Source organism: Microtus oregoni, unplaced genomic scaffold, assembly GCF_018167655.1.
Source record: "Microtus oregoni isolate MIOR12 unplaced genomic scaffold, Mior012 000015F_ref0000493, whole genome shotgun sequence".
Classification (NCBI taxonomy): Eukaryota; Metazoa; Chordata; class Mammalia; order Rodentia; family Cricetidae; genus Microtus; species Microtus oregoni.
In genome coordinates, this window is record NW_024543074.1 from 996,174 (window position 1) to 1,125,871 (window position 129,698).

Genomic DNA, 129,698 nt, shown 5'->3' on the forward strand with positions numbered 1-129,698 from the left:
ACAATATTCTGTCTGTGTGTATGCCTGATGGCCAGAAGAGGGCACCAGACCCCATTACAGAGAGTTGTGAGCCATCATGTGGTTGCTGGGAGTTGAACTCAGGACCTTTGGAAGAGCAGGCAATGCTCTTAACCTCTGAGCCATCTCTCCAGCCCCTCCCTTACTTTTTGCAGCTGCCCACCCCACTGGTTCCTTCTCACTGAGGTTTGGAAGTCCTCCAAGACCTGGGAATCAGGCTGACTGCCCATAGCACATGGTACCAAACTCCAGCTCACCTCAGCACAGGCTGTGAAGCCTTGTCAGTTCACACTCATTTGCAAAATGGAGGTGGTGAGCCCCACTTCATTATATTGAGGATTAGTTGGCTCACAGGAATCACCGAAAACCTTACTGGCAGCCACCACCACAGCTAAGTGAGAAATTAACTACCAGACCCATTTAAATAGGCTCACAATAGCCCGTCCGGCCCTAGAGCGGGCTACTGCACAGCCATACCAGTATTTTTCTGACTAGGACCAGGCTGCTTGACATATGCCCCAAATCTCAGCCTCTGGAGAATGGATGCATAATCACTTAAACCTACTCACTAGAGAAATAGACAAAACCTCAATTCCTGGTGCTGCTTCTGAGCTGCTGTGAGGCAGCTTCTGGGGTTTCATTTTATATTCAGCCTATTTCCCCACGCACTACCTTGGAGAGGGTAGGTATGACTCTGCAAGCCACGTAACCCTGCCTCTTTGACAGACAGCTTCTATTGGGTTCTAAGCTAGAAGCCAGGCCGGCCTTGAACTTCTCTAAACCATCTTCAAGAGCTAGAACCACAAGTATCAGGTCCAATAAAGGGCAGTTTTGAAATACAGTATTTTGAAGGCAAGGGTAGAAGCCACCCCTTGTATCTCTTCTAATTTTACAAAAACCACCCCACAGAAACAAGGTTAAAAAAAAAAAAAAAAACCCTACAATAATCTACAAAACTTGAAATGGCTGACATCCTCCCAGGCTCATGTGGTCAGCTGGGGCCCTCGAATGATTAAAGATGCAGCAGGCAGAACTGCCAAAAAAAGAGGGCACCAGACAAAGGCTTGTTTTATTTTAATGACTGATCCACCTGAGGCCACAGGCAGCCCACTATGTACAGACTCGAGGGAAGCTCTATTTCTTGGTCTCTTCCTCCTTGGACAGAGTCTTGATAATCTCCTCCTTCTTGGCCTGGAGGCGCTCCTCCCGGCGCTTTCTTGCTTCCTTGGTCTTAGACCTGCGAGCCTCAGCCTGGTCACTAGTACAAAGGAAAAAGATTATCAGTCTGGGGACAGGAACAGCTAGGGAGGCAGACACCCCAGACTCTACACCCTCAGAGCTCCATCACCCCAAGGAACAGCAGCTGCTGTCCCGCCAGCCCGTTGCCAATGGGCAGGTGGCATGGGAACATGCAAGCCAACAGCTGTGTTCCTAACAGATGCAACACCAGATCCCTCAGTAGTACTGCCACAACAAAGGCAACTCTAAAAGAAACTTACGCCAGGAGCTTCTTGCGGGCCTTGTCTGCCTTCAGCTTGTGGATGTGCTCCATGAGAATCCGCTTGTTTTTGAAGACATTCCCTTTGACCTTCAGGTAAAGGCTGTGATACCTGTATGGTCAAGAAACAGCTCTGGTTAGCAATGGGACCAGAGATGGCACCTGTGGGCTGCTTCTCTCCCCAAGTCACTCAGCCTGTTCAGACTCTGTTTCCCATTACCACAGGACTACCATTCCCAAACCAAACCTCCTTGGGCAGCCTACATGGAACCTGTCTAGTAAACCAGTTCTTGGGCTATTCTGACAGTACAGGGGAAACCAAGAAAGCAACCCTACTATTATTAGATAACCCAAAGTCACTGAGAGAGATCTACGAAAAGACAAAACCAACAAAGTGGCTTACATATGGCGGTCAATCTTCTTGGATTCACGGTATCTCCTGAGGAGGCGGCGCAGGATCCGCATTCTTCTCATCCAGGTCACCTTCTCAGGCATTCGGGCATTGGCAGTACCCTTCCGCTTTCCTGTTGAAAGTTATGGACTGGACTCTAGGTAATAGCTTTAAGCTCACTGTTAAGTCAGTTACTAGACACAATCAAGTTCACCTCACTTAACCCTCTTTCATTTTAAACAATATTACTCCCAAATGTTTAACTCAATTTCTCCTCTGGGGAGAAGCATCAAAGCTGGCCTTGGAACTGATATCTAACTGCTTGATTTAGTGCAAACACGGAAAGTACTGTCCTCTTATTCTATAAGCATGCTGTCACAATAGGACAAAATGTAACGACAGCTGGGCTGTGGTGGTGTCCGCTTTTAATCCCAGCACTAGGGAGGCAGGCGGATCTCTGTGAGTTCAAGGCCAGCCTGGTCTTCAAGAGTTCCAGGACAGGATCCAAAGCTACAGAGAAAGGCTATCACCAAAACCTAAAACCCCACAAAAACATACAACCAAAAGCCCCCAAATCAGCATGGCTTTGGATGCAGTGTGACCCTAACTCATCTCTTTAAAAACAGCCCTAGAAAGCGGCTTCTCAAAACTATGTGGGGCACGTGCACACCTATGTCCAGGTGTCTGTGAGTCACCTGACATGTGTTGGGAACCAAACCTCCTGTCCTCTGCAAGAGCAGTAAACAGTCCCAATTTCTCCACCACCACCCCCCAGTTTAAAAATACCCAGTATAAACCCCAGCATAGAGACTTAACATTAGCAATTTTTCTCCCAAGAATAAACACAACCCAGTGCTAATTCCAACTTGTATCCATGCAAAAGATACAAAGCGGCAAAATAAAGATCACCAGAATTAGTGCCAACTTCAACAATCTTTCCACAACGACTGGAATTGAACCCAGATGACTGCTCTACCATTGAACTAGATCTCTGTCTGAACCCATTATTTAAGAGGCAGGAGAAAGGGAAGACTGTTCTCACCTATGCCCATATGCCTGCCCTTCCGTCGAGCCAAAGTGTTTTTCCGGCATCGAGCCCGGGAATGCACAGTCACAGGCTTCCGGATGATCAGCCCATCTTTGATCAGCTTCCGTATCTGCTGACCTGGGAAAGCATTAATTCACCTGTGTAGTTAGCAAAGGCCTAGCCACAAACTCAAATAGAAACAGTGCTTATATCCTTGACCCAACATTCTCAAAAGATGAATTCCTGGTGTACTTTTTTTTCTTTTGAAAAAGCCATTTCTAGTTTTTAAATATTTCACAGCATACTTAGTGTACCTGAAATGTGGACGCAACACAGGATGACTTGGAGTCACCTGTCAGGAAAACAATATACTAAAAAGCCTCTGCTTATGTCCTGAAGCCTCATCCAACACCCTTCTAGTCCTCAAATCTCTCTTCACACTTCCATTCGGCAGGCTGGAGAGATGGCTCAGTGGTTAAGAGCACTGACTGCTCTTCCAGAGGGTCTGAGCTCAATTCCCAGCAACCACATGGTGGCTCACAGCCACCTGTAATGAGATCTGGTGTCAAGGCACACAAGCAGACAGAACACTGTATACACACACACATACACACACACACACACACACACACACACACACACACACAAAAAGTCATCTTGCACACAGTTTAAAATCTACACTGGATAGTTGCAGTAACCTCCCTCCTAGTCTCAGGCAAATAAAAGACCTGCATTTTTTACCTCATTTTATGGCTCCCGTAGAATGTGAGCCTTCTAAGGGCCATAAAAAGCCAACACATTTGCGATGTGATGTCCTTTACCTGACGCAGGTAGGAGGTGAGGGTGAAGGATTATACTTACGGGAGTTGGCATTGGCGATTTCATTGGTCTCGTTGGGGTCCAACCAGACCTTCTTTTTACCACAGCGCAGGACGCTGGAGGCAAGCCTCTTCTGTAGCCTGAGCATACTGGGGAACACAGAAAGCAGTATTAGTCCCTGGAAGCCACTTCTGGACAACGGCAAACACAAGCAAAATCTTCCCTCCAAAGTCTCGCATATTGTTTAAAAAATACGCATTATTGTCTACACATCGTTACTACTAGGGCCAAATACACTTTCTAGTCCCATGATTCTTGCCATCCCTTCGTGTTCCATAACCATTTCCAAATCAAGATCGTTGCTAAGGCTGTGGGGGGTGCATGCAGATGTAAGAAAACTTAAGTTCGAACTAAGGATCTAAAAGACTTGAGCCCGTTCAGGTATTTAGATGTAGTTAGGATTTGGTGTTAAGGATCAGACAGACACCAATGGATCAGGGCTGTGACGTAGCCTGTTTACCCAGGAGGGCAGGCGCTTGCTGGGTTCTTTGTCACAGTAACAAACGCCGTCCAGCCGTCCTTCCAGTTTGTTACATCCGTCCGATTGGAAGCTTCCCTGGCGGCTCACCCTCGGCAGACGGAGGCCTGGGCTTGCCCAAGACTTGTCCCACGTCACATGGCGGAGGTTCGCTAAGCGCCAGGCACGCCAGGGAGCCACAAGCGGCCCAGATGCCGCCGCTCTACCCGCGCAGTCGCCCGCGTTGCAAGCCGAGCGGAAAGCAGCGCTCGTGGGAGATTCTCTCCAGGCCCCGGCGTCCCGCACCCCACCCTCCCCAGGCCCAGGCCGCGCGTGCTCGCGTCCTCCCCTCGCTCCCCGCGCTGCCGCACCACGCCCGCCTCCCTCTCCTCTTTGCCATCCGGGGTCGTGGCCCTGATCCCCGCCAAACCCCGCCGGACCCATCGGCCCGAGAACCGAGAGCCGCGCGCGCTCACCTCATGGCTGCGGACGCAGCAGCGAAAGGAAAGAGCTTGCTGGTCGCGGGCTCCTCCCATTATCTGAGAAGGGGAGAGCCCAAGCCCGACCCCATGCTCATCTGTATTTCCACTCCGCTGTCTCATCTTATTCCTTCTCATACACATTTAAATCCTTCCTAAAAAATTGTCATCATAGATGCTTAAGGTCTAGAATCGGTTTTAAGCTTTAAAACACAGACGGTGTACCCCTTTCGTCTGGCATAATGGTTCAGTCCAACCTCTCGGCAGACATGCGCAGTGAGGGTATTTGATCACGTGGGTACTTGGGTGGCCGGAAGTCGCACTAAGTCGCGCAGGCGGAGTGAGGAGGGTTTAGCCCGAATGGCGTAGTCTTCGCAGAGGCCCTGTCATCAGTGAAGGCTGTTATTCTAGCTGGGAGAAAATTAGCGAACGAAGCGTTAGAGGATAATGAAAGCAGAAAGCGAGAAAAGGTAACCTCGCGTTCACTCTCTTAGAGGAAGAACTGGTATGCAGGCTAAATCACCAAAAACTTTACCTCGGTACCACTGCAAAGCCCTAATCCCCGGATACCTCCTCCATTGTAGACTGAACCGAATCCTAATTTCTGTCATCCACTTGTGAAAATCATATGCATCTACTTTTACAAGGAAGGCATTAGCACAAGCAAGCGAAACCAATTTTTGGCTCACTGTAGCAAGCACATAGAAGAACTACGTTGACTGAGTAAATGAATTGTCTAAACAACAACAAAAACCCAACGGCTTTGAATACCCCTGAGACATCCAAGGAGAATGTTCTGGGGGGGGGGGGGATCAAGAGTTAAAACATGGCGGTCTGGAGCAGAGAAGCTGACTCCCTTAATTCTAGCAGTTGGGAGATGAGATCGAGGTAGCGAGATAGCCAAGGTGAAGGATTCCAGGCAGTCTGGGCTGCAGAATGAGACCCTGTCTTTAAAAAAAAAAAAAAAAAAGCGCTGAGATGGTAGAGGATTGAGTACTTGCTGCTCCCCCAGACAACTATAGTTGCTTTTCCAGGACCCGTATCTGGTGGCTCACAGCTGCCTGCTACTCCAGTTCCTTGGGATCTGTTGCTGTCTTCTACCGCCTCATGCACCCATAGATAATCAGCCATGCTGGCATGCATGCATGCAAACTCATACACAAAAGTAACCCCTCCTTTTTTTAAAAAAAAAAAAATGTATACAATGTTCTGTCTATGTATATGCCTGAAGGTCAGTCAGAAGAGGGCACCAAACCTCATTACAGATGGTTGTGAGCCACCATGTGGTTGCTGGGAATTGAATTCATCTTAACCACTGAGCCATCCCTCCAGCCTAGTAACCCTCCTTTTAAAAAAGTCCGAGATCAGGAGCTGGGCAGTGGTGGCGCACACTTTTAATCCCAGCACTAGGGAGGCAGAGAAAGGCAAATCCCTGTGAGTTTGAGGTCAGCCTGGTCTACAAGAGCTAGTTCCAGGACAACTAGGACTGTTACAGAGATACCCTATCGCGAAGGAAAAAAAAAGTCTCTTTTTTTTCTCCTTGGTTTTTGTTTTTGTTTGTTTGTTTTGTTTTGTTTTTTTGAGACAAGAGTTTCTCTTTGTAACAGTCCTAGCTGTGCTAGAGCTAGCTCTGTAGACCAGGCTAGCCTCAGACTCACAGAAATCCACCTGCCTCTACCTCCTAAATTCTGGGATTAAAAATGTGCATCACCATTGCTCAGCTGTTCCTATCATTTTCATCTGAATTTTCTAGGCAGTTAAATGAACTGAGAGTTTAAAAGGAAAGGGAGAGGGTGTGGGGAAACATTTATGTACTGCCTCACAAGAATGCAACTTTTTAAAAATCTTCATTTTGGTGGTGATGAACGCCTTCAATCACAGCATGTGGGAGGTAGATGCAAGGCAGATCTGAGAGTTCAAGGCCAGCTTGGTCTACAGAGGGAGTTCCAGGCCAGACACGGCTTCATAATGAGCCATGTCTCAAAACAATCAATCAAAAAGACAAAGAAACAATTCGCTTCACTTTACAACTTAAGAAACAGATCAAGAACACATGTCTTCCTCTTCCTCCTCTTCTGCTGTTGCTGTTTGAGACAGGGTCTGTAGCCCTTACCTGGCCTGAACTTCCTATGTAGACCAGTCTAGCCTCGAACTCAGATCCGCCTGCCTCTGCCTCTTGAGTACTGGGGTTGAGGGCCTCCGCCATCATGCCTCGCTGAGAAGCGCATGCTTCCCTGCTTCCCTCCATGCCAGGCTCTGTTGTCCTTGGTGTGCTGGCGGGAACGCTGCCAGAGTTGGGGATGTTCATGGAAAGACACAAAGTCTCTCACTACTGCTCAATCCTTATCACAAGATGATGTGACCAGAGCGTGAGAATTCACCTGTCAGAATCCAGAGTGAGGAGGAATCCATGTCACCCTGGTCCCCAGTAATGGGGAACACAGAAAGCTGGCTTTATTTTAGGAGCACTTGACCTCGACAAGGCTTTATTTGGCCTCTCTACTGTCTGCGGAGCACAGAACAGGGTGGGGAAGGGAGGAAATGGTCCTCCTGCCACCAAGGACCCTGCACTGCTCCTCAAAGCACCTCCAGAACCTCAGCATCTTTTTTAACTGCCGGGGCGTTTTTGTTTATTCATTGATATTTTGTAACCAGGTCTTTCTATGTAGCTGAGTAGGTGGTTGAGGCTAGCCTCCAGCCCTGATCATCCTGCCCCATACTGAGTGCTGGAATGACTGCTGCACACATCACACCCAGCTTCCAGGCTTTTCCTAGTTCTCTCACCTTGCCAATAACTCCAGTAGACAAAGGCACCATAACCAGCAACACCTTTGATAGGAAAGGAAACTGAAGCAAAGAGACTGGCTTGTTTGTTTGAGATGGGTCTGTCTGTGTAGTCCCTGCTGTCCTGGAGCTCGCTATGCAGCCCAGGCTGGCCTCAAACTCACAGAAATTCTGCCTTTGTCTCCCCAGTGCTGGGATTAAAGACATGCTACACCCCACAACCAGAGCCTAGTTAGCACTGAGTTGCTAGGATCCTACTCCTCCCCACAGGCCTGGGACATTTGTTCCCCAGTCAAGGATAAAAGAAGGACAATCCTAGGTCAACATTCATGGCTTCTGATCTTGAACAGTCTTTCTCCTTCTCTCAACTTCACACTTGCTCCTGTTTCTTTCTGTTCTAAGCAACAGGGATTTTGCCTAGCCTGACCGCTGGGCTTTTGAAAGGGCCTGGGGGAACCTTAGTAACTGATGAGACAGACGCACTCCTGGGTCCCTGGACAGCATTCCTACAGTCCCTATTGGCGTGTACCTTTGGACAGTTATGCCATCCTCAGCCAACAGCCCTAAAGCCAGGCTGGAGAGGGAGGTCTACGCTATTGGTTTCAAGGCGGCCTGGGCCCCACACTGGAAAGAAAGGAGTTAAAGCCAGGTCCCAAGATTACAGGGACCGGGAAGTTCCGGTGGCCCAAGCAGGAATGGTCAGGGAGACCCGTTGGGACAATAGTTTGGGACAGAAAGGGAGGTAGTGCCAGCCCTGCCAACCTGCGCTTCAGCGCTTGGCACTCACTGGTAAACGCCCCCCACCTCCACCTCAGCCTCAAGGCCTGTTTCCCCTTGGTCCCCTGCAGACTGCCCTCATCCTAGGCTAATCGAAGGACAGCGGTCAAGCCCCTCTGGGATCGGGAGGCCAACTGGACTCCGCCGCTCCGCCATTGTCTGCGCGCAACCCGCGGAGGGGCTCCAGGGGCGGGGCCGCGGCGCTGGGCGGGAGCGAGGGAGGGGCGGGGAGGCGGGGGGGGGGGGGGGGGGGGGATGCTGAGCCTTCAGGGGCGGAGGCGGCGGCGACGGCCGCAGAGACGAGAGCGCGAGCCGGGAGGGCGGCAAAGCGGCGAGCGTGCAGCTCCAGGTCCTGCTGGGCGACTGCACCCGGTGCTGGCTGCGCGACGCCGCGCTGCTTTCGGCTTGGACGGCCTCTCCCATGCGCTGAGAGCGTCCGGCTGGGCCGGGCGGGCGGCCGGACGGGAGGATCCTCTCCATGGTCCAGAAGGGCGGCATGTCCCGGGGCCCTTACCCACCCTCCCAGGAGATCCCCATGGAGGTCTTCGACCCTAGCCCACAGGTGAGGGGAGGTGTCGGGCTCAAGGGAAAGGAACCGCTCCTGCGGAGCTTGGGGTTGGCTCAGGAAGCCCCGGGAAGGAAAGGGTTATATGCCCGGCGTGGGTGAAAGAGGGGTGTCTGCGCGACCCCCTATTCTCAAGGTTTAATGATCGATGGACTATTGGTCCGAGCTGGGCTGCGGTCCTGCGGAGAGGAGAGAGGGTGGGCGGGATGCCTGTCAGCCTTGCCTCCCGGTCTCCCCCGCGTTCAGGTCCCTGCTGCTGGGATTCAGGCTCCAGCGGGCTGACAGCGGGGTTGCTGATGGGGGGCGGGGGAAATCCAGGCCTTGAGAAGAGGAGTTGGAGGGAGGCTGAAGAGCGAATCAGGCGACGGGGGCGACGCAGAGCACGTTTGGGGGTGCTAGCGGGTGTGGGTGGGGTGGGGGTAGGACTGGGAGACGGCAGAGACGATGGTCAGAGGGCGTTGCCAACAGGCCTTCGAAGGCTCAGCCGCTGGCTTTCGAAGGTGGGGAAGGGATCAGCCCTGGGAGGCCCTCCCCTAGTCACCTGGTCTCCATCCCTCTCTTGGATGTTTCCCTCCCCCCCCCCAACACCCACATTGACTTACCCCTCCCCCCACCCTAAGGGGTGGGAGCCTCCAAAGTTTGGAAAGTTGGATGGGTGCCAGCTCACTGTCTTTGGAGGGGAGGAAGCTGTTTTACCTGGGGGAGGGGCTCTGCCTGCTCGCATTCTCACTTTTCCTGTACCCTTGCATTACCCTCAGGTAGGGGCATTCCTGGGTATAGAAACTCCCAAAGAATACCAGCAGGGTATGTGGTGGCCATGCCAGGGGATTTCTCTCGGCCTCGTCCTTCTCCAAGGATAGCATTAACTCTTGTATTGCTGTGGCCAGCCTGGAGCAACTGTGAGCTCCATGATGTGGTTATGGGTGTGTATGGGGTGTGTGTGGGGGGGGGGGTCAGGCCAGGCCTAAAAATACCTCCCTCCTCACCCCAGGCCCCTTGGAGCCTGGGAGGCAGCTGACTGATGCCTTCCTTTCAGCTGTCCCCTGTCCCTCTGGAGGCCACTCCCTTTGCTCAGCTTAGTCCGGGTAGTGATGTGAAGAGTCTGAGGTTCTGGGCAGGGTCCTCTTAGGTTTGTAGGGAGCCTCCAGCTAGTTTAGCTGTATGTCCAATCTGAAAGAAGAAGGAAAGAGGATCATGGAAGATTCTTGTTATTTGTGTATACATTGTGTGTGTGTGTGTGTGTGTGTGTGTGTGTGTGTGTGTATTAGGGTCTTATGTAGTTCAGGCTGGCCTTGAACTCCTGATCCTCCTACCTCTACTTTGGAAGTGTGGTGATTACTATGCCTGGCTATCCAGCCTCCTTGTTCGTAGGTCTCAGGAGCCAGAGCCTGTAGTGTGGTTGAGGCTCCTCTAGGTTCTTTGGTCAAAGGAAGTCTGGGATAGAGGCTGGGGGCAGGGGCTCTTGGGCTTTCTGCCCATTCTGTACTGGGCTAAGGCCAAGTGTGTGTGTGTTTGTGTGTGTGTGTGTGTGTGTGTGTGTGTAAAAGAGGTGGCGGGGAGAACGAGAGAGAGCAAAGAAGCATCTCTCTTGTAGGAAACAGAGAAATTGAAGCCTTGGCCTGTACCTTTGGCATCTGAGAGATGAGGCTGAACCCCCACCCCAGTTAAGAGTCCAGCAAGATCAACTGATTAGCCATTTACCTGGGACTGGCAGGATCATGTCCTAGTTTCTGCTTGGGGTGGGGCCAAAGGGGCCTTTAGATTGATGGAGCAGGGTTAGCACCCTGCAGAGGGGCATGGGTGGGATAGGGTGGATTCTACCTTGGGAGGAATGTAAGCCCTGATTATGAGGACAGCGGCTGAGAGAAGGGCCTGGTAAGCTGCGGGGAGAGTGGGAAGATGCTACTCCCAAGGTGCCAGGCCACAGGTTGGATGTTTACTTTCTAGACACGGTTGTGTGCCTCCTCCCTCTTTTCCTTCCCCAGAAATGAGGCTTTGGGTTCTTGAGAGCTGAGTGAGTGCTTTACCCTTCCTACTCCGGAAACAGAAAGCTCACAAGGTGGGCTCAAGGGAAAAGCCAAGCCCAGGGGTTGCTTTCCCTCCTCTCTCTCTCCGGGGGGGGGGGGGGGGGGGGGCACAGCATACTCTGCTGCCTCAGCTCCAAACGCAGGGGAGAAGATATCCCCCTCTCTTCCTCCGCCCCCCAGCACTGCAGGCAGCCTCTCCCTCCCCCCCTCCCAGGCTGGTGCAGCCTGGCCAGCATCTAATTACCTTTGCTGCCTAACGAACCTGCCTTTCTGCAGGCCCTCTGCTTCCCAGCCTTCGGCTCGATTTGGGGATCCCTGTGTGTGCATCCTGGGTGCTCTTGCAAGATTCCTCATGGTGGCTGTTGTCTGTGCGCTGTCAGTGCGAAGGAAGACCCTCTTTCCTTTCAGGCTGGCCATCTCTAGAAGGAGAAGCTGGGAGAGGGGTGGAACAGAGCAGAGAGTGCTGGGGTTAGCTGTAGCACCAGCCCTGGGAGGAGATGAACTGGAAAAGGTCTTTCTGATTTCCCTCTTGTTTCTTCCCCACCTCTCCAGGGCAAATACAGCAAGAGGAAAGGGCGGTTCAAAAGATCAGATGGGAGTACATCCTCGGATACAACATCCAACAGCTTCGTCCGCCAGGTAACGGGATGGTGGCTTGGGAGGGAGATGCAGCTGGTTGGTACAGGCTGGCCTGTGACTTTCTCCAGGCACCGTTTGTCACCTGCCCGGAACCACCACAACACTCTGACACCCCGTGACCTCTCCTGGATGTGCTGTCAGCTGCACCCACTGCCTCAGCCCCCGCCCCCGCCAGCCCCTCCTCCAGCACCAGCTACCAGCCCCTGCTGCCTGCCTGCCTGCCTGCCTGCGTCATCTCATTCAGGGACAGCCTGGCCTGCCTCCTCCTGGCTTGCTTCGGGCTGTCACCCACTCCCCCTGCCGGCTGTCTGCTTCCACGTCCTCCCCCAGAATCTGTGACAGGGTGGGGCTGAGGCAGGTGCTTGGCAATAAGCTGAGCCGCTGAGCCCCGGTTATGTGTGGGTCAGAAACACGTGCTCCCCACTTCCAAATATGACTCCTTAATATTCAGAGAGAGAGCAAAGTATGGGAGAAGAGGTGTTTCACTCTAGAGAGCTCTCGTCTGCAGCCCTAGCTGAAGTGGGTGCTGACAGTAGCTCCCTGGGCCCTCATACTGAGCTGGGAAAACTGCCACTTTCCTCCCTTCCCTCAACCCCAGGCCATCTTAGACTGGGGAGAGGCAGTGAGGAGGCATGTGGTTGCTATGACTACTGAACATCTCAACAAAGCCTGGTACCCAAAAAAGGCAAGAGGGTCTTGGGATCAGACAAGGAAAGCAGTGTGTTAGGCAGAACATGAGAGGGCAGAGGACACCAGATAGGAGGACCCCCTGAGGTGAGCCCCACTAGGGCCCCTGTGAGAGCTAGAGAAGGTGGTAGTAGGCAGAATCACCTCTGACTGGAGCGAGTACTTTCTTTTGGATTCTTCTATCTCTAGGATTTGCACATGTGAGCCCAGGCCTAGCTCCAGAGACTGAAGGGAGGTGGCCTGAGTGTGTCTGAAGCACACAGACAGACAGAAGTCCTTCTGTAATCCTTCCTTCCGCCCCCTGCTCCCGAACGCGGCCAAGGCCAGGTCTAGACAGAACGATGATGTGTTTTTATTGTTACTCAAGGCAGGAAGAGCCTTCGGTTTCCCATTGCCAGCCAAGGGCGTCAGACCCCCATAGCCTCCCGTTCTTCTGTTCTTCCTCCTCTTAGCTCCCCAAATCCTACCCCCGGTAGGTGGCAGGAGTGGGGGGCAGACCTTGCCACATCTCTGAGCTAAATATACCCTAGCAGTTTGCACATGTAGCAACTCTACTTGTAACCTGAGCTCCTGGGGGAACGGGCTGTGTGGGCCACCCCTAGGCCAGCAGGGCCGGGCACTGAGGGCGCCGGGATGGAGGTGCCCAGCCGGACCCTGGTAGTGGTGAGCTGGGGATGGGGCAGGTGGTGGGCGGGGGAACAAACCCTCAAATTGCTGTGGAGGGCCTTTCTCTAGCCCATCTTCTTGCTTCCTGACTTTCCTATCTCCCATTTCTGGTTGTGTGTATGTGTGTGCGTGTTTGTGTGTGTGTGTGTGTGTGTGTGCGTGCATATGCAAGTTTATTGGGGTCAGTGGGTGCCTCTCTGCTTGTCAACTTCTGCTTGTTCCCCTGTCTATCTGGCCATCTGTATTCTTGTTTTGGGTGACTGTGTAACGGGAGAATGGAGGTTCTTTTGCTTCTCCCTTCCCCAGGCTTTGTGTCTCTTTCCAAATCCGTCACCCAACTCTGTTCCAGTGAATCCCCATTCTCAGATTTTTCCCTAGAAAGGTAATGCCAGTACCAACTGATGGCCAGGGGTGCTTGGGGAGAGGTAGGTCTTGGCCTCTTCTCTCCATGCCAAACCAATGGACAGTCCCGGCTGGGTGACTCTTTCCTGCCCTCAGATCCCTCATGTCCCTGTAATCCCAGTCTTCCCCATATTCCCTCCCAGACTTGCCACCACCCTAGAAGTCACAACAAATCCCGCAACCTGTTCTCTGCCATCCTTTATCTCCCACTGTTGGGGACATAGACCTCAGGGTTTCCCTTGGTGACTCGATTGTCCACACCCGGTACATACTATGGAGTACATCTTTTCAAGCACACTTTTTATATTCCCAAATATACTCACACGTGTCTGCACATTCATGACCAGTGCCATGTCATCTGTACAGGTTCCATGTGTCTCGTACATATAGACGTGTCTCTACTAGAGTCCTTTGCACTCTGGGGTGGTGACTGTGGTCCAAGCTGGCTTCCTGGCACACCCAGTTTTCTCAGCCTGACTTTACCCTGGCATTCTAGGGGCGAAGGCTATTCCATGTTATGCCCTTCACTTGCATCTCCTGTCTGTACTGCCCTGAAAATCATAGGAGAGCCTGGGGTTGTCTCTGAGTGGCTCTATTCAGAAATTCCCAGCTGGAGGAGTAGGGGAAGTATGTGTCTTGCTCCCCTGATCCTTAAGCAATATTTTTGGTGGCCCTGTCATTCCAACAGGCCACCCACAGGCAACAGTGAGGATTCGGGTCTAAGAAGGTGACTACAGTCCCTGGGAAGGGTGGCATTGAGCTTCTGCTGTGCTTTCTCACTCAGCCATTCAGGGGGCAGAGCTAGGAAGGAGGAGCCAGGAGCTAGATTCATCTCCTGGCACTCCTCCCTTGGGCTGTGCCCTATCAGGTTCCCACCCCCTCCCAAGCCCCAAACAGCTGTCATTAGACCTGCCTTAACCCCCTAGCTTGCTCTTGTCACCTTTCCTGGGGTCACACTCATTCCAAAGGCCTGCAAACCTTGATCCCTGGACCCCTCTCCCTAACAATCCCTCTTTCTAGGCCTTGTGGCATTGTGCTGGACAGATGGGGCTTCGGGGCTTTAAGATGGGCAGCAGCTCCACGTCTGCCCTGAGCCAGAGCCGGCCCTGAGCCTGCCCCGAGCCTGCCCTGAGCCTGCCCCGAGCCTGCCCTGAGCCTGCCCTGAGCCTGCCCTGAGCCTGCCCTGAGCCTGCCCCGAGCCTGCCCTGAGCCGGCCCCTTCTGCTTTCAGGGCTCAGCAGAGTCCTACACGAGCCGCCCATCAGACTCTGATGTATCTCTGGAGGAGGACCGGGAAGCCTTAAGGAAGGAGGCAGAGCGCCAAGCTTTAGCCCAGCTTGAGAAAGCCAAGGTGAGATGGATGAAGAGAAGGGAGCTTGTGGGCATTGTCCTCACCCCTCCCCTACCCCCATCCCAAGAGAGCCTGGGCAGACCCAGTGTCAAGTTTTGGACCAGTTACTTGCAGAGGTCTTTCTCAGACCTCACGGTGTCTTTTCCCTGTGAAGAAAGTATGGACTGTGATAGCCCTCTCCCCAGACAGCATTCAGCGTGTCTGCTGCTATTCCACACAGCTTGATGAGTGAGGGAACTCTTTCTGTCAGGGCTAGGAATGTAGCTCAATGGTAGAGTGCTTGCTTAGCTCGTGCAAGGTCCTAGGTTCAATCCTCAACACTAGAAAACAAACCTATTTTCTAGCATCAAACATACTGGGTTGGAATTCCAGCCCTGGCTGTTGTTTGTTCTGGAAGGCGGGTCTCCCTAGATGGTCCATACCTGCCTTGAACTTCTGGTGTTTCTGTTTCAGGCTTCAGAATACACCTAATCCTGATTCCCCTGCCAACACACTCATACCTACACACATCTACACACTTGTACCTACCTCCACACACACCTATACATTTGTACCTACCTACACACATATCCACACACTCATACCTATACACACACACGAGATTGAACCTAAGGCCTTATTCATTCCAGGTGAGTTCTCTACCGCTGAGATATATCCCCAGCCCTTTTTTCAGGAGGGTTTTTGCAGGTTTTTTTTTTTTTTTTTGATTTTTCGAGACAGGGTTTCTCCGTAGCTTTTGGTTCCTGTCCTGGAACTAGCTCTTGTAGACCAGGCTGGCCTCGAACTCACAGAGATCCGCCTGCCTCTGCCTCCCGAGTGCTGGGATTAAAGACGTGCGCCACCACCGCCCGGCAGGTTTTTGCAGTTTTAAAATCACCATTTTTTTTGTGGGGGCATCCAACCATGCCGTACTGAACGTGTGGAAGTCAAAGGACAACTTGGGGGCAGTTATCTGCTTCTACCAATGAACCCAGTTCAGGTGGCTTGGTGGCAGGCTCCTTTGCGTGCTGAGCCATCTCACTGGCTCTCGCTCTTCTTTAATGTTTGAAACAGGGTCTTGTTCCGTAGCCCAGGATGTCCCAGAATTTATAGCAGCCCTTCTTCCTCAGCCTCCCAAGAGGAGGAATTGTAGACTGAGCCACCACACATGGCTGATGGTAGCCCTGTGTGTGGGTGTACATGTGTTTGTAGTGTGTGCATGTGTGTACACTGGTATGTACAGGTGCACTCCCCCATGTGTGCTGGAGCAGAGGCCAGAGGCAATGTCACATAGCTTTCTCAGTTGTTCCTCAATGAACCTGAAGCTTGCCATTTTGACTAGACTAGCCAGTGAACCTTCTTGGGATTCACTTGCTCTGCTCCTGAAACCACAGTGCTGGGGTTCCAGATGTGAACTGACGTTTCTGGCCTTTACATGAGTGCTGGGAAGTTTCAGGGCCGGTCTCTGATATACCCCCCCCCCACACACACAGGGTAACTTACCCACTGAGCCCTCTCACAGCCATGATGATGACTTTTTGCCACCTTTCCATGACACCATAATGTGAACAAAACATTGTATCTGATGCTCTTGGAAGCACCAACAATGTTAAATATCAAATTCTAGGTTCTTTTAAAAGATTGCTTTATTTATTTGTTTTGAACCAGAATCTTATTATATAGCTTTGGCTGACCTGAAACTAACTATATAGATCAGGCTGGCCTCAAACTCATAGAGAACCCTCTGTCTCTGCTGCCCAAGTACACCACCACATCAAGCTTTAAGATTTACTTATTTGTTTTTAGCCGGGCAGTGGTGGCGCACACCTTTAATCCTAGCACTCAGGAGGCAGAGGCAGGTGGATCTCTGAGTTTGAGGCCAATTTGATCTACAAAGCAAGTTCCAGGACAGGCTCCAAAACTATACAGAGAAACCCTATCTTAAACTGCTCCCTCCCCAAAAAAATTATTTATTTTTACTTATGCATATGTCTGTATCCCAAGCAAGTCCAGATGCTCACAAAGGCCAGATGAAGGCAGCAGACCCTTGGAGCTGGAGTTACAGTTGACTGTGAGCCACCTGGTGTAGGTGCTGGGAAACAACCCAGATCATTTTCATTGCCGAGCCATCTCTCCAGCTCCTAAAGGCCTCGTTCTCCTTGGGCTGTCTGCTGTCATCTGTGTCTGTGGTGGTGATGGTGGTTCTTCTATCAGTGTGTTTGAAATCTCTGATCACCACTGAGCTGAGAAATATTATGAACATCACAGGCTGGTTAAAATGGATTTGGTCGGAAGGCCAAAGCTCCAGAAGAATGAATGACAGTCTGGACTGGGGCTGTAGCTTAGTTGGTACAGTGCTCGCCTATTATATGTGAGGTCCAATCCCCAGATCAATAAGAGCAGATATGGTGGCCCGGGCCTGTAATCCCAGCACTTGGGAGGTAGAGGCCCCATGAAGAAGTTCAAGATCATCCCGGGCTAGCCTAGACTACGTGAGACCTTGTCTAGAAAGAGAAAGGAAAGAAAAAAAAAAGAAAAAGAAAGAGAGAAAAAATGGGGTGGGGCACTGCTCAGATTGCTCAGCCAGTAAAATGCTTTGGTGGTCAAGCCTGACCAATTCCTGGGACCCACAGTGAAAGGAGAGAATTGATTCCTGACCACATAGGTGCTATGACATGTGCACACTCATGCTCACAAACATCTTTCCCTGTTTCTCTCCCTCTCTGTCTCTCTCTCTCTCACACACACAAATTTAGAAAAACTAAACTAAATCAAAAGTAAGCCAAGCCTGGTGGTGATGGCACACACCTTTAATCCCAGGCAGAGGCAGGTGGATCTCTGTGAGTTCAAAGTCACCCTAGTCTACAGAGAGAGTTCCAGGACAGGCCCCAAAGCTATACACAGAAACCCTGTTTTGAAAAACAAACAAACAAATAAACAAGTAAAACAAAAACTAGAAATAAACACAGATAGTGGTGAGGGTGTAATAGGCTCAGCAGTCGGGCACTTGCCTTGTGGACAAAGCCTTGGTTTGATCCCAGTCCTGCAAAACAAAATAATAACAGCAAACATCTTTAAAAATAGTTCTAAGTTTTATGGAATACTTGTTTTTGAGGTGTAGTCTTTTCCTGTAATCTAGGCTGTCCTGAAGAGACTGATCTAAATTCAGAGGCATCCTCCTGCTTCAGCCTCCTGAGTGCTTGATTACAGCCGTGAGCCCTGGCATCTCAAAATAAATAAACAAAGTAGAGATACTAACAATTCTCCACAAGAGCATAGGGTTTTGTGAAGAATTGAGGTGACCAGTGAGACTGCTTGCGCTCTGCCTGGCCATGGCGAGTGGCAGCTGTGGGGTCCTGCTGGCCACGGGAGTGGCAGCTGTGGGGTTCTGTTATTTCCTCAAGGCCCCCTCCACCGCAACAGTGTTAGATTCCATTTTTAAAGATGTTAAAATTTACCTTATACCTTATTACCTTATACCCGTGCTGCACGTGGAGATCAGGAGACAACTTGCTGGAGTTGGGTCTCTCCTTCCACCCACCACATTAGTCCTGGGGAATCGAACTCAGGTGTCTGTCAAACTTGGTGGCAGGTACCGCTACCTGCTGAGCATCTCTCCAACCCTGAATCCCACTTTTTCTTTCTTTTCTTTTTACTCAGCTAGTGTGTGTGCTCTTGTTTGTATTTGGACATGATGCTGTATGTGTGTGGATGTGCACGCTGCAGCACACGTGTGGAGGGCAGAACACATTTGTAAAGTCTGTTCTCTCCTCCACCCCTACTTATGTTCTGGGGATCAAACTCAGATTGCTAAGCTGTACAATAAACATCATTACCCGATGAGCCATCTCTGCAGTGTCCCCCCCCCCACCTTTTATTGAAAAAGTTACAGAAAACCACAGCATCCATTCAGCATACATTTTAATGAATAATTTACAAGCAAACAGCCACAGTCACTATCCCAGTCAAGCAAGGCACGGCTTGGCTACAGCCTGCTTTCGTCCACCTCATGTGTCTCTTTCTAGACCAAACCAGTGGCTTTTGCTGTCCGGACAAATGTTGGCTACAATCCGTCTCCGGGGGATGAGGTGCCTGTGCAGGGAGTGGCCATCACCTTTGAGCCCAAGGACTTCCTGCACATCAAGGAGGTGGGCCAAACACTCGGCACCTGGAGGGAGGTGGGGATGGGCTAGGGATGCCAGGGGTGTTTGGAAGTCTAGTGGGGAAAAGCTGCTGAACAGAGCCGAGCTGGGCTGAGTCTGCTGTGCAACTTTAGGCAAATCCCCTTGCCTCGCTGAGCCCCTGAGTTTTCATTGGTTAATGGATGGCAATGCCTAGGTCACAAAGATGTTGAGTGGTTTGTTGGGTCCTGAGCTGGAGTGACAGTGTAGGTGTCTGCTTTCATTGCTGCTGCACTCTCCCGCGGTATGGGGAAGTGTTCTTCCCTCCTCTAGCAGACGGTGGTCCATGCTCGGGGAGGGCCCTGGTCTTGGCATTGTCTTGGAACTTGGGAGACTTTCATCAGAGGCTGAAGTCAAGGGTGAGGGTGGTTTGAGGGAACCATCTACTGGCAGAGCCGGCCACCTGGAGGTCCCTCTGGAAGGTGGCTGAGCTTCCCACCTAGTCTCCCTCTTGGTCTCTTGTTCACAGAAATACAATAATGACTGGTGGATTGGACGGCTGGTGAAGGAAGGCTGTGAGGTTGGCTTCATCCCCAGCCCTGTCAAACTGGACAGCCTTCGCCTACTACAGGAACAGACCCTGCGCCAGAACCGCCTCAGCTCCAGGTGTCTGCCTGGGGGTGGGGCATTACTATCTTGGGAGAGGCCAGCAGAGAGGAGTCCGCAGGGCACGGAGCTGCCTGCCGTAGCCTTATGGGAGAGGAGGGTTGGAGAAGTACCAGGCATGCGCCCCGCGTCAGAACTAAAGTCCTGCAGCCCCACGCCCACCCGTACTCACCAGCTCCTTTGCTTCCCTGCCCACACAGCAAGTCAGGTGACAATTCCAGTTCCAGTCTGGGAGACGTGGTGACTGGCACCCGCCGCCCCACGCCCCCTGCCAGTGGTAAGAGCTGCCGACAACCCAGGGGAGGGAGTTTTTCCTGGGTGGGGTGGTCTCTCCACAGGGGTGGCCCCTCCTCCCAGCAATAGGAGGTACCCCAATTCTGAGTCCCCCATACACATACAATGGTACCTCTCCGTCAAGGATAGGATATCCTACAAGCTGAGCCTGTTGTGTCTCTCCTGTCCCCTCTCTGTGGTAGCTCCATTTCTCTGCCTCCCCCCCGCCCTCCATCCCCCCCATTCATTCTCCTAGCCCCATTCCATTCACCTCTTCTTTCTTTCTCCCCCATCCCATCCTTGTGTCCTGCACTGTATCTTCATGCTCATCTTACTCCTCCCTCCACCTCCTTCCCGACTGGTCCAGGTAACGAAATGACTAACTTAGCCTTTGAGCTAGACCCCCTAGAGTTAGAGGATGAGGAGGCAGAGCTAGGGGAGCAGAGTGGTTCCGCCAAGACTAGCGTGAGCAGTGTCACCACGCCGCCACCCCACGGCAAGCGCATCCCCTTCTTTAAGAAGGTAATTCTGCCTGATTTCTTGTGAGGGGAGTCAGGACCCAACTCTTGGCAAAGAAGGGGGCTGGAATGGCCCAGATGTGGTCCAGTCTTTACTTCGGGCGTCAAGGCTTTCTGCCTAGCTGGGTGTAAAGAGGGTGGGGCAGGGCAGGATGGGACCATCCCTCTCTTTATTAAACCCCACTCCTAGGATTGCAAAGGACGGGATGGTCTTCATTAGCCCCTTTTCTGCTCTATGAGTGGATGTATGAGGTGGTCTATGGATGCAGAGCAAGTCCTCAGAGGAACCTTGAAATATCCGGGAAGATAGCAAACGAAGCAGAGGGTGGGCTCTGAGTTAGGGGCTTCCATCTTTTCTAGCTCTTCCCAGAGCTAGGCTAAAGGGGGCAGGAGGCATGAGCCACTATTCCCCATTCCACGGGATGGTTGTCAGTCCTGCCTCCAGCCTCCAAGGCCATCTTTGGCTCCCCTTGGCCCCGGGGTCCCATCCCCTCTCTGGCTCTGTCTGTCACTAACACGCATGCCTGTTATTTTTCCTCGTCTACCCACTCTCTTGCTCCCTCTTCCTGTCCTGGCTCCGTCCTGGCCTTCTACCCCTGCCTGGTGCCTTCCCCTCTCTCCTTCCCTTCCCCCTCCTGGCAATCTCTGGACCCAGCCAAACAGAAGCAGAAGTCGGTGAGTATAACAGCTTTCTGTGTCTGTCCCACCCCGGGATGAGCTGGGGGACCTTCTAACACCCATCCCCACATCTTTCTCCCTTTACCTTCCCTCCTGGTCCTTCCCAGCCATTCCTCCCCATCCCATGACACCTGCATCTGGGTTTTGGGGTCAAAGGGAGGAAAAGCTGCATGTGGGAGCCTGGAGACTTAGGGAGAGGGGCTGATGCCATCTCTACTCTGGGATTTCCCTTCCCTGCTTCCCTTCTAGACAGAGCATGTGCCCCCCTATGACGTGGTGCCTTCCATGAGGCCCATCATCCTGGTGGGACCGTCGCTCAAGGGCTATGAGGTAGGAGCTCTAAAAGACTGTGCACCAGATGGGCCCAGACCTCCAGAGTGCATAGAAAGATCTCCAGAGATCCCATGTTCCCTTCCTTCAGATGGGCCCAGACCTCCAAAGTGCATAGAAAGATCTCCAGAGATCCCGTGTCCCCAAAGCCCATATCCCGTCAGAGAAAACCCTCAGAGGGGGCTGACCCTAGGGAAGGCCACTCAGGAGGGCCCAGTCTCCCAAGGGAAGCTCTTAAGAGCCTTCTTAGAGATGCCATGTATTAGACCAGTGGGGCTCGGGGTGCATTGGAGGCCCCAGGGGAGTATCCCACCTCTCTTAAAAAGGCCCCTACATCTCAAGAATTTTGAAAGAAGGTAGAAAGGGTGAATGCCCTCTCTGGGGTTTCAGAGCCTGACTTCTCTCTTCCCCTCCAATCCCCACCCCACCCCCACAATGACAGGTAACAGACATGATGCAAAAGGCATTGTTTGACTTCCTGAAGCATCGGTTTGATGGCAGGTGAGACCCTGAGATTCCCACCATCCACGTAGGGATGAACATGGTGCCTGGAGGCACTTAGAGACAAGGGTAGCATCAGGCCCGCAACCTGTGCGTGGACAGTATGTGTGTTCTTGCCCACCCAACCCCTGACCTCCTCCCTGCCTGGTCCTTCAGGATTTCCATCACTCGGGTAACGGCTGACATCTCCCTGGCCAAGCGCTCAGTCCTCAACAACCCCAGCAAACACATTATCATAGAGCGCTCCAATACACGCTCCAGTCTGGGTGAGCTGCCCCTACTCTCCCCCTCCCGGCCTGACAGGGTGGGTGGGATGTCTTCCCCTCCCCCCTGCCTCCTGGGGATGCCTTACAAGTCTCTCCCCTGACTCCACGCGCCAGCTGAGGTACAGAGTGAGATTGAGAGGATCTTCGAGCTGGCCCGGACCTTGCAGCTGGTTGCCCTGGACGCGGACACCATCAACCACCCAGCCCAGCTCTCTAAAACTTCGCTAGCCCCCATCATTGTTTACATCAAGATCACATCTCCCAAGGTGGGTGCAGGAGACTGGTTCTAATGGTAGACACGGTCTACAAGGAATGTTCCGGAGTGGGGCTGCGTGGTTTACTCTGCTGATTCTGATAGGCTGACCATCTCCAACCCCACCCCACCCCCAGCCTTAGTTCCCGTCTCTGTGACATTCATGTGGCTGTTGGGACTACACAATCTAATATGGATGGAAAGTGTTTGTACCTTCTGTATATTTGGTATTATAAATTTTATTAGGGTTACACAGGCCAGTCTCATCTCCACTCTTTTGATCCATCATTGGATCTAAAAATGAAAGAATGTGGTGTAGTTTGTTCCAGTGCCACCCAGTTATGTGGTCATGGGAAGGTTACGTCAGGCCTGTTCTGCTGTAACTGTGGTTATATGAACTTTGATACAGAGGATATTGACAGGGAGGCTGGTTTCATTTTCATCACGTTGTCCTCTGTGAGCTTTCTCCTTCTTTCCTTTCTCCTTTAATTTTTTTTCTTTTTAATCATGTATCTGTATGTGGTTGTGTGCACGTGAGTACAGATGCCCTGGCGGCCCATGGCGTAGGCTTCTCTCTGGAACTGGAGTCTCAGGTGGCTGTGACTTGTCCCACCTGGATGCCAGGAATCAATGAAACCTGCGTCCTCTGCAAGTGCAATGCATCATCCTTTTTAAAAATTTAAAAATTTTTATTTTAGGGCTAGAGAGATGGCTCAGTGGTTAAGAGCACTGGCTGCTCTTCCAGAGGTCCTGAGTTCAATTCCCAGCAACTACATGGTGGCTCACAACCATCTGTAATGAGATCTGGTGCCCTCTTTTGGCCTGCAGGCATACATGGAGGCAGAATGTTGTATACATAATAAATAAATAAATCTTTTAAAAAATTATTTTATTTCTATTTTTCAAGACAGTTACTCTGAGTAGCCCTGGCTGTTCTATAACTAGCTCTGTAGAGCAGGCTGGCCTTGAACTCACAGAGATCTGCCTGCCTCCGTGGTACTGGGCTCAAAGGCATGTGTGCCACCACCTGGTGCAGTACTGCTCTTAACCACTGAGCCATCTCTCCAGTCTTTTTGTTTTTCAAGACAGGGTCTCCCTGTGTAGCTTGAACTTGCCTCCTCTGCTCTTGATTACCAGGTATTGGGATTCATATATGTGACATCACAATGGCTCCATGAACTTCCTCTTCTAGATGTTAGTGGGGACATGAGAAACATGGAAGAGGAATTTAGGTGAAGGTTTTGTTTTGTTTTTGTTTTTGTTTTGTTTTGTTTTGTTTGAGGCAGGGTCTCTCTGTGCAGCTCTGGCTGTCCTGGAACTTGCTCTGTAGACCAGGCTGAACTCAAACTTAGAACCGCCTGTCTCTTTCTGGGATTAAAGGCGTGCACCACCACCATCCACCTTGTTCTTAATTTTTAACTTAATTAATTAATTTTGAGGCAGGGTCACACGTAGCCTAGGCTGGCCTTGACTTTACAATCCTCCTGCCTCAGCCTCTCCAGGGCTGGGTTAGGTGTAGGTCACCACACCTGGCTCTCTGAAGCTCAGGGATTTTGAGGCCTATTGCACAATTCAGTTACTGATGGCAGCTGCAGTAGTGACTGTCACCTTTGCAGTGTCCTGGGAGCTAGAAACCCTGTGCCATTGTGTTGACCTTTCTGAGTCCCCTGTCCCTGATGAAATAACTGGCATGGTGGGATTTACATACTTGAGGGCAGAGAGTTTGGAAAGATCAAATGAGGTGATGGATGCAAAACATTCCGTGGCCTAGAATGTAAAAGAGATTCCATTTCCTCTACTGGGGTTGTGGGCGTGGACTCCAAGTGCCTGGGCTTCCTACTTGGCATCACTGTGTTCTCCTGACAAGTCTTCCATCATCTCTGTGCCCTAGTTCCCCCACCTTCTACCCAGTCACGCTTCAGTGATTATTGTAAAAACTTAGTAAATGGATTGATTCTGCAGAAAGAAAGGTAGCCTGCTGCCTACCAAGGTACCATATTCTTTCTGTTAGTCTTGTTTTCAGTTTTGAAACAGGATCTCATGTAGTCTGTTCTGGCCTCCAGTTCACTGATCTGCTTGACTCTGTTTCTCTGTTTCCCAAGAGCTTAGGATTTCAAGCATATGCTGGCATGCGTCACCATACTCTGGCTTTTTGCTTCGTTGTATTGTGTTTTTGGCTTTTTGAAATAGGATTTCTCTGTAGCTTTGGAGACTATCCTGGAACTAACTTTGTAGAACAGGCTGGCCTCGAACTCACAGAGATCCACCTGTCTCTGCCTCCCGAGTGCTGGGATTAAAGGCATGTGCCACCACCCAGCTGTTGTGTTTGTTTGTTTTGAGATGGTGTCTCCTGTTTCCCAGGCTAGCCTTGAACTCACTGTGTACCAAGGATGACACTGAACTTCTTGTGTAAGTGCAGCTGTGTGTGTGCGTGTGTGCATGTGTGTATTGGTGCGTGTGTGCATCTGTGTATTGGTGCGTGTGTGCATGTGTGTATTGGTGCGTGTGTGCATGTGTGTATTGGTGCGTGTGTGCATGTGTGTATTGGTGCGTGTGTGCATGTGTGTATTGGTGCGTGTGTGCATGTGTGTATTGGTGCGTGTGTGCATGTGTGTGTGTGCGCGCGCACGTGTGTGTGTGTGTGTGTGTGTGCATGCATGTGTGTGTAGGCCAGAGGATAACCTCCAGTGTCATTTTTTTTGTTTGTTTGTTTGTTTTTCGAGACAGGGTTTCTCTGTGGCTTTGGAGCCTGTCCTGGAACTAGCTCTGTAGACCAGGCTGGTCTCGAACTCACAGAGATCCGCCTGAGATCCGCCTGCCTCTGCCTCCCAAGTACTGGGATTAAAGGCGTGCGCCACCATCGCCCGGCTTCCAGTGTCATTTTTTGAGATGGTCTGGTAGACTAGGTTGACTGGCCCTGGGGATCCATTTGTCTCCAGCCCCCAGCTCTAGAATTATAAGCCCACACCTCTATGCCCAACCTTTTATGCTGGTTGGTTGGAAATCAGGTCTTGAGACTTGGGAGGCAAGCACTCCAGCTGAGCTACCAGCCTGCTCCTGGACTTGATTCTACCTCCTGCCTTCATTTCATTGTTTCACTGCTCGGAATCAAACCCAGAGTCTTGTGAGTGCAAAGCAAGCTGTGCCAGCAGGCTATACCTCTAGTCTAATTCTATTTTATTTCAATCAATTAATCTTTATTCTCATTTTCATTATGTAGCCATGTCTGGCCGCAATCCCCAGACCCTCTTGCATTTGATCCCAGAGTACTGGGATGATAGGCTGTGCCATTCTGCCCAGCTCCAATTTTATTTTGTTTTATTTTTGTTTTGTTTGAGATGGGGTTTCACACTATGCAGCCCTGATTGGCCTGGAACTCACTATGTAGATCAGGTTGGCTCTGAACTACAGAGATCCCCCTGCCTCTGCCTCTTGAGTGCTGGGACTAAAGGCATTCGCCACTACCCTGGCCTTTCAATTTTATTTTTAATAGATTGTAAGTTTGGTATGTATGAACCCTGGATTCAGGTCTCAGCACACACTTAACAAAAAAATCTTATACCTTTATTCTATTTGCTTCAGCATCATGCCTTTCTTAATTGCCCCATACTCCGTCCTATGATACCATTTTCTGTAACCAGGAGGCCAACCAGGGTCACATTTTTTTTTCCTAAACAGGGTTTTTCTGTGTAGCCCTGGCTGTCCTGGAACTTGCTCTGTAGACCAGGCTGAACTCAGACTCAGAGATCCGCCTGCCTCTGCCTCCCACGTGGTGGGATTAAAGGCGAGCGCCACCTCTGCCTGGTGTAGGTCGTGTTTTTAATGTGGAGTAGTTCTTCTGCTTTCTTTAGATTTTTATGACAATGACATTTGCAGTAGTATAGGCCAACCATGTTGTGCACCATTTCCCAGTTTGAATCTGATGTTTTTCCGTGGCTGGATTTAGTATTGGGAGGACTAAATTGATCACGTAAAGAAGCACAGGAACAACCAGGTAGAGTGTAGCATGTGCCAGCTACTCAGGAGACTAGGCAAGGGGCAGCCAATCCCTGGTACCCAGGACCTGTTGGATGTCAGCCTGGGTGACACTGCAAGCCCTCACCTCAAAAAGAAACTCCGAACAGTGCTAATATCCAACAAGGAGTTCCTCCCTGACGGATGACAAGGGGGGCATACTAGAGGGTGAGAATGAAACCTGTAGACAGGTGTGTGTGTGTATGAGAGTATGTGTGCATGTGAATGTGTGTGTGTATAACCTGTAGACAGGTGTGTGTGTGTGTGTGTATAACCTGTAGACAGGTGTGTGTGTGTGTATATAACCTGTAGACAAGGGGTGTGTGTGTGTGTATAACCTGTAGACAAGGTGTGTGTGTGTGTATGAGAGTATGTGTGTATGTGAGTGTGTATATGAGTGTGCATGTGTGTGAGTGTGTGTGTGTGTATAACCTGTAGACAGGTGTGTGTGTGTGTATCACCTGTGGGCAAGGTGTGTGTATGAGAGTATGTGTGCATGTGAGTGTGTGTGTATGAAAGTGAGTGTGTATATGAGTGTGCATGTATGTGTATGTGTGAGCGAGTGAGTGTGTGTGTGTGTGTATGAGAGAGTGAGTGTGTGTGTGTTTCTGTGTCTTGCCTGTAGCCTTGAGCCTGAGCCTTGTGTGGTGGACATAGAGCTTGTGAGATCATTCTGGCAGAGGTGCTCAGGGCAGAGAATCATGGAACATTCCACTGATCTGACTCCAATTTCCCACTGGCTCCAACCAGAATCTGCCTTTTAGATTTGGTTCATTGCCTGTGTCCTTCTAGCTCCCTCTCTTTTCCCCAACCAGGTACTGCAAAGGCTCATCAAATCCCGAGGGAAGTCTCAATCCAAACACCTCAATGTCCAAATAGCAGCCTCGGAGAAGCTGGCCCAGTGTCCCCCCGTGAGTGCTCAGACTGGGGGGTGGGATGGGGTGTGCATTTGGGTTCTCCTCTTTCCTTCAGCCTGCATGGAAGACAGCTCCTGGGATAGGTCTTTGGGTTTAGACTGGTCCTTGGATAAAGAGGGTTGGCTGGTGGGCAAATGGCTCAAACACTCCTTAGTACGGAGCCAAGCCGTGTTTTCCTCATTCCTAGAATTCGAGGGAGTTTGGGCTGAGATCTGCTGTTCCATCCTTTGTAGGACTGAGTGTCCTTTCCTTGCGCCACTCCAGAGGCCTTTTAACCTTGTCCTTCAACCCCTTGACTCCACCCACTGCACCCAGGCCACACCTTCAACCCTTGGACACGCCCCCGCTCATCCCAGCCCCGCCCCTAACCCCACCTCCACAGGAAATGTTTGACATAATACTGGACGAGAACCAATTGGAAGATGCCTGCGAGCACCTGGCCGAGTACTTGGAAGCCTACTGGAAGGCCACACACCCGCCCAGCAGCACGCCACCCAATCCGCTGCTGAATCGCACCATGGCTACCGCAGCTCTGGCTGCCAGCCCTGCCCCCGTCTCCAACCTCCAGGTACAGGTGCTCACCTCGCTCAGGAGAAATCTCAGCTTCTGGGGCGGGCTGGAGGCCTCACCGCAGGGAGGCGACGTGGTGGCCCAGCCGCAGGAGCACGCCATGTAGCCGGTGTCTCTCCGGTCTTCCCTCCCACCCTGGAGTGCAGGGAACATGGGGAAGGAAGGGAAGAGTTTTATTTTGTAAAGAACATGGTGAGCGGCAGCCTCTGGTGTCTGTGGTTTTTGGTGGGACTGGAGACTGGCTGGTGCTGCCTCCCTGGAACTGGTCCCTTAGGACTGCATCTGCTGCCTGTTGGATCTGAGACCTTATAAGTCCAGGAACTAGGAAGAAAATCTGAGGAAGACCAATAGGCTTGTTTACTGGACTCGACATTCTTGTCTTTTTTGTTGGTGGTGGTTTTTGAAAACAGTTTCATTCTGGTAGTAGCTGGCCTGAATTTCCCAGTGTTCCAGACTTGAGGCAATCCTCCTGCTTCAGCCTCCTGGGTGCTGGAATTACAAGCTAGCACTACAGCTCCCAGCGCTTTAGATCTAACAGAGTCCAGAGAACTTGCCCCTCCCCAGCACCCTCAGTCCTGCAGCATCTATGTGCAAAGCTGGGCCTCCCGCCGTCTCCCAGGGAACAGAGTCCAGGAAAGGCTCTCCTCCCACGGAGCCACAGCCCATCTCTTGCCCACACCATTAAATGTATGGTCTGGATTAGAGCCAGAACACCATGAAGTCATTCCAAACTGCTGCATCTCAAGTGCATTTTCAGCAACAGAGCCCACTTGTTCAGTGAAGCTGAGCCATCCTGGATCTACTCCTGGCGAGCTGGGGGCCTGGCGGGCCTGGTGGGCCTGGCCTCCCTTCCCTGCCTCAGGGACCTCAGAAGCACTTTGCTCTCCCCACTCTGCCATAGAGCAGCTCCAGGAAGCAGTTTGGAAACGTGGTGCTGCAGTCTGTTTCCCATCACGCTCTACCCAGGAAGCGGTAGCTGCAGAGAGGGGATCATTTGCTTAGCCACACAGCTTGAGATGGCAGGAGCTGTCACCACTGGTGACAGGGCATTGGGCTGTGGATGGGGAGATGGGGGTGGAGACGTGGAATCATTAGCTGTTTTTAATAGGCTGCTCTGAGTCCGCTGTAGGGGGCAGGAGAGGAATCCCATCAACCTTGGAGACTCGTTTATGTGAGGAATGGCAGAAGTGTGGGGTTCTGGAAGCCTGTGACTGAGGTCTAGTGTGGGCAGAGGAAGCTGGGGTCAGTGCGTCGGAGCTGACATCTCAGTGTATTTAAAAAATTGGAGGATTGACTAACCCAAGTAACTGCTAATGAGTGGCAATACTAATGAGCTGTTAACGATGATTAACCCAGGAAAGCATTAATAACATGCTCTGAGGAACCGGTGACTAATTATTCAGGGCTCCTTAACCATGGTTACCAGGAGAGTTCATGATCAGATGAAGTTGGGTGCCCTTGGGCTGCTAGAGGAGCAGATGGTCTGAGCAAATGTTCTGTGGCCTGCCCCCAGGCTGAGCTCTAGAGCCAACTGCCCTGGTCCTGGGTGCCCCTCCCCTAGAGCCAGCGCCTCCAGGAGCCAGGCTGGTGTCTTGGCACCATCACTAACCTGCCTTGCTTTGTTGTGTTTTTCTCATCCCTGCCTGTTCTGCATGGTGCGTGCCGTCTGTCTGCTAACCAGGGACCCTACCTTGCTTCCGGGGACCAACCGCTGGACCGGGCCACTGGGGAGCACGCCAGCGTGCACGAGTACCCCGGGGAGCTGGGCCAGCCCCCGGGCCATTACCCCAGCAACCACCCACCTGGCCGGGCAGGCACCCTGCGGGCACTGTCCCGCCAAGACACGTTTGATGCTGACACCCCCGGCAGCCGAAACTCTGCCTACACGGAGCCGGGAGACTCGTGTGTGGACATGGAGACGGACCCCTCAGAGGGCCCAGGCCCCGGAGACCCTGCAGGGGGAGGCACACCACCAGCCCGGCAGGGTTCCTGGGAAGAGGAGGAAGACTATGAGGAGGAGATGACCGACAACCGGAACCGGGGCCGGAATAAGGCCCGCTACTGTGCGGAGGGTGGTGGGCCGGTTCTGGGGCGCAATAAGAATGAGCTGGAGGGTTGGGGACAAGGCGTCTACATCCGCTGAGAGGCAGGGGCAGCGTTGGGAGAGGAAAGGCTCTGAGCCCGGGGAAGGGAGAGAAGAGGGGCGCACCACCCGAGATGTATCTTGCCTCTAGGGGGCGCTGTGTCCCTCATTTTCAGATGCCTTTGGTGGTTATCATCCCAACTCCTGGGAGGCCCTAAACCTCCAGCTGTAGGTCCTTCCCTAACTGCTGTGGGTGGATGGGGGAATACCTACTTTCCGAAGTGCCCCCTTTCCCCATCTTAGGGGGCTCTCTCCCTCCCAGAGAAAAGGTGCACTTCCTTAACTCTTTCTACTCGGGGCTGTAAGTGAAGGTCCTACAAGGGGTGGGGGTGGGGCTTCTTTTACCAACATAGGGGTATTTGGGAAAGGTTGGGTGCTTTTCCTGAAGAGAGAGGCCGCTAAATCTCCCCCAAACTCCAGACCCAGGGTCCCCCACCATGTCCATCCCATAACCTGCTTTCCTAGCAGCATCCTCTGGTGGGTGAGAGACACAGTTTGGAAACCCATGTGGAGCTTGCCTTGGGGAGCAGGGACCTGTGGAAGCTGATAGTCGTGCACTCTGCCCTCCATGGTCATGGCAGGAGCCCAGGGCCTAGAACCTTGAGGACTGAGCAAATCAAGATGCTGCCCCCCACCCCCATATCCCAGCCCTTGCCTCCCCCAGGAATGAGCTTTGTCTACAGCATCCCCTGCCTGCTGCCATCGGAAGAGAGGGGCCCTCTGCATCTGAGCCCCACATCTCCGTGCCACCTGGGTGTGGCGACCATGAATATTTTGGTCCACCTCATTCTAAACCAAAAAAACTGCTCCTTCACCCTGAGGCCCCAGGGGAGAGGCTCTGTGGGTTGGTGCCCAAGAGGTGACCATCTTCCAGGAGCTGCCTGAGAACCTTGGGTCTCCCTAGGGGCCTTGGTTGCTGCTGCTTCTCTGTATTTGCCTCTTGTGGTCCTGTCCTTTCCCAGTGTCCACTTTCCCTAAGAGGTCCTGGTAGCCCCTCTCCCTTGGGGTACCACTTAGCCTCAGCATCCCTATAGTCCAGCAGCCCCACCCCGCCCCAGCATCACAGCTGGTCCAGAGAGAGCCGATTGTGCCAACGAGGACTGGGCCCTGCCCAGCTGCCCACCTCAGGGATGGGCACCTCACGCCTGTCTCGCCACCTGTGCCAATGTCGTCCCACCCCTCCACCTGGGGGCGGGGTGCAGCTTCCACTTACAGGTTAGAAGATACCACTGCCCAACCTTTCGCTCCCTGTCTTGTCCTGTGCCGTCTGTCTGTCTATTTGTCTGTACTCCTCTAGGAGAGATATTTTGCCACATATAAAACCGCAGTCCTGTCCTTTGTGGCCACCTCCTGAGCCTGTTTCTTTGTTGCCACCATAGTAATCAGCCTTGCAGCCTCACTGGCTCTCAGTAGTGGGAGCTGAGGACCTGAGGGGACGCGAAGGAGGAGCAAGAAAGCTGTGCCCGGGATTGGGCCAGAAGAGAGCTAGTATTCCTTTTGCTGGTTCTGAATTGTCTGCAAGGGTCCTTGTTCAGCCACAAGCTTACGTCTTACCCGTAGAGGTGGGGGGGGGGGTGATGCTAATTGGTGTGTGGCTCAGTGGGTGGGCTCCAGACCCCCTGGTTCACATCTTAAAGACACGTGCGCTTTTTCTTTTCTTTTTTTCCTTTCTTCTTTGACTTCCAGTGCCCTAGTAATCCACCTCACGCAGGAAGGGGTGACCTTCAGCTCCTCTAGGATTTTTTTTTTTCCCTACTGGAACTAACAGGTTTGTCTGCCTTGCTTTTGAGTGCCAAGTTTAAAGGCATGTGTCATCATGCCCTCAGCAATCAGTTTTTGGGTTTTGTATCCCCGCACCCTCCACCCCTCAGACAGGGTCTCTCACTGTAGACAAGGTTCACTTGGACAAGTTGGCCTGGAATTACTTCAGCTTCCCCAGATGCTGGAATCACAGGTGTGTGTAAGCCACCATGCCAGAATATTTTATTTATTTTGTGACAGAGCTTGCTATGGAACCCATACTGACCAGGAATTCAAGTAGTTGAGGGGGGACTCATAGTAACTCTCCTGTCTCAGCCTCCTGAATGCTGGGATCACAGGGTTACACAAGTGCCACCATGTGGGTCCTGAGAACCAGTTTCAGAGCTGAGGCTATCTGCTTCTATGAAGAGGTGGTAGTGACCAGCCCCCTGAGACATGTGAGGAGAACACAGCAGGTGGCGGGCCCCTCCACCATTGCCAGCTGGCAGGATGTGGGCTGTCACCCATATCCTGCCTCACACAGCACCTGCGAGCTTCCCCACCCTGCCAGGTCCAGTCTCTGAGGTGATGGCTCTAGAGGACTTGAATGTCTGGGTCCTCCACCTAAGTGCTTCTGCCCAGAGTGCTCAAGTGTGCAGAATGACAGCAGACCCCTGATGTTCCAGCAGATCACAGGGACAGGAACGGGGCAGGCCACTGCCAGAGTCCCTTGGGAATTTGTAGTAGAGTTGCTGAGAACCTTGCGCTCCCCTCTCCCCCACCTTCTCATTACCTTTCTAATTGTTCACTGCTGTGTTTAGCTATGGACCCAGCAGTTATTAAAGACCTCCTACATGGCGGGTACAGATCAAAATGGCAACCACAGACAGCACCCTGAGTTTCTTGCTGTGGGGAACATTTAGTTCTAGGAGTACCATTTACTTAGCTGGGGAGGTCAGAGAAGGTTTGAAATCTGGGAACAGGTTAGCTTAGCTTAGACAGAGAAGTGGGAGGAAATTCTTAATGCAGAGGAAGAGGGGACATGCATGACATGCTAGTGGCACCTGATTAACAAAGTGTGGTGGCAGCTGGTGGCCAGAGGGGGCCTGGCAGGAGCAAGTCGCAGTAGGCCTTCTGTTCTGCTAAGGTATCTGAGTTTTGTTCTGAAGCTAATGCAAAAATTGAAGGAGTGAGGGGCTGGAGAGATGGCTCAGTGGTTAAGAGCATTGCCTGCTCTTCCAAAGGTCCTGAGTTCAATTCCCGGCAACCACATGGTGGCTCACAACCATCTGTAATGAGGCCTGGTGCCCTCTTCTGGCCTGCAGACATACACACAGACAGAATATTGTATACATAATAAATAAATAAATAAATATTAAAAAAAATTGAAGGAGTGTAAGTGGCTATGGCAAGACGGGTGCGGTGTGCATCCCATAGCCTTCCCTGCAGACAGTACGGAGCCCATAGCCTTCCCTGCAGACAGTACTGACACTCCAGGTTGAAAGGAAGGTTTAACCCAGGCCACAGTGGGAGGTACTGATGGCTAGAGGGAACTTACAGGTGAGAAAATTGGGAGTCACCAAGTGTGACTTCACCAGCCCCCACAGATATTGAATTTTGTGGTGCTTGTGACCCCTAAGTTCAACTAATTCTTCTGTTCCAAGAAGCCCAGGCTTTAGAGAGAGTTGGGGCTGGGGGGTTGAGGAGGAGGAAGCAGGTGTCAACATGCTCTGATGTCCTCTGGGTACTTTTTGCCTACAGTTACATTTGCTCAGAACTTAGAGGTGGCCATTTCTAGCGACATAGATAATAGAAATGGAGAGAAAGCGTTGTTTCTAGGTAACCACAGCCCTGTATGGCTGCTCAGTCAGCAAGCTGGTGGTTGTCACCACGTGAGGATTGTAACAGCCATGATGTCAGTCAGCGTTGCTACCACCATCACTCCCAGGACTCAGAAGCAGAGGCAGGGGGGCCCTTCCTAACCGGACCTTTCCTTCGCTGCTTCTCTGACTAGCTGCTTCCATCTCTGGTGGATGCTGCCCCAGTGAGCTACAGTGGGAAAGCCATGGATCCCATTTTGCCCTAACGTTCACTATTCTGAAACTGGGCTGAGCTGAGGCCGCTTTGACCTAGGATGGGACTATGGTTCCAGTCTAATATCCTAAGTCTTGTTTTAGCTCCTATAGCGGATTTCTTGGTGAAGTCTACCTAGGCTCCCTTCTAAATAAAGCCTCAGAGAGGCGGGTCTGTAAATACTGTGGAGGCCAGAAGAGGATGCTGGATCCTTTGGCCTACATGGATGCTAGGAACCAAACTCTGTTCCTCTAGAAGAGCAGCAAGCCATGCTCGACCCCAAACGGAGTCATCTCTGTAGCCCCCAAGGAAGCTCTTCCTACCTGTTTACTTAATGTGCTTGCAGAAGGTCACTTTCAATTCTGCAATTGGGTGACAAAGCAGGAAGCCTTTCTCCCCCAGGACCACAACATCGCTGATTCTCCAGATACCCTCTGTGCCCCAGTCAAGTCTCACAGACTCAACACCAGCTCCCTCCCTAGGGCTGAAATGGAACCAACCCAGATGGACTGTGCTCTGTGGTGGTCAGTTGGGTATCATTTTAACTCTGGCCACCAAGTAGAAAGGGATGAAGTTTGTTATATGTGCCTGGGTGAGCCTCTGGAGGTTCCTGCCCAGCTTCCAGAGCTTGCATCTGTTTTGCTTTGCTCACTACAAATGCCCCAGCTTTCCTTAGGTCTCTTACACTGGTGCCCATGTTACTTTTTTTTTTTTCAAGACAGGGCTTTTTTTATGTAACAGCCCCGGGGCTGTCCTGGAGCTTGCTCTGTAGGCGAGGCTGATCTCAAACTCCCAGAGATTTGCCTACTTCTACCTCCTGAGTGCTGGGATTAAAGGTGTGAGCCCTCACCGTCAGCCCATGTTACTTTTTGATACTCTAGCTGGCATTCCCCAGGCTATAGTTTATCTCATTCTAATGCAACCCACTGACTTCTCTTCCTTAATCATATGCCAGGCATTGGACGAGGCTAGGAGGGGGTCATACGCCAGTGAACAGGATTCAAGCTCCACAGAACTCACAGACAAGGAAAGGAAACAGGCTTCCAATCTACAGACCCCAAAGAGGGAGAGGTCTATGTAGCAGCAAAACCAAGCCAGAGGCAGAAAGCGGTGGTGATGGAGCAATGCAGCTGAAGGCTTTCAGATGGAGCATTCGAGGTAGAAGAGACAGCAAAGCACGGGCACGTTTAGGAAGATCTGGAAAAGATCTGGGCCTATCTGAGTGAGGACCAGCAGTTGCAGAACTTGGTGGAGCAGGCTGCAAAGGCAGGCAGGGGCTGCTTGTGGAAGCCCTTGAGAGCCACAGTGGGCAGCAGAGAGTCATTGAAAGCTTATGGAATGGCAGTCAGTGACCATGTGTGTCCTTAAGACAGGTTGGCAGGGCATGAGGAGGAGGAGGTCCCGAGCACAGCAGAGGAAGTAGAGACAGAAAGACCAGCTGAAAGGTGGCTGCCTTAGTAGAGAGCTGGAGGAGAGGCTGGAGGAGGCCCCTTCCAGGGTGTGTTGGTGGGAGAGATGACTGGAGCCACTCTCCTGGAGTCTGCCTTGATTTACAGTCTGGGAGAAGACTATCAAAAATCTCCAGTTTTCTCAGGGCCAGAGAAAAACCGTGGAGTCCGGGAATCTGAGTTTCTCAGCATGAGGTCAACTTGCCTTTTCCACTTCTCTTTGGGTTTTCTGGGTTTTCCCCAAGTTGTGAAGTTCACAAACAACACATCCCTTCCCCTCCTCCTGGACCTGCTGTTTCCCTTGTGACCCATGTCACCCTCTGTTGGGTCTGCCCATTGCCCACTGCTGGAGCCTGAGGGTCAGCCACTTAAAAGGTCGAGGCAGGAGGATTGCTGGAATCCAGGAGTCTGAAGTCAGCCTAGGTGACGGATCATATATTGAGGGTCTTCGAAAAAAACAAACCGAAAAAGATCAACAAATAAAAAGACCGTTTCTCCTCGGCTGAGAGAGGTTGGTTGGTGTTTTTTGAGACACTCTCACTAGGAGCCCATGCTGGGCTTTGACTCCAGATCCTCCCTGCTCAGCCTCCCTAGTGCTGGAATTACAATTTATGCTATGACCCCTGACTCCTCCCCTCCGTAGGGCCACCGGCGGGATGATCTTGTCTTCAGACTTCCAATCTTGGTCAACTGCCAGAGAAGTTTGTTTGTCAATGGATCACAGAAACAACTGATTTCTCCAGAAACTGACCAGGGGTACCCACAAGAAGAAGAGACCCCTGTTCTTTCCTAAGGGAGCCCACTTTGTCTGGGCCCAGGAAACTCCCTACTAATGAACCAGCTGGAGCCCTGACAAAAGCTAGGATGTGACCCGTGAAGCTGCTGGACATTATTATGAATTTATGTTATTTTTTTGTTTTGTTTTCTGTGCAACCCTGGCTGTCCTAGAACTTGCTCTGTAGACCAGACTGGCCTCTAAACTCACAGAGATCCACCTGCCTCTACCTCCTGAGCGCTGGGATTAAAGGCGTGCGCCCCCACACCTAGCCACCTAGTCACTAAAATTTTTACTTATATTTTTAATTATATGTGTGTGTGTTTGCGCGCGTGCGCGCATGTGGGTATGTGCAGGTGTCAATAGAGGCCAGAAGCGCCAAACCCCCTGGACCTGGAGTCAACAGAGAGTTGTGATCTGTCTGACGTGAATGCTAGGAACAGAATTTGGGTCCTCTGGAAAAAGCAGCAATGCCCTAACTACCAAGTCATTTCTTCAGCCATTATTGTGATTTTAGGCATGTCCAACCTGTGATCTGTAGGCTGCATGCAATTCATGTAGCCAAGAATAGCTATGAATGTCACCTAACCCAAAATGGGGAAACTTAATAACATGCAATTAGGAGCTGGAGAGATGCTTCAGCAATTAAAAGCACTCGCTGCTCTTCCAGAGAACCTGAGTTGGGTTCCGAGTATCCAAGTTGGGATCTGAGTACCTCTTCTGGCTTCCGAAGGTACATATACACAGGTAGTCACACATGTGGCACACACACACACACACATATGTAAATGAAAAAATAAATCTTAAGGAGCCCGGCTTGGTGGCACCTGTCTTTAAACCGAGCACTCTGGAAGCAAAGGCAAGTGGATCTCTGAGTTCGAGACTGGACTCAGCCTGGTCTGCAAAGCACAAAGCAAGTTCCAGGATAGCCAGGGCTACACAGAGGAACCCTGTCTCGAAAAAACAAGACAAAAAAATCTTTTTAAAATTACGAGGGTTTTTTGTTGTTTGTTTTGTAACTCAGTTGCAGGGCTCTCTAGTGTGGAACTTTGTAGATGACAATGCTGTGTCGCAATGTCAGAAAGTTGCACCGCTCTCGGAGGGTTTCGTCCCGGCGGTGGCTGTTGGGGGAAAGAGCAAGCGTGTGCATTGCACGTTGCTAGTTAGCAATTCTTCTAACTCGCCGCTCTGGAGCAGATGCTACAAACTCCTCAGTTTTCTCAGAGTGAAGAGGACCCTGGGTTTTTCCTTGCACTTTCAAGGTCCTGGTCAGGTTCCTGGTCTTCACGATGACGTCCTTAGCACCGGTGAGTTGCTGGCGTCCCGAGGGATTCCCAGATCTGGGGGGGGGGGGGGGGGATGACGCTTGGGGTTTCCCCCAGCTGATAGGAGCAGCAAGTCCGGCCCTCCCCCAGGCCGGGCTTTGAACGCTTGAGGCTACATCCAGCCGGGGAGGCCACTGAGTCCCCCACATCCCTAGACCACCAGTTCCAGGAGTGCCATGGGACAGCTGATAGCCAAACTGATGCGAATCTTTGGGAGCCAGGCGCATCGGACAGCCCAGTGACCTTTTTGAGTCCGCTGTCTTCTGGGGCTCTTGGGATTTGGGGGTCGTCGGGGAAGACGGACTAGAACTTTGGGTTCTAGAGTTCATTCTGTGAATTCCCATATGCTCCATGGCCTCCTCTCCGCTCTCCCCCCTCGCACCCTTCCTGTCCCTGCCCTTCAGTGTGCTCAGTGCATGGGGGTGGGAGAGCTTCCTGCCCCACCCCACCACCCGGCTGTGCTGAGCGCAACCTGGGTAAGCCAATTTCCTCCGATGGTGACTTCGAGGCCCCCGTGCTTCGGACCCTCAGACAATCGCTTTCTAGAAATGTGGAGAGGGAGATGGAATGGAGTCAGCTCACTTTTCCACATTCCTGGAGAGGTTCTGGGGTCCGGTCCAAGGGCAAGTGAAGTGGTACAGTCCTAGTCCGCGGGGGATGCGTTTCCCAGCGCACCCTAGAGATGGTGGGCGGGGAACGGAACGACGGATCGACACGACCCAGAAAACTGAGATACTGTCAAAGTGGTTAGGTTCGGAGATTTCCAGGAGAGGGGTGGAGCCGGGAGAGGAGGCACCCAGGCAGGGAGGAGGGTGAGGACAAGAAGCCTCCTGGGGGCCGGGCGGTGGTGGTGCACGCTTTTAATCCCAGCACTCGGGAGGCAGAGGCAGGCGGATCTCTGTGAGTTCGAGACCAGCCTGGTCTACAAGAGCTAGTTCCAGGACAGGCTCCAAAACCACAGAGAAACCCTGTCTCGAAAAACAAAAAAAAAAAAAAAAAGAAGAAGAAGAAGAAGCCTCCTGGGGACACCCAAGCCCATTGTTGTCGGGGTTAGCTCTGACCTTGCCCTTCTCCTGGATGCCTCCAGAGCACAAAGTCATCATCGTGGGACTGGACAATGCAGGAAAGACCACCATTCTCTACCAGTTGTAAGTAACGGCAGGGCGAACAGAGCGGGCTGGGCCTCACACCAGACTGATAGTCATTTGGACCAATCATCAGAGCCCTTCCCTGGGTTCCTGGGCAGCGGCAGACGAGAATGATGGGAGGACGCTGGTGTGACCTTTCGGACTTAGTGGCTGTAGGCCTGGATTTGAATTCTGCAAACTGTGGGTGACCCCCAGTTCCACCACCTCCCGCAATCAGTCTTGATCTCACGCACCTCAGTCCTGGCAGGTTTGGAACGCCAAGAGGTCTATCTCCTCGCTGCTCTTGGCGCTCCCTGGCGGCAGGGCCCTTCTCACCCTTGCACCTCGCACTTAATCACTCAATTGTTAACTGCATCCCGATCTTCAAATCCCTGGGCGGACCATGAGCTCCCCCGAAGCTCTGCAGCTCCGGGTCTATCGGACAAACTGCGCAACCAGCCACCCGCGCTTTCTCTCCTGATTTTTGCTTCTCTGACAAAGATATATATTATATATATTAAATATTTATTATAAAATTATATATACTATATTATATTATAAATTATTATATAAATATATATTATATATAAATTAAATATTTATTATATATAATATATATTTATATTATATAAAGATATATAATTTATATATATAAATTGATTAATATTTAGAAAAAGAAAGGTCTGGCGGTGTTGGTCAAAGGCGCTTAGGGGATTGCTTGCCTAGAATTCTGGAGACTGTAGATTCCTGACATCATTAGATTAGAAAAGAAAAATTCAAACAATACGAAGTCCTCACTCCCAATCTTCCTCCTTATATCTTCTTGGTAAGCTTTCAGAAAACACGTGTAAACCGGACATAGTGCTCCTTGCCTACAATCATGGCCCTCTGGAGGTTAAGACAGGAGCATCTCATATTTGAGGTCATAGAGATACGACCGTTAAAAAAGAAAAGGAAAGGAAAGAAAAAAATAGAAAGAAAAACAACCCCCAGGGGGAAAAACAAAATGAAAACAAACAAAATTTTGTTTTTTTTTATTTTATTTTTTTGCCTTTAAACCAGTAAAGGGTCTGATGGTCCTCACTCGGATTTACGTGGTTCTTCACAATCCCACAATTCCAGTGTGGTCCACAGACCAGAAGCCTCTAAGATTGTTGTCTGGGGTCGCAGGCCAGGCCACACTTGGACCAACTCACACCTTTCTTTTCCGACACCAGTCACAGGATGTCCACCAGCGACAGTTTGGTCGCCCGGGGCTGAGTTGTTCTGAACTGAACTCAGCCACTCTGGGAGTAGAGGTAAGATGCCAAGAGCTGGGCTGAGACCTCAGAACCTTCTTTTGCCTCTCTAGCCTGAGCAATGAGGTAGTTCACACATGTTCCACCATTGGTAGCAACGTGGAAGAAATTGTTCTTCAGAAGACCCGCTTCCTCATGTGGGACTTAGGGGGCCAGGAGGCTCTGCGCTCCTCCTGGGACACTTACTACTCCAGTACGGAGGTGAGGAGGAAACCAGGTCTGGGAGGTCCAAGAGGTGACTGCATTAATCCCCTTGCTAGTCACTATACTCTCTGAGCTCAGCTTCTATCACCTGGGATGTGACTGACTAACCGCTACTCAAGCTGGGCTGAAAGGGAACAATAAACAATGTGTGAGATACTTAACTGCATAGCATTCGTGAAGATTTCTGAATCCTAAAGAGCAAACCATTAAAAAAATAAAAATTTAAATATATAAATAAAAATATAAAGGAGAGAAGGGCATTGGCAGCATGTACCTTTGATCCCAGCACTCAGGAGGCAGGGGCAGGCAAATCTCTGTGAGGTCAAGGCCAGCCCGGTCTACAGAGCGAGTTCCAGGATAGGCTCCAAAGCTACACAGAGAAATTGTGTCTTGAAAAGTCAATATATATAAGAAAGATTTTCAAATCCTAAAATGAGTGTGGTGGTCCATGCCTAGAATCCCAACACTTAGGGGACAGGGACAGGTTCCAGACTGCCTTGGGTTGCATACCAAGATCTTGTTTCCAAAGAATAAAATATAAGTTGATTAAAATGGGTCCAGCCTGGTGCAAGTGGCAGGCTGCAGAGTTCCTTTTCCGTGGGACTGGGACTTGGGTAGGGCAGAGGCCTAACCGTCGATAGGAAGCATCTTCACCAAAGAGAAAGCTTGTAGCTCACGTCTCGCTCCTGCTGGACAGTTTGTCATCCTTGTGATCTACAGTACAGACCGGAATCGGCTGCCGACCGCCCGGGAGGAGCTGTATAAGATGCTGGCCCATGAGGTAATCCCCCTGAACCGGGAAGCTACTGGTGAGACTAGCTATGTGCTCCCAGGCTGGTCGGTGCCCTCAGAACAACGGAGCCCAGAAGCCAGAGTTGCTGGCTCAAAGCTCGCCACCACTCCCTGTGAGACTCTGAGCAGGCTGCTTGGTTTCTAATAAATTGTCTCACTTCTACCAATAAGGAGGACCGTTACATGGGGATGGCGGCTCTTACAAGTTACATGGGGATGGCGGCTCTTACAAGTTAGATGGGGATGGCGGCTCTTACAAGTTAGATGGGGATGGCGGCTCTTACAAGTTAGATGGGGATGGCGGCTCTTACAAGTTAGATGGGGATGGCGGCTCTTACATGCAATCTGGACAGCTGAGGCTGATGGCTATGAGGTTGAAGCCAGCCTGGGCTCTACATAGAGTTCCAGGCCAGCCTGGGCTACAGAGTAAGAGTCTGTTTGTTTTGTAAGCCACAAACAAGCAACAATAATAACAAAACAATGTCTGAGGTTCTTGTAACCACCCTGAAAGCAGTCGTAAAACATCCCAGGAACTGATGGGGTTGCTAATGTCGGGGTGGGCCATGGGCCTCTCTTGCTAAGACAGTTGGGCAGGGATCCCAGAGGACTCTTGAGACTGTGGGAGGGAGGCCTGGCTGGCTGACCTGGGTGGGGCTCTTCTGCCCACAGGCGCTTCAAGATGCCTTAGTTCTGATCTTTGCCAACAAGCAGGATGTGAAAGACTCCATGAGCCCAGCAGAGATCTCCCAGTTCCTCATGCTCAGTGCCATCAAGGAGCACCCGTGGCATATCCAGGGCTGCTGCGCCCTCACCGGAGAAGGGTCAGTTCCCCGCCTTTCCCTGGCCTGGCCCAGCCAACGGGCAGTAGGTTACAGGAACCCCTCTCCTGTCTCCTTCCAGTCAGGATGTGGCCCACAGTTGACTCCAGGCTCAGTAAGCTGGACACAGGCCCATAACTAAGGCCCTGGGAGCCTGCAGAGTCCCTGTGCTCCAAGAGCTTGCTCTAATGGTAAGCACTAAGACTCCCCCCAAACAACAGGGATGGTAGGGACTGAGAAACTCTTCGGAGAAGTGGATACTGTGGCAGAAGGGCCAGGGTAATCGATTTTGTCTAGGTGGTGGGGACAGCTGAAATCCTAGTGAAGAGGGAGAAGCTGTGGAAAGAATTTGGGGGACCGGCCTTCAAGGCGGAAGTCACCGACTCTCTGACTGTTTCTTTTCTTTCTTTCTTTCTTTCTTTTTTTTTTTTTTTTTTTTTTGGTTTTTTCGAGACAGGGTTTCTCTGTGGCTTTGGAGCCTGTCCTGGAACTAGCTCTTGTAGAACAGGCTGGTCTCAAACTCACAGAGATCCGCCTGCCTCTGCCTCCCGAATGCTGGGATTAAAGGCGTGTGTTACCATCGCCTGGCTTCTCTGACTGTTTCTTACTAGTCAAAGGAGGGGGTCACACTTCCCTCTCCCCTAGTTCTGCAGGGAGTGACTGGCATGATTTCTTCATTAAGCTTTTCTGAATGCCTTTGTGCCAAGTACTGTTCCAGGAATTAGAAAAAATTAAAACAAAATAGTGATGAATGAACCAGACAAAACTTCCTGCCTTGGGGCTGGGACGTGGCTGCACTCGCCTGAAGCCCTCAACTGTTTATTGCAGACTTGTAATACTTGGACGGTAGAGGCCAGAGGATCAGAAGTTCAAGGTCATCCTCGACTATCCAGTGAGGGCAAGGCTAGACTGGGCTAAGTACCAAGTCCCTACCACAAAAATCAAAACAGAGAAAGCAAGTGAGACACAGGAAGGTGGAGAGCAGAAAGAAAGGTGGGCACACGCCCTTGATCAAATACCTCAGAGTGTGAAGGGCTGGACTTCTCCAAAAGGGCCGTCCACGAGGCCTGGATATTTCCTTTTTTTTTTTTTTTTTTTTTTTTTGGTTTTTCGAGAAAGGGCTTCTCTGTGGTTTTGGAGCCTGTCCTGGAACTAGCTCTTGTAGACCAGGCTGGTCTCGAACTCACAGAGATCCGCCTGCCTCTGCCTCCCGAGTGCTGGGATTAAAGGCGTGCGCCACCACCGCCCGGCTTGGATATTTCCTTTTATCTCCCTGTCTAGATACTTTTTTGAAAAAAAGAAAACTTTAAATAAGTGAACCCAAGGAACCACAGATTTCTGGCAATATGTTTCTCACCCCATTAGGGACTCTCATCTTCTCCCATCTACATTCTAATTCACAGTACTCCCTGGGCCCCCGCGTGCCCTTCCCTGAGCCCCCACGTGCCCTTCCCTGAGCCCCACGTGCCCTTCCCTGAGCCCCCACGTGCCCTTCCCTGAGCCCCCACGTGCCCTTCCCTGAGCCCCCACGTGCCCTTCCCTGAGCCCCACGTGCCCTTCCCTGAGCCCCACGTGCAGTTCCCTGAGCCCCCACGTGCTGTTCCCTGGGCCCCCCACGTGCCGTTCCCTGAAACCCCGCGTGCCGTTCCCTGGTACCCCACGTGCCGTTCCTTGGGCCCCACGTGCCGTTCCTTGGGCCCCACATGCCGTTCCCTGGGCCCCCGCGTGCCGTTCCCTGAGCCCCCACGTGCCGTCCCCTGGAACCCCACGTGCCATTTCCTGGAACCCCACGTGCCGTTCCCTGGGCCCCACGTGCCGTTCCCTGGGCCAGGCTAAGCTGGGTGATGACAGACATGGCCAAGTTTCCACTTCTGCTCTGGGGCGTTTTTCACCTCATGAGGAGCTTGGCTCTTCCCAAGCCTTTGAGGTCACACTGCTACTGCCTCTAGTGACAAAACAGGACACAGAAGTCTGGCCCAGAGACACTGCTCAGGGGCTCAGGAAGGTGAGTCTCCGAGCTGCCTCAGAGGAACTTCTGGAGTTACCTAGACCTCTGACTCCTTACTTTTGGGAATTCATTTAATGTCCATCCCGTCTGCTAGACTGTGAACCTCGTAGGACTTCTCCCCAGGAGCCCCAGCCCCCAGCACAGCGGTTCTGCTGTGCTCTGGAATTCAGCTCACTTCCCTTCTACCATTAAGTGATTGGATATTACCTTGGCTACCCTCTCAGTCCGTCCCAGGCCGAGGCTTGGAGCTTTCCAGCCCTCATCTTCTGGGAAATGCTGACGGTCCTTCGTGCCATCCCTTCCTCCCTGCAGGCTGCCAGCTGGGCTTCAGTGGATGCAGTCTCAGAACACGACCAACTGAAGTTGCCGCCTGAGGCCTACCAGAAGCCACATGGTTAGCACCGGTGACACACCCCGTCATTTGCTGGTGGAAGCGGGGTGTCTGGCTATGGACAGAGAGACTGCCACTGGCCCCTCATTTGTCACTGAGGAGCTGGATCAAGGACTTCAAGATGGTGCTGGCAGAGCCATAGATGAAACTGTCCCCGACTCTATCACTGAAGGTGTGAGGAGACAAGGGGAACCTGCTGGGTGTGTTGGGGGACCCCCCCCCCCCCAGCCTTCACCTTCTGTCTGCCTGGAAAGCAAGAGATTTTTGACACTGGGCCATATTCTTTGGACAAAGGAGATCCCGATAAAGGAGCCAATGGGACCGGGCCAAAACTTGCCTGGTGTGGTGAGATGGATCTGTGGAGGAACCTTCCAGACAGAGGCAATCCTTCACACTGCAGGAATCGATGCCCCCATCCCCCTCCCCTTTCTGCTCCCTCTTGGGTGCTAACTCTGACTCCAGCTTTTGGGGTCTAAGTCACCACGTGGAGTCTCTCAGTGTTCTTCCAGTGTGAGTTCTTACTCCTCTCAAATGTCAAGGTTTTCTCCAGGACCTACTTATTTGTCTATGGGTCATGATTTTTTTTTAAACATTGCATTAAAATTTTAAAAGTGAAGGTATTTAGTAAGTGTCGTTGAAAACGTCTCTCCTCTTATTTCCGTCCGTTCCTAAAACTGGATTTTGTTTTTTGCCTAAAGGTTTGATGAGATTCACCTTGGAAACGGGGTTGGGGAGCCGGCTGCTTCAACGCTCCTTTTGGTTAGAGAACTTGGCTATGGTTGGCCGGGTTGAAGGGCATTGGTACCGGCTAACCAGGACTGGGGTGGGGGATGGGGGTTCTTGGCCCTAGAGTTAGTGGTGATGAGAGGCTTGATAATGATCCACTAAGAAGGGGACCCCAGAGGGAGGAAAAGGCCCCACTGTCCTTTAGAGGTGATGCTAAAGATGGATTGGAGGCCCTTGCTGCCGTTCAGGGATCTAAACAGGATAGCATGTCCCTTTTGCAATCAGTCAGTGGACCTCTAGGTATCTTCAATTTTGTAGTTTCCCTGAGATGTTGTTATGAAAGAAAAACTTGTGAATTCTAGACATTTCGGTCATACTTTATGTTTTCATTAGGTTATTTTTGACATAACAAATGTTCTAAAAACACAGCAGGGACCTAAAAATCTTTTCCATAGAAATTCATTCGGATAAAGCTTGCCTAGCACGTTGGGGGTATAGCTCAGTGGTAGAGCATTTGACTGCAGATCAAGAGGTCCCCGGTTCAAATCCGGGTGCCCCCTCGCAGCGCATAGTTGTGCAGCTTCTTTTGCTAAGCTGACCTAACTTGAAACTTTAGAGAGGGGTACTCCCCGAGTCCCCCGCATTTTGCTGACGCGGTGGGCCGACTGCTACCCCGAGGCAGCCGCTCGTGAACCGCGTGGAGTGGGTGGGTGTACTCAGGTGCCGGTGACCTCGACGGCTGTCCCTCGTCAGGGAGAGCTGAGTGTCTAGGGTCGGGCTGAGGTTGGAGGCAGAAGGTCGGGAGAAGTCGCGTGAATGTGTAGGATGGAGAGGAGAGGGCACGCGGAGAAATAGTGGCGAAGCTGCAGAGTGGGACCCCGCCCAGAGGCGCTCCCCGGCCGCCAGGGATCGTCTGTATCTTTCTGGCTACGTTTTCTCGGACTGGCGGAGGACTCTCAGAGCGCCAGGAAACACTTTTTGTTTTCAAGCAAGCAGTCGGCACGTTAGTTCCTTATAATTCCTGAGAGCTTCAAACACAATTCTGCCCTTTTAGAGATGCTTTATTGCGCCTGCGCGAGAATCACATTTAGTTGTTACTGGCGCGCACTTACCGGCAGAGGGGGTATAGCTCAGTGGTAGAGCATTTGACTGCAGATCAAGAGGTCCCCGGTTCAAATCCGGGTGCCCCCTGCTGTATGCTTTTCAACTTTTACACATCCAACATTTATTTAGCTGGCTTCCTTGCGTTCCAGGTGTTTTTATGGTAACGTTTCGTTCTCCAACTTCCAGATAGTCGGGAAGCAATGACGGCGGTAGCGTCTCTCAGAATTTGATCACTAGCAACACTTTATGTCCGTGCTAGAAATGAAGATTCCTGTGAAGTAGCCTGGGTTGGGGCTAGAAATGTGTGTTCTGAGGAGAGCTCCAGGCACACGCCCAAGTTCTAGAGGCTTGCGTTTAGAAACTTGTAAACAACACTTCTTCTAATACTTCCAAGTTGCTGCTATTGCCTGACCCCTAATAAAAGAGCTTATAAAACTGCAGCGCGGGCACCAAGCCTGGCGGTGCACGAAGACACCAGACCCAGGTTGGAGGTCCGTCAGGGGACGCTCTAGAGGCTCTCCATGGCGCCTGCGCCGGCGGAAAGAGACCGGAGAGCTGCAAAACGCTAACCCGCTGGCTCCTCACAAGTCCACTGGGTGGCGGTAGGAGGCCGCAGCTGGAAAAGACAGCCTATTCGGTTCTCTCCGTCCCCCGCCCCGGGCTGTCAAGGGAGAATTCAGGTTAGGATTTGAGGATTCTTCAGGTTAGGATTTAGGAATGCTGTGGTCCGCTTGGTGGGGCTCACACCAGTAATCCTCTCAGTAACCAGAAACAGGAAGCTTGGTCCTGAGTTCGAGGCCAATCTGGTCTAAAATGCGATTCCCTGTCTGGAAAAAAACAGCAGTAACAACCAAAAACTTCTGCTGCAGCGCTTGCCTTGGCCCCTAGTATTCCACAAAGGGTTGAGGTCGGAGAGAGGCAGCCTCTGGACTCTTGGAACAGCAAGAGAGTGGAACTGTATCCTGAAAGAGGAGAGAGAATTTGGTTTTCATTTCCTTCCTCGGGTTCTTCCTTCGGTCTCCGAGTCAGGCTACCCACCTACTCAAGACCACAGGCTACTTTTCCTGTCCCCCCTCCCCAGCACCCTCCTTCTCGGGATGTGCCCCATGAAGCAGCCTCTGTACCCTTTCCTTCCGAGCTCTTCAGATCTCCAGCAGGGAGGAAGCCAGGGCCCCTCAGTCTTCTCCACTCTCTAGGCCCCAGTTCTTCGTCTTCACACAAAGTAGGTCACAGGCATCTTTGCGCCTTGACCTGGTTCTGTGCCGTCTATCAAATCTCCTAAATTGCGGGTATTTTTATTCTCTCCTGGAAGGAAAAAAAAAAAGGTGCCCTATTCCCAGAGTACGGTTGGTGGCAGTGGGCACCACTTCCAGGCGCTGGGGTCTAACTTTGACTGGGTCTGATCTCCTTGGGGAGGGGGGCATCCGTGCTGCTCCAGAGTGGGAATGTGCCAGATTCCTGCACCTGCATGTCCTACCGGGCTGGGGGTCGGAGGAGAGCCGGTGTTGGAGATGAGGTGTGAAGCAATGAAATGGGGGATGCAAGTCGCGCCTCTGCTGGGGCAGAAGCTGGGGGGCTCGGCTGCGGGCGAGTCCTGGTGCGTGGGTCGGTGTCTACGCTTAGGCAGAACACCAGGAAGCCACAGAAGTCTAAGAACCAGCTCAGAAAGTCACATGCCCTAGGGATGAGCGGCAGGAGCCAACGGCCCAAGTAGGGGCGCTTCCTGGGGGTCCTCCACTTTGGCCTTTCCCCGGTCTTCTGGGCCAGTCGCGTTCTGGTGACCAGAGGTGTCTCGGCGCGGTCCCGGGTCCGGCGGGGCGCGGCGCGGAGCTCCGGGAGGCGGGGACCCCGGCGTCGCGCCCCGCCCTCCGGGCCCTCCCGCCCGCGCTCCCCGAGGCCGCAACGCCGCGCTTTGCTCGCGGTGCCAGCTCCGCTCCTGCTTCCCACTCGCCCAGCCTGGGGTCGCTTCCTCTTCAGCCGCCACCGCGGGGACCCTGAGGCCGTCCGCGCCCACCATGCGGGCTCAGCTCTGGCTGCTGCAGCTGCTGCTGCTCCGCGGGGTCGCGCGCGCTCTTAGTCCCGCAACACCCGCAGGTAGGGCGCGCGGGCAGGGCAGGTGCAGACTCACCAGCAGGGCGCGGGGTATCGTCCGCAGGAGGCCGGGGGAACAGGGAGACAGGGACCCTACTTTCCCTGTGTGCGCACAGAGGGTGTGCTTCTGTCGGAAGGACGTGGAGGAACCCAGCTGGGGGGGTCCCCTAAAGAGTCATAGGGACCGCGATCATTCCAGAGAGGCGGTTGCCTTTCCATGCTCTTTCCTGTTGCCACCCTCAGCTGCTCTAGACTGGGTTCCAGTTGGGCTTGAAGACAGCGTGGGAGCCGCCGGAGGATGGGGACACCCTAGCCCGTCTTTCTCTCTGGGCACCAGCGTGGTCGTCTAACTTGCTTCCCCTACCTATTGCGCACGGGTGGAGAGGCAGGGGCCCTAGGAAAAAGCAGCTTGCTGTTCCCGAACCTCCCAGCGTCAAGGGTCTCCTCCTGTATGGTTCTGCTTGGCTCTCAGTTGCCCTGTCTGCGTCGGGGGTGGAGATGGGGGCTGGAAGGGGGGAAATGGGGGAGGAGCTTCCATTCCGCACACTCCTCTTTCCCCTAGACCAGTTTCTCAAGCCATTTCTTCCACTTGGAGATGCTTTCGGAGATCTATCTTGAATCCCTCATGTTATCAAGAAAGGCCATTTTTCAATACATAATTTAGGTTCTGCACACAGACTTCCTCTGGGACTGGGAATAGAGAATTGGGTGGCCCTCATTTGGGGTCAGGGAAGGGGTAGTTCGTTGGGTGTAGCTATTGGCTGTTGTGTCAGCATTGGCCCTAACTGTGTGACTTTAATGATCACAATATGTTATTCAAATGAATCTCTGTTGGGATGAGAATGGTATGGCGCGGGGGGGGGGGGGGGGTTGCTGGTGATGACAGTGGGGGCAGAGGGCAGAGAATCACGTGTTCAGAGACTGGTGTGGAGCCTACAGAAGGTGGCCAGACACTTGGCTTCTAGTTCTGCTGTCTCACTTACTATGTGACCTTGGGCAAGTTACTTGCCTTCTCTGGGCCCGTTTCTTGATTTATAAAATGAGGTTACTGGCAAAATCTTCGGCTTTTGGAAGTGACAATGAAAGATCTTTCTGCTTTTCATGATTTTCTTCCCTCTCAAACATGGACAGGCAACCGATAATTTGCTTTAAAATGGAAAATAGGAAGGCACTGGGAGGGTGGATTCCTGAGTTCTTGTCAGCCTTAGCCTGGTGTGTTTTCCAGGCTCAGATATGGCTGGGTTGGTGAGGGGTTTGGGCCATGGCGACCTGGTGTGTTTTCTGAGCTCAGACGTGGCTGGGTTGGTGAGAGGTTTGGGTCATGGCGAGGGTTGATGAAGGGGAGTAGGCTGCATCAGGGGTCCAGGGCATGTGTCACCTGTGTAAGTACAGACTACTCTGCTTTTTCTGCATTGAGATTCATCTGGGAGATGAGATATGGACTATATATGCAGCAAGCAAGACTGAGGTTAGACCCGAGGAAGCTGTAAAAAGCCATCCGGGCGACTGGTGACTCTTCCGGCTTCAGCTGGGCCTCGGGGTGGTGGTGGGGTTCGTAGAGGCCATCAGAGGAGGTGTGCCAGTGGGGAAGACTGGGACCGAAGTCAGTCCCGTCAGCGAGTGTAGCATAGAGGGGCTCCAAGGAGGCCCAGCCCCAGCAAAGGCAATGGTGTCCCCATCAGGGCTGGCAGGCCTGGCAGCAGCAAGGTCCCCTTATCCCTAGAGCCTTGTCCCCACATCCATCCTTAGAGTGGGAACAGGAGACACCAATGACCCGAAGTAGGAGTCTAATGACAGGGAGACCAGAAGTCAGTAGACAAACATGAAGACAGACAAACAGATGACAGACAGGAAGATGGCCTCAGAGCCATCTGAGGAGTGGACCCTGAAGGTCTGGTCCCAGGGGAACCAGAGACAGCCAGGGCATACACAGAAGGCAACCATTTCCAAACCTGCCAGGGCCACCAAAAGTGTCCTATTCTCTGAGTCAAGGCTGCCTGTCTCGAGACCGAACGGAAGTCTCATGACCTCTCTAGCCATAATCTGACTCCAGCTTCCTCCTTGCCCACCAGGGACCTCCTAATAACCTAGTATACTGTGACACAATGGCGGCTTTTCATCAGCTCCAGGACTCCCTCTTCAGAGAGACCTCCCTCTCTAACCTGATTCGCTGTGCTGCTGATCTATGGGAAGAGGTCTGGAAGGTTTTGGGCTCAGGACCAGGCCTGCCTGTCACTGGGAACTCCTCCACCTCCTCACCACAGCTTGTGTGGAAACCTACTTAATCAATGTGTGTGGGAAAGCTGGGCATGGTGGGCCACACTGAGAGCAAGGCCACTTGGAGGAAGAATGATCGGAAGTTCAAGGTCATCCTGAGCTGCCTAGTGAGTCTGAGGCCAGCCTGCTACTTGAAACTGTTTAAAACAAAACCATTGAACAGGGAGTGTGTAGGTGCTTCTGACTGATCCCTTGCTGAGTAACCAGAAAGCAGAGGGTTCGTCCCCCCACTGGGTGTTGTCATCATTGTCATTCTCGTGTGTGTGTCTGTGTGTGTGTGTGTGTGTGTGTGTGTGTGTGCGCGCGCGCGCGCATGTGTATGCACATGTCCATCACACAGCCACCTGGTGTCCCTCTTCCTTGTATATGTTTCTACCTTTCTAATCTGTGAGGTGAGGGGCAAGGTCTCTGCAGGAGGGACTTTATAAGTAGGAAGTGGGATTTGTTAAGCCTGGGGGGACCTCGTGTGAAGCAAAGAACAGGACTTTGAGACCTGGTGTCATGTAGCCCAGGTTGGCTCTGAATTCACCTTGTCACCGAGGATAACTTTCCGCTTTTGATCTTGTTGCCTCCGCCCCACAATCCTGGGACTCCAGGCACAGTGCCGTCTGGTCATATTCATGTGGCCCTGGAGAATCAAACCCAGAACTCCCTGCATGCTAGGGAAGCGTTCTAACTGAGCTGCATCCCCAGACCCAGGGAAGGTCAGCTTTGCTGGCTGCTTTGTGTACACAGTTTTGTTAAAGTTTCCACCTAGAAAGTGGTCGAGCTGTTCTCACCCCATCTTATCCGTCAGAGATGGAAGCTTCCAGAGGTTGTAAACTGTGGTGTTGTGGTTCAAGGCTGGACCTCCAGCTTGGTGGTAAACCTGTCTCTTCCACTGTTGTGATAGAATAGTGGGGGGTCTCCAGCGGGGCTGTGCCAGAGGGAGGCTCTCCTCGGTCCTCTGAGGCTGGGTGCTGGCTTCCCCTTCCCCCTGCCAGTGTCCCCCCTTCACTTACTGGTGCCCCCTGAACACTGGTCCTTGCAGTACCCAGAATTCTAGATGCACAGGGAGTAAAGAGCATGATTGATGGCCCTGGAGGCCGGCTTGGGTGGTGCCCCGGGCATCTGGGGGAGAGGGAGAGAAGTGTCAGGGAGACTGTGGGAAGCAATGACATCTTGTCACTCTTCATCAGATGGAGAGGGCTGTTTAGCAGCAGAGTGGTCCTGACTGAAGCCACTGTGAGTGGCTGGTGGCTGGATAGCAGGACTGGGTCCTAGAGGGCCTCAAGGAATGTGAGAGACAGCAGGACCTGGCCATGAGAGCCTTCAGATCAGCAGGAGGGATGCGTGAAGAATGGAAGGACCAGCTTCAGTGACAAATGGGATTGTGGGTGGGTCAAGCCCCGGGTGGTGTAGCCTGGCTCCCCCTCAGCCTTAGAAGGGTTGTGCCAGGTCGTGGGATGGGACCTTTGTACTCACACCACATCAGGTCACCAGTCTCCTAGGACAGCTCCCACATTCAGGCCAGTGGTACCCTGGGGCTGCCCTGCACCTTAAGAGACCGCCTGAGAGTTTCTAGTCATTACTTTTGTAGCCCAGGCTGATTTTTAACTAAAGTTTCTCCTACCTCAGCCTCTGGAATGATGGGAGGACAGGGTGTTCCATCCTTCCATCCTGTCAGCTTCCTACTGCCTTTTTTTTTTCTTTTCTGAGATAAGATCCCATTATGCAGTTCTGGCTGACCCAAAACTTGCTATGTGACCAGGCTGGCCTTGAACTCACAGAGTTCTGCCTGCCTTTCCCTCCTGAGTGCTGGGATTAAGGGGTATGTGATAGATACTATGCTTGTCTTTATTGCACTGTGTTCTGTGGTTCTAACCAGACTGGAGCCAGCCTGCCTGAGTTCAAATCCTGAGTTCTGCCTCTCTTCTGGAAGCAGAGGATGGAATGGGTGCTGAGAGAAAGCAATAGGGGCAAGGGTGTCGGATGTCCTAGGGTGTCTAGGCATGCCACCTGTTGTGTGACCAGCCACCTACACTGGCTCCTGGCATGGGCTAAGAGGTGACATCCTGGCCCATCCAACTGGGAGGGGCGAGAAATACAGACACGCTGAAGCCGGAAAGACACATCTGGGGAGTCCAAGCTCTTTGTGGCATCCTCTGCCCTTCCCCCACCATCCTGCACAGAACCTGCGCCCCTGCTCCTGGCTGGTTGGAACCTCATCTCTGATTTTATTCAGTACTCAGGGCAACCTGCATTTGGTGTGGTTGTCACAAAGGGAAGCTGAAGCTTACAGAGTTAAACTGCCAGGGCCCAGCTTGAGGGTGGTGGGCTGGAACGGACTGTTTTGTGGGTCTTCCATCTGACATCCCTCTCCATAGTCAGTCCAGGCTTGGTACTTCCTGCCAGTCCACACATCAACCCTTCCACTTGGCCTGCATGTGTACCTTCCTAGTTCTGACTCCTGCCTTCCCCTCGGGGCTACTTGCAGGAGGACTTGGGGAGAAGGCCACCCAACTTAGCACAAACAGCCTGCCACAAACACCCGTGGCCTTGGCTGAAGAGGCCAGTCAGCTTGCGTGGGGCCCAGTGGTCTTCAGCGGCCACCTAGCCCAGGGCGCTCAGCCATGCAGTAGGTGTCTCAGGGGAGAGGTCAGAACTGCCCCTCTGCCCATTCTCCATGAGCATCTGGCTATGATTAGGGGCAGAGACGTAAGAGGGGCCCCGGCAAGAGTCCAGCAGGCACCAGCCGCCAAGAATGACTTAATTGGATAAAATGTCTAACGACAAATCTGCACTCCACAGCAGCATCCTGGCTAGGCCCCAGGCCTGGTCCAGCCAAGCCTCTTTCAGCCTCTGTCCTTGCTGCTACCCGAGAGTTATCCCCCAGTGGAGTGTCCTCAATTATGCAGTGATGGATGGAGCGCTTACTCTTTGCCAGGCGCTCCGAGGAGAGTGGAAAGAGGCCTGGGGAGCACAAGTCTCCCCAAGAGAGGGCACCTAACCCTCCGAAGTGGAAAGGGATGCTTTTCAGTATCATTTTGGATCAGTTTAACAGCCCCAAGACGGCTGGAGTCTTGGAACAACTGCATCTGGGCAGCCACTTGCCAATCCTGTGCTCAAGACAGACATTACTAATCGATCATGACACTCTCAGCTGCTAAACACAAATGAAGTCTTGGGATTCCTATGTAGAGTGCTTCTGGCTGCCACTTATTAATGAAAGATGGTATTTGTGATGAAACCTCTTTGCCACGCCCGCTGGTTTCTCTGCCCCCTTGTTACACAAGGAAAGTGATTTGCTGGAGGTCAAAGCTTGAAAGTAGTGATGGAGCTAAGACTTTGCTCCTCAGTAGGACAAGGGAGCCAGGTGTGGTAACACACACCTTTGGCTCTAGCACCCCAGAGGCAGATACAGGAAGATCTCCGTGATTTACATAGCAAGTTGCAGGTCAGCCAGGGCTAAGTATTGAGATCCTGTTTCAAAACAAACCAACCAAATTAAGTGGGCAGGGGAGAACCCTTTGTTTCCCGGGACTGTCTGATAATATCTGCAGATATATTCAGCAGTCAAAGCCAGTGGAGGAGGGAGGAGAGGGAGGTGCAACAGGGTCCAGTGGGCAGAGAAAAAAGATGTTATTATATAGCTTACAAAACTATGATCCTGGCCAGCAAGTCACCAGGCTTAAAAATGGGCCAAAGACATTTTCCCAAAGAAAGTATACAAACAGCCAATATCACATGGAATGATGCTCGTCGTTATTAATTATTAAAGAAATGCAAATCGAAGCCACAGGTACATATCACTTCTTGTCCGTTGATTAGAATAGCTACTCCAAGACCCTGGGAAATAACAAGACTTGACGACGATGCTGTGAAGAAATAGGAAACCTCTGGCAATATTGAGAAGAAAAACTGGCCTACTGAGTCTGGAGAGACGGCTCAGTGGCTGAGAGCACTGGCTGCTCTTCCAGATAACCCAGACCTGGTTCCCAGCAGCCACACAGCTACTTACAACTATCTGTAGCTATGATTCCAGGAGATCCAAAGTCTTCTTTTGGCCTCCATGGGCACTATATGCAAATAAAACACCCATATATGTAAAATAAAATGAAATTAAAACATTTTAAAATATACAAACAAATGAACTAGCATAGGCATTTCACATGGAATGTTCCGTACTGTTGTATGGAAAGAAATGGAATTACCGTAGGAGCCAACAATTCCATTTCTGGGCACATAACCCAAAGAATTGAAAACAGGTCCCCAGAGAGATGCTGGTGCCCTTTGTTCCCCTTAGAATCATTCACAACAGCCAACTCATGAACACAACCCAAGTTTCTACTGTCAGATGACCAGGTAAGCAAATGTGGTTTAGCATGGGACACGGTTCAGTCTTCAAAATGAACATGGCTGAACCGTGATGTTATTGTGCTAAGTGAAATAAGCCAGTCACAAGAGATGTATTGTATGAGTCCACTTATATGAGACATAGGGAGTATTCAAAAAACCAAGAGATAGAAAGTAAAAGGCCAGGTGGTGGTGGTGCATCCCAGTACTCAGGAGGCAGAGGCAGGTGGGTCTCTGTGAGTTCAAAGCCAACCTGGTCTACAGAGTGAGTTCCAGGACAGTCAGAGCTACACAGAAAAACAGTCTTGGGGAAAAAAGAAGAAGACGAGAAAGAAGGTAGAAGGATAGAGTTGGGTGTATAGATCAATGATAGAGCCTGGCACGTGAGAGGCTCTGAGTTCAATCCCCCGCACCTTTAGCCTCTGAACCAGATTCGTGTTTACCAGACATACCTTCAGATTCTTGTTTGTCAGACATACTGTGTTGAGGGGGTTTAGCATTGCTTGTGCATGTTCCTGGGCATGGTATGAGGCACACGACTCTCAATCTGTGTTGTGAACCTTCTGTCCTGGTCATCAAGTGTCTCCAGACTCAGTGATGGTGTAGTGTTGAGGCTTCTGCAAGACAGGCGGTCTGGACCCCTTCTCAATTCTTCCTCAGGACCGCCAGCACTCAGCATTCTGTCTCTTCTCGCAGGCCGTGGAGAAGGCCAAGGCTCTGGCTGGACTGTTAAGAGGACCAGGCAAGGATGGAGTCGGAGAGCCCGAGAGAGTCCCACTCAGGTTTTGAAACCAGGCAGGACCCAGCTAAGCCAGGACCTGGGTGGGGCCTCCCTGGCCATTGACACACTACCGGACAACAGGACCAGGGTGGTGGTAAGTTGCTCAACCAACACGGCGGGAGAGTGGAGCTGGGGTCTGTCTAAGTGTCTGATGTGGAGATTGGAATGGTCGGGGATCCTAGGGAAGAAGAGGCATGCTGACTCCAGGCTAGGCCATAGGATCAAAGCATCTCTGAGTTTTGTAGGCTGCTGGCTTCTGCCAGAACCCTGAGAAACGAAGTAACCTGCTCCGGGATGCACGGTCAGGCTGGCACTGAGTCTGCATGACGTGACTTAGGGAGGACAACTCTGAAGGTGGCACAGATGCCAGTCCAGGCTCCACTCCACCGCATCTGCCTCCTCTGTAGACTGCGGGGCCCTGAAGGTTAAGTACAGGGGCCACAGCAAGAGGCGGTTGGCAGGGAGGAGGAAGTTTCTGGGCCTGGGAGCGGGGAGTGCTCTGGGGAGGAAATACAGCTCTGAAAGCTGAAGGGCCACTGCATCCACGTGTGAGTGTGAGTTGGAGGCCTCTGCACCCACGTGTGAGTGTGAGTTGGAGGCCTCTGCGCCCACGTGTGAGTGTGAGTTGGAGGCCTCTGCGCCCACGTGAGTGTGAGTTGGAGGTTCTCTGCACCCACGTGTGAGTGTGAGTTGGAGGCCTCTGTGCCCACGTGAGTGTGAGTTGGAGGTTCTCTGCACCCACGTGTGAGTGTGAGTTGGAGGCCTCTGTGCCCACGTGAGTGTGAGTTGGAGGCCTCTGCGCCCACGTGAGTGTGAGTTGGAGGCCTCTGCGCCCACGTGAGTGTGAGTTGGAGGCCTCTGCGCCCACGTGAGTGTGAGTTGGAGACCTCTGCACCCACGTGTGAGTGTGAGTTGGAGGCCTCTGAATCCACATGTGAGTGTGAGTTGGAGGTTCTCTGCACCCGGGACTGAGGAATTCTGCATCCTGTGTTCACATGCCTGCAGACTGCCACTGCGGGTGGCTTGTGTCTGGGTGGAGTGTGAGAGAGTGTGCGGTGGGAAGGGAAGGGTGGAGGCTCGGGGTACAGAAAGGCTGCAGAACGAGAAGTAGCAACAAGAAGATGCACGTTGCAGCATCTTTATTTCCTGTCTTGAAGAACTTCCAGAAACTTCTAAGCATCAGGCAGAGCTGATAGTGGGAAGTGGCTGCGTGTGCCTCTGGGCCCAGCCGAGTATAAAGCTGAGGTGAGAGAATCTGCAGAGCCTTGGAGTTCAGGGCCAGCCTGGGCCACACAGGCCAGAAACCATCCTTGAAGCGTAGAGGAATGAACACAGAAGACCCTACAGTCCCCAACCCCTTCCCCAGCACGCTGCCTCTAGGCTATTGTTTTCCAATTGGTCTGCTTCCTAATTCCCTAATGAGCGAGCTTTGTGTGTCTGTTTGGTTTTGAGACAGGTTTCACTCTGTAGCTTTGACAGGCCTTGAGCTCACTCTGCAGACCAGGCTGGCCTCGAACTCACAGAGATCCACCTGCCTCTGCCTCCCGAGTGCTGGGATTAAAGGTGCTCGCCGCTGCCACCCGGCTCCGGAAGCTTTCTTACATGCCATCCTTTGGCTGCAAATGTAATTTTCAGTGTGGCCAAAGCTGTCATCAAGGGAGCTGGGCTGTGACCCAGTTGATTGAGTGCTCACTTAGCATTCATTAAGCCCTGGGTTCCATCCCCAAAACTGCATAAACTGGGTGCCGTGGAGGTGCTTGCGATCCTAGTGCGCTAGAGGTGGAAGTAGAAGGGTCAGAAGGTCAAGGTCATCCTCGACCCGCATAGTAAGCCCAGGCTACTTAGACCCTGTCTTCAAAGTAAACAAATACTTAGATATAAGAATTTGCCTCAACTTAGCAGACTGCTTACCTGCTCCACAGTTGCAACCCTACACTTCCTCCTTTGTCTTTTAATCATTGGAAGAACTCTGTGAGTTCAAGACCAGCCTGGTCTACAGAGCAAGTTCCGGGGCAGCCAGGGCTGTCACACGGAGAAACCCTGTCTTGAAAAACCTAATAAATAAATTAATTATTTTCCCCCCTTTCAAAGCTTGAGGGCATCTGACCATTTTCTTCTAATGTCACTGAGAAGGGATATGCTGTAACCACAGAGCATGGCTGCTCGCACCTATAATACCAGCACTTGGGAGGCCGAGGCAGGAAGATAACTAAGAAATCAAGACCAGCCCGGGGACCCAATGAGACCCCCATTTCAGCACACATCCACCCCTGTCTCACACCTGTAATCCTAGGCTGAGGCGGGATTGCTGAGAGTGTGAGGCCAGTCCAGCCTACAGAGCAAGTCCCGTCTCAGAAACGAAAACTGAGGTTTAATGTCTCTCTTATCCCTGACCTGGTCATACACTTCTGAAGGCTTTTGGAGTAGTCACTGTCACTACCGCGTTCTGTCTGGGTTGGCCTGGGATTGCGATATAGGACGGGCTAGCCTTCAACCGGAGCCACCACACTGTGTGGGGTGCCCGCCAGAGAAGACTGACAGGAACGGGTTTAAGCCCATAGAAAGTCTTCATTAGCCAGCCAGCAACTACGCTCGATGCTTGGGATCCCAGTGTAGCACCGAGCCTTTCTCAGGGTGAGCTTTTAAGCACGAAAACCGTACTCTGGGTTGACATACTTCTGTTAACAAGAGCAGTTAGCCAGAAACAGAACCACAGAAGCCAGAAGCCAAGGTCAGTACATTTAGAGACTTTCCCAGAACTATGGACGTTGATGGATTAGGCCTTTGTTTTTGTTTTGACGGGTGGTACTATTTATGTGTTGAGTTTCGTGGCCTGAATGTTACTTCCATCATGGAGTCAGTTGTGCTAAGGTCTTGGGTCTTATTACACACACCTGGCCATGCTTTAAATTTCTAATGCCTTTTTATTAAATATATATTAAATAAATATTAAATACATAAGTCCTCGTTCTTGTTCTTGCGTCAAGGATGAAGCATCTTTTCTCTCTAAAGGTATTTCATAAGCTTTGAGGGTTTGCTGTTGTTGGTATCCCTGCGTCATTTCTGATTCTGCTTTGCTTTTAGCTCAGTCTCTGAAATACTTTGGTATCATGACCAATTCTGTCATTATTTAACATTCTGAAATTTCATTCATCAAAATATCACCAGCGTTTGGCACTAACTAATGTTGATTTTGTTTGTTTGTTTGTTTTGTTTTTCAACACAGGGTTTCTCTGTGTAGCCCTGACTGTCCTGGAACTGCTCTGTGGACCAGGTTGGCCTTAAACTCACAGAGATCCGCCTGCCTCTGCCTCCTAAGTGCTGGGATTAAAGGCGTGCGCCACCACTGCCTGGCTCGAACGTTGATTTTTAAAATTCCGTATTAAGATGTTCTTCTCAACAACTTCTGAACTTTTTGGTTCCCTTATCACTGTGCCTGAAGTAAATGGCTCGCTCAACAGGCCCTCATCCCAGCCCCTAGGTGGATTCTCCAAGCCCGCTTCTTCTTCCCGTTCTGTCTTGCTTTCTGGAACACTCAGAACTGAGGAGTAGGGGAGGGGTGGAAGAATGGTAGTGTGCTTAAAAGGAATCCCACACTAGCGCAGAACTGAGACATAGATGGTTGTTTATTTAGGGGTAGACTCACAAATCAGAATCCTCTGCTTGAACGGAGACCAGAAACCGAATCCCGCAACCAGAACAGAGAGGCCGGACACATGCTCTACATCAGCATACATAGTATAAGAGGCCACGCCCAGGGGGCGGGTAACCTCTAGCTGTAAGACTTCCTACAGCAGTAGAGTGGACAGTCAGACCAGGAGATGTCCCTAAGGACGGGACTCCCATTAGCTTACCCAATTCCTCGCTGCTTTCTCGGACTCTGGATTAAATAACTAACACCTGCTCAGGGGCCGGATGTGGTGGTCAGAGGGCCCGAGTCCCAGTCTGCACATCACAGGAAGTAAGCAAGAGACAAAGACTTCTGGAAGCAATTATCTGTGGGTGTGTGGAAGGAGCAGCGGCATTCAGTGAGCCCCCGGGGATTCAGTAACACCAGGGCTTCAAAACAAAGTCACATTCCTTGGCTCCACTCCGGGAAGGTTAGTTCAGTAGCACTGAAGCCTGGGATTCCTCTCAGTACCCCACAAGGGGCTGGAGAGAACATCAGAGAGCCGGCTGCTCTTCCAGGGGACCTGGGTACTGTCGCAAGTGTCCACAAAGCAGCTCACAACCGTCTGTAATTCCATTTTCCAGGGATCTGACGCTGCTCTGGCCTCCGTAGGCGCCAGACACACATGTGGTACACAGACATACGTGCAGGCAAAATACCTGTACGCATAAATAAAATGAAATAATTTCAAAAACTAAAAGCCTGCACTTGGGGTAGGGGCATAGATCAATGGGGGAGTATTTGCCCAGCATGTGTGTGAGACCCTGGGTTCCATTATCACTCCTGTGAAAAAGGAGATAAGAAACAAAACTCTGCATGTGGTTGTCTGGGTATGAGAGCTTCTGGGATCTAAGATGTCCAGGTGATTTTGAGTTTTTTTTTTTTTAATTTATTATGTATACAATGTTTTGTCTGTGTGTATGCCTGCAGGCCAGAAGAGGGCACCAGACCCCATTACAGATGGTTGTGAGCCACCATGTGGTTGCTGGGAATTGAACTCAGAACCGTTGGAAGAGCAGGCAATGCTCTTAACCTCTGAGCCATCTCTCCAGCCCCAATTTTGAAGTTTTTAAATGAGATTTGTTTTTCATTTATTTTATATTTATGTGTATGTGTGTGTGTCTCTGAGAGTCTATGGCATAAGTGTGCAGGTGTCTTCAGAGGCCAGAACAGGGTGTCAGATCCCCCGAAGCTGCAATTACAGGTAGTTATGAGTCAGTGAATGTGGGTGCTGGGAACCCCACTCAGGTCTGGAGGAATTCATATGCATTTCACCGCAGAGCCATTTCTGCAGTCTCTCCAGCCATCTTTATAATGGTGAGGAATGCTGGGATAGGGAGATCACAGAGTCAAGGCCTGAGAGGGGTACAGGGTGATTTCAAGACTAGCCTGGGCAACTTAGTCTCAAAACTGGACCGGTGTGGTCGTACATGTCTGAATCCTAGCACTCAGAAGGCAGAGGCAGGAGGATCTCTATGAATTCGAGGCTAGCCTGAGTTTCATGGCCACCAGGGCTGGGTAGAGAGACCCTATCTCAAAAAATAAAATAAAAATGGTTAAAAAAGAGTTAGGTATATTATTCAGTGGCATGGGAGACCCAAAGTTGAATACTTAATACTAAAACAAAAAATGAGGTGTGATAGTTCACACATGTAATCCCAGCACTCAGAAGGCTGAGGCAGGAGGATTACTACTAGTTCAAAGACAGTCTGGACTACGTAGTAAATTCTAGAACAAAAAGTGAGATCTTGTCTCAAACTTCCTGAAAGAAATAGCTAACAGTGGCCAGGGTGGTAGCCAGGAAAATGTGTCACGTGGAAATACTTGAGCACGTGACTTCCACCGTCTGGAGGCTTCATGACCCCTTTCACAACCACTCACCAAGAGATCACACTGCAGTTAGGCATGGTGGTACATGCCCCTTTTTTTGCTTTTGTTTTGTTTTTGGAGACAGGGTTTCTCTGTAGCTTTGGAGCCTGTCCTAGAACTAGCTCTTGTAGACCAGGCTGGCCTCGAACTCACAGAGATCCGCCTGCCTCTGCCTCCTGAGTGCTGGGATTAAAGACATGTGCCACCACTGCTCGGCTGGCATATGCCTTTTGTCCCAGCACTATGGAGGCAGAAGCAGGCAGATGTCTGAGTTTGAGGCCAGCCTGGTCTACAGACTGAGTTCTAGGACAGCCAGAGATACACAAAGAACTCTGTCTCAAAAAATGAACAAATGAATCAATTTTTAAAAAAGAACAAGGCCATCTGAGAGAAAGCTCCTCTATGGAGTTGTCCCCTGCTCTGTCTAAGAAGTGGGAGGTGAAGGCTTAGGATGAAATCTCTCTGAAATATGTTTCAGATGCTACATCAGGAAGGAGTCAGCGTATCCTTAGTGGGCCGGAGTGGGACCTGTCCCACGCTAGGTGCAGCTGCCTGGACAAATATAAACCCTGGGGCTCAAGGCTCCAGTGAATCAGTGGCTCAGCTGCCAGCCCTGTGGGCCTGCTGTGGGCTGGGCTGAGTCAGGCACGGGGGCCTCTGCCAAGAATGGAGGCGGGAGAGCAGCTGCACCAAAGGAAACCCATGACAGCCGGGAACCAGAGCCAGGGCTCTGGGGATCTTGCAGGCTGTCTTCTGGCTTGCATCCCTTTCTGGTGGCCCTCTAGAACCCAGAGGAGCCCAGGAGACTGGACAGTGAAGAGACTTGAGTCCTGGTCCCTGGAGGCTTGGGGGGAGACTCTTAGGTTGCTTCTGGGTTCAGAGAACGCTCTCGATATGGCTGTTTCTGGCAGCTGTGGAGCTGAGATGGACCAGAAGGAATGGTCTTATTTTTGCCTCATGTTGCTTGGCACCCGCACTGCAGTACCTGTGTCCCTTTGTATTGCTTGTCTCCTCCCTCCTTAGAGCCAGGCTGTCTTGTGATCCTTGCCTGCCCACAGCAGGTACTCCTCCTCCTCTGAGGGAGCAAAGGAAGGAGGGGCTCCCCATCCCTAGTGGCCTCCAGTGGTGTTAGAGAGGAGAACCCATCCCGGGTGGACTCAGGTAGCCCCGAAGGACCTCTGCTCCATTTACCTGGTGCCAGGGTCTCTAGGGAGTCTGTGTCTATTTCTCACCTGTTTCTGCCCTAAGCAGCGTTCACCCAGGGCTGCCGATTGCCCACCTACGAGACAAGATCTCTCACTAAACCCAAAGCTTCCCATTGGGCTAGGCTAGCAGGACCCACCTATCTTCGCTCTTCAGCACTGATTACCAGGGCATGGCCCTGCCCTGCTTGTATGTGGTTGCTGGGGATTTGAACTCAGGTCTTCTTGCTTTCATAGCAAGCTTTCCTCCCCGCAGGATGTCTGCTTGCTTGCTTGATCAGAATCCCATCCTGTAGTCAACACAGGAGCTTACTATAGCCTGTAGTCAAGCATGTTGTCCTCCTGCATCAGACTCCTGCATACTGGGATTACAGGTATGCTGACTCCCAACTCACAATGCTGTTTTGACGTCAGTTTCCCCAGCGACTAATGATGCTGAAAGTTTTCCTGTGTTTTGATTGGCTATTTGTGTATCTTCCTTGGAGAAGAGTCTACTACCGACTTTTCTGTTTTTTAATCAGGTTGTCTGCTTTGTCTTGGGAAAATCCTTGAGCCTTGCGCCCAGGTTTCATTGTGCTGCAGATGCTGTTGGCTCAGGGACGATGCCCGGTCAGGTCCGCGAAGGCTGGCCCTGGCAGGGCTGCAGGGGTGCACGCTGGGTGTGAAGTGGGCTGTGGTCCACAGTGGCCAGCCATCCTGGTTTTCCTGTAATGGTCTTTTGAAGAAAGAGACTTGCCTGGAGGGTGATGGATGGTGGCGCAAGCCTTTAATCCCAGCACTGTAATCCCTCTCTCTGAAGAAAGAGAGAGGAAGGAGGATCCCCGTGAATTCAAGCACTACAGAGCAAGTTCCAGGACATCCAGAGTTACCTAGAGAAGCCCTGTCTCAAAACAAACAAACAAACAACAACAAAACAACTCCCTTGCCAAAAACAAAGAGAAAGGCTTACTAGCTACGAGCACAGGTGTCTGCAGAGGTCAGAGGTGTTGGATCCCTGGAGCTAGGATTCTACACAGTCATGAGCACCTGACTAGGGTGCTGGAAACTGAACTCAGGTCCTCTGGAAGAGCAGCAGGTGCTTTTAACTTCAGAGCCATCTCTTCAGCCCCCTAGACACTCTCAATGCGGACTTTCCAGTATCTTGGGATGTTTCTATGCTCCAGACACATAGGAGAGTCGGTCACTGTATTCTAGTACCAAGTGAGGTAGTGTGTATCTTCTATTATCTGTGACTTCGTGTGTTAAAATTGATTCCCACGGCCCCACTTGTAAGTGCTATACTGGGATTGTAAAGGTGGAGCCCTCAGGCTATCAGATTAATGCCCTTATAAAATAAAAATCCAACAATAAAATGCTATCTGTAAGTCTCTCATGGGAGACTAAATTCACTCACACCTCCTTCTAGGACTTCCTGACCTCCAGAACAGTGAGCAATAATTTTTTCTTGTTTACAAATTACCCAGTCTAAGGTATTTTGTTATTGCAGCCAAAACAGGCTAAGAGAGTATTCTTGCTAAGATATCACTCTAAATCAGTGTCTCCATCTGTAAAATGGGATAAATAAAGCCTCATAGAGTTATAAAAACCAAACATGTTAAATGGCTGGGAGCAGAAAGATTGCTCCCAGGCTTTACCTGAAACTACAAAAATCGAATCTCAGGGACAAAGAGAACGCCCTGCCTGGGAGCCTGAGACACTGTCCTTTGGGTGTTCATGTGCAGTGGGGCGGAATCCCAGCCCTGAAATGCAGACTCGGATTCCCAGAGTCGGGAAGCACCATCAAACCTGAGCAGCATGGAGTCCTAACTGTGGCTTTCACGCAGGGGCGTCTGACATACGGAAAATGTGCTCACCACAGTGGTGTTTAGGAGAACACAACGCACAGAAGCCAGCAAATGGCCAGTAAAAAGAAAATAGTTAAGAAAATGGTGGGGTGCCGGGTGTGGTGTTACACGCCTACTAATTCTAGTACTCAGGAGGCAGAGGTAGGTAGATCCCTGTGAGTTCAAGGCCAGCCTGGTGTACAGAGCGAGTTCCAAGACAGCCAGGACTGTTACACAGAGAAACCCTGTCTGGAAGAACTGGGGGAAAAATTAGAGAGAGAGAGAGAGAGAGAGAGAGAGAGAGAGAGAGAAGACGGTGGGGTGCGGTGGTTTACACTTGGAATTGCGATCCTTAGGAGGCTGAGGTAGGGGCAGGAGGATAACTGGGAGCTGAAGGCCAGCCTGGGTACATACAGTGACTCTGTCTTAAAAACAAAGCAAAGAGTGGTTTTCTTCTATTTGGACCATCAGGAAGCTTTTATGAATGGTGACTGGGCTACCACTTTCACCATCAGAACCTACTTTGTCTGTCTGTCTGTTTTGTGAGACTCTCATTGCATCAAGCTAGGCTGACCGGCCCTGGAGCCCCAGGGATTCTCTCGTCCCTTCTTTCCCTGTGCTGAGATTCTGAGGGTATGCCATGATGCCTGACTATTTATGTTGATATCGGAACTGAGACCTCAAAAAAATTAATTAATTAGAAACAGAAAGGTTTATTTACCTCACAGTTCTGGAAGGCCAAGATTTGGGGCTGCATCTGGCAAAAGCCTCACCAAGAGTTATAACGTGGAAACAGGTGGTAAGACGGCTCAGTGGGTGAAGGGCCGTGCTGGGTGTTTTTTGTCAACACAGACCTAGACGTATCTGGGAAGAGTCAATCTTAACTGAGAAAGTGCCCAGATAAGATTGGCCTGTGGCTAAGGCTGTAGATTCTTGTCTTGATTAATGACTGGTGTGGGAGGGGCTGACTCACTGTGGGCACAGGGCCAATCTTGGGCGGCTGGTGCTGGGTTCTGTAAGGAAGCAGTTAGAGCAAGCCTTGGGGAGCAAGCCAGTAGGAGCACTCCTCAGGGTCTCTGCCTCCAGGTTCCTGCCCTGACTCCCTCGTGCTGGCCTGTTACCTGCAAGGAAGATGAAGTAAACCCTTTCTACCCTCAGTTGCTTTTGGCTGTGGTGTTTTACAATAGAAACCCCAGGATGACCCGAGTTCAATCCCCAGGACCCACATAAGAGAAAGAGACCTGACTCCTTCCTGTCAGCCTCACACTCACGGCACAGACACAACGAGAGAAGTGAGATTTGTAGTCTCGTTTGTTTCTCAAGACAGGGTTTTTCTGTGTTGTCCTGGCTGTCCTGGAACTCGCTTCGTAGACCAGGCTGGCCTTGAACTCACAGAGATCTGCCTGCCTCTGACTCCCAAGTGCTGGAATTAAAGGTGTGCGCCACCACTGCCCGGCCAAAGCATCTCTTTCTTTTTAACATTTGTGTAATATGTGTGCCGTCACAAATGTGTGAAGGTCACAAACATGCATTTTGGGAATGGGTTTTCTCCTTCCACTGTGTGGGTTCTGGAGATAGAACGTCCATCTCAGGCTCAGTGGCAAGTGCCTTCACCCACTGGGCTGTCTTTCCAGCTCAAAACAGGTGATTCAGATGTTCTGTTTTCTCTTGATCCAGAATGGACAACTGAAGTCACCTGCCCAGGGTCACACTTCCAGTGAGTGGCAGAACCCAGACAAGAATGTCGGTTCTGCTTCACAATCTAGCTCTTAGCCACCATCTCCGTAAGGATGAATGATGTCTGGATAAGACCTTTTTTTTAAATCTGCAGTTTTATTTTTTTATATTTTTCTCTGCATAAGCAGCCCGGAGAATCTTCTGGAGATGCTGGCTCTGACTCTGCAGGGTTGGGCTGACCAAGGCCACTGCACTCTCCTGCCTCCCCTTCTACATTCTTCCTGCTGGCCTGCCTGCCTTTTCCTGTTTATTTACAGGTTTTCCTTTTGGCCTCTGGCTGTCCTGTAACTCACCCTATAGCTTAGGCTGCCCTTCAACTGGTAGCAATCCCCCTGCCTCAGTTTCCCAAGTACTAAAATTACACAATGAGACCCCACATCTGGCTTTTTTTTTTCTTTTCTTTCATTTTGAGACAGGGTCTCACTATGTCACCTGGCTGGAATGGGACTTCATATGTAGCCCAGGCTTCCCTGAATTCACAGAGATCTCCCTGGCTCCACCCACTGCGCTTTGGGATTCAAGGGGCTCACTACTACACCTGGCCCAGAACGCTGCCTTTCCAATGGGCTCCCAAGTGTCTGCTGTCTCTGTCCCAGGAACATTCTGAGTAGCTGGGATCTGGAACACGTTCCCGGTGGGTTTGTAAACCCTCGTGGACTGGGGTGATTGAGAGCCCACCTCTCAGCATCACTTCCCCGGTTGGCCCCAGCTGCCTAAGTGCTGTACTACTAACAAGCCTGGCCAGCCAAGCTCTCCTGCCAGCCCTGCGGGTGCCCTTGGTTGCTTGCCCAGCATCCCTGTCAGCCAGTTGGCTGGCAGGTGACAGGATGCTTGTGACAGCTTAGCTGGAGTTCCTTTCCAGAAACATCCTTAAGCTCAGCCAAAGTCAATCTGGTGCCACTGTCAGAGTGAAGAGCCTGCAGGGTCTCAGGGCATCGTGAGCAGTGAGGGAGAGGAGCCCTTGCTATGCAGATCCTGGACTGCAATGTGTATGTGTGTGTGTGGGGGGGTGTTTGAGGAGGCTGTCTGTGCTGTCACGACATTTCATGGAAAAGCCCAGCAAAATCATCTAAGAACTCGCGCTTATGGGACACCTGCTGTGGGCACTGAGCCAAGAGCTCTCTGTTTGTCCTGTGCCGTGGAATGCTTTCAAGACTGCGGCATTGGAGAAGGGACTGCAACCAGGATGAAGAGTGATGTTTCTTCACCAACCATCGTCATGTCTGCGTTTCGAACTTGGATCAGGCTGACACCAAAGCCCGCACACTTGATCGTGGAGCAGTGGTTTTTCAGATGATGCCCCCACAGAACCCTAAGAGTTCCCGGAGATGCCCCCATGGGTTGCTGTGGGATGGAGGGTGCTGGAGAAGGCACCAGAAGGTAGGGAGTGTCTTCACTGGGATGTGATGTAGGTGCTGAGCTGCCACGGAAGAAAGAAAACGTTGGAGCTCACCCCACTGCCTGTGAAACAGGAAGATTATTAGCCAGGGCTTTGTGATGTGTCATGGATGCTGCCTCCTTCACTAGACTTCCTGACCCTCTTTGAGGTGTCAAACCAGCACTGCCCCAGTCCCAGCACCTGGGGACCACCCTCTGGCGTAGCAAACAGCAGGTTGTATACAGCGATGGCCTGTGCTTTCTGAATAAGACACACACACAATATTGATACATTGTACAATGTATTAACTGTAAATCATTACAGGGAGACTGACTAGGGCTTGCTTTCCCACCCCAGCCCCTTTTCTTTCTGTTTTTATTTATTTGTTTGAGATAGAGTCTCACACAAGCGAGGCTGGCCTCAGACTTGCAATGTAGCCAAGGCTAGCCTTGAGCTCCTGATCCTCCTGCCCTTTCCTCCCAAGCACTGGGATCCCAAATATGTATCGCCATGCCCTGCTTTGATATTAAGTAGAATGCACACACATTCAGCCCTTGTAGTAAATGCCACAGTGACTGGGCCTTAAGACACACAGTAACTCTCTTCCCTTGCAGGGAATAGTATAAACAAGGGCTGTTAAAGAGTCTCCGTGACATGACATGGGAAGTTTCCCTCTGTCCGGCTGCTCTGCAATCTGCAACCATGCCTCCCATTTTTGTAATCTAAGATGGTGGTTTCCATTCTAGCCATCACATCTGCATCCTGTTTGGACCCGGTGAGGGCACAGAGTTCTGCTGCTCTCCCATTGGTCATACAGCCCTGTGGGTGGGAGGACTGGTGGAGATCCGGTCAGACTGGGTGGCCCGCACTTAGCTAAAGTGGAGCAGCTGCTGTTGGAGTAAGATGAGACAGTGGTGACTGCAAGACTGTTATCCACCTCTGCCACAGTGGACATCCTCATCAGGACCGCTGGGGTAGGTAGCAGCAACTGGGAAGTGTCTCATTCCAAGCTATGGGACCCTTCGCTCATGTTCAGTCAAGAAACCAGCCGTGGCTGACTTTGTATAAGAAGCAAACAAGCATGGTGGCCAGGGAACAGTTGCCCAGGGAAGACTATTCCATGTAAGGTCCCTTCCGTTTCCAGCAGTCATCTTAGCAGCGTCACAAGGAAGGTCTAGACCCTGCGGATCCTAGACAACTGTGGGAATCAGAGCTGTTGAGCCTGTCTTCCCAGGCAGCCTCAGTTCTGGTCTCATTTCCATGCTTCATGAGTTGGAGCAGGAAGCAGGGGGCTGTTCCTTCCCCGGTCTGGGGACCAGTGGCTCCTGTGGCCAAGGCAAGATGGCAGTTTTAACTCAGCTCTTCAGCCACTAGTTTCTCACCCATTCAGTTTTACTCTCCCTCTGGAAGGATGAGATTGGCTTAGGCTGCAAAAGCAACAGATGCATGATGTGTGTGTATGTGTGTGTGTGCGCGCGCGCATGATGTGTATGTGTGTGTGCACGCAATACACATTGGTCTGACTGAGGAAGCACCAGGTTGCAGAACATGGCAGATGTGGCCTGAGATGAGGCAGATGTTCTTGAATAATGGGGTTTGAGAACTCTAAAACAGACCTGCAGCTGGGTGTGGTCCACACATACACAGCAAAACTTGCTTCAAGAAAATGAACAAGGGGGGCCGGGCGGTGGTGGCGCACGCCTTTAATCCCAGCACTCGGGAGGCAGAGGCAGGCGGATCTCTGTGAGTTCGAGACCAGCCTGGTCTACAAGAGCTAGTTCCAGGACAGGCTCCAAAACCACAGAGAAACCCTGTCTCGAAAAACCAAAAAAAAAAAAAAAGAAAGAAAGAAAATGAACAAGGAAAAAGGGGCTTGAAAAACCAAAAAAAAAAAAAGAAAGAAAGAAAGAAAAAAGAAAAGGAAAGAAAGAAAGGAAGGAAGGAAGGCGGGCTCAGGCTGCCCAGGCCCATCCATCTGAGGTATGTATAGCCCCTCAACCGTCGAGGAGAGCATCTTGTAATCCACAAGCCAGGACGCGAGTGAGCCATACTGTGTTTACAAGGTACCCAGCCTTAGAACCTATGAGGAGGACAACAGACAACAGAGACGAAAGACCCAAGATCTTGACCTTGAGGCAATTCCTTCTCAGTTGTGCTGTGAAGTCACCTTGGTCTGCTTTCCTCACTTCCCTCCCCGCTTCCTCGGGCCCTAGCCCCTCAGATGGTCCATGCAGACTGACGCTGACTTCTGTCTTCCAAGCTTCCTGAAGGACCTTGGGGCCAAGTCGTCTTTCTGAACTTGAGCAAGGAGACATGCAGCCCTCTTCAGCACTGGGGTTATCATGGTGTGAGACCATGAGCTTGATGTGTCTGTCCTCCCCAGACCCTGCCCCCTGCTAGACTCCCAGTCACTAGCTGACAAGCTCTTCCTCGTTCCCCCAAAGCATCACTTTCTCAGATAAGAGCTTAAGGAACCAAGGTGGCAGTCTGTGGCTGGGGTGTCCTCACAGGGAACGTTCTCCATGGACTCAGACTTCCAGAGCCACTGATGGCTTCCGTGTCACCTGCCATCAGGAGTGAAGGGAGGTGACCTTACCTGCTGGAGCCACACTGTGCTTCTACATCATGACTCAGGACCATGGGCTTTAAGATGGCTCAACTGTGCCACAGTTCTGACCCTGAACTCTGTCTGTCCCCAACGTGAAAGGCATTTGATGTAGCTTTTTGAGATGGTTTCACTGTGTTGGCCAAGGCTGCCTTGCATCACATGGTCCTCCCACTCCGGCCTCCTGAAGATCTGAGGTGCCCAGGGTGTACCACAGCACCCGGAGACACGAGAGATTAGGGAAGTATCCCAGGTCACCTTCTAGTGAGACAGCTGTCAAAAGACCCAAGGGACAGTAGACAGAGCACAGATCACATACCTACATGGGGTCAAATCATAGTGATCCGAGGCCTTAATTTCCCTGCTTAGAAAATGGAGGGCCAGGTGTGGTGGCGCAGTACTCAGGAGGCAGAGGCAGGTGGATCTCTGAGTTCGAGGCCAACCTGGTCTGCAGTGTGAATTCCAGGACAGCTTGGACTACACAGAGAAACTCTGTCTCGAAAAACAAAGCAAAAGAAGAAAGAATATGGGCCTCTGGGATGGCTGGCAGTGCTGCCTGTGAAATACCAGCCGGTTTCTGTGCCCGCACCACGAATATTGCCTGCCCGTCTTCTGCCTCCCATCTCCCACCACAAATACAGCCTGCCCCTCTGTCTGCCTCCCATTCCCCAGCTTCACCCTGACGTGGTCCTTTGCTATGCCCGAGTGTCCCCTAAGCTCCATCTGGTCCCTCTTACCACCTAGTATTCCTTGGCCAGGACGCTGGATAGGTGTAGCTCCTGACTTTGGAGAGTCACCTGTGCCGGGAGAAGGGGCAAGTGAGGGGCTGTGTGGGGCCTGAGGGTGACTTTGTGTGGTGCCATCTGGTGTAGTAATCTCTGGCAAGCCATTGTGTTGGTGTTGCCGGGGCCTGAGCAGAGCCTGGTCTGGACTACCTACAATCCTCACCGAGATTCTCCCTGCTCTCTGGGAGTGGCTGGCTCTTGGAGAAAATTGAAGCTCAAGAGGTCACTGTGGTTGAGGTTATAATTTACCTGTGTCCCTAAAAGGCAATAGGGTTGAATTTCAGTCCCCATGAGGAAGTATTATGAAAATGGGAACTTAATCTACCATGAAGAAGTAGGGCCCTTGGGAGGTGAGGTTGTCCCCACTGACCCAGAGCAGCATGTGGCCGTGGGCACCTGAATTCATTCATTTTACATATATATATATATATATATATATATATATATATATATATAGCATTTATTCTCCCTCACGCCTAGAGACTGAAGCCTCTCTCTCTCAGGAGGCCCTGGGAAGGGCCCGTCCTTGCAGCCTCTTAGCTCCTGGTGACTCCTGGCCTAGGAACATCTGTCCAGGCTCTCTATGGTCACATGACTTCCTGTGCCTCCTCGTTTTCTCTTCCTGGCCCTCTCTCTCCAATGACAAAGACAGCAGCCCTTGGATCAGGGCTTCCCTAATCCAGAGTGACCTGGCGTTCCCTTGACTCTACTTACCTGCAGAGACTGCTTTCCAGGGAGGGCACCCTCTAGGTTCTAGGGAATGGGCTTGAATGCCCCTTTAGGCAGGCTGGGCCACCTTCCGCCACTGTGCCCAAGGACGGGACTTCAGAGCTTGCTTGTCATTCCTTCCCTTCACTGTCCCCAGGACTTTAGCCTTCAGGGAGGCAGGTTTATTTCCAAACTCTCAACCCACCGTGGACCCGGACTCCTCACTAGTCTCTCAGCCATTGGAGGGCCACTGTACCCCAAACATGGTTTGCTGGTATTTCTTTTGTCGCCCTCCTGGAGACCAAACCCTGAGCCTTGCACATGCTCTACCGCTGAGCTATGTCCCAAACTTGGTTTTGTTTGTGTTTATTTTTTGTTTTGAGGCAGAGTCTCAATAAGTTACCTGAGCTGACCCTGACTCTATGAACCTCTGGCTGGCCTTGAACTTGTCACCCTCCTGCCTCAGCCTCCCAGGTTCCTGGTACTCCGTGTATGCTCCAGCACACCCGAGTCCTGCCCACTTCTTGAGCACGGATGAACAGTGAGGGAGAAACCTTGGTCCACAGCTGCAGAGGTGACTCCCTTGATCTCACATATTAGAAGAGCGAGTTGAAGCTGCCACAGTCATTAAGCCAGCACAGTGGCTCACGCCTGCAATCTCAAGCACTTGCAAGGTGGAAGCGGGGTGAATATTGGGAGTTCAATGCCATCCTTGGCTACAAAGCAAGTTCTAGGCCAACTTGAGCTCCATGAGGCACTGTGTTAAAAACAACAAAATGTCAGACTTAATAGCATCTAAACTTGATTTCATTTTTTTCACAGAGACCAGATTCCCTGGAGCCGGAGTGATAGGCGGCTGGGAGCCCTGCCATGTGGGTGCTGGGAACTGAACGCTGACCCTCTGAGGAGCAGCAAGCACTCTTAGCTGTCACGCCAGCCCAAAGCTGACCTTTATTAAATAAACTGTTATTTCGTTTGAAACGGGGATGCAGAGAGACAAGCTGCAGGCTTGCCATAGCAGGTGGTCCCTGCAGAACCTCCCATGTTCCTTCTCTCCAAGCCCACCCCAACCCTAAGTCTCCAAAATGTGTTCAGAGGGTGTTGCTTGTCAACATGAGTCTGCTGCCTTGTAGGCGCTCAGTGGCCGGGGACCCAACTCCTGCTCCCACTGAGCTCAGGCCAAGGGCTGGCTGGGCAGCTGGCAGCTTGACAGGAAGAACATGGTTCGCTTTGCTGTGCCTGCAGCCTGATTAATGACCCGTGGTGCAGGGCATCACTGTACCTGAGGTGGCCTTGGAGCCTCTGACCTCGCTGCTATTGCTGCTAAGCCTGCTGTGAGGTGTTCTTGGGCCAGCTCCAGACATGCTGAGATGCAGCCCAGCTCACTAGCTTCCTCATTCTTTCTGCCAGCCACTTCCCTGGCCTGCTATCAGCCCTGGCCCCAGATGCTCCTCCAAGGGAGACTGTGGAACGAACCCAGCCTGCTGTGGTATCCCCATCAGCCACATAGGGAGATACTGAATTACCCCTTGAGGAACTCCTGGCTTCTTTCTTCTTTCCCTCCATCTGGTGACCACAGCGAGAGCATTGCGGCTCTCGGCTCCGCTCATGCCTGCGGCTGAGTGTTCCGTTGTCTGTGTCCTGTCTCCTCCGTCAGACCAGCAACTCCCGAGACCAGCGGCCGCCTTCTCCCTCGGACATCTAAGACCTCTTTGTAGTTGTTTTTCACTTTTTTCCTGGGGCAGGTCAGAGATTATGTGTCGTTCCTTGTGGTCTGGGCACGCTTCTTTTAGTCAAAGGCTTTATCTGCGGTTCCCCATCATGTCCCCAATGCTGAACTTGGCCTTGGTTCACGCTCTGAAACACTCAGGGTTACAGGAGAAGCCTCTGGCTTGTCTGGGCAGGACAGAGCTGAACCCAGATGGAGCAAGTGTGGATTTGGCTAAGGCCAGATCTGTTGAGGAATAACCGAGGACCGTGCTTTCCAGGGGTGTTCTGAAGCTCCTGGGCCTAAAGCGGTGGCTCCCGTGCTCTGGGCCAGAGGATCCGGGGAACTCTGGGTAGGGAGGGGCAGAGGGTAGGGACCAGTTCACCTGGCTTGTTACACCTCCTCTGGGCTCTGTCTCTGTCCCCCGCAGGAGGACAACCACAACTACTATGTGTCCCGTGTCTATGGCCCCGGTGAGCGTCGCAGTCGAGATCTGTGGGTGGACATGGCTGCTGCCAACCGGAGCCACGTGAAGGTCCACAGGATCCTCTCAAGCTCTCACCGGCAGGCTTCGGTGAGTGCCTAGGCCTACCAGGACAGCCTGGGCTGGCAGACTGAGGCTAGGCCAGCAGTGGCTGCCCAGAAGTGGACATGGTTATGGCCTGAGGTCTGTAGGTACAGTCAGAGAACACTCAGTGTGGGCACCCAGCTGTAGTCTAGGGGATCTGACCCTGGATATGCTGGTGTCCACATTGTTCAGACAAGTCTGGAGCAGGGAGGATGACCAGCCTTCGGCTGGCAGCTCCACCTATGGGGATTCTCTCCTGTCCCTGCAGAGAGTGGTCTTGTCCTTTGATTTCCCTTTCTACGGGCATCCTCTGCGGCAGATCACCATAGCAACTGGAGGTAAGGAAAAACCAGTGAGGCTGGGGGACGACTTGGAGGTCTCATCCTGACTCAGAGAGGCTGTTGAGGGACTCACGGGAGACAGGAGGATCGGTGGGCTGGGGAGGCAGTCAGGGAGTGTCCCACTCAAATCAGGTGGCCTGTGTGTGTGTGCCTGTGTGCTTGCCTGCGTGTATGTGTGCCTGTGTGCTTGCCTGCGTGTATGTGTGCCTGCGTGTATGTGTGTATGCATGCATCCATCCTGCTGGACAAACACGTCAGTATACATAGCTCTGGGGTCTCTACTTCTGAGTCTGAGCCCGAGGAAGCAAGGACCAGGGTCCCTGTTGATATGAGAAGTTTCTTTGATTCCTGTCACGTTCATTCTGTTTCCCACTTCCCCGAAACTGGGGAGGATGGGAGTCAGTTCCTCTTCCTTCTCCTACCCAAAGAGAAAGGACAAACATTCTCTAGTCTGAGCCATTTTTCTATCTCACCAAGTCCAGAGCCCACTGGGTGGGGAAGAGGATGAGGCAGCAAGGCTCACTTTAAGCTCCCGCCCGTGGGAGACAAAGACCAAAACAAAAACCCTAGAGGCAGCCCCTCGAGCCATTTCTGGTGGCACCTTTAAACCTCTCTCCCTTAGGCTTCATCTTCACTGGTGACGTGCTCCATCGGATGCTCACAGCCACCCAGTACGTGGCACCCCTGATGGCCAACTTCAACCCTGGTTACTCTGACAACTCCACAGTCGCCTACTTTGACAATGGTGAGGTCTGATCTTAGGGTATATTTCACCTAATCCCAGAGCGTCCTGGCCTAGCCCCTTCCCGGGAGCCCTAGGCAGACAGCCGCCCTTTGCTGTCCTCTCGCCTGTAAGGGTGGAAGGGGCAGAAGCACTGTCGCCAGCCCAGCATGGTTGAACGCTTTCCCAGAACCTCCCCTCCTTCTCTCATCAGCCCCCACCCACCGAGGAGACAGACATTTCCCCTTTTCCTTTTGTCTCCAGAGGTCAGGAAAGTCAAGAAAGAAGGGGTACACACACACGGTAAGGGATGAGCAAGTTAGGGACCTCTGTAGCTCAGAAGCCAGGCTGGTGCTGTGGTTGCCCAGTTCCTGCTTCTCAAACTCACAAATGGCCCCCATCTCTGCTGGGTCCCCCTGCACTAGCCAGGTCTCTGTTCTTCTCCCCAGGGACGGTCTTTGTGGTTCAGTGGGACCATGTTTACCTCCAGGGCCGGGAGGACAAGGGCAGCTTCACATTCCAGGCAGCCCTTCACCAGGATGGCCGCATTGTCTTCGGCTACAAAGAGGTGAGCCTCTCCCTTATCCAGCAAATCTTTATAGCTGATATGCAGTGTGGTAGGCACAGGGCTTGGTGCCAAGACAGCTCCGGACTTGTCTGTGGACCTGGGGCTTAGGCAGCTACAAATCTCATCAAGAGAGATGATTACAGACTAGAAATGCCATATTGATTAGTGCCCCTACATAAAGGCTAAAAGCTCGCTGTGGGGATCTTCACATTGTCAGAGGCCGGGAGAAAAGAGTTGAGAACCCCAGGATGAACAAGAGTGAGGGAAGAAAAGGAAAATGCGGTCTCAGGGTTCTGTTGCTGTGAAAAGACACCGTGGCCACAGCAACTCATGTAAAGGAAACATTTCGTTGGGATGGCTCACTTACAGTCCTGTATTGTCATGGTGGGAAGCATGGCGGTGTGCAGGCAAACATGGCGCAGGAGAGGTAGCTGAGAGTTCTTACACCTTGACTCACAGACAACAGGAAGCGGTCTATCTCACTGGGCATGGCTTGAGCATCTATGAGACCTCAAAGCCCTCCTCCACAGTGACATACTTCCTCCAACAAGACCACACCTCCTAATAGTGCCACTCCCTTTGGGGGCCACTTTCTTTCAATTCCACAAGGGCATCCAGGAAAGAGAATGGCCCACTCAGAGATCCTGTGGCAGGACAGAGCAGGGTCTACTACACAAAGTACTAGAAGAAGTGGAGAGGAGGGGGACAGGACGGGACAGGGGAACAACCAGATGCACCTTTGGGAAAGGACACTCTGGCTCCAGAGTGGAGAACAGACTCTTGGAGAACAAGGGAATGCTGGGAGGTGGCGTAGGAAAGTGGCACTCTTAGGGAAGGGACGGGGTAGCCCCAGACAGATATAAGAGCCCTGGGCTAACCTCACAGTGTCTGGAGGTGAATGAGAAGAGGGAGGAAGAGAGTGAGAGGTTTCTGAGCTCCATAAGTCTCTCCACCCATGCGGCGATCCAGACTAGGCCAAATCAAACTGAACTAGGAAAGGCCCAGGTTTAACAGATACAGCACTCCGGGATGATTTTCCAGCCCCACAGAGGAGACAAGAAAGAGAGACTAGAAAACCACCTGTCTGTTTTCTGGGGTGCAGTTTAAATACCTTGTGGGAGTGGTCTTGAGCATCTCCAGAAGAGGAGTCATCATTTGGCAGATTTTCTGAGATTGGCAGGGTTTGGTGAGAGATGGGAGAGGGGGCTTGGGGTGGGACTTCCACCAGAATATTCCAGACTCTTTGGGTATATAGATGCCAGGGGCTGGGGTAAAGCTTCCACCAGAACAGAGAGGAAAGAAGGAGGGAGGTTGAGGGCGACTTCCGGCCTGTGTGGAGCGGGAGGGTCTGTGCGGGAGGCAGTGTGAAAGTCCTAGAATCTGGTTCCAGGTGTTCTCGTCCTCAAGCATTGAGCGGACAGCTGGGTGTGGAGCTCTGAGTGGGGACTTGGAGGCCACAGATGGTTCCAGGGGGGTGGCAGGTGCCTCTTCTCCCCACTGCAGATCCCTATGGCTGTCCTGGAGATCAGCTCTGCCCAGCACCCTGTAAAGGCAGGCCTGTCAGACGCCTTCATGATTCTCAATTCATCCCCTGATGTACCAGGTGAGTTCCCATACCATTACCTCTATGTTAGCTATTTTCCTCTTTCCTGTGGCAAAATACCCAGCGAAGACAGTGTGAGGAATGTGGGTTTGTTCTGGCTGACATACACAGTCCATGCAGTGAGGCCAGTGAGGAGGCAGTGGGAGTGTGAGGTACTGGGCACTTGGAGTCCATAGTCAGGACGTAGAGAGAGGCAAAGGCTGGTGGTGTTCAGTCCTGATCCCTAGCCCATGTCTGACACCACCCTGTAACCCAGGCCATTCTCCCTTCCTCTGCTGAACCTCTCTGGAAAAGATGTGTCTCCCAGGTGATCCTAAATCTAATTAAGTTGAAGATGGAGACAAATCCCCAAGCCCTCAGCATCCAGGACATTTTTTTTTTTTTTGAGACAGGGTTTCTCTGAAGCTTTTTGGTTCCTGTCCTGGAACTAGCTCTTGTAGACCAGGCTGGCCTCAAACTCACAGAGATCCGCCTGCCTCTGCCCCCCGAGTACTGCCTAGGACTCTTAAGAGTTCCCAGTGTCCATGGGTGCTCAAAAGCATCCACTTCCCCCAAGCCCCGCCCCTTTATCTTGTTTTAATATTTTAGGATCTTTTTCGTGGAGAACTGTTTCCTATCTTGGCTGAAGGTGTTGGGAGTTCTCTTTGACCTTTCTAAAGGTGAAGTTTGTGGCTCCCTTTGCTTCACGCTGTGTGGCTCTAAGCGGATCCCATTGTCATTTAAATCCCAATTCTAATCCTAAATACTAGATTCAGGGCTGGTGGCCAGTGAGTGCAAGTCCCTGTGGTAAGTCTGTTCTGAGAACAGTTGTAGGTGGACCTGGCACGTGGTTCAGTGGTAGAGCCCTTGCATAACTGTGCAAGGCCCCGGGTTCCATCCACTGTCAAGGCAATACTGAGAGGCACATTGGTGTATTCTTTCTGCGGAGGCAGTGTCCTGCCTGTCTTCACTGAGGTTTAGTTTGGTTTGGGGTTTTGAGACAGGGTTTCTCTGTGTAACAGCTCTGGCTGTCCTGAAACTCACACTGTAGACCAGGCTGGCTTCGACCTCACAGAGATCCGCCAGCCACTGCCTCTCAAGTGTTAGGATTACGGGTGTTTGCTGCCACCACCTGGCTCTTCACTGAGTTTTAAAATGAGCCACATAACATGGGCAAGGCCTTGGGCTAACTCTTTTGGACCCCCAAAAAATAATGTCACAGCCCCTGCTTTCAGGAGGTGGCACTTCAGAGGCTACAATGTCAGGATCCTTTATGTCTGTTCTGCTCGGCAAGCAGGGAATTCACTTGGATTAAGCTGAGTAGCAGTGAAGCCTGGATGACTGTGGCTGACCGCTTCAGGGAGAGCCCTGTGGTCTGCAGAGTGCTGTTTCCCTGGACATCCCACTGTCCAAGCCCAGAATGGGAGGAGCCTCTTCTGTGCTGCGCCCAGGGTCAGCACTTTTCTGCCTGGGATGACAGAATGGAACTCTGTTTTCCTGATAGTGAAGCTCTCCAGCCATGTGGGTGTAGTGACATGTGTCTGTAATGTCACCACCCTGGTGACAGGAAGGAGGTCAAGGAGTTCAAAGCCAGGCTGGGTTGCAGGAGATGCTGTCTCAGGAAACAAAACAAACATGCAAACAAGAGCCTGAGTTTAGATGCCCAACATCCATGTAAGTCTCCCACCCCTCCCCCATGGAGGCGCATGCCTGTAGTTGTAGCACTTAGAGGGCAGACACCTTTGACCTTGATGGACAGCTAGCTAGTCTTGCCCTGAGCTCCAGGTTCAGTGAGAAACTATGTCTCAAAAATTGAGGTAGAGAGCAATAGAGGAAGATGCTGGCGTTGGCCTCTGGCCTACTCATACATACACACAAACCCGTGCACCTCCCCACCCACCCCCACCCTCATACCTACACACAAACCCGTGCACCTCCCCACCCACCCCCAGCCTCATACATACACACAAACCCGTGCACCTCCCCACCCCACCCCCACAGAATGGAATATAATAAAGCAAAACAAACAGCAGCAGCAAAAGGTGAGCCAGCCAAAGTCCTTCTGTCTGGGAATCACCATGTAGCCCTATTGAGTAGGCTGGGGGAGGTCTTAGGAGGGACCAGGGGAGCTTTGCTGGATTTCTTACCATTACCCCCTATGTAAACTGTCGCTTACACTGTGATCAGAGTCCGCAGAGCTGTGTGATGCAGAGAAAAGCCGTGTATGTCAGCAGCATCTGCTTGCAGAAGCGCTCAAACCCTCCACGGTGGCCTCAATGTTCTTCATCTGGCTGGAGATAGTGCCAAAACATAATTCCCTTCACTTGGTTTTCGTTGTTGTTGTTTTTCATTTGTTTTTGTTTTTGGAAACAAGGTTTCTCTGTCTGTCCTGAAACTCACTCTGTGGACCAGGCTGACCTTGAACCTCTTCACTTGTCTTAAGACAAGTGGCCGGGTGGTGGTGGCACACACCTTCAATTCCAGCACTTGGCAGGCTGACTTCTGATTTCAAGACTAGCCTGATCTATAGGGTGAGTTCTTGCAGGACAGTCAGGGCTACACAGAGAAACCCTATCTTGGATAAAGAATATTTCATGTAGCTGTCAAAGCTGACAGATTGTGAATCAGTGTGAAGTCACTGACGGCCAGATTATCCAGGACTCCAGACTGTAATATGAACTCTGGATGGAACCTGACTGGCCTCAGACGGCCCTAAAACACTGGTCCTCCTTTCCCAGAAAAGCCGACTTGAGGCCAGATGTGTGTCGGGAGCACGTGCCATATCTCTGTGCCAGGCCGTCATGAAGGAGGTGGAGGCCCCAGAGCTGGCTGTAGAAGGGAGAGGAACCAGCCAAAGAGGATGTGGAAGGAGGGTTAGCCACCATATCTGGCCCGTTTTGACTTCTTACTCTCTGATAAAGGATCCTTCATAGACAGAATTGTTTTTTTTTTTTTTTTGGTTTTTTTTTTTGTTGTTGTTGTTTGTTTTTTTTGGTTTTTCGAGACAGGGTTTCTCTGTGGTTTTGGAGCCTGTCCTGGAACTAGCTCTTGTAGACCAGGCTGGTCTCGAACTCACAGAGATCCGCCTGCGTCTGCCTCCCGAGTGCTGGGATTAAAGGCGTGCGCCACCACCGCCCGGCCATAGACAGAATTGTTAAGTATCTTTTCCTTGAGCGACAAACCTCTCCGCCAACGCAAATAATCCCAACGAGACCAAATCAGACCAAATTAAAAGACGCCCATGTTTACTGGCTGCTAGAGCTCCTGGGTGGCCTCCCGGGAAAACACGGAGAGGGGAACAGAGAACCGAAAGACCACGGAGACCACACGTCCATTCTCTAGGGGGCAGTTTAAATAGTCTGTGGGAGTGGTCTTGACCTTCCCTGGAGAGGGGTCACCATTTGGCGGGCTTTCTTGAAGGTGGAGTTTGGACTTGAGGTAACTCCCAGAGGAGGGAGCGTTGAAATGGAACTTTCCACCCATTATTTTGTGATGGAAGCCAGGGGGCTGGGATGAAGCCCTCCAACTAAACAATCCAGACTCTTTGTAGAAGGGGGTGCCAGGTGATGCTTCTGACCAAACAAGAGCCTCTCATGATGCTGTGCTGCTGTAGTCCCAGCACTCAGGAGGTGGAGGCAGGGGGATGACCAGTTTAGGGTCATCCTCAGCTGTATTGTGAGTCCCAGGCCTGTCTGGAATTTAAAGAATTTCATAGTGTTCTTCCTTGGAGAGTTTCCCCCCTTTAGGGCCTTTAGTCCTCTCTTCCACTTTTATTCTGTGTTCCCAGTACTTGGCCCTTGGAGTCTTGTGTTTTCATTTTCTGCCCTTTCTTTGCAGTGATGAAGACCTGTTCTGCTTCCTGCCCTGAGCTGAAAGTTCCTCAGGGTTTTCTGCCTGGGTTCTAATCCTGATTATTGACTAAATAACCAAATGAGCAAAGGATGGATGGATGGATGGATGGATGGATGGATGGACAGATGGACGGACGGATGGATGGAGAGACCCACCACTGCACATTTCCAAACAATGCTTACAACATCTGGGGTGACAATGAAGGCTGAACCTTTCATTGTCTACTAGTGGTGGCTCTCTTCCTCATCCTTCTCCGTTTTTCCTTTTCCTCTCCCTCTCTTCTCTCCTTCCCCTCAGCTTCCTTTTTCTCCTTCTGAGACAGGAATGAATATAGACCAGGCTCAACTTGAATTTTATATAGTGAAAGGTGACCCTGAGCTCTGGGCCCTCCCGCCTCTACCTCCCCAGTCCTAGAATTACCGGTGTGCACCACTGCTCTTGACTGTAACCAGAGCAACGCTGGCCTGCTGGTGGCGGGTGTGGGAACACACCGGGACAGGTGACCCTCTGCTCTGAGCCATTGCCACATCTGGATGGGGCAGCAGGCTTTCTGTGGACCTCAGGGTTTCTGCATCTTGGAAAGCTGAAGCAGACAAAACAGAATATCTCAAACTGCCGGAAGTGTGGCTTGAGGACCTGCCCCCGTCCTGCTTCCAGAAAGCTGGCCAGGCAGATGGATGTCATTGTCACTGGCTGAACCCCACATGTTGGTGTAATAACCCAAAGGTAAATGACTCCAGTATGGAAATTCAGGATCCTGTTTATAAAAATGAAAATGTACCGAAGTCACACACTCAGACGGGTACAAGGTGGCAGTTGAACCGGACAGTCTTTTCCATTCAGGGCAGATTTCTGAACGGCACCCCACACACCCCTCCACACTACCATTCCCCTGCCCTGCTGCACCGGTGTGGCTGTGCTTTCTCCCCTAGGACATCCAGCATCCCCTGGGTGCTTTCTGGTCCAGGGCTCAGCCCCACCTCTGCCCCGTCATCTAGTGGGCACCCTGTAGCATTCTGGCTTCCCTGGTCACGGATTGTACGTCTCAGTCCTTGGACTCGGCTTCCTTGACAAGTACCTGTCTCCATCTCTGCCTGGGTCCCATGTCACCTTCCTTCTGACCGTGTCTGAGCTCTGGCCTCCATCTTTGTAGGTAGGGAGTTCCTCAAATTCAGCTCTGTGCCTTTTTTGGGATGTCTGACTTTCTGAGGCCATTTGATGATTCTCCTTCTGAGGTTTTCCGTCCTGATCTGTGGTGAGCAGACAGGAAGGGGCTTCTTAGGGGCTGTGGACCATCTATAATCTGTTCATTCACAGTCATTTCCTAACCCATGTTAGGTAGGTGGCCTCTGACAGGGAACTGGCAAAGACAATGCCAGGCTGATGCTGTGCTCAGGGATCTTGAAGTCTAGGGGCAGGGGCAGGTAAGACAGGAATCTAGATATCGATGGACCAGTGTGACAGGTAAGATGACATCAGTGATTCAGCCTGAGGGGGGATCCAGTCAGCTGAACCCTGCAGGTGGAGCCAGAAGAGGGAAGGAAGGTTGACATTAGATTTGAGGCCTCATGCCTCAAAGGGGTGGCTGAACGAGGAGAGATGGCTCCTGGGAAGAGTGGACAGGGACGGAGCTGTCAAAAGCTCACTAGAATTTTCCATCTTCTATTTAGATGTTCCCAGGCCCTTCAGGCCACGTTCTGGGCCTCAGTGTCCATCCAGACACATGAATGACAGGAAACTGCCTTCTTCTCCCCGCTACCCATATCATCTCTTTCTCCATGACTAGGGGTCTTTTGTCAAAAAGGTCCATATGGGGAAAGTTGAGCATGGTGTCACAGGCCTATAATCTCACCACTCAGGATGCTGAGTTCAAGGACGGCCTGGTATAATGTGAGGCTCTGTCCCAAAAACCATAAGTCTGTGTGGGTGTGGGGATGTGGCCCAGTGGCAGAGTGCTTGCCTAGTAGGAATAGATCCTAGGTTCAGCCCACTGCACTAAAAAACAATATTAAATCTGTGTGCATGTATTTATTATATGCAAACATATTTGTCTATGAAGGTGGCTATTTGAGTTTTGTTGTTTAGTTTTGTTTTGTTTTGAGACAGGATTTCTCTGTGTAACAGCCCTAGCTATCCTGGAACTAGATCTGTAGACCAGGCTGACCTTGAACTCAGAGATCCGCCTGCCTCTGCCTACTGAGTGCTGGGTTTAAGGCAGGCACCACCACTGCCCAGCTGAAGGTGGCTATTTGTGTGTGTGTGTGTGTGTGTGTGTGTGTGTGTGTGTGTGTGATAAGTGGAAGTGCTGTGGGTTGATAGGAGTGAGAGGTTTATTCCCATGTGCAAGACCTCATTCCCAGAGTTTGGTTTTGTTGTTTTTGTTTGTTTTTGTTTTTAGAGACAAGGTCTCTCTGCATTGCCCTGGCTGCCCTGGAACTCACTGTGTAGAGCAGGCTGGCCTCAAACTCGCAGAGATCTGCCTGCCTCTGCTTCCCAAAGCCATGTACCACTATGCCTGGCTGCATTTTCTTGATTGTTGATTGATGTGGGTTGGGCCACCCCTGGGCAGGTGGTCCTGGGTTCTCTAAGAAAGCAGGTTGAGTAAGCCATGGGGAGCAAGCAAGTAAGCAGCTCTCCTCCATGGCTTCTTCATCAGCTCCTGCGTCCAGGCTTCTGCCTTGAGTTCCTTCCCTGCCTTCCCTCAGTGACAGGAGGATGGCACAAAGCTGTGAGAAGAAGCAGTTCCTGTCCTCCTCCATCCTCCCCAGGATGCTTTTGGTCATGGTGTTTCATCACAGCAGTGGAGACTCTCAGACACTAGAAAACAAACACAATCATCCAAGTTTTAGATGCTGGTATAATTGTTTACTTTCAAAGACAGTTACACAAATGTTCCCTTCTATCTCTTTTGGAAACACCGGTAAGGATGGTGAAAGCGGGTGCCAGAGCATTTACACCTCAGGGATCAGCCAGAACTCACGTACTCTCCCCCGCTGAACACTCCCCTGCACATACACCTCACACACAACTCCGGGACCTACTGGAGCTTCCCAAGGCCTGGGACCTGGGGCTGTTTGTGTGTTTTTGAGACAAGGTCTTGCTCTGTGGCCCTTGCTGGTACTCACTATGCAGGTCTAGGTTCCTCCCACTCATAGCAATCTTCCTGGCGTAGCTCCCTGGGTGCTGGGATTGCAGGCATGTACCAGGATACCTAGCTGAATCCTGTGTTTTAAGTCTGCTCCTCGGATTAAAAAAAAAAAAAGCTACCTGTCTTTGAACAGATGATATACATAGATGATAGCATGTAGAAGACACATATGTGATACAGCTAGATAGTGCACACAGCATCTCCTTGTTCTCACGTCTTCCTCTAACATGCAGTGAGCAGTGGCAGCTGCCCACCAACTCAAGAAAGGCGCTACGGCAAATGAGACCGTCCAGATTCGGGAGCTCTGACATGAGCTGGCTAGACTGGCCCCGGGGTGGCTGTCACATTGCTGGGCGCTCAGGATTTAGCAGGTGCCCACACCTACATACCGGATGAGTAATTGAAGGCATTCACGGTGGTGCTGGGCTCTTGCGCAATTTTCCCTTTCCACTGCAGAAGGTGTTTTCTATTTGAGGCTGTGGGTAGGCTTGGCTGGAAAAGTGGTTATAAAAAATTTATCTGTCCGTGGATTAACGTGTCTGCACCTCAGTTTCCCCACTTGTGAAATGAATGGTGGGACAGTACGTCTTGGCTCCCTTCCAGCTCAGCCTGAGGCGTCTGATGTTACCTCTGTCAGAGCCTACAGGGCAGTAATCCCTTGGAGGTCTGGATCCTTCCTCCCGCCACTGTTTGCCTGTGGATGAGCCTGGGATGGAGGGAAGGGAGGAAGAAGCAGGAGCCTGGATCTCATTATAAACCATCTGCCAAAAAAAAAAAAAACCAAAAAACCATCTGCCTCCAAAGCAGGAGTCCCCAAGGAAGGAAAGTGCCCCAGGCCTGGGGTGGTCATCTTCCCTGGCGGGAAAGGAAGGTCAAGGTCCCCCAGCAGCCCCAGAGAGCCAGTAGGATGTGTGAGCTTGGGGTAAGTGGGGTGGGGAGGGAGATCTGGGATCAGCGTTCTCTGAATTGCCCTGAGAGAGTGTTTGCCTGGACCCCAAGACTGCCTGCCTCTGAACATGGACGGCAGTGTTTCCTCTTGCCTTGCTTTCTGGTGGGGCCAGCAGGGTGTCAGCGCGGTGGGGATGGCAGAGGCTTGGAGGGCAAAGGCAGGAAGGACGTTCAGATTGCTAGTCAAGGGTCAGGACAGAGACTGCCAAAGTGGGAGGACACTGCTGGAGTTGGCAGAGGTTCTCTGACATGAAATATGCCATGGGGGAACGGGGAGTGGGGACGGAGGGCGGGGGATCAGAGGGGAGGGAGAGGAGAAGGGAACAAGTGGGGCACCCTTCCTCTCCATGTTCGTTTCTAAACATTGGTTAGAGCGGGGTCTGAAGGGTCTGAGGAGGCTGAACGGGCCTCAGAATCTCAGCTGAAAACAAAACAGATGAGTCAGGACTGAGAGGAAAGAGAAGCTCACAAGTTTTTGTCTTCTGTAAGCCTCAAAACAAGCCAGGGCTAGTGGGGGTGCACACCTTTAATCCCAGCTCTCTGGATACAGAGGCAGAGGGATCTTTGTGAGTTCAAGATCGGTCTGGTCAACAGATTGAGTTTCAGTCCACCAGCCAAAGCTACCTAGTGAGACTCTGTCTCAAGAAAAACCACAAAACAACTAAAACAAATAAAACCCCAATGCCTCAAAACATCCCCATTGGTAGTTTAACTCTACCAATTTCTTGGTGTGGCTCACTGAGCCTAAGTCTCTCATCCAAGGTCACCTGGGCTGGGCAAGGTGGCCAATCTCACTTCCCTATACAGCCCACCTCCTAGCAAAGGCTTCTCTTTCTCGATGGTCCTGAACCTTGCCTAAGCCTCTACCACGAGGGGAGAGCTGGGGCATGGACAGACTGGGCAGCCTGTCTGTCTGTGAACCTTTGTCAAGCATTCCCTGGGGTCAAGTTCACAGTTAGGACATCACTTGTCCAGTTAGAAGTTAGTAAGGTAGTGTGGGGGAAGCCCTGGGCCTGAGTGGAGCAGAGCCGCCTAGGTGCTCTGTCCTGAGGAAACAGTCCTCCAGCTGGGTCTGCAGGAGTCAGTCAGGTCTGCAGGAGTGCACTGGACACCAAGAGAGGCTAGACCAACCTGTGGGCTTATAAGCAGCGGCTGTGAACGCCACCCAAGCACGAGGAGGATGTCCTAGGTCCTGACTCCCTCCAGGTTCAGCCTGCCTTCCACAGTGGAAGGCTCTCCTCCCAAGGTCAGCCCCTCACACTCAGTCTCCCTGCAGCTTCAGCCCCATCATCCCAGGCTGCCGGGTTCACTTCCTCCTCACTGGCTGCATACTAACCTCAGTTGGGGTGCTGGGCACAGGCTTGGGGGACCTCTGACTATGACATGCTCCTGATATGAATGACAAACTCTACTTTTCTAGAGTCTCGGAGACGGACCATTTTCGAGTACCACCGCGTTGAACTGGACTCCAGCAGGATAACCAACATGTCGGCCGTGGAGTTCACCCCATTGCCAAGTGAGGAGGGAGGGGCGGGCAACCTGCTGTTTTGGAACATGCTTTAAACTAAAAAATGCCGGCTTCTGATCTCAGACTCTATCTCTGATCCCTGGGGACACAGTCACCTAACTTCTCTGGACCTAATTTTACCGTCCTGCAAAGCTGTAATCAGGGTTGGAGTCACGCAGGCCAAGTTGAGTACAGAAGTGGCAACCTTGACATAGACCAGCTCACCCAGGCCTGGGGTGAGGTTTATGTCTAATCAATGCTATCTATTGCTAGGGATACATACCTGAAGGCCCAGAGAGCCAAGCCTGCTTGGACAGGGCTCCAGATCTTTGGTTACTCACCCTCTTCCCCCTAGAGGAGATAGATGTCCCTGGAGACTACCTCACTGGGCAGCCTTGGTTGAGATGGAGCTTGCTATGTAGCCAAGGCTGGTTTCTCCTTTGTGGTGATCCTCCTGCCTCTGCCTCTCAAGAACTGAGACTACAGGCGTGTGCTACTGCCCCGGGTCCAGAATCCTATTTTTCTAGAGGATTTTGTTCCTTCTCTTGTCTCGCGAGTCTTCCTGCTGACAACTGAGGCTGTAGCTGTTCACCAGCCTTCTGTGACATTTCTTGTGTCTCCTACAACCTCCCCTGCCCCACCCCAAGCACTTTTCTCTTCCCTGGAAGTTCTGGGAACAGATAGCAGAGAAAGAAAAAGGAAGTTTTGTCATGAGTCCCGGGCCCCATCTCAGCCCGATCTCAGGCAGGTGTCTTCTCCCAGGGCAGTCAGAGGATGAGGACACAACCCAGGTCACAGTCATCCTCCACTGAGGCTAGAAGCCCAAAGGCCTGGGAAACAGGGGTTTCCCAAAGACCACTGTAAGAGTAGACATTGGGATCATGGTGATGTTGGTCTGTAATTCTCTTTGAGATGCTAAGGCAGGAGAGCATTGAGGTCAGGGATATCTTGGGCTGTATAGGGAGACTCTGTCTTTCTCAAGTCCTAGAAATCAGGAGCAAGAATTTCCAGGCTCAGCTGCCCCAGCAGTACAGAGCCAGCCTGGGAATGTGTCTCTTGAGACTGGAGGGAGGCTGGGAGCTGGGCAGACTGAACATTCTGACTCCAGACTCAGCCAGGCCCTGGTTCAAACCCAGACCTGCCATTCTTAACTGCAAGACGCCAAGTCTCAGTTCCCCTATGAAATGGGGTAAGGAAACTCCCACGGTTTCTATATATTCCTGACTCCCAGGACATATGAGTGTCCTGTATTGGCTATTGTTCTTGCTGATGTGACAAAATATCAGACAAAAGCAGCTTAAGAAAGGAAGGGAAGGGGCTGGAGAGATTGCTCAGTGGTTAAGAACACTGACTCCTCTTCCAGAGGACCCTGGTTCAGTTCCCGGCACCCACATCCCACATGGTGGCTCATAACTGTCTGCAACCCCAGTTACAGAAAACAAACATGCAGGCAAAATACCAATGCACCTAAAAATAAAAAAAAAATAAATTATTTAGAAAGAAAGGGAGGGTAGGGTACAGTCCTTCATAGTGGAGACTGGTGTGGTGAGTGCAGCTCACATAGGGTCAGCAGTCGGGGTTCCTGGGTCCCCAACCCGCTGGGCTTCAACTCACCAACTGTTCTACCCACATTCAAGGTGGATCTTTGTCCTTGGTTGTGCCTCTCTGGGTGGGGTCCTCTCAGATACCCTCAGAAGTGTTTCTTCTAGGGGATCCACAATCCAGTCAAGTAGATAATGAGGACCAGCCATCCCAGGGACCAATAACCAGGAGGGCTGGAGAGAACAAAGGAAGGGAAAGAGGAATGGCTTTCCAATGAGCACATCCAGGAAGCAGAGGCAGGAGGATTTCTGTGAGTTTAAGGGCAGGCTGGTCTGCATAGCAAACTCCAGGGCAGCCAGGACTACTTAGGGAGAGCCACTGTCTCAAAACATAACAACAAAAGCAAGAGAGACAATAATGACCTTCCATGCCCACCCAAGTCAGAGGCACTGCAGTCCAGGAAGGACGGGATTCAGGAGAAGCAGTGACGTCATACTGATAGCAGCAGTTTCCTCTCTTGCAGCCTGCCTCCAACATCGGAGCTGTGACACCTGCATGTCCTCAAACCTGACCTTCAACTGCAGCTGGTGCCACGTCTTACAGAGGTTTGTGTCCAGGTTACACACGGAGGTGAGGTGGGGCTGTGAGGGGTGGCCAGGGCCCACTGACAGTCTCAGGCCACACTGCCCACTGTCTGCTGGCATTAGGGTCTCTGTCCAGTGCTGCTCTGGATCTTTAGGACAAGAATGTCACAAGTAAGTTTCTCTCAAGGCTTGCACCTGCTCCAGGTGGCTGTGTGGCACAGTAAGGCCTGGGGTGGCCAAGCTTCAGGAAGATCATCTGGAGACTCCAGAGACTGTAGATCTCCCAGGAAAGCCAGCTCATTCTGGGCCAAGGCTTCAGAGCTGTGGTCACTCCAGAATCACTGGCTCTTGTGTCAAGATTTCCAGGGAGACCCCAGGTCTGAATTTTTGCTGTGGTTATTGTTTGTTTGTTTGTTTGTTTTTGTTTTTGAGACAAGGTTTTTCTTTGTAGCCCTGGCTGTCTTAAAACTCACTCTGTAGACCAGGCTGACCTCAAACTCACAGAGGTCCACTTGTCTCTGCCTCCCGAGTGCTGGGAAGGTGTGTACCATCACCGCCAGGCCCAGGCCTGCATTCTAGCCTCATTTATAAGCATGTGGCAGGCCATGATGTAAAGCTCGTCACTGCTGGGTGAGCTCCATGCCCCCGGCCCCCGCCACTGTCCTCTTGGGCTACCACAGATTTCCTGAAAACCAGGAGCATGGATGCTGCAGGTATCGGAAGCTCAGGACATTCTGGATGAGATGCAGTTCTTAAACCCAACGCATCTTCCAGTCCTTGTTCTGGAATCATCCCCTCACCGATTAGGCTTGTAATCAATCCAACCTCAGTTCTTCTAGCCAAGATAAATAGTGGCAGGAGATGGGGGAAAGGACTCCTTTGGGGACGCTGACTCTCCTAAGAGTGGGGGAAGCCCCACAAATTCCAAGAGCCTTTAAGGCCATCTTGAAAATTGCAAAATTATAGTCTCTAAGCCTCTAAGCAGCGGTTGTGCAGTGGTCAGCATTTCCTTTGCTCCTCTCCAGCATCCCAGGGCAGAAATAGAAGCTCTTGATCCTATAGACTGCCAGCCTGTCACAGGAGACACCAAGCCACCCATCAGAGAGCAGCTGGGATGGGATGCCAGGGACCTTGGCCCCCGAGGTGTGTCCTTCCCTTTCCCTTAATTCTTTACCCTATGAAATGGTCCAGAGTGTGTGACTCAGGGAGGCGTGGGTAGGGCACACACACTGTCACCGCAGCTCATGTGGTGTTAGATAGCACTTTACCAAATGCATCCAGAGCCCTTAGCAGCACGGAGCCCCAGGGGAAATGGGTGGCATAGACCCCCTAATTGTCTTCTGGGAGCAAAGCTTTACTTCCTGTGAACTGTGAGAACCACCTAGAAGACTTGGTAAAAAGAGCAACCGGGCTGGATGTGGTGGTATAGACTTCTCATCCCAGCACTTAGAAAACAGAAGCAAGCCGGGCGGTGGTGGCGTACACCTTTAATCCCAGCACTCGGGAGGCAGAGGCAGGCAGATCTCTGAATTTGAGGCCAGCCTGGTCTATGGAGCTAGTTCCAGGATAGCTAGGGATGTTATACAGTGAAACCCAGTCTCAAAAAAAAAAAAAAGAAAAGAAAAGAAAGGGAGGGAGGAAGAGAAAGAGAGAGAGAGGAAAGAAAAGAAAAGAAAAAGAAAAAAAGAAGAACACAGAGGCAGGTGGATATCTATATTTAAAGCTACCCTGATCTACATAGTGAGTTCCAGGATATCCAAGGCTACATATTAAGGCCCTGCTTCAAAACAAAACCAAACCAAAACTTAAAAAGCCAGCCCAGGGCTGGAGAGATGACTCATCTGTTAAGAGCACTGGCTGCTCTTCCAGAGGGACCCAGGGTTCAAGTCTCAGCATTCAATAGCTTACAACTGTCTGCAATTCCAATTCCAGGGATCTGGTGCCCTCTTCCAACTTCTGCAGGCTCTGCACACATGTGGTACACAGACAGACACACAGGCAAAAAAATCCATATATGTAAAATAAAAATAAAATACATCTTTAAAAAAAAGCTATCTGGGCATGGTGGCACTTGCTTATAATCCCAGAACTTGAGAGGATGGGGCAGGACCAGCAGGAGTTCAAGGTTACCTTCAGTTGTATAGTGATCCCCAGGGAACAAGATCCCAGGAGCCTGATTTTTTAATTCATCTCATGCATTTTCAAAGCTGAGCAGCATTTTCTGAGCCTTGGGGTGATACTTGAGATGACCTCACATGATCCCTGGGATCTGGGGGCTGCTGCCAGGCATGACTCAGTATCCAGCTCGTGCTGAGCCCTAGGAAAATGGGTCAGACGAAGCAAACCCTCCCTTCACCACCCCCATTGAGTGGCCACACCCAAACCTAGCGACGAGATGGTGGAATAGGAGCTGGAGCCCCCGAATGTAAAGATGCTGGCCAGGTTGGGAAATGTAGGGGCTTCGGTGGTGGGCTCTATCTCTGTGACAAAACAGGAATGCCTCAGTAGAGGGTACAAGGGAGCTGAAACCACCCATCCCAGCCAGACACCCACGGCACTGGACTCCCTCCAGCAAAAACTTCCAGCAGCCAGCTCTCTGGAGCCTCAGCTCCAAATGAGAGCTGATCCCATTTCCCTGAAAAGCCAGAGGGCAGGGCCAGTGCACTGGGGACACCAGTGGGCTTCTTCTCCCCTCTCCCCCACTCACTCTACCTTCTTTAGCCACTCAGGGCCTCCCTGCTCCCATGCTCTGTAAAGAACACCTTCATGGACCACGGCAGGTAGTTTCCTTTTATCCTACCCTGATCCCCACTTGTCCCCTTGACTCACAGTGGAGTCTGTGGTGGCCTTAGCCCTGGAATTGCCCAGGAGATGATGGTCGTAATTCTCATCTTACCATGTCATTGGGAGGGTTCCTTGAGATGAGCCTGGTACAGTGGCAGACTGCACCAGATATTCAAGACACACTCAGTAAATGGCCCGTTCTCACATTCTTCTCCGAGGCAGTGTTGGCTAGCCTGAGACTTAACATGTGCCGTTAAACCTAAATGGGAGACTCAGGGTTGGGGTAGTTTTTGATTTTTGTTGTTTTTGTTTTGTTTTGTTTTGTTTTGTTTGTGAATATGGGTGTTTTTCCTGAACGTATGTCTGTGTACCATGTTCATTCCTGGAGCCCTTGGAGGCCAGAAGAGGGCATGGGATCCCCTGGAACTGGAGGCACAGACTGGGGATGGAACCTGGGTCCTCTTGTCTGGAACTTGCTATGTAGACCAGGATGGCCTTGAGCTGCTTCCTTGGCATACACTACCACAACCAGCATGAAGATTCAGTCTTTTGTATTTTGGTTTTGGTTTTGTTTTGTTTTCTGAGACTAGGTTTCTCTGTGTAGCCCTGACTGTCCTGCAACTCACTCTGTAGACCAGACTGGCCTTGAACTCAGAGGTCTTCCTGCATCTGCCTCCAGAGAGCTGGGGTTAAAGGTGTTCACCACTGCCACCACCTGGCTCAACTTAGTCTTAAAAGAATCTGCAGCATCATCAAAGAAGCCTGAGTTCCAGCCTGCAGACTGCTCTTTGTCCTCCATCCCCTAAAAAGGGAGAGGATGGTGGCTGGGCCAGCTTAGCCTCTGGAGGCCTCACTGGATGGCCCTCTGGAAACATCACCTTGATCTCACTTTGGTGTGGGCACATGGCAGCTGCTCGGACTGGATTAACTCGCTGAGAATTCTTTCTCTGCGCTCGTGGTTTAGGATGTTATTCTTCCATGGCGATATGCTTGGGTCATGTTAGGCTTAGTGGCTTCTTCTGGCAGCAATAACGAAGAATGGAAATTCAAACAGGATGCTGCGAAGAACGAGCTCGGGTTCATGCGTGTGCCCCACCCTCTCCCTAGGAAAATCCTTGGTGTCTCCTGTCCTCTCCAGAGACCCATGTCAGTCTCTGACACCGTTCTTATTGCTGTCTTGTGATTACACAGAGGGAGTTGGCTACATTACATAATCTGATGCCTCAGTAGTGATGGAGAGACCTGACTGAACAAGGTTTTCTCCAATGGAAAGCACAGGCATGGACACCCCAGATTCTCAGTACAGAATTGAAAGGACCCTGAGAGCATCCAGGGTCCTGCACACACAGACATTGCTGGGCAGAGAAAGCCTTGATCTGGGAAGCTGGGGCAGAAGGAAGAAGTAGAGGACATGCAAATCTCATAATGAAAATCTCATATAAAAATCTCATAATGAAAATCTAAGTAGAGGACATGCAAATCTCATAATCATCTCCTGCCCAGGGCACCTGTGCAGTGGCCTTCTGGAGCCTAGCCAGCCAGCCTGGAGCTGAACCCCTCCCCTTACTACCCTTGCAGGACTGTTAATGAGTAGAGGGGTAAGCGAGAGGGGAGGGATTCCCTTCCGAACCCCTCACATCTCCGTATTTGCTTCCTCTATAGATGCTCCAGCGGCTTTGACCGCTACCGCCAGGAGTGGTTGGCCTACGGCTGTGCCCAGGAGGTGAGACCCATGAGTGATCTGCTCTAGTCCCTGCTGGGAGAAGGGATGCTGCCAGAGGACTCTGCCCCAGATAACGCTCCTCAAGCTGGCTTTGGTTTGTGACGGCCTCATCCTCCCCTTCACCCCAGATAGGCTTTCTGTTCTTCTCTGAGCCACTTTGGAGGGTTTTCCAGGGCTCGTTGAGCCCTCCAGTCTAGTCGAGCTAGTGATGTGTCCGTGAGCAGGTCTTACTGCAGAGGAAGGGGTGTTATGACTCATCTTGGCCACAACCGACTCTTCTGGGGGCCACTGTCACTCTATCCCTTCTGATTTTGAGGGAGGCGGTCATTCTGAGAGTGAGGGGGCTTGTTCCAGGAACCTCCTACTTGGATTCCTATCCAGGTTCCAGGTTCCTTCTAGACCAGTGGTTCTCAACCTTCCTCATGCTGCGACCCTTTAATACAGTTCCTCGTGCTGTGGAGACCCCAGCCATCAAATTATTTCATTGAGCTGTCATTTTCCTACTATTAATGAACTGTAAATATTTTTGGAGATAGAGGTTTGTTAAGGGGATGCGACCCACGGGTTGAGATCCACTGCTCTAGACTCTAGAAAAACTTCACGTGGGCACGAACAGGTGATGTTATCCGGGTACCACCCCTCTCCCGTGCCCTCTCAGATAGGCCTCCCTTTGTGATCTGGGCTAGCCTCGAACTCACGTGGCTTCCTGCTCTAAGCCAGGCACACTTCACTGCTCTTATTAAACATGACCCAAAAACCTGGGGACCAAGAACCTCACTGATAAGAGGGGAAACTGAGGTACAGAGAAGTTTAAAGAATTGGCCTGATCTTCACCACAACAAAGTACCAGGCTCAATGTTTAAACACGAGGCCTCAGGCTTCCCTGCCATGTTCTCATCTTTCTCTGACTTAGGAAAAAATAATTGGGGCAGCAAAATGGGTTAGTGAGGAAAGGTGCCTGCTGCCAAGGCTCAGAACCTGAGTTCAGTTCCTGGAACCCACATGATAGATGACAAGAGCAGACTCCTGCGGTTTGTTCTTTGACTTTCGTGTGCTTCCTGTGGCGGTCACATACTCTAAATAGATAACATACACTAAATTGATAAATGGGGTGGAGAAGCCAGCCACATCTGATATTGGCTGTTAGTGACTATTAAGATATTATCATTTGTTTATTTATTTTGTTTTGGTTTGTTTTGAGACAAAGTCTATGTAGTCCTGGATGTGCTGGAACTCACTATTTAGACCAGGATGTCCCCAAACTCACAGAGATCCCCTTGCCTCTGCCTCTGAGTGTTGGCACCCAGCCAGGGACTGTTAAGATTTTATCTGTTTATTTAAGATTGACCTCTTGCCAAGTGGTGGTGGCACACACCTTTAATACCAGCACTTGGGAGGCAAAGGAAGGTGTCTCCGTGAGTTTGAGGCCAGCCTGATCTACAGAGTGAGTTCCAGAACAGCCAGGACTGTGACACAGAGAAAAAGATTGGCATCTCAGCCCTCCTCAGAGAATGGTTTGAAGCGCTGGCAGATAAATTACCCTGTGAGATAAGTCGCATTAAAGTGGAAGATTCAATATTAGTTATTTTCTGAGACAGGGTCTCCCTCTGATGACCAGACTGGCCTTGAACTCCTGGACTCAGTCCCTCCCACCCCCACTCCCGCTCCCAGCCCACCCCCTGCTCCACCTCCCAAGTAGCTGAGTGTAAGTGTCAGGTTTGGATGCATTCAGGACTGGCTGTGTCCGGAAGCAGCACTGGGTCTCTTGCAGGCAGAGGGCAGGACATGCGAGGACTTCGAGGATGAAGGCCACTACTCAGCCTCCCCCGACAGCTCCTTCGGCCCCTTCGATGGGGACCGCACCACCTCTTCCTCCCTCCTCATCGACAGCCTCACCACAGAAGGTAAGACACAAGTCCTGGGGCACAGAGACACCCCGGAAGAGCCTGCCCGCTCCTGACAGGGACTGTGTCACAGGACAGGGTCTGCCCTGGTCTTTCGCTGACGGCGCACTGAGGCTCAGACAGCATAGCTGTCTTGCTGGTGAGAAGTGGGAGCCAATAGAGGAGAAGCTGTGACCGCTGGGAAGACTGACCGTGGGGAGATAGAGATCCCCTCAGAGAGGGGAAATGGATATTAGAGCACCCCATCTTAATAGTAACCTTGCAGAACCCGCGAGGCTACTTATACTACAGAACAACATCTCTGTCCATGTAGTCAGTGGTGAGGGACGATTGTCTGATTTTATTTTTCTATAACCTTCATTTTTTTTCCCTTCTTCTGGTATTGAGATCAAGCCCAGGGCCTTGCACGATGCCAAGCAAACACTCCGTCACTACAGTACATGCCTAGCCCTCCTCTTTTACTTATTTTACTGAGACAGGGTATATTAGTTACTTTTCTATTGCTGTGACCAAACGCTGTGACCAAGGCAACTTATACAAGAAAGAGTTTAACTGGGATTATGGTTCCAATCACTGGACAATCCTGGCCATCCATCAGGCGGCCAACTACATCTTGATCGTGTGCCTAAGAACAACTGTGGTATATGTGCTTTATCAGCTTAATAGCTGCTGCATCCTCCTTCCTCTGACTGGAGAGCCACGTCATACTTCACGAGCCTGGCAAGATGGCTTCCTTCCACTGTCAATGGCTCTGTAGGACAGACTGGAACACTCGTGTCCACCAGGATAGGTGTGGGCTGGGCTGTAGTGAAAGGTCTCCAAGAGATGCCGAGATGATGGCTGGGGGTATGGAGTTTATTGGAAGAGCTATTGATGCCATGGACAGACAGACAACAGCATGATGGGAGCTCTGAAGAGAGGAGTCAGGGCTCACATAGCCGAACCTGAAGTCTCTCCTGACACCTTCCCTGAGGGTGGGAGTGGTTCCACTGCACAAGCCTGCAGTCAGGGAAGGGGCGGGGCAGGATGTGTGGCCAGCAATACCTCCTTCGATGTGAACTCTCTTCTCCAGGTGAGAAACCCTGGCACTCAGGTCCTCTGGAAGGACAGCAAGCACTCTTTACTGCTGAGCCGTCTCTCCGGGCCCCAGCATATGTTTTTCTTATGGTTTTCTTCCGTTATCTACATTTTGATGCCTCAGAACCCCAGGAGAGCAGACAGAGTAGATGTGGAAGCACTTGGGGATCCCAGTGCTGCAGACAAGCGGGTGTCAAGGACAGTGAGGCACAGAGTACACACAAACTGTCCCCTGAGAAGCGGCAGTATCTGGACTAATGAGAGGCCAGCAGGGCATTCGGCTTGGGTGAGGGTTAAAGGAGGCTCCTAAACGCCCAAAAGTAATATTTGAGATAAATAGTTCAATGCGGTGTTTATAAAGATCAAAATTAATCTAAAAATTCGACAATGTACCAAATACCAAAGTTTTCGGCAGAGGATGGGACTCCCAGGTCAGCTCTGCAGGGTTTTCTGTGGTGATGCAGTGGAGGGGGCAGTTGGGGGAGGCTTGGGGATGATAGACAAGGAGGCAGAAGCGACAATGGCTCAGCAGCTCAGCCTGGGAAGGACCAGGGCTCTGAAGGGCCTTGAGCATCTCTCCAGCTACTTTCAGCAGCTTCCTCTGCAGTGTGTAGCTGTGACATTTAAGAGACCACTAGGGCCTCAAATGCCAGTGCACAAACACGGTACCCACTAAGAGTCTCCAGCAGCCTGAACTGTGGAGGTCCAGCAGGAAGATGGATGAAAAGCTATAAATTGTGGTGCCGTTAAGACGGTTTCAAGTTGAAGTGGTTAGAGCCACAGCCTGCAGTGCTATGGGGCTCTCAGACACGGAACTCCTGGCTCCCTTTGCCTCGTGTGGCAAAACCCCAGGAAGAAGGTTGACCGCGGAACAGACTGAGAAAGCCGCTGGTGTACACCTTGAGCAATAGAGAGGGAGCTGAAATTACTGCAGTCCCAGGAGTCTGCCAGCAAACCGGGGGACCACTGTAAACCTTCCACAGCATCCGGCTGCCCCTTAGAAGGCCAGGCAAGATTTCCATACAGCATCCCAGCCAGCTGCCTGGCCCCTTTCTTCTCTCCGCCCACCTGTATACACAGCTGGCAAATTCTTTGACTGGGGGCTGTCCTGTCTTCCCTGCTTCCCAGTTTACGACTCACTTCCTCCTTCTGGGAAACTGTTGATTCCCATGATCTGGGTGAGGCCTGCAGAGATAGCTTCATCATGTGAAGTTTATTTATTTATAGTTTTGGGAGTTTTTTGTTTGTTTATTTGTGTGTGTGTGTGTGTGTGTGTGTGTGTGTGTGTGTGCGCGCGCGTGTGCGCGCGCGCACGTGTTAGAGCCTAAATCCAGAACTTCCCACATGTCTCATGCTTGGCATGTGCTCAGTGACTGAGCTACAGCCTGGTATTGTGTGTGTTTAACTGCCCCTCTGCTTCCTACCCCATGTGGGTGGGGACCATGTCCATCCATTATCTGTGGTCTCCCTAATGCTATCCGCAGCTGCCCAGCCCATAGTAAACACTCATTTTTGTTGAATGAACAACACAGATAGGAAAAGCTGGGTTGTCCCAATCATCCCTTACACTGTTATATAGTTTTGGGCAGGACATCTCCCCTGTCTAAACGGAAAGTTTGGAAAGGACAGCTCCTTAATGTTCCATCTAAACCTGGGGTGACAAAGTCTGAATGATCCACTAATCTTGCTCCTTCTCTCCTCTTTGAAGATGACACCAAGCTGAATCCCTACGCAGGAGGAGACGGTGAGTACAGAATTGCCTGTCCCTCTTCACCAGACGAATGGATGGGGGTCCACCCTGAGGAGTCACAGCGGTGGGGGAGGGAGAAGAGCAAACCACGAGGGTCTCAGGCCTCGGGCTGAACAGGAGGTTGGCAGGTCTGCCACCATAGACCCCTGGTCAATGGAACACGTCTACTCTAGACCCCTCTTGTCTCAGCCAGGAGCCTCCTGTGTCTGTTGCCCTGGAAAGAATTTGAGGAAGTGGCTGACCTGGTGCCACTTGGCAGGGGACAGGGGGCTTGTGACAGGGGGACCTGCTCCCCTGTGGGCCTCAGCTATATGGGGCAAGCAATTTCCTCAACATTCAGGTTCCCTCCCAGGCAAAGAGCATGCAAGTGTTTGTTGTCCATGCCCATCTGTAGAGGTCCCAGAGGGGGGCTACCACCAGCCTCAGAGAGAATGTTCTCTGGTCGTGGAAAGCCCCCCTCTTGCTGTGGCCCAACAAGGATGGATGTGGGAATGCCTTTCTAGCTCCAGGCTGGGGGTGTCCTTGGGAGTCCAGCGGGAGAGCCTCCTTTTTCACAGCGCAGTCTGGCATACCTCCCAGTGGAGATGACACGATTCTTCCCCTCCTTAAGTTTGAGAAGCTTGGTGTGTGTGAGGGGGAAGGAACCGGGCCAGACTCTTCCAGCTTGTGCTACGTGCTCATCCACCACAACCCAGATCAGAGTATCACAGCAGGCCAGAGGCCGATGGCGAACCACCAAGTCAGCAGAGGCTAGCCTGGGTGTGTGCCCTCAACGTTTCCACTTCACAGCATCACTAGAGTGGCCCGGATAGTCTCTGTCCTGGGTTTCTTCTGTGTACACAGTGCCCGGCAGAGACAAATGGGGTGAGCAAGAATCCTGATGCAGTCAATGTCCTGTCGAAGGCCTCACGCTCCAGTTCCCCTTCCCACCCGAGAGCCACGTGAGGAGGATTGGGCGTTTCCATTGCTGACATTCACCTCTGTCTTTTTAGCTCATTCCTCCACACTAGGTAGGGGAGCCAGAAATACCCACCTCAGGTAATGTTAGGGAACCCGTCTTCCCAGCATCCGACACTGTCTGTGTGTCCTTAGGCAAATGGCATGACATCTCTGTGTTTCTGTTACTTTAGACATAAAAGAAAGGGTGAATTTGGATGACCCTTTGGATATATTTCAAATGCCTGAGATATTCTCTAACAGCAGTTTGTAGGTTCCTGTGGAGGGTTTGGTTCATCCCACTGACTTCAGGCAAAATGGGACCCTCATTTCACAGTGGACCCCGTGGTTCTTAAGAGCTAGATAGTAATCCTACCATCCCACAGGCAACAGCCAGAAACAAGATAACTATGGTTGCTTGCTATCAAAGCGATTAATACTAGTTCAGGATTTCCGAGATGCTGGGCGAGGTTCTCAGGGCTTCGCATGAGTTCTGTCATTTTATGCATGGCACAGTAACCCCCAGCTAGACAGCTATTGTCCTTGTCCTACAAAGGTGATGATAACAGGCTCACAGAGGCTAATGTACCCAAAGTCACATAGCTAAAATGTGATAGATTATAGGTTTGAAGCCAGTCTAGATTCCCTATCTCTCTTTAATCATTATTATTGTTGTTGTTACTATTATTATTATGATTATTTAGATAGGGTTCTTACTGTATAATCCTGACTGTCCTGGAACTCATTCTGTAGACCTTGAACTCACAGAGATCCATCTGCCTCTGCCTCCCAAGTGCCAGAATTAAAGGCATGCGCCACCAAACTCAGGCTGAGTTCAGACTCACCACGTAGGTGAGGATGCGATCTTGAATTCTTCACCCTCTTGTCTTCTCCTAACTTCTGAGATTACGGGCCTTTGAGACCACACTCAGAGCTAGGATCCCAGTTTTTTAAAATTACATTTATTTCGTGTGCGAAGTCTGTGAACACATGCTACCCTCCCTCTGGAGATCAGGGAACAGTTCGCAGGAGTCAGCTCTCTCCTTTCCATCATGTGGTTCCCAGGGATCAAACTCAAGTTACAAGGCTCAGCAGCAAGCACCTTTACCCACCGAGCCATCTTGTTAGCTCCCAATCTCTCCTAACTATCACGTGCCCTTTGCGAGTTTCTCAGAAGTGCTTACTGATGTGGCCTCTCTATAACTTAAGAGAAGCTTCTAAATGATTCCAAAAAAAACGCATCAAAGGTGCCAGGACGTTCATGTTGTTATGTACATCCCACCAACTCTCACCGTACCTCTCTGTGGGTTTGAAAGTGTGGGTGTTTGGGGTGTTCATCTCGGGGACCCTGTCAGAACCCAAGGCTCTGAGGCCCAGCTTCTCTTTGTCATCTCCACAGGACTTCAAGACAACTTGTCCCCGAAGACCAAGGGCCCTCCTGTGCACCTGGGCACCATTGTGGGCATCGTGCTGGCTGTGCTCCTGGTAGCAGCCATCATCCTGGCTGGGATTTACATCAGCGGCCACCCTAACTCCAATGCTGCGCTCTTCTTCATCGAGGTTAGTGTGGAATTTGCCCGCGTCTGCTACGGGCGAGCTTCCATGTCTGGATTTCCCTCACCATTCGGAACCCATTCTGTCCTGTTCCATCCCATGCCATCCCTCGCCTCCCTGAGGAACTTTCCTCCACTCCATCCCATCATCCTGGGACCTGGCATCAGTGCTCTCCCTCCCTCGGGCATGGTCTCCCTCCTTTCCCACTTGTGAGGTTAGGAAAGCCCCTAGAGGAGGCTGGTCAGAAATGTCATAGGTGCCCTATTAGTGGCTGGGGGCTGTCCCCTAATGACCTACGGCTTCTCGTACCCAAATTTGAGATTTTGAACGTATTCAGAGTCATGAAGGAGCTAACATATTTCCCTGCTTCTGTGGGCTTCATAGGTGATAGCCAACAAGCCAAAATGCTCATGAGGGCTGTACTCTCAGGCAGCTCTAGCTGGGGACGCTGCAGGTTTGATGGTCCAGAACCCAGCGGGGACAGAAGTAGATCATAGGAAGTAAGCCTCAACAAGCCAGAGCTCAGTAATGTCTGGCTCCCATCCGACTGGTGAAGACATTCCCAGAGACCCATGCACACCCCCGACAATGATGTCTGAGGATGTGAAGATGACCTGGCCCTGTCCTCTAGGGGGTCACAAGCAGATGGTGCCCCTCAGTGAACCCAACAGCACTTATGTCGTATATCAGAGTGAATGTCCCCAGAACCCTGATTAAGAAGGACCATTTGAGACGGTTCCAGAGGGGTTCATCTGATACACCAGGGTCTACCTGGGTCACAAGCCCACTGACCTCATTCCCCAGAGGCCTGAGAGGTTCCCTCAGCCTTTTAAAATGAAACAGCATCTTTCCAGTTCTGAATTTATAGCCTACCTGGGTATCACCAAGAACCAGTGGTTCCTAGGCCACAAGGACTTGGAAGGGTGGGGTCAAGGTAGGGCATATGCATTTTGGTTTCCCATGGACTCTGATGCAGGACCTGTGCTATCTAGCAGGCCCTCTTGGCATTTTCAGAGTCTCCTAGATAATTTGGACATCTGCAGCCTGCTTCATCCCTTCCTACAGTCTCGTGTCTCCAGTCTGCTGTTGAAGCTTCTAGCTCAGTTTTGCAAACCACACAATGATGGATAAAATGTGTTCCTTCCAAACCTGCTTCTCAAAATGCCGGGCAAGGTGTTGCACACTTATAATCCCAACACTTGGGAGGTATAAGCAGGAGGATTGCTGCAAATTCAAGGTCAGCCTGGTCTACATAGAGAGTTCTGGACCAGCCAGGACTATATTGGGTTTCTAGTGGCTGCGGGTTTACTTGAGAGGAATCTTGCTGAGTAGTGGCCCCAACTACTAGGTGTCTCTCCACAGTGAGTCCCTATTCCTGAGCCCCCATTCCTGAGCCCCCATTCCTTCAAAACCCTTATAAGAGGAAACTTTGCCAGGCAGTGGTGGTGCACACCTTTCATTCCAGCACTCAGGAGACAGAGGCAGGGCTGGAGAGATGGCTCAGAGGTTAAGAGCACTGACTGAGTTCAATTCCCAGCAACCACATGGTGGCTCACAACCATCTGTACTGAGATCTGGCGCCCTCCTCTGGCGTGCGGGCAGAATGTTGTATACATAATAAATAAATAAATCTTAAAAGAGAGAGAGAGAGAGAGAGAGGAGACAGAGGCAGGTGGATCTCTGTGAGTTCAAGGCTAGCCTGGTCTACAAGAGCTAGTTCCAGGACAGGTACCAATAACTACAGAGAAACTCTGTCTCGAAAATTTAAAAAAAAAAAAAAAAAAAAAAAGGAAAGAAAGTAAAGTAAAGTAAAAGAGGAAACCTTGCCCTCAGGGGAGGGGAGTCCGATGAAGAGGTGGTATTCGCTGACTTTGCTTCCATGTCTCTACAGCGGAGACCTTACCACTGGCCAGCCATGAAGTTCCGCAACCACCCCAGCCACTCCACCTACACAGAGGTGGAGCCCTCGGGCCATGAGAAGGAGGGCTTCATGGAGGCCGAGCAGTGCTGAGCACATCAGGCCAGAGACCTGGGGATGGCGTGAAAGCAAGTCACAGCAAAGAGAAGGGATTTTTCCCGGCCTCCTCTGAGCTGGCCATGGGCCAGGAAGACGATGACTTATGGTGCCCAAACTATAGTTTGGTCCTCACACCCCAGAAAAAAGGGGTACAGCAACGCAAAGGAACACTAACCTCAGAGTTCCCTGTTCCGGTGGAAGAAGCCTCCTTTCTGGGGTCTCTCGATGATCTGCGCTGCAGCTTTTAGCAGTGCCCCTCCTCACTGGAGACAGCCTGGCCACTGAAGCCCTTCTGGGGCTACTGTATTCTAGGGTCAGCAGACTCAAGGGGTGGTCTTCCTAGCTATGGAGTCAGTGCCCTTGACTCCAAACCCTGTGGCTCTGGAAGCCTGAAGAAGGGGTGCCCTCCGTCAGAGAGCTCTTATCCCTTGAGACAAACCAAATGAGGGGCGAGAAAAAAAAAACCTTGGGGAACTCTTGTTTTCTGACCTTGGTCCTTTGCTTCATCCTTTCTGCAGAGACCCAGGGCCGACAGCAGAACATGCAGCCTGCAGCCCAGGCTGCACCCCGCCCTGTTCCTCAGCCTTCACCTTGCAAGCCGGTCTTGCATGGCTGCCAGTAATGAGTGGGGTGCTTACTCCCCCATGTGCCTGGTGCCCGCTTTATTTGCTGGTCTGGCCTGTTGTCAATGCCAGTAGTTTCCTTCAAAGGGAGAAGCAACTCACCTGGCTCGTATTTCTCCTTGACTGACCTGGGTTGGGAGGGTTTGTAGCCATTAAAAAACAAACAGGGGGCTAGAGGTTTCTTTGAGACACCCCTGCCTCAGCAGGGAGCTCCAGTTGGAGCCTGTGGAAGCACAGTTGCCATGAAGGTGAGGAATAGAAAAACCTGGCGTGGGAGGGAGGGACCTTGACCTGGAAATCAGCCTCCAGCTCTCCAGCTCTGCAAAGAGCTTTGGGGGCTTGGAGTTCATGCCTCCCTACTTAGCCTGGTTTTAAGGTACTTCTGTCCCTCTGATGGGCACATCTGCTTCCAAAGGACGATGAAAATCCAGTGCTCACCCTCCCTCCAAATAACTACCATCAGCCAATAAATATGTCACAGCCTCCTCCACTCTGTCACAGTTCCTGTGCATGTAAGGAAGCACCCGAAAAGAAGTCTGAGCTCCAGGTGGGTCAGTGGGAGGAGGGAAGGTTGTCTGCAGATACCTGGATACATCCGGTCCAGAAAAGTCCAGCCACTCCACAATTGACCCATGAGAGGACACCGGTGACAAACAGAACCAGAAATATGTTGGTGCCTGTTCTCCTTCATAAACCAAAGGAGAGAAGGCTGTGGGGACAGGGGCTGTGGGGACAGGGGCTGTGGGAGGGGCTTGAGAAAGGGACCGTGAAGCAGGGTGGAGTGCCTTGCATCCATGAGGAGACAGCCAAACGTGTGACCTGGGCACCCAGCCCTGCACTGTCTTTGCCAGTGACCAACCAGCAAAACACCAAGGGCCACTGGGTCTGAGATGGTGCTGTACTTTGCTTTCTATTGCTGCGATTAAACACCATCACCAAATGTAACTTGGAAAGGCTCACAGACCCTTATGAAAGGTAATCAGGGCAGAAGCCTGGAGTCAGGAACTGGTATAGAAATCATGGGGAGTGCTACTTAATGGCTTAATCCCTGTGGCTTGCTCTCTGCCCCATCTCCACAGGGTTTCTCTGTGCAATAGTCCTGCCTGTCCTGGAGCTCGCTCTGTAGACCCGTCTGGCCTCAGACTCACAGAGATTCGCCTGCCTCTGCCTCCCAAGTGCTGGGATTAAGGGCATGTGCCACCGCCCAGCCAGCCTATTTTATTATGCCACCCAGAACCACCAGTCCAGAGAGGGCACCATGCATAGTGAGCTGGGCCCTCCCACATCAACCGTTAATCAGGAAAATGCCCTGTAGACCTGCCTACAAGAGGTGATAGAGGCATTTTCTCAGCTGAGGTTTCTTTTCCCAATAACTATAGCTTGTGTCAAGTTGAAAAAAAACCCAACCAGAATGGTCGACTAATGGAAAAACTCATGATGTAAACTTAGTGTGTGTGTGGGGGGAGGACACAGCACACTCTGCCCCCACCCAAATTCTGTCACACTTCTTCAACTTTGAACCTGGGTAACCATTCTGGGTTCCTGAAACAGGGAAACAGGAGGGAGGTAGGGACACCTTGCTTCTCTCCACTACAGGTGGGGAAACAAAGTCATGATGTGTTAGCCTGGGCGGAGCCAGCCTGGCTGGCCCCAAGGTGTTACTTTTGAAGGGACTTAGAGACATTTGAAAACAGGCAGACCTGTGTGTTTACACCAAAAAGAGCTGAAGAGGGCTGGAGAGATGGCTCAGTGGTTAAGAGCATTGCCTGCTCTTTCAAAGGTCCTGAGTTCAATTCCCGGCAACCATATGGTGGCTCACAACCATCTGTAATGAGGTCTGGTGCCCTCTTCTGGCCTGCAGACATACACACAGACAGAATATTGTATACATAATAAATAAAGAAATATTTAAAAAAAAAAAAGAGCTGAAGAGCCTTGCGTTCCTCAAAACAGCCGAACACCCCACCAGAGCTATGGTCCTCGAGGGCGTGAGCCTCTTCCTTGTTCAGAGAAGCATTTCTGCTGCTGGGGAATGTGACCCCAGAGTTAGAGCAAGTTGGTGGGCTGGATAGGGAGCGTGAGTATACAAATGGAGACAGGTCTTAGGCCTCCCCTCCACGTCTGGAGGCTAGGCTGTGCCTCCTGTATGGTGCACTAGGCTTCCCACCCCATGACACATCAGGTGGCTGCCAGTGCCTTCTCCACACGGTGGCTCTGAGTACCCTAGGGAAAGCGGGTAGGGGCTCTACAAAAGTCCATCACACAGTAGGAAGCTTCAATCTGTGAAACTGGACCGGGGAGATTTCCCTGCTGTTCAAAAAGCCCAGCAGGTCCTAGGATGTCTGTATTTTGTATCCTTTAACCAGCCAAAGAGCCAGCAAGATGGCTCAGTGGGTAAAGGCATTTGCTGTCAAACCTGAAGACCTGAGTTGGATCCCTAGGACCTGCGGAGTGGAAAGAGAGAACTGACTCCCACAAGTTGTCCTCTGACCTCTATACACGCACCATCGAACATGTGTATGCACACATACAACAATAAATACAATTTTACAGGAGGAATAGTCAAAGAAAATGGGAATGTGAGGAGAATGCAAGGGTTGGGTACAAGAGGGCATCACTGCCTCCTCCATTCAGCCACTCCTAGATTTGTAGGTTCGTCTCCTGGGGTTTCTGATTCTAGAACACAAGGCATATGAGCCCCAACACCCAGGAGACCCCCACTAGGTACCACAGACTGGCTTTCCACGGTTAGCAGGAAATCACTCTCCAGCCATGAACCCCACCTAGCCCAGCAGACCCTGGGACTCTGGAGGTCACTTTTCAATCCTGTCTTAGTTGCGGTTTCTGTAGCTGTGAAGAGACGTCATAACCATGACAATTTTTTTTGTTTATTTATTTATTAAAGATTTCTGCCTCCTCCCCGGACCGCCTCCCATTTCCCTCTCCCTCCCCAACCATGACAATTTTTATAAAGGAAAACGTTTGACTGGGTGGCCTACAGTTTCTGAGGTTTAATCCATTGTCATCTGGGTGTGTCATGACAGCACTCAGGCAGACGTGGTGCTGGAGAAGGAGATGATAATAGAAAAGGGGCTACATCTGGCTCCCACAGGCAACAGGAAGTGGTCTGAGATACTGGGAGTGTCTTGAGCATATATAAGATCTCAAAGCCCGGCTGGAGAGATGGCTCAGAGGTAAAGAGCATTGCCTGTTCTTCCAAAGGTTCTGAGTTCAATTCCCAGCAACCATATAGTGGCTCACAACCATCTGTAATGAGGTCTGGTGCCCTCTTCTGGCCTTCAAGCATAACGCAGAAAGAATATTGTATACATAATAAATAAATAAATAAATATTTAAAAAAATATCTCAAAGCCCTCCTCCACAGTGACACACTTCCTCCAACAAAGTCATACCTATCCCAACAAAGACACACAACCCCAATAGTGTCACTCTCTATGAGCTAATGGGGCCAAATACATTCAAACTACCACAAACCTGGAGCTGAGGTTAAAACTGTCCTTTGGTTACCAGAAGAAAGGTTCTTGGTGAACCTATGGAAACAGTTTTTAATTTTTTGGGGGTGGGTTTGAAACAAGGTTTCTCAGTGTGGCCTTGGCTGTCCTGTGATTCACTCTGGCCTGGACTCGAACTCACAGAGAACATTGAACAAGTGCTTGAGGGGCGGTGATAGTGACAGGATCAGGTGTCACTTGGCTGTATGCCAAGTTCGAAGCCAACCTGGGCTACATAAATTCCTATCTCAATAAAGCAAATAACAATAACAATATGCTGGACAAGGTCAGAGCTACTCTCAGCAGTTAGCACAGTTTATTGGGATGGTGGCAAAAGCTGCCAGGTAGACACACTTCCAGAAGCAGAGTATTCGCAACTTGAGCTGACCCAGACTGGTTCTGAGCAGGACCAAGTCTTCCTGGTCATGGGGACAGGCTTGGACTGGCATGGAGTAACACTTAGGGGCTGTGCCCAGACTCCCTGGTCATGAGAACACACAGCAGAAGAACCAACGTCACCGATTAAAACAGTCTGTCTTCTTCTGAGAAGTTACTGGAGTTTCAATATATCTAGAAGGATCTGGGTTTTAGGGGACTCTGGCTGTCCTACAAACACTGTATTTGTTTTTCTTGTATGAATTCGCGGCATTAAGAATAAAAAGAACCAGGCGGTGTTTATGCAAGCCTTTAATCTCAACACTAGGGAGGCAGAGACAGGCAGATCTCTGTGAGTTCAAGGCCAGCCTGATCTACAGAGTGAGTTCCAGGACAGGCTCCAAAGCGAAACAGACAAACCCTATCTCGAAAAACCAAAATAAATAAACAAACATCTTTTACAACCTTGGCTTCACGCAGAGCTTGATATTAAGGATGTAGAGTCCACACCCCTTGGGCCAATGCTTGCCCCTCTCTTACCTAAACCTGACTATGGAGGAAAAGGCTCCAGACACTGGCCCAGCAGGAGCCCCGCACCGACAGGCTCATCCAGGAACAACCCCCAGTGGTGGACTTTTGTTGAGTTTATACGTCCTTGAGAGCCAACTCCACGCATTTTTAATCACTATCTGGAGGGAAGAATAAGCCTGAGCGAGCTGACATCGTTGCGTTTCTGGACGCCTCACGTTCGCACAGCTCCAGCAGCCTCATGTTTTCACTCCTGTTTTCCCCCTCACAAACATGAGTTATCAGACCAAACGAACAGAAAAATCTTCAAACTCCTCACAGCCAAAACCACTGATGCCAGATTTCAGGCTCCAAACAAGCCAATTTATAAATAAACATACCCTGCTCGCCAAACGAAGGGGAGCATGCTGGGAAAAGCAGTGGAGGCTGTTGAGGAGCAGGTGAGGAGCTGCAAGGAGTCAGAAGGTGGGAGCTGGGCCTCAGCAGTGCCCGAGGGGCTGTGTGACATGGGCCAAATCACTGAACTTCTCTGGGCTTGTTTCCACCTCTGTGAAGTGGGAGGGGCTGGTAGAGTTGGCCCAAGGAGAGGCCGAAGTGCTCGCCCTCACCTAGTTGTTTGCTGTTCACACAGCAATTTGAACTAAAGCATCCTTTTCTCGTTTATCATCCTGACAGGATAACCATATTGTTCCAGTTGGTCCAAGACTCTCCTGGCTCTAGTCCTGAACCTCCTGCTTCCTGGGAAGTTCTTTGATCTCAGGCACTGGAGACATACTATCTCCAGGACTCTCCCACTCCACCGGCTGAAGGACGTTAGGGCTGTAGTCAGGAGCCCTGCTGGTCCACACAGGTCCAGCAGTGTGAACAACATGAGTGAGGCAGCATGGAAACACAGCACTCAGGCCCGCCTGCTCCAGACACACTGAGTCAGAACACACATTTGAGCAGCCTTAGGGATTCATGGGAAGCAGTTACTTCGTATGGGAGAGGCTTTGCTTTCCCCATTTCTCAGACAAAGAAACTGAGGCTCAGATAATGACTTACTTATCTATTCATCATGTGTGTCGTGGACCAAGTGACCCATCCTAGGTCTCACACAGACAAGCCCCAAACCCAGGCCTTCAAAGTCCCATTGGAGATTATCCTCTGTGTACCTCACACCAGTACAGCTCCACACGGTCACAGTGTGACAGAGAAACAGATTCTAGATTCTGATAGAACGCCCCTCCCTGGCCCACGGAGACCCTCCCTTAGGTGCACAGTCACGACTTCCAGTCCTCACTCCTGGCTTCTGAAGCCCTATGTGCATCTTCCATTCATTTACACAACCCCAAGGTTATGCAGATGTCCTTGCTGCTACTGCCTCCTTCATCTCCATCTTCATCTCCATCCTGTTGCTAAGGCAACAGGACCACAGGAAGAAAGCACCCTGGATGAGTAAGCCATGACTGCTGCCACCGCCGCCGATAATAATAATGGCAATAGGGGGCTGGAGAGATGGCTCAGAGGTTAAGAGCACTGACTGCTCTTCCAAAGGTCCTGAGTTCAATTCCCAGCAACCACATGGTGGCTCACAACCATCTGTAATGGGGTCTGGTGCCCTCTTCCGGCCTGCAGGCATACACACAGACAGAATATTGTATACATAATAAATAAATAAATATTTAAAAAAATAATAATAGCCGGGCGATGGTGGCGCACGCCTTTAATCCCAGCACTCGGGAGACAGAGGCAGGCGGATCTCTGTGAGTTCGAGACCAGCCTGGTCTACAGAGCTAGTTCCAGGACAGGCTCCAAAGCCACAGAGAAACCCTGTCTCAAAAAAAAACCAAAATAATAATAATAATAATAATAATAATGGCAATAACTATGATGATGACAATGATGATGACAATGATGATGATGATAATGTTGAAGATGACAATGATGATGAAGATAATGTTGAAGATGACAATGACAATGATGACGATGACAATGGTGATGAAGATAACGACAGTGATGAAGATGGCAATGATGATGAAGATAATGATGACAATGACAATAATGATCAGACGACAATGACAGTGATGAAAATGGTGATGACAATGATGATGATGACAATGACAATGATGATGAAGATAATGATGATGATGACAATGATGATGACAATGATGATGATGACAATGGTGATGAAGATAACAACAGTGATGAAGATGGCAATGATGATGATGACGATGATGATGATGACAATGATGTTGATGACGATGATGAAGATGACGACAGTGATGAAGATGGCAAAGATGATGATGAAGATAATAATGACGATGACAGTGAAGATGACAATAATGCTTTAAGACTTCCTTTATATGTATGGTATTAAGCCTGCACGTCATGTATGTCTGTGCACCAGGTGCATGCCTGGTGCCTGCTGAGACCACAAGAGTTACAGACAGTTGTGAGCTGCCATGTGGGTGCTGGGAATAGACGGCACGCCTAACCACTAAGCCATCTTTCCAGTCTGCTGCTCTGCTTCTGGAAGGAGGGCCTCTGCTTGAGCTGTTAAAACCAAAGAGGAATTCTTTGGAGAGTAGGGGCTGTTCTCTTTTTCTGATATTCACAGAACATTTTTCATATCAGCTCCCAAAGGACAGCTAGATGATACCCACTGTTCTCCACAAAACTGAAAGCCCCGAAAATGAGGCCTCTGACAGCAGGCCTGGCTGTGAGATGACTCGGTGCAGGTAAGCTCTTGCCACCAAGCCTCACAACCTGAGTTTGATCCCTGGGACCCGTATGGCGCAAGGAGAAAACCGATCCTTACAAATTGCTCTCTCCCCGCAAACGCTGCAGCGAGGGCACACACTAAATAAATACGTGTAATTAGTCATCCCTGGGTCCTTGGGTTTGAATGGTTGTAAACACCCTGCGATTTGATGGAGTGTCCAGAAGAGGCAAGAGTCATTCTGCCCAATTAGGCTGAGAAAAGGCAGAAAAATCTTCAAACCAACAACAGATTTGGTTTCCCTCAACAGCCTGCCCTAGGTCTGTTCCAGTAGATTCTATTTTTATTTCTGTTTTTCTGAGGTCCTGGGAGCAGGATGTGTGTGTGCGGGGGGACAGGGGGTGTTTTTTCCCAATGAGATACATCACTAGGCCTAGTTACCATTTTGAATTCACTCACAGAGACAGACTGCTGTCCCCCACCCTTGCCTTAACTCCATTCTCTCAGGGATATTCGAAAGCCCCTTCGCAAGGTCCAAGAGCCTCCCCCAGGACCTGTCTCTTCCCCAGGGCTCCACAGCTGCTGGCCCTTCCTCTGTCCCTCAGGTCTCCTCCCCAAAGCCTGCCAGGGTCTGAAAAGTTCCCCTGTTGCTCGCAGCCTCCTCCAGCCCCAGAGGGATCAAAACGAACAGCTCTGGGCAATGGCGAAGCCTATAGACAACAGCCCCCGCCTGAGGAAGGGGAGGAAGATATAGAAATCATGGGGCTCCGAGGAAAGGGGGGAACACCTGACCCTGGGATCTGACGCTTCTCACCAACTGAGAAGCTGCTGATGGAGTTAATGTCCCCTGGACATAGAAACACTTCAGGTGAGCAATAGTCTTGGGTCTGAATACAAATGGGCTCAGGTAAGACCTCATTGCCTTCCTCAGACATCACCTGAGCTCCTAAACATAAACGAATAAACTTCACTCTGGAGGCTGAAGAGCTGGCTCGGTGGTAAAGAGTGAGTCTTCTCATGCTCTCACTGTCAACCCTCCCTCAGTCAAGGGCTCCGCGGGCCCTTCTTCCACAGAAGCTTAACTTCCCAGCCAGGAAAGGAAATCCGCTCAGCTCCAAGAGTCTTGAGGTCCCACTACTGGGTGGCCCTGTCTGGCTAGGCTTTGGCCTTCTCGCCATTGGGTGACCCCGTGTGGCTAGGCTCTGGCCTTCTCACCATTGGGTGACCCCGTGTGGCTAGGCTCTGGCCTACTCGCCATTGGGTGACCCTGTGTAGTAGGCTCTGGCCTTCCATGAATGAATTCTCAGGACACCGGCGCCTGTTATTTTCCAACTATTTGGATGGCTTTCCTATCCAGTCCCTCAGCCTTGTTGTTTCATACAAGGGACACTGAACCCTGACAAAGTGACCTGCCCAGGACCCCAGAGTATGTGGGGAAGAGTAACTGCTGGCACCAGAGCAAGGGGGTGGGACAGTGAGCACTTGGCCTCGGACACTACAGGGCCTGAGCCCACTTCTGGTGCCTCAGTATCCCTGTCTCGCTGTCAGCATCATTTGCTAGGAAATGTTGGGATGGCCGCGCCCGCTACATCAGGCTTCTGGGAAGATCGACACCCTCAGTGTTTGAAGCCATGCACCCTCACTAAGCACTTACTGTCATTTGTATTATTCGTTAATGGCTGACCACACTCATCCATTAGCCCAGGATGGAGACGGGATTTTTCTAGTGCTTTTGGCTACTTCTTCCAGAAGGAAGGGTTCTGCTTGGCTGACTGCCTATGTCTTTCTCTCAGACACCTGCTAATCCAGGGTTATGAAAGACACCCAGCACGGGTGACTCTCAAGGTGACTCTCGGATTTGAACATTTAGTCACCACTGATATATATATATATATATATATATATATATATATATATATATATATACACACACACACACACACACACACATACACAACACACCCGTAATCCAATCACTTAGAAGGCTGAAGCATGAGGACGGTAAGTTTGAGGCTAACCTAGGCAACAGAGACAATAGTGAGCTTCTATATCTGGAATCTCTCTCTCTCTCTCTCTCTCTCTCTCTCTCTCTCTCCTCTCTCTCCCTCTCCCTCCCCCTCCCTTCTTCCCTCCCTCCCTCTCTCTCTCTCTCTCTCTCTCTCCTCTCTCTCTCCCCCCTCCTTCCCTCCCTCCTCCCTCTCTCTCTCTCTCCTCTCTCCCTCTCCCTCTACCCCCCTCCTTCCCTCCCCCTTCTTCTTCTTCTCTCTCTCTCTCTCTCTCTCTCTCTCTCTCTCTCTCTCTCTCTTTGGGGGTGGCGGCAGAGAGAGGGCTGAGTACCTAGAATGTCCTCTTTATAAACTAGATAAGGTCCTAAGCTTATTTTCCTCTTTCCTTCCAATTTTTATTTACATTAATCAATACAAATTCTTTTTAGGAACAGGTTGGACACTCAAGAGGCAGAAGGAGGCTGCTCTCTGAGTTCAAGGCCATTTGGAGGCCAGCTTGATCTACAGAGCGAGTTCCAGGACAGCCATGGCTACACAGAGAAAGTCTGTCTCAAACTCCCCCTCCCCCTGAAAAGAAACCATTTAGACTGGGGTGTCGCTCAGTGGCAGAGACTTCCCTAGTCTATGAGACTCTTGGGTTTGATCCCAAGCATCAGTAAATAAACAAAACCAAACAAACATATTAGCCTGACACAGTGCCTCAGTGACACTCAGCACAGGACAGACGCTTCGGTGGATAAGGTAAGGGAATGTGGGCCTGATGGGCTGACATTTCTTCTCCTTGTCAGAGCAGACCCCACCCCACCCACCCCCACCCATCTCCACCCACCCCCACCCACCCCCACCCACCCCCACCCACCCCCACCCATAATGGCAAGAAGCAGAAGGGAAAGCTGTCACACTATTTCAAGGTCATGGGAGGAGTCACTACGAGCTAAGGCGCTGCTCTCTTGCTTGGAGCCTCGGGCTGAGAATGGGGCAAGGTAAGGCCTGGGGCCTGCCTGCCTGCAGGAGCCTCTGATTCTCAAGTGGATGGAGAAACCAGACTTAGGGCCCTCCTCTCCCCTTCCCTGTCTTCTCTTCTTCAGGAGCACAGGAAGTCAATGACCTGGCAGCTCCCAGCAGAAGGACAAGGGAGCCCTGGCCATTGGAGGCTTTTCCCACGCACAAAGGTCACACAGGCCTGGGTCTGCCAGTTCTTCATCAGAAAATTGAGTCTTAGTCCTTAGCCCCCAAATACATGACTCATAGGCAGTGTGCTTCACAGAGAACGGGCACAAAACCAAGAACGGCAGGGCACTGCAGTGAACAAACCACTTCCCAGAACCTTCTTTCTAGCCAGGTCCCAGTTTCAGGGGAAAGCCACCTGCTATGATACGGACACAGAGGAGGGGAGATCTGTAGGGGTTCTTGTCCTGTTACTGAGAACTGGATGCCCAAAGGCTACTGGGGTGGTTTGAATGTAATCGGCCCCCATAAACTCACAAGAGTGCCACTATTGGGAGGTGTGGCCTTGCTGAAGTCGATGTGGTCTTGTTGGAGAAAGTACATCGCTGGGGAGGTGGGGCCTCCAGGTCTCTTTTACTTAAGCTTTGCTCAGTGTCCCAGTGGATTTCCTGTTGCCTTCTGATCAAGATGTAGCCAGCACCATGTCTGCCTGCATGCCATCATCGTCCCACCATGATGAAATGGACTGAACCTCTGAAAGACTTTGAGGGCACTACTGCACCCCCTTCCTGGGAACCAGGCCTTTAGCATTAGGAGACACCTTAGCACTACTGCACCCCCCTTCCTGGGAACCAGGACCCTGGGAACCAACCATGCGTGCACGGGAGCTTTGAGTACTTTCCATCCCCACTGTAGTCTTTCTTCAATAGGCCCGGGCCCTGGAACTGGGGTGAGACGACCTGCAGGTGTTCCTCCTTGTAACCGCCATGACATTGATCAAGTAGAGTTAGCTGACCATTGTATGAACTAGTCAAAATAGTTGACAAATGATTTTTGGACTTTCCCTTTGATTCTGTACTACCCCCTCCCTGATTTTGTGGTTTTTTTCCTTTAAAAGAGCTTGTAATAGACAAAGCAGGCGTCCTTCTCTTCTCGAGGCTGAGGGACCTCTGCCATGGCAGAATAAAAATTCCTCTTGCTATTGCATCAACCGTGCTGTGTCTTTTGGGGCAACCTTCTCCTTGGTGGGGCTTTAGGGCCCCACACCTCTGAAACTGTAAGCAAGCCACCCGCCACTTAAATGTTTTCCTTATAAGAGTTGCCATGGCCGGGTGGTGGTGGCGCACGCCTTTAATCCCAGCACTTGGGAGGCAGAGGCAGGCGGATCTCTGTGAGTTCGAGACCAGCCTGGTCTACAAGAGCTAGTTCCAGGACAGGCTCCAAAACCACAGAGAAACCCTGTCTCGAAACCCCCCCCCCCAAAAAAAAAAAAAGAGTTGCCATGGTCATGCTGTCTCTTCACACCAATAGAAGCAGGAGAGGGGGCTGGAGGTCTGGCTCAGATGTTAAGAGCCCTGGCTGCTCTTCAGAGGACCACAGTTCAATTCCCGGCACCCATGATGAGATCTGGTACCCTCTTCTGGCCTGCAGGCATGTAGGCAGGCAAAACACTGTATACATAATAAATAAATAAATTTGCAAGAGGAAAAAAAAGCAGGCAATCTCTGCAGGTCCCCCAAGATTCCTCCCATTCCTGCTTGTCTCTGACAGCTAAAGGAAGACCCTCCCATGGTCACTCCCACCTTGTCTTTATTTCACCCACACAGCTGGAACTGACAACTAACAATTAATTATGTGGCTCTCTCCAGCTGCTTGTTTTCCACACTCTCTTCGGAGCTCATCAGTTTGGCAAGGCAGTGCCCCCACGCCTGCCTCCGCCCCACGCTTAATCAAAGGATTCCTCTGTGGCACTTCACAGCTCTCAAAACACTTCACACACTCACGTCTTAAAGACAGCCGAGTGGGAGTGGAGAGCATGCTCAGGTGCGGTCGCGGTTCGCAAGCTCAGATGCTCAGATGCGGATCGCTCCAGTGCTGGCCTTCTCCAGCTTGGACTAAAACAAGCATGCTGCAGTATTCAGCACAAATACAATCGTGCTTTCTGTTGGCATTGTTTTCAAAGCACTTCCTTATTGCGGGGTCTCGTCTGACCATCACAGGTCTCTTTTGAAGTTGGCAGGGTAGGGATTGGCAACCTGCCTTTTCTCCGGCTTATTTACTTTGTGGGCCTGTGGGTGTGTGCATAGGTGCACACGTGCCTTAGTATATGTGGAGTGAAAGGACAGCTTGCAGGGGCCAGCGCTCATCTTCTTCATGTGGGTCACAGGGATTGAACCCAAGTCTTCAGGATTGACTGCAGGCCCCTTTATCTACTAAGCCAGCTTGCCTGCCCAGCATCCAACTCTTTATGACTGGCAGTGCTGAGAGTCAAACAAGGGCCTTGAATATGCTGTACAATTTCTGGAAAAATTAAAAATTAAAAAAAAAAAACATTGCCAGGAGTTGGAAAGATGATTTAGCAGTTAAGAAAACTTGCTGTTTGATTCACAGAATCCATACTGGGCAGGTCATAACCTGCAAGTCCAGCTCCAGGACATCTGACCTCTGTGGGCACACACGTGCATGTGGCATACAGAGAGAGAGGAAGGCATAGGCCTGTCATTCAAACAATAAGGAGACAAAGCAGGAGGATGAGGAGTTCAAGGCCAGCCTCAGCTACATATGGAATCATTGTGGACTACAGGAGACCCTGTCTCAAACAAAAACAACAGACATTGCAGGGCACAGTGATGCATGCCTGGAATCTGAGCCCACAGGCAGGTGAGACAGGGAAGATACCTTGATTTCCGGACCACACTGGACTCGACTGTGAGAGTCTTTCAAAAATAATAAGATACAGTAGGGCCATGAGATGCTCAGGGACAAAGGCACTTGCTGCCAAGCCTGATCACCCGAGTATGACGCCTGGGACACGGAGGAAGGAGAGAACTAGTTCCACAAAGTTGTCCTCTGTCCTCCGCATGTGCACCCTACACACAACGTGTGTGTGGACATACACAATAACAATAAAAAGTAAAATGATAATAATGATTTAAAGGAGATAGTCTTGCCTAAGGACATCTAGTCAGCAACCTGGGGAGTCGGGACTTGAACCCTGGCCCTATGATGGCTTCAGGTTTGTGCTTTTACCCCTGAGAACTCATTAAGGTAGAGTCTTGGAAGGCAGAGAGAGCATAGGTGGCGACCTTTCACCAACAGAGATCTTCCCTCTGCAGTATCCCTGGAAGGCAGAGAGAGCATTGTTTAAATACATCTAGGAATGCGAAGGTTCATTTTTTTCTTTCTTTCCTTTTCCTTTTTTTTTTTTTTTTGTGGTTTTTCAAGACAGGGTTTCTCTGTGTAACAGTACTGGCTGTCCTGGAACTTGCTTTATAGACCAGGTTGGCCCCGAACTCACTGAGATCCGCCTGCCTCTGCCTCCCGAGTGCTGGGATTAAAGGGATGCGCCACCATGGCCGGCAGGTTCATTATTTTCAGAGGCAACGTTTCCCACTATTTCCCAACTGGAGCTCAGGGTTCCCACAGAGGAAGGATGGCCTGGGTCACACTGGTTTCTAGGGAGAGGCTCCACGGCACTTCACTGGTAGGAGCCTAATCTCCTGTTAGCACCACTCTCAACCTATTTAGGGAACTCTTGCCACTTGGTGTGGCGGCGGGGCTGCAGCTGAAGCCAATACCTGGGGTTCCATTCCTGGAAAGGCCGCCCACAGCTGAAAGGGCAATTGTCTCCTGCCGAGAGCCGACAGGTTCCCATCTGGCAGGGGCTGAACGGTGTGTCTTTAGAAAGAAAGAAAAAAACACCTACCAGAAAAGGCAAGCTTCTGGCCCGCCTGTGACAGATTCCCTCAGCTACTCTAGGAGGGGGAAATGCTGAGATGGGTGTGGGGGAGGAGATAGGTAGGGGAGAGAAGAATCCAGGTACTGTGAGCTCACTCTCTTATTCTAGCACTTTCTTCTCTGCATGAACTGGCAGGGCTGCCTCGCCAGCTGGGTCCTGAAAGGCTGCCCAGGTAGACAGAACCAGGAGTCCCGAGACAGCCTCAGAACCCCGGCTGCCTGCTTCTGGGAGAATGTCCAGACAGAACACAAAAAGGCATCTCCCGTCAGGACCCTGCTAGAGATTTCACTACAGGATTCTGCTTTCCTGGGCATCTGCTCCACCTCTGCAGCCCCTCACGGTGACAATCAAGCTGTAGACCCAAGAACGGCCACAGACCACCCCCTAGTGCCAGTGCAGGCACCAACCCTGCCATCGCCCCTTGCCTCCTCTCGATATCCTCTGCATCCCTATCAAAAGGAAATGAAAGAGAGCTGGGCGCGGTGGCTCTTGACTGCCGTTTTAGAAATTGAGAAGTGGAGGCAGAAGTATCAGGAGTTCAAGGCCAGCTTCTTCATCAGCTGCGGTGGTGAGAGGGCAGTCTGGGCTACATGAGAACCTGTCTCAAGAGCCTAGCCAAGCAAGCAAACAAAAGAAATGTTTTCTAGGAGTTCTAGCTGGGAGCCCAAGGCTTACCAGCTGGCCCACTGTTGTGCCTCAGCTACGTCGGCATGGCAGGCCCTGTACCCAGCCAAAACCCAGGGCAGCCATTTGCGGGGAATTACAAGAACAGATAAGCCTGAGGTCATGATAACCAGGGTGTTTAGGCTCCTGCAGAGCCACAGGAGCCTTACAGGTTGAGTACTGTGTGTCAAGCCTGTGCAGCGCTGTGTCGACTTGTACCAAAGATGAGAGCCAGGAGTTATTCTTATTACCGTTTAAACTGGGTTTAGAAGACTTATGTAACAAGATCACCCAGATAAAAGTAACGGGAAGAGTTTGTATTCCTCTTGTCCTTCGGTCTCTCTTCCTTTTGTCTCTCTATCCCTACCTCGTATATGTGTGCGTGTGTGCGTTGTCTGTGCGTGTGTAAACAGCCCTCAGGTGTCATTCCTCAGTAACTCCCACCTTTGTTTGACTAGCCTGGAACTTTGCCAAGTAGTTTAGTCTAGGCAGCCGGCAAGCTTCCTGGGATTGCTGTTTTCACATCCCGTTTGCCATCCTTGAAATCACAAACACAGAGGGTTTTTATAAGCATTCTGGTGAACCAAACTCCGGACCCCAGGCTTGCAAGGTGAATACTTTACCAACTAAGCCACCTTCCTGGTCCTCATTTTCTTTTCTGTGGTGCTGGGGTCATGGGCATGAGACTAGTTTACCACACTGCCAGACCTGAGAGTGGGAATTTGAATCCAGTTCTGTCCTGTTCTAAAAATAAAAATGAGCCAGGCAGTGGTGGTGCATGCCTTTAATCCCAACACTCAGGGAGGCAGAAGCAGGAAGATCTCTGTGAGTTTGAGGCCAGCCTAGTCTACAGAGTGAGTTCCAGGACAGCCAGAGATACACAGAGAAAGAAAGCCTGTCTCGAAAAAACAATAATAATAATAATATTTTTTAAAAAAATTCTGTGCTTGAAAAAAAATTTAACTTTCTAAAATTTAACTTTCTAACATTCACAAAGGCCCCACGAGCCGGCGCCATGGATGAATACACACCCAACACCCAAGGACAGCAGCTATCAGCAGGGGCTGCTCCTGCCGCAGCTCTGCCCAGCTACCTGCTGCCACCAAGCTGACTGACACCCGTCTTAGACACCACGCTATTTCATCTGTAAATACCTCAGCGCTCTTCTCCAAAGGATGAGAACACTCTTCCACCTCTCAGAATTATGACCAGACATGAAAGTTCACCAAGAAAAGGTACTATTGTTCTTTGAAACAGAAAGATTCCACAATTTATGTCACCCCAGAGGGGAGCAAAGCAATTTCTCAGCTCGGTGGGCATGTTAGCACAATGTGGTGGTACAGCCAGTGTCTGTCAAGTTCAGGAACGGGCACCTGTCAGCCCCACAGCCCGCAACACCTAGCCACGCGCGCGGCAGTTCTGTCCTGTTCTGTAGGTTCTTCCCACCCACAGAGGAAAGCGAAAGATGCCCGCCCAGCCCTTTCCAGCTCAGAGGGGATCTCTTACACTGATGATTGCGACGCGGACACTGACTAGGCATGCCTACTATGTGTCGGGCATACTGTGTGAGCTAGGCATTTCCATGTGTGCCAGCAACATAACACTTGGGTTTTAAATGTTGACTCGATTTTTTTTGTGGTTCAAGTTTCCATTTGACTAGGAATTTGATCCTACATTGAAATGCCACAGGAGGCAATAAACCACTCTGAGAGTCGTCCAGTATGGCTCTATCAGGTCTAGGATACGGTTCCTGTCCTGTAGTGCCCTGCCTCACCACAGTAGAAAGCATCCCAAATTCAAGTTCGCAGTCACCACCCACTGCCACGCTTTGGGGCTTGCAGATCTCATCTGAAAGAGTCTGGTAGTCAGACAGGGGAAACGAAACAAAATACAACCATCACTTGATGTCCACAGGCATCGGGACCCAAGCGAGTACCACAGTCTGAGAATCCCCAAACCTCTTGTTTAGAATGGCAGAGCAGGTGAATGTAGCCCAGGTGTATCCTGCCATTGCCTGGGAGGGGTCCCAGCTTCATTTCTGCTGTTGTTATTTGCTTCTCTCTGGCCCCATTGGAGAGTGAGCTGTGATGTGTCCCTTCCTGGCTCTTAGCACCATGGGAACAGCCGCAAACTGGTTTCTTTTTTTTGTTTTCGGGGGTAGGGGGTTCAAGATAGGGTTTCTCTGTGTAGCCTTGGAGCCTGTTTGGAACTCGCTCTGTAGACCAGGCTGGCCTCACACTCAGAGATCCACCCGCCTCTGCCTCCCAAGTGATAGGATTAAAGGTGTGCGCCATTACCACCCTGTCAACACTGGTTTCTTATTTCCCAGGGCTTGGCACAGCGTGTGTGCTCAATACAGGATTGTTGATGGAGGGCCTTGGAGATGGTTCAGAGGAGGATAATGAAGCCCCTCTGCAGGACTCCAGGAAGTCACATTGTGCAGCCTGAGAGGCTTTGATGTGACCACCTACTTGCCCAGTGACTGACTATGCAACAAGAACATCTGAAGGCAGAAGAACAGCAGAACCTTTAAGGAAGCAACAGAAGCAGGCGCAGAAGTGCATGCGTGGGAAAGGCAGTGAGCAGAGGCTTCTAGGTTGGGACCAGGCCACTAAAAATATCTGTCTTGCAGCTGGACACACAGAACTCCAGCTCCGCTAACCTTATGGCCTGGGAGGGGTCCCAGCTTCATTTCTGCTGTTGTAATAAAAGATTCTGGCAACCATCCATTTAAGAAAGAAAAGTTTATACTACTTATAATTGCAGGTTATAGTCCTTTCTTTCAGGGAACTCAAGGCGGGAACTTAAAGTACCACTTCCATAGTCAGCAAAGAGCGAGTAAGCTCGCCGTCATCTCTCTGTATTCTGTCTTACATATTTCAGGGCCCTCTGCATAGGGAATGGTGCTTCCCACAGTGGACTGGGTCTTCCTACATCAATCAGTCATCAAGGCAACCCTCCACAGACAGGCCTATAGGCCAACCTGATCTAGGTAATTCCCCAATAAGCGCTCTTACCAAAGGAGCTGGAGGGGTGGCTCAGCAGTTAATGCCTGGAGTACTCTTGCAGAGGATGAGAATTAGGTTCCCAGCATCCATGTCTTTAAAAAGAAATGTTTAAATAGTTTCATTCTGGGGGTTTGAGAGATGGCTCAGAGGTTAAGGCTGATCTTCCAGAGGTCCCGAGTTCAATTCCCGGCAACCACCTGGTGACTCACAACCATCTAGAACAGGATATGATGCCCTCTTCTGGCCTGAATACATGCTGAGCACTTATAAATAAAATATAAATAAAAGAAGTAAAAAGATTAATTCCAAGATGGGTCAAGGTTGTGTCAAGTTGCTAGTTAAAATCAGAGCAGTAGGCATAATGCAAAGAGTTGTGAGCGGCTGTCTTGGGAGAGGGTGAGGCCACCCAAGGGGGAAGAGAAAAGACAAGAGGCCCTTGAGCCAGCACTGATGAGAAAAGAACAAACAGCTCACTGTTGGAGAATCAGGCAAGTGCAGAGTCAGAGCAAACAGGGAGGAATGGTTCGGGTCAAGAGATGCCCCAGGATGCCCCAGAGACCCAGTGAGCAAACCTGGGCTACCACCCAGCAGCAACAAGAGAGTTCTCAGAGGCTGTGGGCCGGCAGGATCCAGATTGTGTTGGTTAACTAAGAAGTGGGTGTGAGGGCTGAGGGTGCCAAGGAGAGCCCTCTGGGAAGGGCTCTGGCAGGATGGGGAGAAGAAAAGGAAGTCCCACTTCCGATGGAGGTGGGGCTGGGGAAGTCCGTGTCCAGAGTGGGAGAGACAAAAGGGGGTTTGTAGGCAGAAGAAGAGGGAGAGGTGAGGTAGAGTTGGAAGGAGGAAAGAAGGTCCCAAGGGATCTGAAAGGCAAGAGAGTGCACAGTCAGGCTTAGGATAGCAAGCGCTGGCCTAGCCTGTGTCAGAACCTGGGTTTCATCCCCAGAACCGCAGCGGTAGAGTTCAGGCATACAGGCCACAGGAATACTTCATAGTGAACGTAGGAAGTCCCTGTGTTTGAGAAGCTGGGAGCGCAAGCTACAGAGCACTATTGCGCTTTATCTCATTTTATCGCCATTTAAGGGTGTAGTGTTTCTATTAAAACGCAAGGAAGTTAAGTGGATCCGCCGAGATCGCACAGCTTATCAATAGAACTTGGGATCAAGGAATCAGTTAAGAGGCGCTCATAGGCTCATCTGGGAGAGTGCTCGCCTGGCCTGCAGGAAGCCCTGGACTCCGCCCCCAGCACTGCAGGAACTGGGCCCGGTAGCTCAAGATCCCAGCACTGGAGAGATGGAGGCAAGAGGATTGGAAATTCAAGGTTGTCCTTGGCTACAACTAGGCTTGCTAGAGCCTAGCCCGGGCTACATGAGACCTGTCTGAAAAAGAGAGAGACGCCTAAGGTACCAAAGACCCAAAGAGAGCAGGAAGTGGGCTCTTGCCTTCACAGGCTCACAACGCCTTCAGTAGACTGAGCTCCACCCACTAACAGATGCACTCTGCTCTGAGGCTCAGAGGCTAAGCCCAAGCTCTCCTGGGAAAGGGAGAGGATGCAGGAGGAGATCAAGAGGAGGTGACGTTAGCTCGAGTCTGAAAGACCAAAAGGGAAGATTGACTGACAAGTGAGTGACAGTCCCGACAACAGGATTAGTATGCGCAAGCCTGAGCCTCTGGGAACCGTGACCAATTCACTGTTCCGGAAGACAGGGTAGGTGTGGCTGGGTACAGGAGAGCAGGGTGCCAAGACAGAGGGGGGTGGAGGGAAACAGGCACACTGTGCGGACGAATTGTAATGTTTTCCCTTGATCAAACAAGGAAAAAGTATCAGATGTGTATTCTAGGGCAATAGCCTGGAGATCTGGGAGCAGCATGGACAATGGGTAAAAGGAGAACCATACGAAGCCAAAGAACCAGTGACAGTGCAGGTAGCCTAGGTAAGAAAGGACGGACTGAGGCGACAGATGTGTAATACAGTAGAGAATGGATATATAGTATACTCATATATGTTTATGTGCACACACACAGTATGGTAGTGAATGAGATGCCCGCATTGACTCAGGCATTCGAATACTTAGATCCCAGTTGATGGCATTATTTGGGTAGGTTTAGGAGGTGTGGCCTTGCTTTAGGAAGTGTTTGGGGGGAGGGAGAGGCAAGAGGTGGGAGGCACATGAGGTTTCAAAGCCGCGTGCTATTCCCAGTTCACTCCTTTTCCTGCTTGGGGCTCAAGATGTCTCAGCTTCCAGGTCTAGCCACCACGCTCCACTCTGCCATCATGGCCTCCTAGGCCTCCAGAACAGTAAGCCTAAATCTTTGCCTCTCTAAGAAGCCTTGGTTATGTTGTTTTAACACAGCCATAGAAGAGTGACTGAAGCACACAGATACTCACATATATAAACATACATGTATGTGTACGTACACATGTATACACATGAAGCAAGTTCTTGGCCAGCCTCAGAGACATCTAAGCTGGTGTGCATGGTGGTTGCCTCCTGCAGTCTGTCTCAGCATTGTGAGCTGAAGCCAGAGGAGGACACTGAGTTCAAGCCAGCAGTCCTGGTTCAAAACAGACAGTATGATTACCAGGTATGGCTTGAACAGAAACAGATGGGGAAGTGGTACTACAGGGTGAGGAGGACTGGGGAGAAATAAATCCAGGATGCCTTGGTTGAGAAGCCTGTGACTGTCCAGGAGGAAGTGCTGGGCCAGCATGTGGATATGAGGTCTGGAGCCCCAGGGAGAGGTAGAGCTAAATGGGAGGTAGTAGTCCTTTTCATAGGGGAGCCTTTTCATAGGGGTGAAGACAGCCAAGCCTCCCTCCATCTCCCTCTCCCTCTTTCTCTCTCTCTCTCTCTCTCTCTCTCTCTCTCTCTCTCACACACACACACACACACACACACACACATTCTTTTTTGTTTGTTTGTTTGTTTTTTGTTTTTCGAGACAGGGTTTCTCTGTGGTTTTGGAGCCTGTCCTGGAACTAGCTCTTGTAGACCAGGCTGGCCTCAAACTCACAGAGATCCCCCTGCCTCTGCCTCCTGAGTGCTGGGATTAAAGGTGTGCGCCACCACCGCCCGGCCAGACACACACATTCTGAGTAGTGGCAGCATTTATGGAGTAGGTGGAAGAGAAGGGCCCTGAGAAGGATGTGAGAAGGGGAGGCTGAGAGGGAGGAGAGGAAAGGAGAAAAGGCTGTCCTCCATCAAACACACAGAGACCCAGGGATCACAGGAGAGTGCTCTGAGAAGCAGACATGGCGAACCCCGCACTCACTTGCTTCCTTTGGGAAGAACAGCTTTCCTAGGAAAAAGGAGGAAGGAGACCCTTGTGCCCTAAGAACGGAAGAAGAAAAATGGAATCTCTAGACCCTCCCCTCCTCTCACATCCCCTCCCCTCTTGACCCTCCCCTCCCCTCTCCTCTTGTCCTCCCCTCACATCCCCTCACCTCTCAACCCTCCCCCCTCCCATCCCCTCCCCCTCTTTTTCTCCCTCCCCTCCTCTCATATCTCCTCCCCTCTCGGCCCTCCCCCTCCCCTCACACCCTCTCCCCTCCCTCCCTTCTCTCCTCTGCTTGACTCAGGCTACAGTAAGCAGTACATTCACAGAAAATGAAGCATGGTGTTTAACAAAGGCATTGAGTCAGAGGTTCCAAATGTTTCCACTGTGTACTTCAAAACTAGACAGGCTACCAATGGAGATGATCCAATACGATCACGCTGTCCCTAAAAACGTCCTTTGATAATCATTAAACTGTTATGTTTACCAGAAACGTTCACAAGGAAAATAAACAGCGGGGCCATTTAGGAGAATTTCAAAATTGAAGCTTAAACCATAAGAGAAAACAAGAACAGAAAAAAAAATGTTTTAACTGAGTGAACACTGCAGACCTCAGCTGCCCCTGAGTATGTTTCTCCAGCTAACTAGCATTACATAATTCTCCATCATCGAGCAGTCTCCAATGCTGAAATTCACAATGTGTGTGTCATCCTTAAAACAATAGATCCAGGTGGCGGTGGCACACACCTTCAATCCCAGCACTTGGAAAGCAGAGGCAGGCCAGAGGTATGCAGAGAAACCCTGTCTTTTGTTGGGTTTTGTTTTTTGGTTTTGTTTGTTAGTTTTTCAAGACAGGGTTTCTCTGTAGCTTTGGAGTCTGTCCTGGAACTAGCTCTTTAGACCAGGCTGGCATCAAACTCACAGAAATTCACCTGTCTCTGCCTCCTGAGTGCTGGGATTAAAGGTGTGTGCCACCACCGCCCAGCTGAGAAACCTCTTTGAAAAAAACAGAAACCAAAACCAAAAACCAAACCAAAAAATTAAGTAAAGGAAAGACAACCTACAAGGGGCTGGCGAGATGGCTCAGCATCTTCAGGGGACTCAGGTTCGGTTCCCAGCACCCACGTGTGGCTCGCCCTGTCTGAAACTTCAGTTCCAGAGGACCCGACACCCTCACACAGACATACACATGCAGGCAAAACACCAATGCACATGAAAAACTACCAACAAATACTAGAATAAATAGAGGATTGTGATATGTTCACACACATCAAGACTTACGTTTGTGAAAATGTCAGTCCTCTCAACTAGAATCAGTGCAATCTCCGTAAAATAACAAAAAATGTAAACTGGGTGGTGGTGGTGCACACCTTTAATCCCAGCCCTCAGGAGGCAGAGACAGTTGGCTCTCTGTGAGTTCGAGGCCAGCCTGGTCTATAAGAGCTAGTTCCAGGACAAGCTCCAAAGCTACACAGAGAGAAACTCTGTCTCGAAAAACCAAAAAAAAAAAAAGAAAAAAAAAAGTAAAGAATTTGAGAAGCTTATTCAAAAGCATAATGGGTACAAAGGCCAGGAAGAGCTAAGACCAAAAGAGTTCTCCTCCCGTTCAGGCCCTTTCAGAGGCAACAGTATTCAAAGCAGTGTGACGCTGGAGCAATGACACACTGTGCTCCGTGGCCACGTGGGGAGTCCTGCAGGGGAGTGGGGCAGATAGGGACATTTTTTTACACTGGAAAAGAAAATCAAATCGTGCCCTACTTTCTGCCATTCCACTCCAAGTGAATGCAAGAGACTCAGAGGTGAAAGGAATAACCAGAATGATGTCAAGGACTCGTTTTAATTTATATGTATGTGTGTGTCCATGTGTAGCCTGTCTGCCACCGGCATGTGGGTGTCCAAGGAGGCCTGAAGAGGGTGTTGGATCCCCTGGAGTTACAGAGGGTTGTGAGCACCAGGAGCCAAACCCAGGTCCTCTGGAAGAGTGGTGTGTGCTGTTAACCACTGAGCCACCTCCCCAGCTCATAAGGGACTTAGAAGAGAATGTTTCATGACCTTGGAGGAAAAGAAGATCTCTTAAACCCAAGGCAGAAAATTACCAACCTGCTGGTTGTCTCAATCAGGGGCAATTTGGTTCCTACCTCCAAAGGATGTCTGGCAGTATCTGGAGACAGTTTGGGTTGTTACAGCTGGGTCCAAGGTGTGCTTCTGGTATTGAGTAGACACTGTGGATGCTGTAAGTTTCCTGCAATGCCCAGGCCACTCAACTCCTATACACACCAGACAGATATTCCTGCAAATGTCAGTATTACAGGTCTGAGATACTCTACTGCACTAACCTTAGCAAGCGTCTGTTCCACAAAACAAAACACTAAGAAACTGGTCGAACTGGGAGACGCTCAGTTGGTGAAGTACTAGGTGCTTAAGCTTGAGGACCTGAGTTCAGGGCCAAGCACCTACAGAAAAAACTAGGTGTGATTGTCATGCCTATAACCCCAGCACTAGGGAGGCAGAGACAGCCAGATAGATCCCTTGGGCTCTCTAAGGAGCCATCCTCTCCTAATGGGAGGTCCGCAGGTCAGTGTGTGATCCCCAATGCCAAACAAACACACAAACACCCTCCAGGATGGACAGTGCCTCGGGAACCCAAGGTTGATGTTTGCCACTCCCCCAACCCACCCAAGGAGGGATGGAAAAGAGGAGAGAGAACGTATCTTACACAGAAAGCAGAAGGACCTGGGCTCAAATCTAGCAAGGCTTGTCTTAAAAAAAAAAAAAAAAAAGTATTAAGTATTAAGCCAGGCAGTGGTGATAGCCATCTTTAGTCCCAGCACTCTGGAAGCAGAATTCAAGGCCAGCCTGATCTATAGAGTGGAGAGTGGGTTCTAGGACAGTCAGGGCTACAGCGAGAAACCCTATCTCAAAAAAAAAAAAAAAAAAAAAAAAAAAAGCCGGGCGGTGGTGGCGCACGCCTTTAATCCCAGCACTCGGGAGGCAGAGGCAGGCGGATCTCTGTGAGTTCGAGGCCAGCCTGGTCTACAAGAGCTAGTTCCAGGACAGGCTCCAAAACCACAGAGAAACCCTGTCTCGAAAAACCAAAAAAAAAAAAAAGTATTATAAAAGAACTTAGAGACTGGACAGAGGGCTCCATGGTTAAGAACACTTGCTGCTCTTCCAAAGGACCTGAGTTCAATTCCCAGCACCCACATCAGGCAGCTCACAACCAACAAGTAACTCCAACTCCAGAGGATCCAACACCCTTTTCTGGTCCTCAGGGGAACTTACACACTAATATAGCTAGGGATAGGTTATAGGAGGCCTGAATTATCATCATCATCATTATTAGAGAGAGAGAGAGTGTGTGTGTGTGTGTGTGTGTGTGTGTGTGTGTATGCGTGCACACACGCTTGCTCACAGAGACTTGTGTGATGTCATGAGCATGTGGACATCAGGGAACAACATTTTAAAAGTTGCCACAAGGCTGAACACTTAAAAGTAGTTAAAACGATGAGTTTCATGTTGTGTGTATTTTCCCACTATAATGAAACGGTTACCATAAAACCACAGACAACATCGTCTCCGGGATGAAGGGAGGAGATGCAGCTGCTGGGGATATGGCCTCTCGTGACTTCCCAGATATGATGCTGCTTGCTTTCTGGGCTGGCCACTAACTCATCCTGATCATTTTATTGCTGTTTTAATGTTGTTCTTTTTCTGAGACAAAGCTGTATAGCCCAGACTGGCCTGGAACTCCTGTGTGGTTTCCACACCTTCTCCCTATTCCCGCTGGGAATTCGGAGATTACAGGCTTGCAACACCACAGCTAACTTTTGCACATATATTTTTCTTTATTGTTCAGTACACATGCTGTTCAAATGTTGCTATTTTTGTTTCATTTTGTTTTTTTGTTGTTTTATTTTATTTTATTGAGGCCCAGTTTTTTTACGTAGTCTAAGCTGGCCTTGAACTCACAGAGATCTGTCTGCTTCTGCCTCCCAAGTACTGGAGTTAAAGGTATGTGCCACCGTGTCCAGCTTGTTACCATTTTTTTAATTATTTATTTTATGTGTGATTTGCCTGCCTTTATGTCTGTGCACCACGTAAGTCCCTGGGGCCTTAGGGGGCCCAGAAGAGGGCGTCCGATCTCTCAGGACTCGAGTTACAAACTCACCCAGTGATCTCAGTTCTGCTGAGCCTCTGTTGTGCACTACAGGTAAATGGCTGACAAAGTGAACAAACAGGAATCAGAACACTAGGCAAATTTTAACTTCAGGTTTAAAAAAAAAAGTATAATTTATGCCGGGTGGTAGTGGTGCACGTGTTTAATCGCAGCACTCGGGAGGCAGAAGCAGGCAGACGGATCTCTGTGAGGCTGAGGGCAGCCTGGTCTACAGAGAGAGTTCCAGGACAGCCAGAGCTACATAGTGAGACCCTGTCTCAAAAGAAAAATAATTAATTAATTAATTTTAAAAGTATCATTTAGCTGGGCAGTGGTGAAACACGCCTTTAATCCCAGCACTCGGGAGGCTGAGGCAGGCGGATCTCTGTGAGTTTGAGGCCAGCCTGGTCTACAGAGCAAGTTACAGGACACGCTTCAAAGCTACAGAGAAACCCTGTCTTGAAAAAAAAAAAGCATAATTTAAAGATGATTCTCAAAAAGAGAAAAAGTCAGAAGGTTGAGTCGAGAGGATCAGTTTGAGTTCAAAGCAAACCTGGCTATAGAGTAACATTCTGAACTCATTTTCAAATAAACAAAAGCAACTAAACAAAACAGGGCAGAGAGAGGGGGCTCAACAGTTAAGGGTACTTGAGGCTGTGTGATGAGGACTGGCTTTTGATCCCAGCACCCACATAGGGCAGCTCACAAAGCTTCTAGCTCAGGAGGACCTGACACCCTCAGGCACCTGTGCACACATGCGTGTGCGCACACACTTTTGAAATAATCTAAAAACAAATTAAAACTAAAAAGGACTGTAGCTCCCTGGTAGCATGCTTATGTAGCATGATTGAGACCCTGGGCTCTTTCCAGGACGGGCGATGTGAAGACAGACCAGATTCACTGGCAAGTTCCAGCCAGTGAGGGATGCTGTCTTAAAAACAAAAGAAACGAACAACGATAATTGAGCTGTAGGCTAGCCAGGGCTTCCCATTAAGACCTAATATTAAAAACAACTAAAACGAAAACAAAAACAGCAAAGCCAGACTGTCTCTCTCTGCGGCTGTTTCCTCCATAAACGGAGGGCGCTGTTTGACAACAGAGGTTGCTGGTTTTCTGCCTTCCACCCGCAAGGAGAACAGTAATTCTTGTACAGCTCTCTTCTGCCACCTGCTGGACATGATGTCACATACCGCTCCCAAGCTGTTGTCACACAGTCCCTCTCATACCGTGGCTTGTTTACTTATGGCTTCAGCCAATTCATGAGAATTATCACTTCCTGGCTTTTCCGTCTTTAAGAGTTTCCAGTTCGTAACTCATTTCAAGTGAGTCAAGCCTGAACTTTGCTCATTTGGAAATTAATATTTTAGTAGTTTTTCCCATACTGGAATATTTTTCATAATTGTCTGGTGTTTTGCAGTGACTTTCCTGCTACGTTGATTCAAAGAATTTGTTTTAATAATTTACAAGAACAGAAGAAAACTGCTTAAATTCTGCGTTGTTGTTGTTTTGACAGAGGGTTTCATAATATAGTCCAGATTAACCTTAAACTCACAGTAATCCTCCTGCCCCAGCCTATCAAGCAGTGGAATTATAGGCAAGCAACACCACACCTGACTTTACATTATCTTTGAAAGATTCCTGAAGCTGGGTCTAATGGTATAGCCTGTGACTTTATCATTAGGGAAATGGAGGAACGAGGATCAGGAGTTGCCTTGCTAGCCTGGGCTACATTGTGAGACTCGGTCTCAAAACCAACGTTTTCTGAAATGCCCTTCTGTTTCTTTTTTTCTTATTTATTTATTTATTTATTTATTTATTTATTTATTCTTTTTTAAAAACAAAACAGGTTTGTGTGTGTGTGTGTGTGTGTGTGTGTGTGTGTAGCCATGGTTGTCCTGAAACTTGCTCTATAGTCCTATAGACCAGGCTGGCCTCGAACTCACAATCCACCAGCCTCTGCCTCCCAAGTCCTGGGATAAAAGGAGTATACCACCACTGCCTAGCCTTTTTCTTCTTCTTTTAAAAATTATTTTTCCATTTCCCCAGGAGGCCAAGAAGGGGAATCTGGAGTTTGAGACCCACCTGGGCTACATAGGAAGACTGCTTCAAAACACAACAGGCAGGGAAAAGAAAAGAAGGATGAAAGAATGAGGGAACGAAAGGCCTTC

At 50.9% G+C, this 129,698-nt stretch overlaps 4 protein-coding genes and 2 non-coding genes across 7 annotated transcripts; 5 read left to right on the top strand and 1 right to left on the bottom strand.

The window, feature by feature from the left end:
* Positions 1 to 1,077: 1,077 nt before the first annotated feature.
* Positions 1,078 to 4,798, bottom strand: LOC121456215 (60S ribosomal protein L19). The gene is made up of 6 exons (XM_041664103.1): positions 4,747 to 4,798; positions 3,796 to 3,902; positions 2,950 to 3,072; positions 1,920 to 2,040; positions 1,518 to 1,628; positions 1,078 to 1,276 (listed from the first exon to the last, which is right to left on the bottom strand). Exons 1-6 carry the CDS (start codon positions 4,749 to 4,751, stop codon positions 1,153 to 1,155), a joined length of 591 nt encoding a protein of 196 aa, XP_041520037.1. The 5' UTR covers positions 4,752 to 4,798; the 3' UTR covers positions 1,078 to 1,152.
* Positions 4,799 to 8,575: 3,777 nt separating this feature from the next.
* LOC121456214 (voltage-dependent L-type calcium channel subunit beta-1) lies at positions 8,576 to 33,557 on the top strand. 2 transcript variants are annotated; one of them, XM_041664102.1, is made up of 14 exons: positions 8,576 to 8,872; positions 11,455 to 11,541; positions 14,527 to 14,646; positions 18,651 to 18,773; positions 19,276 to 19,412; positions 19,613 to 19,689; positions 20,053 to 20,207; positions 21,131 to 21,211; positions 21,654 to 21,712; positions 21,869 to 21,978; positions 22,093 to 22,244; positions 27,061 to 27,156; positions 27,545 to 27,730; positions 29,414 to 33,557. In XM_041664102.1, the coding sequence occupies exons 1-14, from the start codon at positions 8,789 to 8,791 to the stop codon at positions 29,873 to 29,875; spliced, it is 1,929 nt and encodes a 642-aa protein (XP_041520036.1). In that variant the 5' UTR covers positions 8,576 to 8,788; the 3' UTR covers positions 29,876 to 33,557. The 2 variants fall into 2 exon arrangements, with proteins under 2 accessions (XP_041520036.1, XP_041520035.1); XM_041664101.1 differs by lacking the exon at positions 20,053 to 20,207 and adding an exon at positions 20,859 to 20,878 and having other exon boundaries at positions 29,414 to 33,554.
* A 3,855-nt stretch (positions 33,558 to 37,412) lies between these two features.
* Positions 37,413 to 43,844, top strand: LOC121457109 (ADP-ribosylation factor-like protein 5C). Its single transcript, XM_041665782.1, has 6 exons — positions 37,413 to 37,456; positions 38,322 to 38,384; positions 39,715 to 39,862; positions 40,563 to 40,646; positions 41,327 to 41,478; positions 43,796 to 43,844. Exons 1-6 carry the CDS (start codon positions 37,413 to 37,415, stop codon positions 43,842 to 43,844), a joined length of 540 nt encoding a protein of 179 aa, XP_041521716.1.
* Positions 43,845 to 45,088: 1,244 nt separating this feature from the next.
* On the top strand, positions 45,089 to 45,160 carry Trnac-gca. The gene has a single exon. It is a non-coding gene; the product is annotated as a tRNA-Cys (tRNA).
* Positions 45,161 to 45,719: 559 nt separating this feature from the next.
* Positions 45,720 to 45,791, top strand: Trnac-gca. Its single transcript has one exon. It is a non-coding gene; the product is annotated as a tRNA-Cys (tRNA).
* Positions 45,792 to 47,177: 1,386 nt separating this feature from the next.
* On the top strand, positions 47,178 to 103,067 carry LOC121456565 (plexin domain-containing protein 1). Its single transcript, XM_041664841.1, has 14 exons — positions 47,178 to 47,798; positions 55,104 to 55,282; positions 73,104 to 73,247; positions 73,510 to 73,579; positions 74,205 to 74,327; positions 74,753 to 74,871; positions 76,375 to 76,474; positions 85,822 to 85,917; positions 87,974 to 88,055; positions 92,481 to 92,541; positions 94,313 to 94,445; positions 97,231 to 97,266; positions 99,608 to 99,768; positions 101,654 to 103,067. Exons 1-14 carry the CDS (start codon positions 47,720 to 47,722, stop codon positions 101,771 to 101,773), a joined length of 1,503 nt encoding a protein of 500 aa, XP_041520775.1. The 5' UTR covers positions 47,178 to 47,719; the 3' UTR covers positions 101,774 to 103,067.
* Positions 103,068 to 129,698: the final 26,631 nt, after the last annotated feature.

What these genes read in the sequence shown, in the direction of transcription:
- LOC121456215 (XM_041664103.1), bottom strand. An exon ending in AAGAAGATTGACCGCCATAT is followed by an intron (nt 1,629 to 1,919) that starts GTAAGCCACTTT and finishes TTGACCATACAG; the next exon opens with GTATCACAGCCTTTACCTGA. An exon ending in GCCCGCAAGAAGCTCCTGGC is followed by an intron (nt 1,277 to 1,517) that starts GTAAGTTTCTTT and finishes CCTTTGTACTAG; the next exon opens with TGACCAGGCTGAGGCTCGCA.
- LOC121456214 (XM_041664102.1), top strand. Translation starts at nt 8,789, where the DNA reads ATGGTCCAGAAGGGCGGCATGTCCCGGGGCCCTTACCCACCCTCCCAG. An exon ending in CCCCACGCCCCCTGCCAGTG is followed by an intron (nt 19,690 to 20,052) that starts GTAAGAGCTGCC and finishes CGACTGGTCCAG; the next exon opens with GTAACGAAATGACTAACTTA. An exon ending in GCATCCCCTTCTTTAAGAAG is followed by an intron (nt 20,208 to 21,130) that starts GTAATTCTGCCT and finishes CTTCCCTTCTAG; the next exon opens with ACAGAGCATGTGCCCCCCTA.
- LOC121457109 (XM_041665782.1), top strand. Translation starts at nt 37,413, where the DNA reads ATGGGACAGCTGATAGCCAAACTGATGCGAATCTTTGGGAGCCA. An exon ending in ATAAGATGCTGGCCCATGAG is followed by an intron (nt 40,647 to 41,326) that starts GTAATCCCCCTG and finishes TTCTGCCCACAG; the next exon opens with GCGCTTCAAGATGCCTTAGT. An exon ending in TGCGCCCTCACCGGAGAAGG is followed by an intron (nt 41,479 to 43,795) that starts GTCAGTTCCCCG and finishes TCCTCCCTGCAG; the next exon opens with GCTGCCAGCTGGGCTTCAGT.
- LOC121456565 (XM_041664841.1), top strand. Translation starts at nt 47,720, where the DNA reads ATGCGGGCTCAGCTCTGGCTGCTGCAGCTGCTGCTGCTCCGCGGGGTC. An exon ending in TAGTCCCGCAACACCCGCAG is followed by an intron (nt 47,799 to 55,103) that starts GTAGGGCGCGCG and finishes CTCTTCTCGCAG; the next exon opens with GCCGTGGAGAAGGCCAAGGC. An exon ending in CTGCGCTCTTCTTCATCGAG is followed by an intron (nt 99,769 to 101,653) that starts GTTAGTGTGGAA and finishes ATGTCTCTACAG; the next exon opens with CGGAGACCTTACCACTGGCC.